General features: G+C 60.5%; 5 protein-coding genes across 13 annotated transcripts; 3 read left to right on the top strand and 2 right to left on the bottom strand.

Annotated features, from left to right (window-relative positions):
• Window positions 1–6,622: 6,622 nt before the first annotated feature.
• Window positions 6,623–15,834, top strand: CYGB (cytoglobin). The gene is made up of 4 exons (XM_081108908.1): window positions 6,623–6,978; window positions 11,797–12,028; window positions 12,287–12,450; window positions 14,589–15,834. The coding sequence occupies exons 1-4, from the start codon at window positions 6,836–6,838 to the stop codon at window positions 14,626–14,628; spliced, it is 579 nt and encodes a 192-aa protein (XP_080965034.1). The 5' UTR covers window positions 6,623–6,835; the 3' UTR covers window positions 14,629–15,834.
• A 26,213-nt stretch (window positions 15,835–42,047) lies between these two features.
• RHBDF2 (rhomboid 5 homolog 2) lies at window positions 42,048–51,938 on the top strand (the record flags this gene model as incomplete). 3 transcript variants are annotated; one of them, XM_081110261.1, is made up of 17 exons in its annotated part: window positions 42,048–42,206; window positions 42,959–43,083; window positions 43,763–44,015; window positions 44,097–44,294; window positions 45,229–45,357; window positions 45,715–45,833; window positions 45,989–46,183; window positions 46,921–47,032; window positions 47,246–47,320; window positions 47,484–47,645; window positions 48,005–48,114; window positions 48,269–48,332; window positions 48,415–48,509; window positions 48,714–48,789; window positions 49,290–49,390; window positions 49,548–49,701; window positions 50,506–51,938. In XM_081110261.1, the coding sequence occupies 17 exons, from the start codon at window positions 42,063–42,065 to the stop codon at window positions 50,923–50,925; spliced, it is 2,532 nt and encodes an 843-aa protein (XP_080966387.1). In that variant the 3' UTR covers window positions 50,926–51,938. The 3 variants fall into 3 exon arrangements, with proteins under 3 accessions (XP_080966387.1, XP_080966388.1, XP_080966389.1); XM_081110262.1 differs by lacking the exon at window positions 49,548–49,701 and having other exon boundaries at window positions 43,820–44,015; window positions 50,506–51,932; XM_081110263.1 differs by lacking the exons at window positions 42,048–42,206; window positions 42,959–43,083; window positions 43,763–44,015; window positions 44,097–44,294 and having other exon boundaries at window positions 45,245–45,352.
• Window positions 51,939–53,211: 1,273 nt separating this feature from the next.
• Window positions 53,212–54,857, bottom strand: AANAT (aralkylamine N-acetyltransferase; the record flags this gene model as incomplete). Its single annotated transcript, XM_081110238.1, has 3 exons — window positions 53,212–53,514; window positions 54,313–54,467; window positions 54,716–54,857. The coding sequence occupies 3 exons, from the start codon at window positions 54,855–54,857 to the stop codon at window positions 53,212–53,214; spliced, it is 600 nt and encodes a 199-aa protein (XP_080966364.1).
• Window positions 54,858–64,501: 9,644 nt separating this feature from the next.
• UBE2O (ubiquitin conjugating enzyme E2 O) lies at window positions 64,502–101,360 on the top strand. 3 transcript variants are annotated; one of them, XM_081108808.1, is made up of 18 exons: window positions 64,502–64,942; window positions 88,368–88,427; window positions 88,533–88,643; window positions 90,480–90,577; window positions 91,084–91,147; window positions 91,686–91,829; window positions 92,200–92,309; window positions 92,444–92,594; window positions 92,837–93,309; window positions 93,930–94,084; window positions 94,333–94,445; window positions 94,536–94,664; window positions 95,266–95,355; window positions 96,110–96,806; window positions 97,090–97,226; window positions 98,795–98,998; window positions 99,085–99,142; window positions 99,251–101,360. In XM_081108808.1, the coding sequence occupies exons 1-18, from the start codon at window positions 64,526–64,528 to the stop codon at window positions 99,919–99,921; spliced, it is 3,882 nt and encodes a 1,293-aa protein (XP_080964934.1). In that variant the 5' UTR covers window positions 64,502–64,525; the 3' UTR covers window positions 99,922–101,360. The 3 variants fall into 3 exon arrangements, with proteins under 3 accessions (XP_080964934.1, XP_080964933.1, XP_080964935.1); XM_081108807.1 differs by having other exon boundaries at window positions 95,263–95,355; XM_081108809.1 differs by lacking the exon at window positions 64,502–64,942 and adding an exon at window positions 81,496–81,590.
• A 58-nt stretch (window positions 101,361–101,418) lies between these two features.
• Window positions 101,419–106,647, bottom strand: SPHK1 (sphingosine kinase 1). 5 transcript variants are annotated; one of them, XM_081108811.1, is made up of 6 exons: window positions 106,488–106,647; window positions 104,393–104,596; window positions 103,891–104,043; window positions 103,707–103,801; window positions 103,503–103,618; window positions 101,419–103,287 (listed from the first exon to the last, which is right to left on the bottom strand). In XM_081108811.1, exons 1-6 carry the CDS (start codon window positions 106,495–106,497, stop codon window positions 102,483–102,485), a joined length of 1,383 nt encoding a protein of 460 aa, XP_080964937.1. In that variant the 5' UTR covers window positions 106,498–106,647; the 3' UTR covers window positions 101,419–102,482. The 5 variants fall into 5 exon arrangements, with proteins under 5 accessions (XP_080964937.1, XP_080964940.1, XP_080964938.1 ...); XM_081108814.1 differs by lacking the exon at window positions 106,488–106,647 and adding an exon at window positions 105,898–106,209; XM_081108812.1 differs by lacking the exon at window positions 106,488–106,647 and adding an exon at window positions 105,253–105,502.
• Window positions 106,648–111,746: the final 5,099 nt, after the last annotated feature.

Below are 111,746 nucleotides of genomic sequence, written 5' to 3'. Positions count from 1 at the left end.
GATCAGGCAGGCTTGTGAGGAGAGAAATGGCAGAGCAGCTGGGGGCCCAGGCGGCTCCCGTCACTGAGCAGTCAGCCGGCTGACAAAAACAAGTGTCATGCTTTCCCCTCCCCACACGCTACTGCCCACTTGGAACACACACACGCATGTCCACACACTCAGAAAACACAGGGCCGGGCTGGGGCTGCTTGTGGCTAGCTGCGGGCTCGCATGTCACAAGCCAACTGGCTGTCTTACCATTTCAGCAGCGCAGCCAGTGGCAGGGTGAGCTCTGGGGACCAGGAGAGGCGAACGCCACAGGGAGTGAGAGCCACCGCACAGCCCTGGGCCACGGCTGAGGGTTACCATGGAGCTCCTGAGCCAGAGAGGAGGCCAGGCTGGGACACCCGCCTCCCCCCAGCAGCTGTGAACTCTCAGCGCTTCCAGGGAGGCCCGTGCAGCCTCCATGGGAGCCCAGGGTCCCCCACTTACCAGCTGGGTGGTGCTGGGCAAGTCCGTGAGCCTCTCTGTGTCCTCATTCCTAAGATGTGGGTGATACAGGGCCAGTCTCTGGGTTCCTGCAAGGACTGGAGCAGAGAAGGAATGGGCGGCCCTTGTCTCCCACTCCCCCACCCCCCCACCGCTCCGTTCCTGCCCCAGCCAGGCCCGGCCTCTGGACCTGCACAGCCAGGGCCTGGGGAGCAGTGAGGATGGGGGTCCAGGGCTGAGAGGGAGGGGGCTACCTTCTCAGTTGCTGCCTTTCCTCATGCTCCCCCTCCCCCACTGCGGCTGCTTCCCCCACAGCATCCTCCTGGGGGAGGGTCACTCCAGGGCCTGAGCTGGCAGACACCCAACCAGATCGCCACCTCTCCCATGCCAAGGCGGGACAGCCCTCTCCCCTAGAGGCCCGCAGCATGGCACTGCTGCACCCCCAAGCCTGGAAAAGGCTGTCCAGATCCACGTGATGGCCTGGCCAGTGTGGCTCAGTGGTTGAGCCAGGAGGTCACGGTTCGATTTCCAGTTAGGGCACATGCCCGGATTGCGGGCTCCATCCCCAATGGGGGGCGTGCAGGAGACCGCTGATCCATGATTCTCTCTCATCATTAATGTTTCTATCACTCTCCCTTCCTCTCTGAAATCAATAAAAAAATATTTAAAAAAAAAGAAATGATGCATGTGGTGTCTTCAAACTAACACTGCCACCGGCAGCGAACACACAGGTTCATGGCAGAAGCTGACGGAAGGAGGGCACCCTCCCCCTCGCACCCCCTGTCCACGACCACTCAGGCCCACATGGCCAGGCCCTGCACATCCTTCCTCCCTGTGCCCAGCCCCGCCCCCTGCCCTCCGCCTTCCAGGGGTCCCCGCCCCACCTACCTGCTCGGCCAGCTGATCCCACTCCTGGGGCTGAGCTGCCCCTGCCCAGGTGAGGGCTTACTCCACAGGCTTCTCCCTAAACAGAGAACAGCATGGGAGTCGGGGTGCAGGGGTGACCTTCCCCCGTTTCCGGCCTTCCTCTTCCTCACGCCCCAGGCCTGGTGAATCACCCCACCATTTTTTTAACTCTCTTTCATCTGTGTTGGGGAGAGAATACAGTGACGCCACCGGCAGCAGCTGGCGCCCCCATCCCTACCCAGGCCCGGACTCCGGAGCTCGCTGCACTTGCGGGCCGCCAGGAGCCAGGAGCCTGTCCTCACCCGGGAGTGGCGGGCTGAGCAGGGCCTTCTCAGCAGAGCAGAGTGGCCAATGGGCCGTCACGCTCATTTCTCCAGTCATTTCTATGGCGCGGTCCTGCTCTCTCCCGGGAGAGGAGACTGTCCCCCTGGGAAAGATCTTTTCTCCAATGTTGCTTTGGAGGCTGAGTAGCTGTAAGGGAAAGACAGCGCCACACACTGGAGAACACAGCTGCCCGAACGCTGCCTGGAGCCAGGTGGGACTGGAGGGAGGGTCCAGGCCAGTGATGGCGAACCTTTTGAGCTCGGCGTGTCAGCATTTGGAAAAACCCTAACTTAACTCTGGTGCCGTTTCACATAGAGAAATTTTTTGATATTTGCAGCCATAGTAAAACAAAGATTTATATTTTTGATATTTATTTAAATGCCATTTAACAAAGAAAAGTCAACCAAAAAAATGTCATAGGTTCGCCATCACTGGTCTAGGGTTTGGGGGCAGCACAGCCGCCATTTACCCAGCACCGACCGCGCCTGGAGCCAGGCATATTTTACAGGAACTTCCCCTTTGACCCTCCTACAACTCTGGGCTGTACTGCCACGAGGCCACATTCACAGAGAACGTGGTTGGGACACCAGGAGGTTACTGGTGGGTTACAACGCGGCTGGCAGGCGAGAGGACATCAAATCAAGACTAAACCTCGTGAGGCCCGGTGATGGCACTGCGTATGTGGCAGCCCCTCGCACCATCGCAGGAGCCAGGCCCTGCTGTGATCACCCCAGCTGGCCCGGATGCCCAGGAGGGGGCACACATGCCCAGGACGTGGCAGTGAGCCTCCTGACACGTGGAACCTGGGGAATTGGACTTGAAGACAGGGCCTCCAGGCTCCCAGTCTGCACCACCTCTAAGGGGCCCTCGGCAGGCAGGTTCCTCAGCCAGAAAGGGGCCTGGGCACGCGGACAGGCATGCTGCTGTCACAGCCACCTGAGCCCAAGGAGACACCTTCCAGGGGCCCTGAGCCCACGGGCCCCAGGCCTCTGCCCCACGAGGAGGGAGAGAAGCCGTGCTGGCGCTGGCACCACTTCTGCAGCGAGAACGCACTCTGCAGACGGTCTCCACACTAGAATGTTCTTAATAAATATTTGTGGGTTTTTCTGTGTTTTGTTGGGCATAGGAGCTCCTCTCATCAAAGGACACTGGTTACCCAGGGAAGGCAAAGTCCGAAGTTCCCCAAACTTCACCCCCTGTAACGGCCACAGGACTTCTGCCTGGGGCGGAGCTAACTTTCTGGCCACTGGAGACAGCGTCCTGCCGGCAGGGGCTGCGCAGCCAATGACACTCGGCGCTGATGATGTCATGCGCCTCCTATTGGGGACCGGGCCGCGAATCCTGCCGCAGGAGCCGCTGAAGCTGGGCGGGGAGCCGGAGAGGGAGGGAAGGGAAGGCAGGGAAGCCAGCGGAACGGCCTCATCCCTCTCTCCAATCCCCCTGAGCGTCCTACCAAAGGGACGAAGGGACGGGGCCACCTCCCCTCCCGGACAAGCAAAGCAGAGCAGCTCTGGCCCAGGGGGCAGGCTGGAGAAAGAACACAGGCATTGAGCCTGCCCACCAGGCACCAGGGGGCCGGGGGCCAGCACACAGCCAGCGCACCCTGTACCTCCCCAAGCGGGGACAGGGACAGGGAACAGGACATCACCCTCCCTGGCAACACCCTCCCCCACCCCAGACGCTCTCTGCCTTACCTGCCAGGGGACTGGGTGTCTGTCTGCAGGCTGCCGCCCAGGACGGCCCTGTCTACTTCGCTGGGCTCTCTGTGGGAGGGAAGGGCAGGCGGGAAGAGCTGTGGGCCGGAGCCCAGGCCCCTCTCCTGCTCCTCGGAGGGCCTGGCCACCTGGGGCTGTGGGACTGACCGGAGGTGGTGGCAGCCAATGTCTTTGAAGAGCTCCAAGTCCCCTACTCTGATGGGGGAGCCTCTCGGGGAGTCCCTGCAAACCCCTGGAGCCCCCCCCCCCGCCCTGGAGGTCCACGCAGCCCCTGCCCCCCTCCCACTTGGCCACGGAGTTTCTCCCCCCACCCCAGCCCATGGCCAGTCACTCTCACGGTTGGACCCGGTTGGCAAATCGGCGGCGCCAGAGCACAGCCAAGGTGCTGAGCAGGAGGAGGGTGGTGCACATGGCTCGGCTGCCCCATCCCAGCCCAGGCGGAGTCTGCCAAGGAGGCCAAGATGGCCCCTGCCGGCTCCCAGGCCACTGCTGTGCATCCTACGCTCCTGCTGTGATGGATTAGGAGGCTCAAGCTGATTACTGGGGTCAGCAGACCTGACCTTGTGAAGACGATTACCCTCCCTGGGCCCCGCGGCCCCCTCCCCTGCCCCCCTGCCCCCCTCACCCCCCCCTTCCCCGTGCCAGGGAAATAGACCTCAGTCTATTCTGGCTGTACACGAACTAGATGGTGGGCCTGGCCCTCCAGGGGTGTGTAGTCCAGACCAATGCACTAAGTTCAACAGTCACCATCAAAGAGTGACTTAGGCAGGTAACGGCACCGACCAGGCACGCCGGGAGCTGTCAGCACCAGGAAGCTTCAAAGAGGAGCTGGGCTGAAGGAAGGGTGGGCCTCAGACCGAAGGCCCTGCCAGGGGCCTGAAATCGAACATTCCAGCAACTGAAAGGTAAGTGGCAGCAGGGCAGTGATGTCACAGGGGACGCGGGGGATGCACCAGGGGAGGAGGAGAGGGGAGGAATAGTAGATGAAGCCGGAAAGACAGGAGGCCAGCGAGTGAAGGCTGGCTAAGTGGTTCCGTTCCACCCTCCCTCCGGGCAATGCTCCCCCAACATTTCTTCAGTACAGGCAGGATGTCAGTGTGTGCTCACGAAATAGATCTATGCATCCGCTTATGGATTATATGCTGTGCTACTGTGCAAACACGTCCTGCACCACAGACACACGTAAAACTTGTAAAGATTGGGGTAAAAATAGCCCAGTGGCTCAGTGGTTGAGCGTTGACCTATGAACCAGGAGGTCACAGTTCGATTCCTGGTCAGGGCACAGGCCCGTGTCGTGGGCTTGACCCCAATGTGGGGCATGCAGGAGGCAGCCGATCAATGATGCCCTCTCGTCATTGATGTTTCTATTTCTTTCTCCCTTTCCCTTCCTCTCTGAAATCAATCGAAATATATATTTTTTAAAAGACTGAGATAAAAATAAGTAATTCTTCTACTAGCTTTCCACGTCCCAGTGAAACTTCTGGGACAGCCCCTGGGAAGGCCGCTGCACCGGTTCTGGGAAACTGTCAGGAGTTTAGGGGGGCGGCCCGGGACAGTATGCTCAGTCAGCCTAGCCGGGGTACAGGGTGCGGGGTCCCCACAGCAGGGGGACCTGGATCTGAGAGTGATAATAAGAAACGGAACCCACACCCTCTCCTCCTCCAAGGCCCCTAGATAAGTGGTTCTCAACCTGTGGGTCGCGACCCCTTTGGCGGTCGAACGACCCTTTCACAGGGGTCGCCTAAGACCATCAGAAAACACATAATTTGTGATTAATCACTATGCTTTAATTATGTTCAATTTGTAACAATGAAAATACATCCTGCATATCAGATATTTACATGACGATTCATAACAGTAGCAACATTACAGTGATGAAGTAGCAACGAAAATAATGTTATGGTTGGGGGTCACCACAACATGAGGAACTGTATTAAAGGGCCGCGGCATTAGGGAGGTTGAGAACCGCTGTCCTAGATGAAGGTAGATTTTCCTTCCATCCACTGAGATGGAGCAGCACCCAGAGGCCCCCGCCCATAACTGCCCTGAGGCCGCAGCAGGGCTGTCTACTTGGTGGGGTGGGAGAGGAGAGCCAGCCTGCGGTGCTTGAGCAGTGGGACCCGAGGGCGTGAGGAGGCAGGGTCACGGGGAGCCTTGGGGAACACTGGGCACCCCGGATGGATGCCCTCACATGGTGCAGAGGAGATGCTACAGTCCGGCCTCCCGCTTCCGCGGGGAGGGAGTCAGAGGGGGGACCTGGCCGCCCCAGCTGCTGACGGTGGGACCCCTGGGGCGCTCAGAGGCGCAGTCCCATCTCCCTGGGCAGAACGTGTCTCCTCCACCCCAGGACCCTCCCTACCAGGGGCCTTGGTGGCTGAAATGTCTCCAGCAGCTGGGCCTCCCCACGACACCCTGACCTCCCAGGTCCGCTGTGCCCAGCCCTGCTGCCTCTCTTGGCACTTGGCTCACCAGGGCCGGGACGCGGGGCGGTGCCTGGCTGTCGCCTGCCTGTGTCATATAGGCCACCCAGGACTTCTCTCCGACGACATGGTGTTTACGTGGGGGCGGGTGCCGGACCGAGGGCCTCTGGCGCTCAAGTTTGACAGTGGTCCCCCATCCCCAAAGTGGGGGATTCCGGTCAGGCACTGGGGCAGGGAGACCCCAGTCCTCAGCTTCCCGGGCCCGGGTCAGGGGCGCTGGGAGCGGCCAGCAGCAGCGGGAGCTCAGGCCGGACCAGGGCGCCGCTGGAGGAGCCGCGTCCACCCTTGGGCGGGCGGCCACGCCGCCAATGCCTGGCGGTGTGTGACTTTGAGTCCGTTCCGCGCAGCGAGAAGCGTGCACACACTCACGCGTCCCGACTCCGACCGCAGCGTGAGCGCAGACGCCGAGCCCTCAGACCCGCACCCGCCCCGCGCCCTCCGGGGCTGCCCACCGGCCTGCGCCTCCTAACCCCTCCCCCCCCCCCCCCCCCCGCCCGGGACCACCCAGCGCCGCCGCCACACCCACGTCCGCCCCGCCTGGCGGCCAAACTCCGCGCAGCCCTCCCCGCCCCTGCCCAGCCCTCACCTTGCGGGGATCGGCTCAGGGACACGGGGTGGGGGTTTGGAGCGGATTTGTTTTTGCAACATTTTCCCATCAGACCACATCCCCGCCCCCGCTCGCGGTCCCCCGCCCCCCGCCCCCCGCCCCCCGCACATATACCCAGGGCGCAGACACACACACACACACACACACGCGCGCGCGCGCACACACACACGCACGCACACACGCGCGCGGCGCGCACCGGCAGACACGCTCCCTCCCTCCCGCCGGCGCGCTCTCCCCCGCCGCCCGCCGCGCACGCAGCCGCCCCGGCTCCCCGCGCCCGCGCCCGCGCCCCCCGCCGCCGGCCGAGCGAAGCGGGGCTGGGCTCGGTGCTGCTCATGGAGAAAGTGCCGGGCGAGATGGAGCTCGAGCGCCGGGAGCGCAGCGAGGAGCTCTCCGAGGCGGAGAGGGAGGCGGTGCAGGCGACGTGGGCCCGGCTCTATGCCAACTGCGAGGACGTGGGGGTGGCCATCCTGGTGAGGTAGGTGTCGCCCCGGCCCAGCCGGCCCGGGGGAGGGCGGGCGGCAGAGGCTTCGGGCAGGGCGGGCTCGGCCGGGTCCCGAGCTCCCCAGATGCGATTGGGGCCAGGCCGGCGGCGAGCGAGCAGCGCGGGGCGCCTCGGGTGGGCAGAGCTCTCATTGAGCCTCCCTGGCTCTGGGCGCGGGGCTCCCCAGGAACTAGGACCCCTTGAAGGGGGGCACCTCTGACCCCCGGCTCCTGGCCTCCTCACCAGCCATCCAGCGGAGCTGCTACGGACACATTTCACTCACCCTTCAAAGGGGTGCTTCAGTGGGGCTCCCCATTTTAGAGAAGGCAAAACTGAGGCACAGCCAGTGAAGGGACGAGGAGGAGCAGAGCCCTCTCTCCAGCTCATCCCCTCGAAGGGATGTGAAGCCTCTTGGAAGGACAGAGCAAAGGGCAAGAGAATAGAGGCCGGAAGGAACGGAGGCCCCTGCCCGCAGGCCTCCCTGCCTCCCTGCCTCCCTGCCTCCCTGCCTCCCTGCCTCCCTGCCTCCCTGCCTCCCTGCCTCCCTGCCTCCCTGCCTCCCTGCCTCCCTGCCCTGGGAGCGCTGCAGGGAGGCCGCAGGGAGTCCCAGGTGAGGCGCAGGGGAGCCAGAAGTCCCCCTCCACACTGTCCCTGGAGTTCCTGTGGAGGGAAGGGGAGCAGCCACAGGAGACAGGCCGCACCCTGAACCCACCACCTGGGTGGGAGAGGCCATGTGTCTTGAGCTCAGGGGTCATTAGGGCACCAGGTTGGCAGAGGGACCCTCGCCCCCCCCTCCCCACCTTCCACCGCACACACAGTGATACTGTTCTTCACCCACATACATGCCGGTGCTTACAGCGTTCCTATAGAGAAAGTGTCCCCAAGCCCCACACGCTGCTGACTGACTAGCTGCAGATCGGTGCTCACTTCCCACAAGTGCGGGGCCCTGGGGGTGCCGGCAGAGAGGAGCTGCCCCTGTCCCCCCAGCCCCTGTCCCTGGCAGAGGGGAGCTCTGCAATCTGGGACAGAGCAGGGCTGTCTTACCCCTGAAGATGGGGACCTCGCTGGGGAAAGGATGCTGAAGTGCACGCTGGTCTGTCCGTCCGTCCGTCCGTCTCCCAGTCCTGGCCAGGACCTGGCTCCTCTCTCCCCACCTTGCTCGCTCCCTCTGCCTCCCCCAAGCCTGGGACCTCCCCAGCGCTGTGCTGATGCGCCCTGACTCCAGTGAGGACACATTTGGGAGGAAGAGGAACAAGAAGCGCTCTCGAGGAGGTGGAGGAGGGTTCCTGAAGAGGGGCAGCTGTTTCGGCAGCTCCCGGGGGTGGTGGGAACTGGGGTGGTGGGGAAGCTAAGAGGGGGTTTCAGATCCCAAAGCCTCAGGCATTCGGAGGTGCAGATCCACACGTGGGAGCACCCACACAGGCACACGGTGGGCAGAGGAGGGCAGAGGAGTCCCAGCCGCGCCAGAGCCAGCTGCCTCCCTGGAGGGCTGCTCTCAGCCCTGTGCAAGCACACCCCCCCCCCCCCGCCTCAGGATGCTAGGGTGCACCCAGGGGTCACCAGGAGGAAATGAGACAGTCCCCAGGGCCTGTCCAAGATCTGGCTCCTGGGTCTCACCCAGCCCCTCCAGGAATGGGGGCGCACAGAGGAAGGAGCTGAATCCTGAGGGCTGAGCTGCCTGAAGCCTCTGAGCTCTGGGAAAGGTTCCTTCCCCTCTCCGCACCCCTGGTCCTGACCCTTCCAGGGGCCTGGGGCTGGGCTGGGGCCGGTGTTGACCAGGGCGCTCAGCACTGAGACAGGCCACACTTGGTCTGAGAAGGCCGGGATAGCGGCGAGCTCTGACCTGCCCGCAACCCCAGGGCACACTCACGTGACCCCACCTCTAGGCTGAGCAGGGTCCAGCCGGCCCAGCCTGGAGAATGGGCCCAGCCCTTCCCTGCCAGCCCCAGCCCCAGCCCCAGCCTCACCAGCCTTCCTTCCCTTTCCTCCTCCTGCTCTCTCCCCAGGACCTGGCCCTGTGGGGGTGCTATAGGGGGATAGGGCAAGGCTGGGATAAGCTTCTCAAGTGTCCCAAAGCAGCCCCTCTGACCCTGTGCCCCTCAGGTTTGTCACAACTCCTCCTACCCCACCCCCAAGGACAGGTCCCAGTGAGCCTGAGACACTGGCCCTGGGACCATCACTCTCCCCCTCTCCCTCCCCACTGAGCTGAGGCAGAGGCACCCTTGACCCCCACCACAGTGCTTGTGGCAGTGGAGGAGCTGCTGGGGGTCTGAGCTGCCCCCAAACACCCCTCCCTGCAGGGGCGATGCAGAGGGAACACCCAGGCTCTGGGTTGTAACTGGGCTCCCCCCGCCCTGCCACTCAGACAGCCTGAGGCAGGCTCTTCGGGGAGCCCAGATGCCTCTGGAGCAGAGAAGCTCCCCAAGGCTGGCTGCTGGGGCTTGTCTGGGCAGCTCAGGCTGGATGGGTGGGTGGGGGCAGGCTCAGGAGTAAACACTAGGGGCCAGGAGCAAAGCCAGGACGGAGGAGCAGAGCGCGTGGCCCTAGACTCCCCTTGCACAGAAAAGGGGCTCCTGGGCGGTCATCCCTCAGGGCCGTCATCTGGTGCAGGAGACTGACCTGGGTCCCGGGCCCCCGCCCCCCTCCCCCCACTGCAAAGTGGGAAACTGTCAGAGCAGGGACGGCCAGGCCCCCTCCTGGCCGACCGCCAGCCTCACGGGGCCACCTTGGGCATCAGCGCTCAGGAGGGTGTTGCAGGTGAATGAGAGCGCATAGTAGGTGCTCAGTGAATGCTCCGGATAGATCCTCACCATAAGACGGTGTAATAGCTGCTCAGTCGTGGGAATTAACTGAGAGAACGGGCGGAGAGGCTGTGCACATGTACGCCCCAGGCAACCAGAAACCACTCTTTTGGCTGCAGTGTAGACCCCCAGGGTCTGCAGCCCCCGCTGAGGGCCGGGGTTTTACATTTGTGCTTCCTTTCGAGGCTCTGTTTTCAGACTCATCACCTCCATTGTCCTCCCCAGCACATCTGTGAAGTGGCGAGTGATGGGCGATGGGCGGGAGGGACTCCTCTCACCTTTGCAGACAGGAGGTGGTGAATCCTTTGCCCAAGGTCACGCTTGGCCTCGGAGAGGGGCTCCCCCAGTCTCCACAGAGGCCGTGCGCTGTCACCCCCACCATCGGCAGCCTCCCCGGCTAGGATGGCTAGGACCAGCGGCCCCTTCTGCATCTTTCTAGCTTTCGGGTCTGAGACCTCCTCTGGCCTAAGGGCTGTTCTGGCAAATGATCAGCTCCCGGCTCACAAAGGGGGACGCTCCCAAATAGGAAACAACCTGAGAGAGCGTCGGTTAAGTTTACGTTCCGACTGGGTCTGTGCAGGCACCTCCCATGGCGTCCAGCCCCACTGCCAGCGGCAGGCAGCAGGGCCCGGGCCGGGTGATGTGCCCGAGGGTGCATGAGCCCCAGCTCTGCCCTCGGGCTGTGGGACCCAGGAAAAGGCGGCAGGGAACCCACTCATGGCCGTGAGGGGAAGCAGCAGGCGCTGGGCCAGCCTGGGCGCTCGGGGAGGAAAGGGCCCGGGGAAGGCATGCCACTGGGTGGAGAGGAAGGCAGGCGCCCAAGGACTTCTGCCAACGGCCAGTGAGGCTGCGGGGCCAGAGGGAGATGCCTCGCATGCAGGGCGTGCGGCATGAGGCTGGAGAAGGGTGTGGGCAGGTCTGTGGGCGGACATCTGGGAGAAGGCTGGAATGCAGGTTAGGGAGGTAAACAGTGGGGAGCCGCTGAAGGTGTCTGAGCCTGAGAGTGATGCGATGAAAGTGAGCGTTCCACACGCGCACACACACACGCATACGCACGCGCACACGCACACACACATACACACACACACACACACACACACACATGGCGTGCTCCAGCGCAGGCTCCTGGAGCGGGGAGATGAACAGCGCGCAGTCATTCCAGGGCCGAGCCAGGCAGGTGGAATCCGTGGCCCTGTAACTAAGTCCACGGACTGCCGGTCGCTGCAGGTGAGAGGCGGGGTGAGGAAGGAAAGCCAGCCGCTCTCCTTTGCTCACATCGGGTGCTCCAGCTTGAGCAGACCGACGGCCGGTTCCTGAGCGCCGTGTCCACTCGGTGAGGACTCCACACAGAGGGTCTAGACAGGGGTGGGCAAACTTTTTGACTCGAGGGCCACAATGGGCCACAATGGGTTCTTAAACTGGACCAGAGGGCCGGAACAAAAGCATGGATGGAGTGTTTGTGTGAACTGATATAAATTCAAAGGAAACATCATTACATAGAAGGGTACGGTCTTTTTTTTTTAGTTTTAGTTTTATTCATTTCAAACGGGCCGGATCCCGCCCGCGGGCCGTAGTTTGCCCATGACTAGACTCTAGTGTCTCATTTCATCTCGCAGCAGCTCACAAGATAGGGACCGCGATGCCATTTCACGGATGAGGAAACTAAGACTCAAAAAGGTCAAATAACTGGCCCGAGGTCACACTGGCCGGTGATTCCAGAAGGAAAGCTCTTATCTCTCAGCCGTGCTGGGGGCCTGGAGGGAGTGCAGGGCTTGGGAAGGAGGCAGAGGCCTGGGGGTGAGGCCGAGTCTGGGGAAAGGGCCGGGATGGGGGGAGGGGGCCGCATGTAGCCAGCTCGGCCACAGGACGTCTGTGTTTGAGGGACAGCTCACAGGGAGCTGAAAACAATGATTGGCGTGGGCCCTGCCTCTCCCAGCCCGCACCCCCATGTCCTGGCCACCCCAGGGTGGGGCCCGGGGCAGCCCCTGCCTCATCGCCACCCCCCCGCCAGGTTCTTCGTGAACTTCCCGTCGGCCAAGCAGTACTTCAGCCAGTTCCAGCACATGGAGGAGCCGCTGGAGATGGAGCGCAGCCCGCAGCTGCGGAAGCACGCCTGCCGGGTCATGGGGGCCCTCAACTCCGTGGTGGAGAACCTGCACGACCCCGAGAAGGTGTCCTCTGTGCTCGCGCTGGTGGGCAAGGCCCACGCCCTCAAGCACAAGGTGGAGCCCGTGTACTTCAAGGTGTGTCACCACCCACCCCGCCGGCTCCTGGGCCGCCAGGGCCCACTGGCCACCTGCAGGCTCCGGGGCTCACCGGACAGTGGAGTGACCACTGGGCCACCCAGTCCTCCCCTGGCTGGGTTGTGACAGGGAGGGGCAGCAGGATGGAGGGGCTGGTGTGTGATGAGCAACCTCCTCGCTGGAGAGTGGGTGCTGGGGGCCTGAGGGGGGCCTCAGGGCGCCCAGGTGTTGACGCCCCCTTCCTCCCTCTGCCCTCAGATCCTCTCTGGGGTCATTCTGGAGGTGATCGCCGAGGAATTTGCCAATGACTTTCCGCCCGAGACGCAGAGAGCCTGGGCCAAGCTGCGTGGCCTCATCTACAGCCATGTGACCGCGGCCTACAAGGACGTGGGCTGGGTACAGCAGGTCCCCAACGCCACCACGTGAGGAGGGGTGAGGGTGGGCCGGGAGCTCCCTGGTCTCCGTCTCCCCCGGGGCCCAGGGCTGACCTGGGCAGGAGCCCTGCCAGGAGGCGGGTCTGGGAACAGACGCAGTGGGAAAGGCCGGCAAACCTAGGCCCCTGCGCCGCCTGCGCGAGCTGTGAGCCCCGTCAGATCCCCCGCCCAGACCCAGACCCAGAGCGGGGCCTCCTCAGAGCTAGGGCCCTGGGCCCCTGGGCGGGGAGGGCGGAGGCTGGCGGGAAGGCTGGCTCCGGGGCCAGAGGCCGCAGGCGCTTCCGGCGTCCCTCCTGGGCGGGCACCGGTCACATGGGCTGTTTTCACCTGAGGCCGGGCTCCGCTCTCCCTCGGCCGGGAGGGGGGGGAGCAGGGGGGGCGGGGGGAGGACAGTCACGAGGACGGCGCACACGCCAGTGGCGGCCCAGCCGGAGGCCGCGGGCGTCCCTCACGCGCACCACGGCGTGTTTACTTCTGGGCTGACCCCGAGCCCCGTTCCCAGTGCCGGGGTGAGGGCCGGAGGTGGCTCCGGGAGGGTGGCCGCTGACTCGGCGCACGAGGGGAGGGCTGGCCCCCCGACGTGGCGGCTGGGAACACTCCGGCCTCCCGGGCCCCCAGGGGCGGCCGGCTCCCAGCGCCATGAGAGGCGGGGCAGGAGCAGAGGCGGGAATGGGGAGCGGGGTCAGCCAGCAGCTCAGGACACGCGTGTGGAGAAACAGTCCCAGCAGTTTCCCATGGAACAGGCGGCTGCCCCTCCCGGGCTCCAAGCTGGCCGGGGCCTCGGGCCGCCTGGTGGGCTGTGGGCGCAGCTCCGAGGGAAGGTCCCCAGGGCAGCCTTGGGAGGCCAGGCCTCCTGACTGTCCATCCATCGTCCCCCCAGCACACTGGCCCAGCCTCTCCTCTCCCTCCCCCGCCCCCATCACCACCCCCAGGGGAGCACGTCCTCCGCTCTCAGGAACTGCTGGCTACAGCCCTGCGGCCGCTCCAGATGTGCACAGCTGGCCCTGGCCTGCCCAGACCCCGGTGGATGGGAGGCAGAGGTTTACCTGCCGGGAGGCGCTGGCAGGGCCAGGGGACCTGCTGGGAGCCAGAGGGGCAGGAGGGCCAGTGGTGAAGGGGGCTTGCCCGCCCACCCTCTCCCCAGGCAGCCTCTGCTGCCAACGAAGAGCTTGTTTACAGCCAGGGGACACGACTTCCTGCTTCTAGAGAAAAGGCCTTTTTACAGGGGCCGGAGGGACCGAGCTGGCCAGCGCCAGCCCAGCCGGGTGAATCAGAAACATGTGGACACGCTTCCCGACACCAAGCCCCGCCCCGCCCCCTTCTTGCCCCAGCTGGACCCCGGGGACTTACATCTCACCCAACCCCAAGAATTAGGAAACCGAGGGAATCTCCTCATCTGCCCCCTTCGTCTCCGTGGAGACGGCTTCTGGGGAGGGTGGCCAGGCCCTGCTCCCACCTGGGCCGGGCACCTCACAGTTGGGTTACCGCTCTCCCCAGCCGGGCAGTCATGGGGATGGTCCCCTCCACCCCCTGCCTCTGCCGAGGTCCCCCCAGCGGTGTTCCGAGCTGGGAGCTGGGGGCTGGGAGCTGGGAGGGAGTGGCAGGCAGTCATGGAAGGAAGCCTCCATCCAGTTCCTCTTATCAGGGACGGGGTGGGCCAGACGCCACTGTTTACTGAGCTGTCTCTGCTTAAGGGTGTGGGTGCGTGTTTGTGGGTGCGGAGGCGGGGGGCGTGGTGCCGAGTGCACAGGGCCATGTGTACAGAGGCTGCCTTTGGGTGGTCCGCGGGGGACCCGGCTGGCCAGGCGCACACACGTCTCCATCCACAGCAGAGAGTCACGTGTGCGTGGCTCTTGGCAGCTGGTGAGACACGTGCCCACAGTTGATGCCCCTCGATCCCCCCGGAGCGAGGCGAGGCAGACATTCCCCCTGTAGAGCAAAAGACCTGGGGTGCAGGCGGTTCCACGGACTTGCCTGGGCCCAGGCCCCCTCGGTAGAAGGAGAACTGGGCCTTGGGCCCCCGGGCTGCTTTCCCCTGTGCCACGCGGGGTCTCAGCGTCCTGCCTCACGCCCCCGATTCCCACTCTGTGCCCCTTGTGACCTGTTGCTCCATCTCTCGTCCACAGCCCGCCGGCCACGCTGCCTTCTCCCTCCTCGGGGCCGTAGGGCCCCTGCTGCCCTCCCCCCTCCCTGGCAGCGCCTTGAGCAGAAGGCCGAGTTCTGAAGACCCTCCTTGACCCTCCGTTGCTGGGTGCCAAGGAAGCCGGAGGAACCCCTGACTCATCTTCCTGGAGAGAGGCCTCTGCCTGGGCCGCGGCGCCCTGGAGCCGCCGGGAGGTGGCACTGGATGCTGACCCAGTGGCGGCCGGTGGCCTGTGGGGTGGGGGGCCCTTCCTCCTTGAAGAGCCAGGCCCCCTCTTCTTAGCTTTTCTACTCACCGTCCGAGACCTAGCTGAGCAGCTGGCAGGAATCGGGGTCTGCGAGTCGCCGCAGGCTGCGCCAGCTCCGTTTCTATCTGCCCGGCCAGCATGCAGGTCTCGCGTCACCTCTAGAATATCACGCACACATATCTACCATATATACGATATATTCTATATGCAGCCTATATAAAGATATATATACATTCCCATCTAGACTGTGTCCCTGCGGGGCCCAGCCGCCCACGGGAGGCCTCGGCTCCGCTCCCCTGTGCGTGGGGCAGGGAGGGGCCCCGCACATGCTTCTGGGCCGAGGACGGAGTGTCCTGGCGGAGATGGGGATCCCGCATCAGCACAGAGAGGATCGGGGCCTGTGGGCGGAGTTGGGGTGACCCAAGGGCTTGCGTGGGCAGGGCTGGGGTGACGCAGCCCATTCTCGGACCAGCTCCCACATTCCTGCAAGGAGGGTTTGGCTCTCCCCACCTTGACCCCACACAAAAGGATGTGTGTGGCTCCCTGCCCTGCTCCCTAACAGTCAAGGGCGGGGGGGGGGGGGGGGAGGCCCGCAGTTCAAGGACAGGACGCCTGTGCTGGGGGAGGGGCGGAGGTAGAGCCCCATCTGCCTTTGTCACGAAGACAGCCCAGCCCCGGCGGGAGGAGGGGCGATGGGACAGGACCAGCTGCCTCCATCTCCTCCCGGAGCTCCAGAGCTCCGAGGCCGGGGCCTTCCGCCCACCCCTCCCTCCATCTGGGTCAGAGCCGCGGGGACGCCCCCGAGTGTGCCCCTTGGTCACGTGTGTCGTCCTCAGGATGTTCTGCTGCTGTGACTGTTGTGCCGTGTCCCCTCCTGTCCCATCTCGCCCAGCCATCCGTGTGACTGCCTGTCCTCCTTTTGTAGTTTCTGATGTTTGTAACCAGACCCAGCCGTGTCATTAAACAGACTCCTCTTCCTGTGTCTGCTCCTCGCTCTTCCTGCCATCTGCCTCGCCCGGCTTCTTCAGTGCAGGGCTCGGCCTCCCCCCTCCCACCCCCCTTTCTCCTCGCAACCCAGCCCAGGTGTCTGCCTTGGCTGGTCGTGGACCCTCTGAGTTGGGGTCCACCGGGCTGGAGACTGGAAGCTGGGCTTTGGGGGGGCGGGAGGGGGGGTGGCCAGGAAGGGTGTCTGTGCTTGTTTAATTAAGGTGGGAGGGGTGGGGCTTTCATCTTTTGTTCTGGCAACCTCCCTGGCGAGAATGGGATAAGGGAGGGAGGGAGTCAAGGCAGGGACGTTCAGACGGAAGACCCAGCCGTCTCAGGGTCCTGGGGAGGCCTGTGTCTTCCAGAGGGGGGCTCAGCCAATGCCTGGCCTGCCGCTCAGGGTACCTGCGGGGGGTCCGCCATGGGTGCTGGGGAAAGGACACGTGCTCTTAGTCTCAAATCCCAGGCCCCCTTCCCAAGCCGTCTGTCCTGCATCCCACAGCCTGGGCCAGGCCCGTCCAGCCCCCACACAGGATGGAGGCAACAGCAGGATCAACTCCCGGGGGAGGGACCCGAGGTCACCGCCCTGGGGGGCTGCAGGCGAGGCAGGAAGCAGCCGCTGCCCCCGGGGAGGGCCGCTGGCTGCCTGGGAAGATGCAGCCGACACACAGGAGAGCGCTGTCTCCCGGAGCAGCTCGGACTCCCGGCACGCAGGCCCCGCCCTCGGCTCCTGGCCTGGCACGGCGAGGCCTGCGATGGAAATCCAGAGAATAAACAAATACCACTCTTAGAAAGCAAAAGCAGTGCTCGGGCCAAGCGTGAGCCGTGCGATCGGGGACGCGAGTGCAGAGGGGACAGGACCGCGTGGGCAAAGCCTGGCCAGGGAGGACCGTGCGCCGGGCTCGGAGGCAGACTGCCTCCCGGTGCTGTGTGACTTCGGGCTCATCACTCCTGCTTGCTGAGCCAGCCACAGTCACCTCCGATCCAGTGGCCCCAGCCTCAGGGGATAGAGCATCAGCCCATGGACTGAGGGTCCCGGGTTTGACTCCGGTCAAGGGCACGTAGCACCTCAGTTGTAGGCAGGCTCCATCCCCGGCCCTGGTGGGGACTCGTGCAGGAGACAACCAATCGATGTGTCTGTCTCTCTCACATCAATGTTTCTCTCTCCGTCTCTCCCCCTCCCTTCCGCTCCCTCTAAAAATCAGTGGAAAATTTTAAAAAAGTAAGTGGGAGTGAACGTGAGGCCTGCCTTGCAGGGCAGGTGCCAGGAGGAGGAGGAGGAGGAGGAGGAGGAGGAGGAGGGTGGATGCCCCAGTGCGGGGACCGGGGTGCTCGGGAGAGTGAAGGTCTGGCCGTCGGAAGTGGCGAATGGAAAGAGGAGAAGGTTGGACTGGGCCAGATGAGTCTTAAGAGAGAGGCGGGCAGAGGAGGAAAGAGGCAGGGAGGTGCGTGAACAGGGTGATCTCAGGAGGCAGAGGGCGAGGGGAAGGGAAGCGGAGGCAACCCAGGCGGCCTGCCTGGCCCCGGAGGCCATGGGGACTGTGACCGGAGGGGCGTCGGCCGTCAGGGCGGGGGCTGCTCTCTGGGAAGAAAGATCCCCTCCCCAATTTCGCTTCAGTGGGCTTCAGAGCGGTGAAGGGGCCGCTGAACCAGCCCAAACCGGAGTCACGCAGGAATGTCGCCCTTGAGAACGGCTCTCCCCACTCCCCACTCTGGGGAGAGGACATTGGCAATTAATGATTCACCAGGCGTGATGTCTGAAGGGTGGGGGCAGCCTCGGTCCCCTGGTGAAGCAGGGCAGGGCCCAGGGGCTGCGGGGAGGCGAGCCGGGGCTGGAGTTCTGCGCTGTGCTCTGCACACAGGCACGGCCTTGTCGTGGAAGAGCTGAGCAACCGCGTCAGCTCCCGCTGCGGGCTCAAGCTGTGAGCCATGGGGTGTCAGCCCCCAGTCTGTGGCAGCTTCCCCCCCCCCCCAGCGGGCCTGGCCTTGCGGTCCCACCGCGACCCCTGCTGGCCGCGGTGGGACCGTCACCTGGGAGCCTCAGCCGGTGCTTGGGCGACAGGACTCCGACTTTCCTGACTCGGGGAGGAGGCAGCACCGTAGCTGAGCCGGAGGCCAAAGGACACACGTGCGCCCCGTACATCCTACGGAAATGTCCTCCGTATCTGCAGCCAAGTGGGAAAGTGTAATAAATGCTCTAATAAAAGGGAAGCCTCTCTGTACATAAAACCCCCACCAACCCCGGGCTGCGGGCCTGCCCCGTCGACCCGTAGAAGCCAGCTCAGCGGGGAGCACGCCAGCCAGGAGGCTCCTGGAGACAAACAACAGCCCACGTTCAAAATGCCGACGGGCGAGCACCGCGGCCTCCCCGCTGGGAGAGGTGAGAGGCGACCTGCCCGCTCTCCAGGCCTGGCCGGGTGGCCGCGTGGGTGGCGGCCGCAGGGGCAGGGGGAGCGCGGAGGCCAGGACTCCCGTTAGCCGCGGAGGTTGTGGGAGGCAGTAGAGTCAGGCTTTATTTTTAAAGTTGGCCCAACAGGAAGGACTGGTGGGCTGGAAGCTGGGGGTGAAAGAGAGGACAGCTGCGCGTCCTGCCAGGTTTCGGCTCTGTCTGCTTTTGCTGGCCCTGTCCTCCGGGACGCAGCCAGGGCAGAGCAGGTGTGGGCGGGAGGCCATCACGAGTTCCCCTTTGTCCCGGGAAGCCCATGGGGATGCCGTCAGAGCTGGGCCTTAAATTGGGGGTGGGATGGGGTCCCTGGGCAGAGACTGTGGGAAGAGAAGAGGGGCAGGTGGGGCCCTGGAGCACTGGACCCCGAGGTCAGGGGTAAAGGGAGGAGCCCACCACGGGAAGGGGGGCAGGGGCTGGGATAGAACCCCAGAAGCTTCCAGGAGAGCATCTCCGCGAGGCCGCCGAGAACCCGCCGGGAGCCACCTGCTGACCGCCTCTCTGAGGTCAAGGTCATTACCTGAGAAGCCAGTGGGTGCGGCCGGAGGGGGGCAGGGGAGGGGACAGTGCGTGGGTTTACTCAGGAAAGGGGGTGGCAGGTGCTTCCTGAGAGGCGTGCCGTGAACAGTGCCTGCCAGGGAGACTTTTGTCAAAGAGAAACTGGAGCTGGGCAGTGGTTAAAGCATAAAAACCAGTTTTACCCAGGACCATTGCCACGGGGAAGAGACCTCAGCGTAGAACCGGCTCCGCGTAGAACGCAGCGTGGGCAGCGTGGGCAGCGTGGGCAGGCGGGATTGGCGCAGCTGAGGTGCTGGGATGGGTGGGGGTTGGGGGTGGGTGGTGGTGGAGATTATTAAGAGGAAACACTGGGTGTGAGGAAGTTTTTCCTCAACCGACCCAACAGGGTTCTGGCTGAAGGCAGGCCGGGGTGGGTCCGACATCAGCTGGGGATGGGGGGAGGTGAAAAACCCAGGGGGAGCCCAGCCGGTGTGGCCCAGTGGTTGAGCACTGACCTATGAATCAGGAGGTCAGGGTACATGCTTGAGTTGTGGGCTCGATCCCCAGTGGCGGGCATGCAGGAAGCAGCTGATCCATGATTTTCTCTCATCCTTGCTGTTTCTATCTCTCTTCCTCTTCTTTCCTCTCTGAAATCAATAAAAATGTATATTTTTTTTAAAAAAAAGAACCCAGTGGGGGATTCCAGCTAGACGACTGAGCGGGAGTCCTGCTAAAACTGGACAATGCGCTGTAGCCGGTGTGGCTCAGTGGATAGAGCGTCGGCCTGCGGACTGAAGGGTCCCGGGTTCGATTCCGACCAAGGGATTGTACCTTGGTTGCAGGCACATCCTCAGTAGGGGGGTGGGGGGGGGTGTGCAGGAGGCAGCTGATCGATGTTTCTCTCTCATCGATGTTTCTAACTCTCTATCCCTCTCCCTTCCTCTCTGTAAAAAATCAATAAAATATATTAAAAATAAAACCAAAACTGGACAATGCTCATGAACAGAGTCCACATCAGGCCTCGTGGAGACCAGGGAGCCTGAGGAGCATTAGAGAACCTTGTCCCGCCCTCCCTCGGGCACAGGGGAGCAGCAAGTTCCTGGCGGGGTGGGTGGGGGGCGCGGGGCGGGTGAGGGTGTCCTGAATAACTGCGGGCCTAGCCCCGGGCCTTTCAGTGGGTGTACCACATGGGGGGGCGGGGGAGGCAGCTGACTGCCCAGGACCCATCCGGGCACACAGGGGCCCAAGGAACCCGCCCTCCAGGCCTTTTCTGCAGCTGGGAAGAGACATGAGGGTGGGGGGGGGAGGGCAGGCGTGGGGGGAGGGGAGGGGCCTCCCAGGGCAGGTGGGCAAGGGAGCCCTTGACCTTGTCTAAGTCCACAGGCAGACCATGCAACGCGGTTCATTGTGAAAAACAACCATCTTGTGATGTGAAAGCAAAAAGTGTTCCCTGCATTTCAGAAAACGTGGGCGAGAAGTCACCGGTGACCCCGCACCCTCGGCCTGTCTTCCAGGTGCCTCTTGTCCGCGCTAAACATGCCATAACGCTTTGCATCTTTACACACGGCCTTAAAAATCGCACAGGGGCACGGCACCAGTGCAAAAGCAATATGTGCTCGTCGCAGCGAAGCTGAGGGCAAAAGAAAAACACAGAGAGAGAATAAAATTCTCTGCAGCCCCCACCCCCCTCCCACCCCCGCCCAACAGCCGTAACCACTGGTGGGGTTTTGGTGGAAACACTAGCGGCCCTGCCCTGGGCACCCACACGTGACACCCGGCGTTGATGTCACCTTTGACATTAAGTCGGGGTCACGGGCACAGAGTGGTTTCAGCAGACTCCTTGGCCTGCAGGCAGGAGCCTGGAGATCGCAGGAGCCCGCGGCTGATGTCGAGGTCACTCAAGGACAATAGCAGTGGACGCCGGGAGGCTCCATGTGGGCCTGACGCATTCCCAGGGCCTCCTGGCTGGCCCCCAATTTGCCACGACCCAGAAGGAGGCCACCATCTCTCCCAGGCAACGGCCGCGCCTCCTCCGGGCCCGCAGCTTCCAGGCCCCTGCATTCTAGTCCCCACTCAGCCCAGAGGAGGCTTTTACGAGGGAGTCAGGTCACGTGGCCTCCTCCCACCGTTTCCCACGGTCACAGGCAGAATGCAGAGTCCTGGGCTGGACCAGGGCCAATCGCGCCAGCCTCATTTCCCACTGCCCGCCCCCCTCACTCTGTGCTCCAGCCCCTTCTGCCTCCCGGCTGTTCCTCAGCTTCTCCTTCCTGCCCCAGGGCCTTTGCATTTGCTGTTCCTGTCACCCAGGTGCTCTTCCCATGCATCCTCTCGTGGCTCCCTCCCTTCACTCGGGTCTCTGCTCACACATCACCTCCTCAGAAGCCTTCCCTGACCACCTGTCCCGCAGGGCAGCCCCGTCCCTCTTTCTTTATCTTGGTTTGTTTCCTATGGCTCTGACCGTGACCTGACATTGCACTTTGGGGTTCTCTGCCATCTTCTCCATGAGGGCGAGGGCAGTGAGGCACTCGCCTCAGGGGCAAAATTGAAGGGAGCACCAAAAACTTCAAGAAGCAAGAGAAATCATATTGTAATGCAATATTTTTAAAAAGTCAAAATGGCCCTGGCTGGTTTGGCTCAGTGGATAGAGTGTCAGCCTGCGGACTAAAGGGTCCCGGGTTTGATTCCAGCCAAGGGCACATGCCTGGGTTGTGGGCTCAATCCCCAGTAGGGGTGTGCAAGAGGCAGCCAATCGATGATTCTCTCTCATCATTGATGTTTCTATCTCTCTCTCCCTCTCCCTTCCTCGCTGAAATCAATAAAAATAGATTTAAAAAAATAAAAAAGTCAAATGCCCACAAAATTCATGATTAAAAAATATATATACGTAGCAATATTTCTAAAATATATTTTTATTGATTTCAGCGAGGAAGGGAGAGGGAGAGAGAGATAGAAACATCAATGATGAGAGAGAATCATCGATTGGCTGCCTCCTGCACACCCCACATTGGGGATTGAGCCCTCAACTCAAGCATGTGCCCTGACCGGGAATCGAACCCTGACCTCCTGGTTTATAGGTCAATGTTCAAACACTGAGCCACGCCGGCCAGGCTGAAATCAATTTTTTAAAAAGTACTAAACAGACCTAGCTGGTTTGGCTCAGTGGATAGAGCATCGGCCTGCAGACTGAGGGTCCCGGGTTCAGTTCCTGTCAAGGGCACATGCCTGGTTGCTGGCTCGATCCCCAGTAGGGGGCCTGCAGGAGGCAGCCAATCAATGGTTCTCTCTCATCATTGATGTTTCTCTCTCTCTCTCTCCCCCTCTCCCTTCCTCTCTGAAATCAATACTATATATTAAAGTATCAAACAAACAGCAGGGCCCCATGCTACTCTCCAGGCCCCAGCCCCTGAGGTCCCAGCCCCTGATGCGGGCCCTGCCTCTGGACAGGGGTCAGCAGGGAATTGAACCTGCCAATGAACTTGGGAGTGGATCCTCCCCGACTGGGCCTTGAGATAAGCGTTCACAGGCCCAGCCAACACCTCGATGATGGATGCAGCTAAGCCCTGAGCCCCGCGGGGTCCCTGACCCACAGAGACTGTGAGATAATAAACAAATGGTCTGTTTCAAGCAGCCAAGTGTGGGGGCGACTTGCTAGGCAGCCTCACTAACACAGCGTGTTCTTCTGTAGAGCGCAAAAGCAAATGTAATCCAAGGTCAGTCGCTAGACACTAAAAAAGAGGTCCCACAAACCAACTTTAGAATCACAAAGCAGCCTGGCCAGTGTGCTCAGTGGTTGAGCATCGACCTATGAACCAGGAGGTAAAGGCTCAGGCCTGGGTTGCAGGCTCGATCCCGAGTAGGGGGCCTGCAGGAGGCAGCCGGTCCATGATTCTCTCTCATCACTGATGTTTCTCTCTCTCTCTCTCCCTTCCTCTGTGAAATCAATAAATATATATATTTTTAAAAATTACAAACTGTGGGGAGCCAGCGCGGCCATGGCATACGCATGCCAGCTCAGCCTGGTTCAGTGACCCTGCGTGGGGCCGATGAGAGGCTTAGAAAAGACAGGCAAGAGAATGAAAGCTGGGTCTCGGTGGGACGCTGCCCCTCAGATGGACAGCGCCCTCGCCCACCAGCTGTGTCTTTATTTTACAGCAGATGCCACGAGGCAAAGTAAGGGCGTGATCAAGATGTTTACAACATTCTCGTGGGTGGGTTTCAACCCTACTCAACCACATGCACCTGAACTCTATCAAGCCCACATCACTCAGACACATGGGGCCACGTGTTGGGACCACAGGTTCAAGCTCACAGCCACAGCTGTTGGCTGTCACTGTGCTGGGAGGGCTCTGCCCCCCAAGCTGGGACTTGCACGTGGCCATGAGAGGACTGTGCCCTCTCCTCCGTCCAGGGCTAGAACCTGTCCCAACGCTGTAGCCACGCCCCATAACAGACTAGCCCTGGCCGGTGTGGCTCAGTTGGTTGGAGCATCGTCCTGTCCACCAAAAGGTTAAGGATTCGGTTCCTTGAGCGCGAGGCCTTAGGCCCGGGTAGGGCCCCTGGGTTCCCTTGAAAGGCATGTCCCACTGGGAAGGCAGGATCCATGCTCCAGTCTTTCCCTTTAGCCACCACTTTCCAAAGGAAGGTCTTGGTTTAATAAATGGCTCGGGGGTGCCCGGGGTTTCTCTGGATGTTCTTGAGAAACACAGGACTTTTCCTGATTGCAAGGTTTTTCCATGACCTACACTCATTTTTCTTTCTGATGCTCAGATTGTTCAATTTGGCCAGCGGGAGCGCTTTCCAGCTGGTCCCTGTGTCTTTTTGACATGACCCCATTCATCTGTCACAGCCTCCCTGCTCTGCACCAACCAGGAGTCCCCGGCTCCCCACACACTTCCCCGCCCAGGCCCGGAGCCAGCCGCTTCTCCGGGGAGCCCTGGTCCTTCAGCCCCCCCGGCACCAGGGGCTCACAGTTCTGTTGCCTTCTCCGAACTACTGTACTTTTTTATACTCATCTCCTATATCCATGGACTGTTTTCACTTATTTTTCTGTGAACTATTTGTTCTTAGTCTTTATCCAATTTTCTCTTAGATTATTTTGTAATTTTTTCCTTTATCCTCACCCAAGGACATACTTTAAAAGGAGAGAGAGAGGGGAAGGGAGAGGGAGAGAGAAACATCAACGTGAGAGTGAAGCTTCGATTGGTTGGTTCCCGAGTGCACCCACCGGGGGTCGAACCCACAACCTGAGTATGCGCCCTGACCGGGAACCGAATCCTCAACCTTTTGGTGCACAGGTTGAGGACACTCCAACCAGCCGAGCCACGCTGGCCGGGCCTGGCTTGTCATTTTTAAAGTTGATGTAAGCAGGACCTTTTTTCAGTTTCTAGATATTGACCCTTTGATGCCATTCATTGGAAGTTTGCTTAGCTTTTAACTCTCATTCGCTTAGCTCTGTCCTGGGCGTCTTTTTGGCACCGACTTCGCCGCTTTCATGTCTTCATGTTGTTGATCTTTTGTTTATGGCTTCTGCGTGGGGTTTCGGGGGGGGGTGTCTTTCTGGGGAGGCCTTGACACTCAAGGCGAGGTAAACTGCCTAATGTCACAGGTCAAACAGTGGTGAGTTGGGCATACCTGAGTGTTTGCCACCAAAGCCAGTGCCCTTTCCCCCAGGCCTCAGGTCCTGGGAGGGGGTTGGGGAACCCTGGGGAAGGGGGGCAGGGGGAAGGGGAGATGCAGCAGCAGCAGCACTCTGGGGTCTGCAGGATGAGCCCCCCTTGGGAAGTGGGAGGTGACGTGGGCTCTGGAATAACATTCCAAGTCTGTTCCCAATGGCCAGTCGGAATGGCCAAGCCTTGGCTCAGACTAGCATGACCCAGAGGAAGGCTGATAAAGGGTTGAGAACAGCACGCGTGTGAGGAGCAGGCTGCTGGGAGGGAGGCCGAGACTTCAAGGCCACTGTGGGGGGAGGGAAGGGCACAGGAGAAGACAGAGCTGAGAAGTCTGTACCCTGAGCCCCAGGGGTCTGAACCCATCAGCCTGGACCGGGGTTTCCCTGGGGTCGCAGGCAGTTCCCGGGTGCCGGGGGCCTCGGAGCAATGAGCACCCAGACAGCTGTGTCACGGGCGCCCCTTCCTGGGCACGCTGTTCTGAAAGCAGGCGGGACGCCAGGGACAAGAGCTGCCTAGCCTTTAACATCTCACCTCACACTCAGAGCCCCCTCATGCCAGGGCCCGAGGCCTCATGCCAGTCACCCATGGGCAGGGCTGCCAGGTTTTCTGGCGAGAAAGAGGGCGGAGAGGGAGCAAGAGGAATTGTGGCTTCTCCTCCTGGGGCGGGGTGTTCCTTGGTGCAGTACCCCTGATAGCCACTAGGTGGCGACTATGCATCATCAATAGCCGCGCTGAGGCCCTCCCCCCGCCCCCCCCCCCCCCAGATATTTGTTCCCTTCTCCCCAAACCCCTCCGGCAGAATCTTCCCTGACTTTGCCCCCTGAGCCCTGAGGGAGGACGGATGGAGAGGACATCTGGGGGCTTGTGTTGGCCAAATTCTAGAGACAAGGATGCCTTCCTCCACTCTGCTCCCCTGGCCCCTCCCGTGTCCCATTCCCCTGCACCTATAAAGCAGCCTCTTCATTGGTCTCCGCCCTCCCTTCGCCCAAACCGGGGTGTCCCAAGCACAGCCAGATCGACCCTTCTGAAGCTGCCGCGTCCCTGGTGGCGGGGAAGAGCGTGGCTTTGGGCACAGCCCTAAACCTCTCTGAGCCCCGACAAAACAGCAGCATCCCCCCACTCCGTGGAATGCCATTACATCTCTAAAACTTTTAAATCTCAGCTAACAACGCGACCCCTAATATTTTACTTCAAAGTTATGTTATCCAAGTCCTCTCTCTCTCTCTTTTTTGCTAACTTACGGCTTCAAGTTCCCCTTTCCCTTTTCTCCCGAGGGTCACAAGGGGCCTCGGGATCGCCGTGTGGTGTTGGGGAACTGCCCCCCCCCCCCCCCCCCCCCCCCGCCCGCCTGCCTTCTTACAGAGCAGTGCGGACAAAGGACGAAGGCTTCTCGTGTTAAAACTCCAAGGGTCTGGTCTTTGGTCCACAACCTCCCATCCCCTCTCTGCGAGGCCCGCCCTGCCTACCTGGCAATTGCGATCAAGATTAAAACGTGTAATCAGGTCTGAGGAGGCCCTTTTCAAAGCGGGCGGCACAAGCGGAAAATATTGGTGCGATTTCCCGGCCGGAAAACTCCCCATTGTTTACTGGATAAAACAGAAATACATTAAAGCAGTGGTTCTCAACCTTGGCTGCGCATTAGAATCACCTGGGAATCCTTTTAAAATCCTGATTTCTGGGCCTCATCCTCCGGAAATTCTGTTTCTTTGTGATGGGGTGGAGCCACAACATAAGTAACAAAGAAACAGAATTTCCGGAGGATGAGGCCCAGAAATCAGGATTTTAAAAAGATCCCCAGGTGATTCTCATGGGCAGCCAAGGTTGAGAACCGCTGCCTTAAAGGATAGCTCAGCTGGAGCCTCCAGCACAGGCCACCTGCCTCCCAGGCTTGTCGCCGCCACCCTCCCCAAACACATCCTGTGATGCTGCCAAACCCGGGCCCAGAACTTGCCCTCCCATCACCAGCGCTTCCTTGTTGCTGTGTCTGTTCTTTTCATCACGCCTGCAACCCCCTTCCTCAGCCCCACCTGTCAAGATCCTCCCTACACCTTCAGGCCCGTTCAAGACGATAGTTCAGCCCTTGATTCCAGTCAAGGGCACGTGCTGGGGTTGCAGGCTCAATCCCCAGTAGGGGGCGTGCAGGAGGCAGCCGGATCAATGATTGTCTCTCAGCATTGATGTTTCTCTCTCTCCCTCTCTGAAATCAATAAAGATACATTTAAAATAAAACACGAAAGTTTAGACTATGTTTTCCTCTAAGTTATAAAAGTAACACACACATTTTTAAAAATATATTTTATTGATTTTTTACAGAGAGGAAGGGAGAGGGATAGAGAGTTAGAAACATTGATGAGAGAGAAACATCGGTCAGCTGCCTCCTGCACACTCCCACCAGGGTTGTGTCTGCAACCAAGGTACATGCCCTTGACCGGAATCGAACCTGGGACCCTTGAGTCTGCAGGCCGACGCTCTATCCACTGAGCCACAACGGTTAGGGCCACACACATATTTTGTGGAATAAAAGGCAAGGCTCTGTCTCCCTCCTCTCAACCCCACACCCGGCTCCACGCAGGTTACTCCACAAATACACTTCCAGAGAGTCTTGGTGGCTCTGCCCGCACACATTCGCATGTTCCTTTAAACGTAGGTCAGTGGAACTACACGGAACACACACCTTGCTCTTTTCCCTTCATGCCTCTTGGACGTGTTCCACGCAGCACAGAGCGGGGCCGACCTGCTTGTAACCGCTGGGAGTCATCACCGCAAATTACACCCCTGGTGCATTTAACACCCTTCCCTGCGCGGCAGGTGCTCCTCGTTGCAGCCAAGGGTGCCCCTCCGTGGCTGAGCCGGTGCCACGTGTCTGTGGGACAAAGCCCTGACATGGACCGCCAGCGCGAATCCCTCCCCTCCCGGGGCGCCCGGGGGACCGCAGCTCAGGTGTCTGGCGCATGTGCTGGAGGCTAAAGTCAGCCAGGGACTGGGTCCCTCAGCTCCCTTCCCTGAAGCGGGGACGCTGACACTGCAGCCGACCGAGGATGAAACGAGATGGCACATCACAGCGCTCAGATCCGGGAAGGGGCCAGGGCTGTGTGCTTCCATCTCCCCATAGAGAGCCAGCGCTTTGCACGCAGGCCCTGGTCTTGGTCTTCCCTGCGCCCCACCGCACCCCAGGGCCCTGCATTTTCTCTGGCCCACCCCCCAGGGTATGCCCTCCCCAAGGCCTGGGGGGTGGGCAGCAGGAGAAGCGCCTTTCTCTGGACTGTCCCCACAGTCAGGAGCCCCCCCTTTCCAATTATTAACCTCCCACCCGAGAAGGATTTGGCAGCCCCCGAGACCAATAGTATCCGCAGCTCCAGACCCCTCCCCCCTCCTCCCCTTCCTCCACCTTCCTCCCCCCCCTCCTCGCAGGCCCAATTTTTCTTTTTTTAAAAATATTCTTTTTTTCTTATTTTTAAAATGTATATTTTATATTGATTTCAGAGAGGAAGGGAGAGAGATAGAAACACCAATGATGAGAGAGAATCCTTGACCGGCTGCCTCCTGCACGCCCCCTACTGGGGGGATTGAGCCGGTGCATGTGCCCTTGGCCGGAACCTAACCTGGGATCCTTTAGTGACCCAACCCCGAATCTCTATCCACTGAGCCAAACCGGCTAGGGCCCAGTCTTTCTTTAAACTCTGCTTTTTCAGGGAAGGGCGAGGTGATGCAGCCCGGCCAGGGCTGGGAGAGGGGCATCCGGGCCTTGGAGTTGTTCCAGCCCCACCCGCTGTGCCCCCCTCCACACGCACCTTCATGGTTGTTTGTCTAGCCAGGAGGGGGAGGCTAGACTAGGTGTTCCCCGACCCAGGCCAAGGGTGACCTGGGGCGAGTGGGGGTCAGCCCGCACCATGCACCCCTACCTCCTTCTGCTCGCACCCAGCCAGCTGCAGGGAGTTGGTCAGGTCCGGTTCCTGCCTTTGGGCCCTGGCTGGCTGCTGGGCAGATGCGGTGGGGGGTGAGGGCGGGGGAGAGGGGAGCAGTGCCCCCGCCTGGAGCAGCAGGGCCGGGGGGGGGGGGGCACACTTGCGGCAGAGGAAGGTCAGGAGCCGGTTTCCCAGGCGGAGAGCCGGCAGGCCGCAGGTGATGACAGTAACAACAGCAACAGTAACTGCAGCAGCCGCTCCAATGCTGGAGCCGGTGCATTTCGGGGCCGCCTCCAAGAGGCCAGGCCTGTTGTTACCCTCAGTTCCCGGAGCAGGAAGGGAGGCCACCCAGGTGGCAAGTGGCAGGGGCGGGATCTGAACTCGGGGCCTCTGGGAAGAACCCCATTAACAACACTGTTTCACAGGTGCTTTTCACGGCACCCCATCACCCACACGTGAGAAGGCCGGGCAGGCTTCGCTCCTTTGCAAATTAAGAAGCGGCTCTGAGGGACCCCCACCTCCCACCCCCCAGGCCGCCGACAAAATCTCTGCGTCCACTGCAGGCGCCGTGTGAGCCAAGATTCTGCCCCTTGGGGAGGCTCAGTGTCGTCGGCCCAGAGGCAACGTAGGTTTTACGTAGGTCTGTCTGCCTTAATGCTTATTTCTATTGCCTCTCCAGAGACATCCCGGGTCCCCCGTCCCACCACCCCAGTCCCCGAAGCACCCAGCGCGGTCGTCCCCGCGGCCATCGCTCAGCGCGCGACTGTCAGCGCCGCTCCGGGCTGGGGGCCGGGCGGGTGGGGGCGGGAGAAGTTGGGCGAGACCCGGCCTTCGTCCGGAGGATGCGGAGGAGGGCGCGCTCGCTGTCTGCAGCTGCGCGGGAGCAGCGGCCGAGATCGGATCAGAGAAGCGTCCGGGGGCGGGAGCAGGATTCGGGGTTTCAAAGAAAGGGCGAGGGCTAAGAGGTTCCGGGGAGCAGGCCCATTTGGCCTGGGAATGGGGCGCTGGACGGAGGGGAGACGGGAGGCGGCTGTTATGGGAGGGGGTTTTCCTGGGCGCGACGTGAAGGTGGCAGTTCAGACCGAGATGATGCGCTTTATACGATTATGAGGGGAGGACGACGCCCGGGAGACGCCGGGCCGGGACCCCGCTGGGCCGAGCTCGGTGGGGCTGGCGCCGGGGCACCGAGCCGCAGGGGACACCGCGGGGGACACCGCGGGGTGGCGAGGGCAGACGGGGCCCCGCCCCCACAGCTACGTCCCGTCCCATGGCCCCGCCCCACGGCTAGTTCCCGCCCAAGGCCCCGCCCCACGGGGTAGGCCCCGCCCCAGGGCTCCCCCACGACTCAGGTCCCGCCCCCATGACCAGGCCCCGCCCAAGTCCCCGCCCACCGCCCCGCGCAGGTAGGGAAGAGGCGGGGCGCCGGGGCCCCGCCCCCAGAAGCCGCGGCCCAGCTGCTCGGCTGTGCCGCGCAGAGCAGCGTCCGTACCAGTGGGGCCGCAGGGAGGTGAGCACGCGCGACAGGTGGGACCGAGCTCGGCCGCAGGACCTCAGGCGCCGGCAGGGTCCGCGGTGTCGCGCCCGAGCCCGCCCTGGGGCGGCGGTGCGCGGCTGGCGAGGGTGCCCGCCCTGCGGAGCTCTCGGGCCCCACGTGGGCCAAGCCGGGCGCCAGAGGTCGGGGCTGGACTTGGACGGGGCTGCGGGACCAGGTCTGCGAGCCGCTGGGGCTCAGCTCGGACTCGACGCCTTAGGGGTCCCTGGGGCAAGGGTCCCCTGATGCGTGGGCAGAAGTTTAAAGCCCCTGGTGGGAGGGAAGGGACCGCCCCGGGGCAGCACCGCGCACTCGCGCCTTCGACCCAGATCCTCCCCGCCCCTCCCTCTGGGGCGAGCAGGCGGCGCCGAGGTGGAAGCAGGTGTGGGAGGGTGGGCGCGCTCTGCCAGGCTGGACCCGAGCTCAGAAAATAGGCACCGGGGTCTTGACTTCTGGACTGAGGGCCTTGCAAAGGTTGGTGCCCTCTTTTAGGGTTAGATTAGAGAGGGATAAGTCCCCTCGGGGGCAAATGTGCCCCACCCCAGGGCGGAGGGGCGCCCCGGCCTCAGCCCCTGCCTAACCTGCGTGAAAGACTACGGAGCAGGTGTGGGTTGGAGTGTCGGAAGGGTGAGGCTTGCGGGACTGACCCCGCCCTGCACTGCCTGCTGTTTCCCAGGTGGCCCCGTGTGTGACATTTGCTGGTAAAAGTGAGCCCAGCGTCTGTGTTAAGTTTCTGTCACTCTCTGGGTAGGACAGGGGGAGAAGTGGAAAGTGAAGCTGTGGCTCTCAGCCATTTTACCAGCCGGGGGATATTGGGCAATTTCTCAAAAACGCCGTGGTCGTCGCAGCTCAGGGGAAGGGGGTGAGTGTTGTTGCTCTTGGACATCTAGTGGGTAGAGGCCAGGGATGCAGCTGGACATCCCACAGGCCCCGCGACAAGGAATCATGTGACTCAAAACGGCCTAGTGCTGTGCGGGGTTGAGAAATCCTCCCGCAGCACCTGGTCCATCCAGTAACTGGCATGCCTCGTTTTATTTCGCCCCAAAGAGGTGTGTTTTTTTTACAAATTGAAGCCAAGACCCTCCACCAGCGAAAAGATCACAGCTGGCTTCAGTGCAGTGTTCTGGGACCCAACCTGCAGTACTTCGAGGTATGCCTGTACTTCTCATTGTCTTCCCCTCCCTGCCTCAGTTTCCCGGGAGGTTTGGGGAAGAACTTGGAATAAACCTAAATGAGATTCGAGGTAAGGAGGGCAGTTATTCCCCTCGCAGGAGGCTGCCTTTGGTGCCAGAAGCCTGCCTCTTCCTGCTCAAACCATGGGCCCTGCAGGAAGTAGGTCTGGGTGCTGTTGGGAGGAGCTGAGACCAGGGGCAGGGAGCGGGCCTGAAGGACGTCACCCCTAGGGCAGCCTCCCCCACACAGGAGCTCCCGTGCCCGGGGTATGAGCTCTGTTTGCAGATTTTCCCCGAAGCTGAGTTGCTGAGTTGCTGACGCGGGCATGGACGCCTGATGCCATTGACCTGCTGGCATTTTCCCTTCTGAACTCACACCTAACTCTCCCAGTATTTACGCCGCCGGGAAAGTAACACCCAAGGGGTGTATCAAGGCTCCTGATTGCTTGAGGCTCCCCAGTCTGCTTCCCTCCCGCAGAAAAGGTTCCACTGTGGTTAGACCAGAGGCCCTCCCCACTCGTGGTGTCAGCGTAGCCACAGTGAGAGATGGCGGCCATCAGCCACAGGCAGGGGGCTGCCCGGCAGGGATGACTGAGTTGTTTGAGTTGGGCTCCAGGAATGTGCTCCAGGGGTCGGGGCAGGGGGCATTCCCAGGGCAGGATGGGACGAAGCAGCCGCCCATGCCCAGGTGCCAGGCCACGCCACCCACTGCCCTCGCTGCCCTCCTCCCAGTTCCTGGCCGTATCCATGGCCTCGTGTCTCGTTCACTCCTGGACCCTGGAACCCTGTAGGGTGAGAGGGCAGGTGGCAGTTTCTGGTTTGACTTCTGCGTTTTTGGTGGAGTTTTTTTTTTTTTTTTATTGTGGTGGTGGTGGTTGTTTTTGGTCTGTTAACTTTATTTATTTATTTATGGTCTTTTAACTTTAAAAGGCTGGAGTGAGCCTCCAATCTTTTTAGTAAAACGAAGACACGGCAGTAGTGGCCCCATCTGTCCTGTGCCTCTCGAGGCTCAGGCAGCACTCAGACCTGCACCAAGCTGTTCGGGAAGCAAGCGGTGGAGCGCAGCCTTGAACCTGGCCGCCCTTTCCCAGGCCCGGTCCTAACTCCTGTGCCGCAGGCCTGTAAACGGACCACCCGGTGACTCATTTCTGAGCTGCAGCTCTGCCTGGCGTTTTACACACTCTGCCCAGGATGGGACTGGACTCTCTTCCTCTAAGACAGCGGTTCTCAACCTGTGGGTCGCAACCCTTTTGGCGGTCGAACGACCCTTTCACAGGGGTCGCCTAAGACCATCCTGCATATCAGATATTTACATTATGATTCATAACAGTAGCAACATTACAGTTATGAAGTAGCAACGAAAATAATTTTATGGTTGGGTCACAACATGAGGAACTGTATTGAAAGGGCCAGAAGGTTGAGAACCACTGCTTTAAGAGGAGGGACAGATCACCCCCAGATCCCTTGCAGAGGCCCCGGGTCCGAGTCTGGCTCTGGGCCAGTAGCGGTGCTTTAACTGTGGTCAGAGCCCGGGCACCACCGTGGCCGCTCCGCAGGGCTCCTGTCCACCTGCTGTGTAAACTCAGCCTCAGACTAGACTCCAGACGGAGCAGGAAGAAGTGGGGTGTGTCTGAGCGTGCATGGACCTGCTCACTTCCAAGTGACCCGGCGCTTCCCTCTGGGTCGGGGTGAGCAGTGGGGACATGAGGCCACCTCACCCCAAAATATCAGGGGAGATGTCCTCTCCCGGCTGCCTCTCCTCCCTGCACAGGCCCGTGGCTCCCTGGGCCACCCACTTTGGAGCAGGCCTCCGTGTTGTCCTGGCCACCCTTGGGGATTTCCAGCGTGAGCTCACGCGTCTGCTCCCAGTTTCCCGTCCTGCTGAGCCAGGCTGGGGGAGGGCTGGCGGGACGTCAGCGCCCTCCCAGAGTGCAGGCTGACCTGGCCTGGTGACCGGCGGCGAGGCTGCCAGGGAGGCAGCTCGCAGGACACGGGCCAGGAGGAGGAGCCCTGCCTGCCCCTCTTCAGGGAAACCGAGGGCTTCCCAGACAGCCATGAAGTGACTGTCGCCTCCCAGTGTGAGTTAGACGGGCGGAAAGAAAAACTCACCTTTTCTTGTCCTCTCCAGGGATGTACACACAGAGAGCTGTCATCCCCAACCCCTCTGGGGTCCCCCAGGGTCCGGTCATTTGCAATTCCAAAGCTGCTGGCAGGAAGGATGTTCTAGCCCCCCCCCCCCCCAAGTGGTTAGAGCGGGGTGGGCAGATCGGAGATGCTGGCCTGGAGGGTGGTAGGAAGCGATGGGCAGGGGTCTAGGAGAGTGTGGTCAGCAGGGTGGGGTCACTTCAATAACTGCCTCAGTTTCCCCAGCTGTACAGTGGGTAGCAGTAGTCCATGGGAGGGTGGCAGTGAGGATTCCAGCGGTGGTTCACAGAAAGCCTTGGGCAGGTGCCCAGCCACGCTGGGACCTGGCGAGGGAGCCGTCGAGATAACGGGACCAGGGCTGCTCCTCGGAGCCGGGCTGTGCGCCCTTGGCACAGACGGGTGGTGACGAGCCCGTGCCTCGCGGGCTGTGGGGGGACTGGCTGGGAACATGGGCCAGGATGGCAGTGCTGGTGCTGTTCTGTAGAAGTGGCCGGTCTGGGTGGGAGGGCGGGGGTGCCATGTAGACCAAGGGCACTGAGGATGGGTTTCGATCTAGGCCAGGCATGAACTGCCACCCCGCCCGGGGCTTCCCCGCCTGCCAGCCTGTGTGTCATGATGGTGTTGGCGGCATGGGGGGGGGGGGTTGGGGGGGGAGAATGTCATGGAGGCGGAGACACTCAGCTCAGCTCCCGGACCCAGCGCAGGGCAAGCTGCCCACAACCTTGGTTTTCTCTGCTTCCCACCCGTGGCCCTGGAGCCCATGCGTGGAGCATCCTTAGGTGGTCCTGCCCCGACCCCTGACAAGAAGCCTCTTTTCCCTGGCGGGGTGCCCCCCCCACATCATGCCTCTCCCCTGGCCCTCAAAGGCCTGGAAGCGCAGGTGGGGGATCTGCTGAGCAGGACTGGGAACTAGGGTCAGACCTTATCAGCCAAGGAAGATAATGAGATAGGACAGGTGAGAGGCTGTGAGAGCCCTTTCACAGAGGAGAAGGCTGGGTGATGTCATTTCTGCTCGAGGGGGTGGGAGCGGCTCGGCACTCAGAGGCCCCGAGCTCCCGGAACTCCCAGACCTGGGCTGCTCTCACCTCACCACCTCACCACCGCGCCTGTTGTTTTGCCACATTGTCTCACCGGTTCTTGGGTGACAGGAGGCTGCAGAATGTGGGGGCATCACAGCCCCACCACCTCCTAACTGTGGGACCTTGGACAGGTGACTTAACCTCTCTGAGCCTCAGTTTCCCCACCTGTCAAGTAGAGATCTGTTACCTCGGCGCTCTTGGCTCAGCTATAGAGACCAAATGAGCGGTGGTGGCAGAGGTCAGCCAGAATTCCAGTTCCTGGCCGTCCACAGGGTACCGGGCGCGGTACATTCATGATCTCATGTCATCTCTACTGCATTTCTGGGGCGGGCGCATCATCCCATTTCACAGCACAGAAAACTGACGCTCAGATGGGGTAACTTGCCCAAAGTTTCCCAGCCCAGTAGGCGGTCAAGGCCAAGGCGGGGTTTGAGACCTGTCTCCGGCCCCTCCCCCGCCCCCCCCTCCCGCCTCCCCAGCTCCCCAGCTCCCCAGCCCTCATTCCTCAACCCATGCTGCCCCAAGGAAGGGGTGGGGGGAGTGATGAGTAGGTAGGTTTTGAAGTCCCTCTGGGGTGAGTGGCCTGGATGGGCCTGTGTCAAGTGCCCAGATGCCCCAGCAGCCCAGGGGACCAGCAAGCCCCAGGGCAGAGTTCTGGGAAATCCGGCTTATTAGCTCTGGGTTTATTAGCTCTTTAATGACTGTTTACGAGCTGAAAAGTGTTTGCCCTGCTGAGGGGCATGGCTACCCTGTCCTGAGTGTGTCCCAGTGCAGGGCCCAGGCAGCTCAAAGCCCGACCTCTGGCTCAGTGATCTGGACCAGGGGCTCACCTCTGTGAAGTATGGCCTCGCTGCCCTGGCCCGTGTGGCTCAGTTGGTTGAGCATTGTCCTGTGCACTGGAAGGTTGCTGGTTTGATTCCCAGTCAGGGCACGTGCCCCAGTTGGCTTGATCCCCAGTCGGGGGCGTATAGGAGGCAGCCTATCGATGTTTCTCTCCCTTCCCCCCGCTCTCTAACATCAATTAAAAAAACATATATATATATATATATATATATATATATATAGCCTAGCTCATGGTGACCAGGGCGCCTGCGGGATGCTCAGCATGTTAAACATATACACACTGAGCTCAGAGATGGTAAGTGGCTTGTCCAAGGTCACACAGCATTTAGGGCTGAGCCTAAGACTGTCTGCCCATTTGGACAGTGTTTTCACGGTCTGGAGCCAGGCCACAGTGGGGAGGTTGGAAGATGGGTGGACTCCTCCATTGCAAACACAGACAGCCCCGTGCTGGGTACTGAGAGGGGTTGTGTCTGGGAAGAGCCTAGTCACACCTGGGTGTCAGGGAGTCCAGAGAGTCCCAGAGGGGCATCTGGGTGGGCACCATGGTGGGCCCAGCACTGTGTCCACTGAGGGACACCTGGCGCACTCTCACTTCCTATGGTGCCCGCCCCATGTTACCGGCAGCTGCATTATCTTGGGACGCGGGCACACGTGGCACGGGTGCTCCAGCTCAGCCAGCTTCCTGGACCCAAGGAACCCCGAGAGGATGGGCATTCACGCCTCTGCCAGCCCCACGGCAGGGGGTGGGTGCGTGATCCTGAGATAGCAATGGGTGTGCAGAGCACTCTTGGGGTCTCCTCTGCTCGAGAACGGGGTAGCCCCCTCCCCACCCCCACACACGCACACTCTGCCCTTGGCAGCACCCTGGAACCCAACACCGCTTCCCGTGTCTGTGGTCGGCCACGCCACCCAAGCCACTCTCACTGGGTCTCGGGGTGCCCAGAACCTGGGTCTGATGGGAAAAGGCTGGGGGGTCACCAAGCACCTGAGGCTGCCTCTCCAGGTCGTGTCTTCCGAGCTGAGTTTGAGCAAAGCCCTTCGGGTGGTGGGGTGACCTAGGGTGCTCTCTGGGCAGGTGTCGGTGAGCGGGACCGGTCCCCGGCGGACGTGGGTCTGGCACAAATGGCAGGTGTTTCCATTTTTCCTCTCCATGCCCATGCAGGGTGGTGTGCGTGTGTGTGTGTGTGTGTGTATGTATGTGCACATGTGTGTGTGTGTGTGAGTGTGTGCGCGCGCGCGCGCGCTGCTGGCACCTCTGGGGAAGTGGGTGCCTGCCAGGAGGAGGGAGTCCCTTTCCTCCCCGCCTGTCTCTGACTTTGATGATCAGGTTTCAGACACCAACTGGGACAGTTTCTTTCCTCCCCTTTCTCTTCCCAAATCCTGTCCCCGCTCCTCTTGCTGGGCAGGGAGGTGTGCAGGGGTGTCTGGCTGTGCAGGCAGCGTGGGGACGCGTGGAGGGACACCAGGGTAGGACAGCCTTGCCATGAGCTGCTCCTCCTGGGCGTGATGGGTCAGAGAGGCAGGGGTTCGCTGGGGGTTGCACAGTGGCGCGTGGGGGCTGCTTCCTCTTTCTCTTCGCAGCTTTCTAAAAACGACGGGTTCCCAGAAGGGCTGTGGGAGGGAAAATCGCGTTTTGGTTTCTGTGGCTGGGAAGCAGGGAGACCGGCCACTTCCTCGCAGGGGGCCCCCCCATCCTGTGAGTCAGCGGGGGGGGGGGGGGGGACAGGGGGGGGGCGGGCAGGGCAGCCCAGCCTCTGGGGCAGCTGGAAGTCACTCCTCCCTGCAGGAGGCCCCTCAGCTTCCTGCTCGCCTAGACGTTGATGGCCTGGCTCTTTCCTCTCTGGAGGGGCCTGCTCACCCCTTGTCGGAGGGCCCCTCCCTCCCCATTTGTGGCCACAGGCAGGGTGAGGGTTGGAGCCCTCCTGTCCATCACCTGCCTGGGGTCCGAGCTGCTGCTGGCTCCCTGCCCTGGCTCCCAAAGCCCTCAGAGCCTCGGGGTGATGGAGACCCCGCCCACCTTTAGCAAGACCGAGGTGTCTTCTGGAACCTGCTAGTGTGGGTTGGTGGCTGGCAGGTAGAGCCATGGGGAGCGGGCTGGAGCCAGACTCCTTGGTGCAGGTGGCACGGGGGGGCTTGGAGGGGCAGACAGGGAGGCGGGTGGGGAGGCCCCCAGCACCATGCCTGGATGCACAGGGGTGCTGGCGGGGACCTCCCTGGGAGACTGTGTGCCCTGGCGATGTGTCTGGACAGAGCGTCCCTGGCAGTGCCCAGCCCCGCCCTTCGTGGGGAAACCGGCTTCTGAGGCTGCAGCTCAGCGCTGGGTCCTGGCTGCTGCTCAGCGGCCTAGGCTGCTGGGCGTGAGGTGGGGGGGGGAGTGCCTCAACCCATGATGATTGGAGTGTTGTACCCCCCAGCCCCATGCTGGACCCCACCCTAAGCCCCCTCCCTCTCCCCAGGCTCCTTAGGAGTCTCCTCACGACTCTGGGCTGAGGACCTTTCTGGGGAGGCCCCACCGAGTCCGGGCTCAGCTTAGGCAGGTGGCAGTGGCTGAGCCAGGCGGACAGGCCCTCAGACCTCCCTCCTCCCCATCGTGGCTGGGAGCGGCGGTGGCAGGGGTCTGAGAGCAGCGGATGTGACTGGGCCAGGAGGAAGCCTGGTCCCAGGATGTCACAATTTCCTGCAGTGAGCAAGCACTTCTGGGGCGCAGGAGATAAGTGGTGGGCGGGGTGCTCCCAGAGCTCCAGCCCTTGTTCTGCCCGGGCTCTGCAGCCCTGGCTCCTCCACGCCCTAGACTCGGGCTCTGCAGGGTCCAGAGTGGATGTGACCACCCCTGCACTGCCGCCCCCTGACCCTCACTCCTGAGCCCTAAGGAAGGGGCTGGGAGGGGCTCACAGGCCAGGACTTGGCACTGCTCTGTGAAGATGGGTGCGTGGCTCCCCTAGGTACCACACTCCTCCCCAGAAAATGTGCCGCACCCCTGCCTCTGCTCCCTAGGGCGGGCCACTTCTCAGAACCCCCAGGATTGCCGGGGCAGCCCCATCCTCCAGTCCTTCAGCCTTGGATTGTGCCTGCCTTCCCCCTTCCCTGCCCCCCCCCCCTTAGGTTGACGCTGATGCCAGCAGCACAGCGGGTCCTGGGCCAAGGGTCCCAGCGGGGGGTGGTATGGCCTTGGGATGGGAGGGCTGGCTGGGAGTCTGGGCTGTGCTGGGGTTGGGGACGAGCCGTCCACCGGGAACTCAATCTGGGACAGCGTCCTCCATCCTCGGCCTGGTCACAGCAGGCGGGGCCTAGGCACTCCTAAGCTTCCTGAGGAGGCCGCGTCCTGGGCTGGTGCAGGGCTGGGAGTGACCGTTCCTGCCCAGGGTGGCTGTGGACTGACCACCTGCCACCTTACATGTGCCCCTCGCACCTGCTCTCAGGCTGGCTGGCTGTCAGGCCGTGCCGCCCAGGGCTGCGGGGACAGACACATAGGCAGACCTGCAGGTGCTGTGGGAGCCGGCGAGAAGCGGGTCGATTCTGTCTGGTGGTGGCAGGGAAGGCCTCCTGGAGGAAGTGACATTTTACTTTCCTTAAAGCAGCTGGTAGGTAGGCGTGAGCCTGGCATGCCAGGTGCCAGGCCTCAGATAAGAGGAGGTGGGAGCTGGGGGGCCCGGATGTGTCTGGTGGGGTGTGGTCGCTCTGAGTTCCAGAAGGATCCTGCCTGTTTGGTGGCCTGACCAGAGCTCGGCCTGGCAGCCCCACTCACCCCCGCCTTCCTCTGCTGCCCTCCTGCCTCCCTTCTTGGCGCCCGTTTCCCAGGACGGCTCACCCCGTGCCCTCTCTCTGCCCCCTGGTCCCAAAGGAGGCCAGGCCGGGGGACTTGCCATGTGGGGCCCAGGTGAGCCTGTCGTCTTGGAGCTGTCCCCGGGGTGGGCTCCATCACATGGCTCCTGGGACTGAGGAGCCACCTGCCTGTGACTTCCACGCCCTGGGCTGGTTGATTTTTCTTTGTTAAATGGCATTTAAATATATAAAATAAATATCAAAAATATACATCTTTGATTTACTATGGTTGCAAATATAAAAAAATTTCTACATGTGACACGGCACCAGAGTTAAGTTAGGGTTTTTCAAAATGCTGACACGCCGAGCTCAGAAGGTTCGCCATCACTGCTCTAGAGACTGCAGTTTGCAAAGTACTCAGATGCTGACCAGGATTTTCTGTGGCCTGGACTCTCCACTGTCTCCCCGACAGGGTGCCTTCCCGCCCTGAGTGCACCCCAGCTCTAGTGAGGGTGGGGGCACCCGTTTCCCAAGGAGACCTCAAGCCCTGCAGCCAGAGCGACTTGCGTCCCAGCTGCTCCCCTTCCTGGCGCTGTGAGTGTGGGCAAGTTACTGAGCGTCTCTGAGCCTCCGTTCCCCACCCACCAGACGGAAGCGATGATGATGTCCCCCGACAGGGGTGTTGAGGGCAGAGCAGGGTGATGCTGGGCAGGCCAGCAAGGCTGGTGCACCTGAGGACGGGACCCTGCCCGCCCCGCAGGCCTCAGGGCTCTCCTCTAAGTGCGCTGCTGCCTGGCTGTGCGGGAGTGTGTGTAGCCGCACGTCTCAGAGACAATGGGCACCACCCGCTTACTTCCTTTTCTTTAATATATATATATATATATATATATATATTTTTTACTTCACAGAGGAAGGGACGGGGAGAGAGATAGAAACGTCCATGATGAGAGAGAATCACTGATCCGCTGCCTCCTGCATGCCCCACACTGGGGATGGAGCCCATAACCCAGTCCTGTGCCCCGACCCAGGAATCGAACCGTGACCTCCTGGTTCCTAGGTCGACGCTCAACCCTGAGCTACACCAGCCGAGCTCATTCCCCTTTCCATGCTTCATTTTACGTTGGGTGGATGTCACCCCCATACGTGAACGAACCCCAACAATAGCAAGGAGAACACTTCCAATGGTTTGAACACTGCCCTTCCTTTCCTCCAGGCTTTAGGCCGAGAGCTCAGGGAGCTGCCCTGCTGGCCTGGAGCGGCTGTCTGTCTCTCCACCTCCACACGCATGCGCCCACCTGTCCATGCAGCTGAGGCCTGACCCCGAGCATCCCTGCAGAGTGAGGAGGTAGAACATGCTCTGGAGGCCTCGGCGACAGACCCAGCGCGCCGTGAGCTGAGCCCACACTCGGAAGGTAGGAAGCTGGGTAGCTGGGAGGGTGACCCACGTTCTGGCTACTTCCCGCTGTTTACGTGATGGTCAGCAATACGTGGTGCTGCCACCTGTGGGCCGCGCTCGTGCGATGCTCAGGAGGGAGGAAGGGAGTCCCCCACCGTCGGCAAGGACGCGGTGACCCGCGGTCAAGTGCAGGCCTGTGTGCCCCTCAGGCCCAGGCCGCCCGGCTCCAGCCTGTGTTTGTGGCCACGACCCCCCAGCACCTCCCTGAAGGGCTTGGCAGGTGGGAGACAGTGAGGGGCCCCCGACCGTTGCATGGGTGGGAGCGGGCTGGGTGGGGACAGCCACGCAGGGCCCAGAGGTCCCGGGGAGGAGCTGCGCTGTGTTTTAAGTGAGAGCAGGAAACCCTGGGACAGCAGTGAGCACGGAGTGACATGGCATCGTAACCAATCTGGAGCTAAGGGAACCTCGGGTATTCCGCCGGCGAAACCTCGCAGTCCCCAGGAAGGAGCTGCCTGTGTGGCTGACGGGCAGTGCTGCCCCAGGGCCGGAGTGCGTGCGTGCGTGGGTCCTGTCCTCCGTGCAGAGGGATCTGGAAGGACAGGCACGCAGTTTCCTCCTGCAGGACGGGCGACAGGCAGGCCACGGGCTCACTCTGCTCTATGTGGTCCTCCGGGTTTTCTTTCTTTTTTTGTTTGCAGTGAACATATATTACTTGTATCAATAAGATAGAACATTTTTGCCCTAACCGGTTTGGCTCGGTGGATAGAGCGTCGGTCTGCGGACTGAAGGGTCCCAGGTTCAGTTCCGGTCAAGGGCATGTACCTTGGTTGCGGGCACATCCCCAGTAGTGGGTGTGCAGGAGGCAGCTGATCGATGTTTCTCTCTCATCGATGTTTCTAACTCTCTATCCCTCTCCCTTGCTCTCTGTAAAAAATAAATAAAAATTTAAAAAAGATAGAACATTTTTTCTCCGTGAAAAGAAAAAGGTACCAGACAGGTGGCAGTTTCAGTTAACCTTTGAAAAAGGAACCAGGCCGCCATGGGGGACAGGGACAGATGTCTTTCGAGTCTGAGAATTAGGCTGAGCCGCCACTTCCTCCCTCCCGGCAGTGCGGGGCCATTGGCTGTGGACTGGTCACCAGATGGCTCCCAGCCTTCCGTCCTCCCCCGGGCCCTGCCCCAGGGACAAAGGCAGGGCCTGGCCCCCTGGCGGCACAACCTCTGCAGCTCTGCACCCTGTGTCCTGCTCCTCTCGGCCTGTGGTCCTTGCCTGAGCAGAGACCAGAAGTGGACGGAGACGGGAGCTGGGGACTTCCCAGACCCTACTGGCTTGGAATGCAAATGAAGGGGGACAGAAATAGACCTTTAAAAAAACATTTGTATTGATTTCAGAGAGGAAGGGAGAGGGAGAGAGAAACATCAATGATGAGAATCACTGATCACCTGCCTCCTGCACGCCCCCCACTTGGGATCGAGCCCACAACCCGGGCATGTTCCCTGACCGGGAATCGAACCGTGACCTCCGGGTCCCTAAGTTGACACTCAACCACTGAGCCACGCCCGGCCAGGCAGAAATAGACCTTCTTGCCGAACCCCACTCAGCCGGATTCAGTCTCTGCCCTGTGACTTGGTGTCTGGGGTTAGGGTAGAACCAGCTTTTGGCAGGTTGTTCTCAGTCCGGGCTGCCCGCCCTGGCACCTGGGTCTCCACGTCCCTTCTGGTTCTCGACACACCCGTGTCCCCCTCCCCATCTCCTTTCCAGCACCCCGCCCGCCTGCCCACCATGGCCTCCGCAGACAAGAATGGCGAGAGCGTCTCCTCTGTGTCCGGCAGCCGCCTGCAGAGCCGGAAGCCGCCCAACCTGTCCATCACCATCCCGCCGCCCGAGACCGCGGCCCCTGATGAGCACGCCAGCATGCTGCCCCAGGTGAGGGCGGCCGGCTCCCGTCCGCCACGGGTGCCAGGTGTGCCCCGGGGACACCTTCCGGGCAGTTCCGCTTCCTGGAGGAGGCTCCGTCCCCAGCACTGCTGCCCATGTGGCCCCTGACTTAGGCCTGTGCCCCTCGTCTGGCCCCAAACAGCGCAGGGAGTGGGCCCTGCACTCAGGAGCGCCGCCTCACGGTAAATGGGAGCTGCTGTCCCAGGGACAGGCTGGGCCTTCCCACCTGGGACTTGGCCGTTTCCATCTCCTCGCCCGGCCGTTCGGGGGGGGGGGGGGGGGCGGGACACGTGGGCTGCCTGGTGGGACTTGGGTGAAGGGGCACGTGTGCCCTCAGCCCCAGCCCCTCGGAGAGAACACACATGAATCAGTGTTTCCAACCGGCTGGACTCCGGTCCATAAAGAGCTCATTGAAGACGGCTGGGCGCAGCGTGGGCCCCGCGCAGCCTGGGCATAAAGGGGCTGTGTTGGTGCCGCCCGCTCCCCCACGGGTGCTCTCAAACACACAGCGGCAGGCCGGGCGCCGTGGCGTGACGGGGCAGCGCTGAGTGAGGAGGCAGGGAATGCACGCTGGGTTTTCTGAAAAACATTAGAAAACAGTGATTTGACCCTCGGGATGAAAGCCGCTCAGGGCTGTACGTTGGGGCTGAGGTTTGTTCTCAGAGGTTTCATGTTGGGAGCTGGGAGCCGGGCTCCGCGCGTGCGCACGCCCACCCTCTGCTGCCTCCCGCCCCCCACAGAGGCCCAGGAACCCCGCCTTCCTGAAGAGCGTCAGCCTGCAGGAGCCCCGGGGACGATGGCACGAGGGCTCCGAGAAGCGCCCCGGCTTCCGCCGCCAGGCCTCCCTGTCTCAGAGCATCCGCAAGTGAGCACGCCGCCCGCCCGCCCGGCCTGTCCCCGTGTCCCTGTGTCCCCGTGTCCCGTTCTAGAAGGCACAGGCTGGCCTTAGTGAGCGGCCTCTCCCTCAGGGTGGACGGGGAGTCTAACACCGTGTTGCAGGTGGGAAGCTGGGGCGCAGGGACATGTGCCTCTCATAGTCACAGGTGGATTCCGAGGGGTTCGAGGGGCTGGGGTGGCCACTGCCGCTCAGAGTGGCTCCCAGGGGCCGGCCCAGCCCCGCTCCTCATGCTCTGGACTCTTCTCCACCTCTGCTCCTCTGGCCACGGGGACCGAACCAGGGGCTCGAGGGGGAGCTGACCTGCCCCTGACACTGCATACGTGTGCCCTTCACCTTGTCACCCCCTGCACACATGCACAGTCACCTGTCATCACTCCTTACACACATGCCTTGTCACTCTCTGCATACACACGTGTGCCATCAACTCTCATCACTTCCCCTGTGCACACATGTGCATGGTCAGCTCTGGTCATGCCCTGCACATGCACATGACCTGTCACCTCCCTTCACACATTCAAGGTCACCTCTCGTCAGCCTTACACACACGGTCACCTCTTGTCACAGCTGCATGCACATCGCTTCCCCTGTGCACACGTGGGCACGGTCGGCCCCCGTTACCCCTCCACGCGCGCGTGCCCTGTCCTAGTCCTCGTGGCCTCACGGCCGTGCAGGTGCACGCGCACACCGCGCCCTCCGTCCGCAGGGGCACCGCGCAGTGGTTCGGGGTCAGCGGCGACTGGGAGCTGGAGCGGCAGCACTGGCAGCGCCGGAGCCTGCACCACTGCAGCGTGCGCTACGGCCGCCTCAAGGCCTCGTGCCAGCGCGACCTGGAGCTCCCCAGCCAGGACGTGCCTTCCTTCCCGGACACTGAGTCTCCGAAGCCCTGCAAGATGCCCAAGGTGGGCTCCATCGGGCCGAGCGGGCGGCGGGCGCTTCGCCAGGGGCCCGGCCGCTCTGCTCACCGCCCCCCTCCCGTCCAGATTGTGGACCCGCTGGCCCGAGGCCGGGCCTTCCGCCACCCGGACGAGGTGGACCGGCCCCACGCCCCACACCCGCCGCTGACCCCCGGGGTCCTGTCGCTCACCTCCTTCACCAGCGTCCGCTCTGGCCACCTGCCCCGCCGGAAGAGGATGTCTGTGGCCCACATGAGTTTTCAAGCTGCCTCTGCCCTCCTCAAGGTGAGGCCGCCTGCCTCTGCCCACTCTCCCTCCCGCTCCCCACAGCACCCCCCAAGAGCCCACCTCAACGCCTCCCTCTGTGCCCAGGGCAGTGGATGCCTGGGACCCCTGGGCAGAGGGAGGGCCTGCAGCCCAGCGGCTGGGCCCACGTCCCAGCCCCGGATCCCCTCCTGCGCCCCTGCAGCTCTCTGGCTTGGGAAACTGGTTTTGCACCGATGGGCTGGGAAAGTAGGAAGTGAAATGTGTCGTCAGCCCTCGTCACCCGTTCACTGAGCCCATTGATGGTGCTGGGCAAGGGGGCTGCAGAGGGAAATGAGCCAGTTCTCTGCCCGGGAGAGCCCAGCCCAGGTGAGGGCACCGTTCAGTGTGATAAGCGGAGGCCTGTCCAGAGCAGGAGCTGCCCCATCTCGCCCAGGAGAAGGGATGTGTCAGGGAAGGCACTTGAGCCGAGCCCAGAAAAATAAGGAAAAGTTTGCCAGGAAAGCAGGGAAAGGAACAGCATTCCCAACAGAGGGAAAGGCCGATGCAAAGGCCCAGAGGTAGAAGGGGGCGTGGCCTTTGGGGGAGCAGCAGGTGGGTCCATGTGGTTTTAGTTACAATGGCAGGAGATGGGATCAGAAAGATGGGCAGGGCCTCGTCTGCCGTGCCGAGGAGCCAGGCCTCGGAGAGATGGCACAAGTCTCAGGAATAAAGGTGAGTGGTGGGTGTCAGCTGCCCAGCCAGAGGACAGGAGGTGTCCAGAGAGAAGACAGCAGCCAACCGTGGGGGAGGGATGATGCATCCAGGGCTATGAAGCCAGTGCCGTGTTCCTGGCCCTCGGTGCTCTGGGCTGATCGCACCTTCGAGGCGCTATCCCCAGAGGGAGGGCTTGACGTCCCTTTGGTGTTGGGGGCGCCCGACCCGCCTGATGCCCATGCCTCGGCCCTGTGCACAGGGGCGCTCGGTGCTGGATGCCGCTGCGCCGCGGTGCCGGGTGGTCAAGCGCAGCTTCGCCTACCCCAGCTTCCTGGAGGAGGATGCAGTCGACGGGGCAGACACATTTGACTCCTCGTTTTTTAGTAAGGCAAGCATGGGGCGCGGGCCCTCGGGGCAGGGGGCAGGGTGGCCTGGGAGCTGGGCGGAGTGACCTGGCCCTGACCATCCCCTGCCAGGAGCCCCTGAGGGATCCAAAGGCCCATTGGTGGGATGGTTGTGCCACCTTGGAGCGCTCCTAGGTCCCTGTTTTTCTGTCAGAGCGAGGGCCTGGGGGTGGGGCAGGATGTCCCCCAGAAAAGTCGGTCAGGGCCAACACATGCACCTTCCACTTCCCTCCCGACGCGCCTGCCTGGCCTGCCTTTGACTTGAGCGGTGGGGGCAGAACTGGGGACCAGGACTCCTCACACTGCCTCCTTGTGTGTCCGCCACTCCACCCCCACCCCAGGAAGAAATGAGCTCCATGCCCGACGACGTGTTTGAGTCTCCCCCACTCTCCGCCAGCTGCTTCCGGGCGATCCCGCGCTCGGCCTCCCCCGTCTCCCCTGACGGGGTGCAGGTCTCTCTGTGAGTTCTGGGCAGCCCCTCCTGCAGGAGGAGGGAGGTGGCAGAGCTGGGAAAGGACTCCCCAGAGCCCGGGAATCTTGTGGGGGGTCCCCAGACCCCAAGTTCCTCGTGGGCCGCGTGAGGTGGCACCGGGCTGAGCGCCGCCGTCCCAGCAGGAGGGAGTACGGCCGCACCCCGGTGCCGGTGGCCAAGCGCGGCAAGCGCATCGCCTCCAAGGTGAAGCACTTTGCCTTCGACCGGCAGAAGCGGCACTACGGCCTGGGCGTGGTGGGCAGCTGGCTGAACCGCCGCTACCGCCGCAGCATCAGCAGCACGGTGCAGCGGCAGCTGGAGAGCTTCGACAGCCACCGGTGAGTCCGCTCCGGGAGCGCTGGGAGGGGCCTCTTCTCCACCGGGACTCCCCACTTCCCGGCCTCCCAGGCAGCGGTCCGTCAACAGCATCCATTTTGAGCGCCAGCCCGCAGGCCCTGCGACGGAGCCCTGACAGAATGCAGCAGGGAGGGTTGGGTGGGTCAGAGGGACAGTTAGCCTCCCCAGCCCCAGCCATGAGTGAGGGGACTGGGGGGGGGGGGAACACATGCAAAGACCTTGGGGGAAGCCAGAGAATGGGGAGGGGCAGTTCTCGCCGAGTGGACGATTGGCAGTGATCCAATAGAGATTCGATCCCAAATTACAAAACGCTAAGTAATAACAAGTGTGGCCGTGTCCTGAGGAGGGGGGCGGAGAGCGGGAGGGAGCAGCCGGGGGTGCGGTCAGGATGAGCAGCAGTTAACTGGCTGAGGAGAAATGGGACGAACCTCCCTGACAAAGGCAGCAGCATGTGCAAAGGCCCTGTGGCTGCCAGGAACTGCAAGAGGAGAGGAAGTCTGGGAGGTGGGTGGGCGCAGCAGGGCGTTGCCACCAGTGGGAGGGGCCGATGTTAGACTCTATCCAGGGGCAGCGAGCGGGAAGCCACCCAAGGGTTGGGAGCTGGGAGACAGGCACATAAAGGTGCCTTTTGGAAGCCGCTGGTGAAGGATGAGTGGAAGTGCAGGGTGGGCAGCAGGGGGCGCTGAGCGTCGGGGTGCTGACCCAGCCTCTGCCCCAGGCCCTACTTCACGTACTGGCTGACATTCGTCCACATCATCATCACGCTGCTGGTGATCTGCACGTACGGCATCGCGCCCGTGGGCTTCGCCCAGCACGTCACCACCCAGCTGGTGAGTTGGGCTGCGGAAGTGGGGTTCCATCCTGGGGTCCCAGCCCCCTGAGAGGCTTCAGCATCGCGGGCCATTGAGTGCCTCCCACAGCAACAACCTGGCCCAGGTGGGAGGGTGCATTGGCCACTGCTTTGCCCCTTGGCCCTTTCCTGGGGGCCGGCCCTGGCACGGAATCCCTGACGCCTCCTTCCACCTCCTTGCACCCCTGCCCAGGTGCTCAGGAACAAAGGTGTGTACGAGAGCGTGAAGTACCTGCAGCAGGAGAACTTCTGGATCGGCCCCAGCTCGGTGAGGGCCCAGGGACAGCCAGCATCTCAGCAGGAGCCCCGGGCCCTGTCTCCCCAGCGGGGCAGGGAGGGGTCGGCTTGCCTGTAACCCCTCATCAGGGGACACTTAACAGAGCAGGGAGCTCACTCCCCGACCCCTCTGCCCCCCGCCCCCACACACACAGATTGACTTGATCCACCTGGGAGCCAAGTTCTCGCCCTGCATCCGGAAGGACCAGCAGATCGAGCAGCTGGTGTTGCGGGAGCGAGACCTGGAGCGGGACTCGGGCTGCTGCGTCCAGAATGACCACTCAGGCTGCATCCAGACCCAGCGGAAGGACTGCTCGGTGGGGGCGGGGCCGCCATCCACCCTGGGCCCCACACCACGTCCACTGCCCTGGCCTGGGGGAGGGACCCTTCAAGGGCAGTGACCACGTCCCCCCTTCCTTCCTCTGCCCTCCCCAACCTCATGCACCCCTGTCCACAGCCCTGCACACCCCTGTACACACCGCTGTCCACCCCTGCACATGGCCCAGCACTGGAAGGCTGCCGCCCTCCCCAACCCAAGCCAGTGAAAGCCGGGTCTTGAGAATGTCACCCAGGGGTGGGGTCCTGAGAAACAGGAAGAGCCCGATCCTGGTGTGTCCCCTGACCTCTCTGGTGGGTATGGCCGTCGTGGCCTGACCAGCTCCCCTCCCTCCCCCAGGAGACTTTGGCTACTTTTGTGAAGTGGCAGGATGACATGGGGCCCCCGATGGACAAGTCCGATCAGGGCCAGAAGCGGATGTCAGGCGCCGTGTGCCACCAGGACCCCAGGTAGAGTCCCAGGTGGCCCTCGGCAAGGCTGTCTGAGAAGATGGGGTTGAGGGTCACACTGTCTGTGTCCCCCACAGGGGACGTTGGCGGTGGGTGTGGCTGGCTGCGGGTGCCCCAGCCCCTCATATTGCCCCCCTCTGGCCTCTCCCTCCAGGACCTGCGAGGAGCCGGCCTCCAGTGGTGCCCACATCTGGCCTGATGACATTACCAAGTGGCCAGTGAGTACCCGGGGCAGAGAGTGGGCTGGGAAGAGCGGGAAGGGGCTCCCGCCACACCACCCACCCGGCCGGTGCCCCGCAGATCTGCACGGAGCAGGCCAGGAGCAACCGCACGGGCTTCCTGCACATCGACTGCCAGATCCGCGGCCGGCCCTGCTGCATCGGCACCAAGGGCAGGTGAGCCGCCCGCCCTGCGCGCTGCGCTCATGTCCTCCTCGTCCACTCTGGGCCCTGTGGTGGGAGCAGGACGAAGGGGCGCTTCCCCGGAGCCGGGTCTCAGAGGGGCACCGCCTTCCCACTAGCAATGCTGGCTGTGGCCAGGCACTGGCGCCAGGCAAGGTGGGCAGGTACTCCGGGCCCTGACACCCCCCCTCCCCCCAGCTGTGAGATCACCACTCGGGAGTACTGTGAGTTCATGCACGGCTATTTCCATGAGGAGGCGACGCTCTGCTCGCAGGTGAGGTGGGGCCTGGCGGGACCCAGTGGGGCTCTGGACACAAGACGTTGGGCATTGCCCGGCCGGCGTGGCTCAGTGGTTGAGCGTCGACCTGTGAACCAGAAGGTCATGGTTCAATTCCTGGTCAGGGCACAGGCCCGGGCTGTGGGCTTCATTCCCAGTGTGGGGCGTGCAGGACGCAGCCGATCCATGGTTCTCTCTCGTCATTGATGTTTCTCTCTCTCCTTCTCCCTTCCTCTCTGACATCAATAAAAATATATTTATTGGGGAAAAAAGGCTGATGCCATTTTGGGGCTCAGCCCCATCTGGTTTTCCAGATGACCTAATAAATTCATAGTTCTTTACCCTCCCCCCGCTCCCCCACAAAGAGGAGCCGTTCATGGCAGCTACTGCAGCTGGCCTCACGTGTGCCCTCCTGCAGCGGGTATCGGCTCTGCCCACCCCACACCCGGGCCTCCGACCCAGCCAGGCGCAGGCACTGACCCCCTGCTCGCCCCCAGGTGCACTGCTTGGACAAGGTGTGCGGGCTGCTGCCCTTTCTCAACCCCGAGGTCCCGGACCAGTTCTACAGGCTCTGGCTGTCTCTGTTCCTCCACGCCGGGTAAGGCACCGAGATGCCCACCCGGGGTGGCCGCCCACCTGGACCCCCGCAGAGGGGCTCCTGGGCCAGGGCGCAGCCCTCCCGCTCCACCTCCCTGGGAGTGCCTGGCGGGCAGCCGTGGCAGACGGGGAGGCTGATGCCTGTCCCCCCGCCCCAGCCTGGTGCACTGCTTCGTGTCCGTGGTCTTCCAAATGACCATCCTGCGGGACCTGGAGAAGCTGGCCGGCTGGCACCGCATCTCCATCATCTTCATCCTCAGCGGCATCACCGGCAATCTCGCCAGCGCCATCTTCCTCCCGTACCGAGCAGAGGTAGGGACTCGGTGGGGGCAGGGGGGTGGGGAGGGCACACGGCCCCTCCCTTGCTGGGCTCAACAGCGGATGAACTGCTAAGCTGGAGGCTTATTGGCTGATCCCTTAATCCTGGGCGAGAGGGGGCTTGCCCCTGAGTCATGCTCAGATGGCACCTCCAGAAAGACCTTTCTGCGCTGCCCCTCATTCCGTTCCTCCTCTCTGCTTCGGTTCTTCATGACCCCTGCCTGCCGCCTGGTCACAGACCTGTAGGTAGAGCCATAGGAAGTTGCCAGTGTGTGACCGTTCTTGACCCATAGGAACCACAGTTCTTGTTTGTTTTTAATGTCTTTATTGATTTTTAGAGAGAGAGGAAGGGAGAGGGATAGAGAGATAGAAACATCGACAAGAGAAAAACATCATCGATTGGCTGCCTCCTGCACGCCCCACACTGGGGATCGAGCCCGCAGCCCTGGGCATGTGCTCTGACCGGGAATTGAACCAGCGACCTCTCGGTTCATGGGTCAGTGCTCAACCACTGAGCCACACCAGCCCGGCAGGAATGGCAGTTTTTGACCCGTTCGCCCGAAGGCGGCTGCCCTGTCCAGTGTCCGGCCCCTCCCCCGGAGCACGGGGCACGTGGAAGGTGCCCTTTGGCTGAAAGGGTGGTGGGAGCAGCCCAGCCTCGTACTCCCAGGTACCAGGCCCAGCAGCCCCAGAGCTTCGGGGCCCCACCCTGGGTCGGGCTCCCCAACAGGCTGACTCGGGTGCCAGGGCTCCCTGCGCACCTGGTACCTGGGAGTGAGCCGCCCCCTCCCTGCCCAGGTGGGCCCGGCGGGGTCGCAGTTCGGCCTCCTGGCCTGCCTCTTCGTGGAGCTGTTCCAGAGCTGGCAGCTGCTGGAGCGGCCCTGGAAGGCCTTCCTCAACCTGGCGGCCGTGGTGCTCTTCCTGTTCGTGTGCGGCCTGCTGCCCTGGATCGACAACATCGCCCACATCTTCGGCTTCCTCAGCGGCCTGCTGCTGGCCTTCGCCTTCCTGCCCTACATCACCTTCGGCACCAGCGACAAGTACCGCAAGCGCGCCCTCATCCTGGTGTCGCTGCTGGTCTTCGCCGGCCTCTTCGCCTCGCTGGTCATCTGGCTCTACGTCTACCCCATCCACTGGCCCTGGATCGAGCACCTCACCTGCTTCCCCTTCACCAGCCGCTTCTGTGAGAAGTACGAGCTGGACCAGGTGCTGCACTGACCCCCGCCCGGCCGGCCGGGTGAGGCTGCCGCCTGCAGCACCACCGACGACACAGGGCCCGAGCCTGGGGCACGAGGGCCGAGCCTGGGACATGGGGACCGAGCCTGGGACACGGGGGCCGAGCCTGGGGCACGAGGGCCGAGCCTGGGACACGGGGGCCGAGCCTGGGACACGGGGCCTGAGCCTGGGACATGGGGCCCGAGCCTGGGGCATGAGGGCCAAGCCTGGGACATGGGGCCCGAGCCTGGGACACGGGGGCCGAGCCTGGGGCGGGCTGCCTGCCTGCAGAGCGCCCCACCCACACTCCAGAGACCCACCGACAGGGCGCCCAGGCCCTGGTGCCGGTTCAGAGATGGTCACACAGGCGGGTTCCCCGGGGGATGAGGTGCCCCTTGGGCGTTCCTGGTCTGGCTGGGGCGCACCCTTGAGCACCTCCTTCTCCGCAGCTCAGGGCCCAGGCCCCGACTTACCCTGCTGTCAGGACCCCCATCTCCCACCGCAGCCTCTGCTGAGTGCTGGGGCCTCTCCCACCATGACTGTGCGCGTGCCCTTACCTGGGACGTGGCCAGGCGGCCCACCGGGTTCCCACCCCTGCCTCACCACGACCCCCTCCCTGTTCCTCCTCCCCTCTCTGCCCTACCAGCCCCTTCCTCAGTGGCTGCTGGGTCTGCCGTCAGGTGACCGGGTGTGGGTGAGGCTTTGGCCGTGGCCTAGGGCAGAGCAGCCGCATGGAGACAGGGAGCGGGAGCCTTGGCGTGTTTGCAGCGAGCAGAGCCTGTGCCGCCCGCCCCTCACCCCGCCCGTCAGTGTCTGCCTCAGGGGCTGCCTCTGACAACAGCGGCCCCCCACCATCGGCCGGGGCGGGGGCTGGGCCACCCCGAGGACCCGCTCCCAGGGTTGCCTGGGGCTCAGTCAGGGCGTCTGTTACCCGTTTATAGTTTGGTCCTAATTTTTAAAGTAACGCTAACTTTGTATGGATGATGTCTGGGTGTATTAAATGATACTCTTCAGGGAACGTCTTCTTTTGACCCGAGCCCTCGGGAAGAGTGAAAGCGGGAACCTTAATTTGAGGGTGGGAGAGGGTGGGGGTCGGCTGGAAAGAACTCGGGGGGCAGGGGCTGGCAGAAAGGGGCCGTGGGGATCTTGTGGGACTTCCTGGGGGATTTGGTTGGAATAGAAACCGGGTTGGGCTCCCATCGCGGGCCTCAGGGGGGTCCCTTGAGGGGTTGGAGTTAAATTCTTAGACTGGTGGTGCTTGTAGGGGCAGTGAGGCTGGGCCAAGGGGCAGGCCTCCCTGGACAGCTCTGTTCACTGTACCTGTGCCTCGCCCAACCCCCTTCCCCACGCAGGGAGCCACCCACTAGGTGACTGTGGGCAGAGGACCCAGGGTCCTGGAGCTGGGAGCGGCAGTCCCTTCACCCTCCTCCCCTACCCCCATTCCAGGGCTGAGAGTGAGAAGGGACCTCCCTGGGACCCGGGAGAACAGGGCCCTGCACAGCTCCTGTGAAGGACAGCTCTGATCCTGAGCCCAGCGTGCCTGCCTCCTGCAGGGCCCCATTGGTTCTGAGATGGGAGGAGGCTGAGGCAGGGCTGCTTGTCCCCACTTGCTGCCCTCTTCTCGGGCACAGCCTAGAGTACGGGAGGTCCAGAGGGTCTCGTAGGGACAGCCTGCAGGACACACCTCGTGTTCAGCTGGGAGAACTGGCCATGTTCTCTATTTTAAAAATCTATTAAAAAAAAAAAAAAAATATATATATATATATATATATATATATATATATATATTTTTTTTTTTTTTTTACTAGAGGCCCAATGCACAAAAATTCGTGCAAGAGAAGGCCTTCCTTCCCCCGGCTGCCGGCACAGGCTTCCCTCTGGCACCCGGGACCCGGGCTGCTTCCCTCGGGCCCTGGCTTTGTCAGGAAAGATGTTCGGAATGATGTCTGGAAGATGTCCGGTCTAATTAGCATATTACACTTTTATTACTATAGATTGCTTTCAGAGAGGGAGAGAGAGAGAGAAACATCAGTGATGAGAGAGAATCATTGATCGGCCGCCTCCTACACCCACACAGGATCTGAGCCCACAACCTGGGCCTGTGGCCTGAATAGGAATCAAACAGTGACTTCCTGGTTCATAGGTTCAACCACTGAGTCACACCAGCTGGGCGTGGCCTTTCTCTATTTCACCCCTCCCCCCTGCCTGGGAATCCTGGTGGAGCTGGGGAGGCCAGGGCAGGGCACTGGAGGATGGAGAGCCCCCCCACGCCCCCCCCCCCCAGCCCGCTCAGCAGCTGTACCTCCGCAGGGAGGCGTGGCCCTGCAGCGAGCACTGGAGCTCCGTGAAGGCCAGCGGGCCCACGGACACAGCGCAGGGGCCCACGGGGTGGAAGCCGAACCGCCCGTAGAAGGGCACCAGCGCGTCCTTGCACATGAGCACGGCCCGGCGCACGGCTGGCTGGCCGCCCAGGTGGCACAGGTAGCGCCACAGCAGGAGCGAGCCCCGGCCCTGCTGCCGGAAGGCGCGGTGCACGGCCAGCACGTGCAGGTGGGCCGTGTGGCCCCCGGGCCGGTGCAGCAGCAGGGCCTCCTGCGGGCGAGAGGCGTGCGGCCACGTCACCTGTGCCCACACCTCAGCAGGTGCCCCCAGTCGGGCCTCTCCCATCCAAGGAGGACCCCAAAGTGAATAAATGCCCCCACCCCCGGCCTCATGGCAGGCCCTTCGCGAGGGCTCTGGGGACCCCGTGATCAGGACCTCTTGCCCCAGAAGGGGACCCACAGCCTGTGCTTCTGTCTGGTTTGGAGGAAGAAGCAGTTCTGGGCTCCCCGCCCCCTCGTCTGGCTGGGTGAGCGGGGCCAGGGCCGGGGTGGGGGCCGCTCCCAGGGGTTTCCTGGAGCTGGGCATCGCCGCCCTACCCTCACCTGAGCATCCCTACCCCCCCCCCGCCCTCACGTGAGCACCCCTACCCCCCCCCGCCCTCACCTGAGCACCCCTACCCCCCGCCCTCACCTGAGCACCCCTACCCCCCCGCCCTCACCTGAGCACCCCTACCCCCCCGCCCTCACCTGAGCACCCCTACCCCCACCACCACCCTCACCTGAGCACCCCTACCCCCCTCCACCCTCACCTGAGCATCCCTACCCCCCTCCACCCTCACCTGAGCATCCCTACCCCCCTCCACCCTCACCTGAGCACCCCTACGCCCCCGCCCTCACCTGAGCACCCCTACCCCCCCGCCCTCACCTGAGCACCCCTACCCCCCTGCCCTCACCTGAGCACCCCTACCCCCACCACCACCCTCACCTGAGCACCCCTACCCCCCCACCCTCACCTGAGCACTCCTACCCCCCCGCCCTCACCTGAGCACCCCTACCCCCCTGCCCTCACCGGTGTGAGCCTCTCCTCGTCCCACAGCGAGCCGATGATGAAGGCCACGAGGCGGCCCTCGTGGAACCAGCCCAGGGAGAGCTCTGGGCACAGGGTCAGGAAGCGCCGGAGCTCGTCGAGATACAGGGGACACACGCCCGAGACGGAGATGAAGGCTGCGGGCGGAGGCCCCGGTGGGCGGCTCAGAGGGCACCGTGCCACACGTCCACCCCCAGCCCTCCCCCAGGAAAGCAGGGGGTTCGGGGCTGCACACACACACAGGAACACACACAGGAGCACGCACACACATGGGAATACACACATGGGAACACGCACACAGTCTGATACTCTCACTCCATAGGCCCTGAGCTCCCGCCGGGAGCTGCAGCTCCGGGCACCAGCCCCAGATGGGGGGGCTGCTCACCTTCCCGCTCGATCTCGAACACACCGGCCGCATCCTGGGGCGTGAGGCAGCGGAACTCGCTGGCGGGGAGCGTGTGGCGCCGCTGGCAGCCGAGGGGCTCGGGCATCGCAGGCGGCAGGCAGTGAATGCTCTGCGTGGACATCCTCGCTGCGGGGCCCCTCTGGGTGCCCGGGCTCAGGGACGCCTCTGCGGGAGATGAAGGTGCTGGCACCTGTTCTGTTGGTCAGGAGTCTGGTCGTCCTCTCCAGGCGGGAGGGGCCAGAGTGAGGGTGCGTCTCGCCTCTTTTGTAGCTGCACCTGGGGTGGGGCCAGCCCCCGCCTCCCCTCCCCCGCCGGCTGCTTTGGGGATTAAACAAGGGTGCTCTCCCCACCCTTTCCTCCAAGCCAGAAGTACCCACAGAGCAGCTCTCGCTGCGATTCTAGCCTCATTGCCTTCCGGACATCGGAGTCCAGGAGAGCAGGAGGGGTGGGCAGGGCTCAGGGGAGCCCAGGGCACCCCGACAGTGTTGCCCAAGGGAGGAGGGACAGGAGCCTCCACGGGCCGCTCTCATGCAGCTGGGGGGGGCTTGTCTTACTTGCTCAGAGCCCTTGGGGTACAGGATGGTGTAGCCTCAGTCCTCAGCCCTAAAGGGAAAGCCCCTTCATCAGAGTAGGTCCTTGGGGAGCCCACCTTTACCCGGTGGCCTTGGGGTGGTTAGGAGGGGGAGTCGGGTATGGGGAGGGGCCAGATAACCCCCTGCTCCGCCCTGGCTCGCTTTTCTTTCTCCCATGACCCCTGCAGATGTACAGCTCTTAGAGGGGGCCACCCCCGCTTACCTTTGGTGCCCTGGACGGTGTGGTTCAGTGGACAGAGCCTCAGCCTGCAGACCAAAGGGTCCCGGGTTCGATTCCAGTCAAGGGCACGTACCTTGGTTGCAGGCTCCTCCCGGGCCCGAGTGCTGGTTGAGGCGCACACAGGAGGCAGCCAATCGATGTGTTTCTTTCACATGGATGTTTCTCTCTGTCTTTCCCTCTCCCTAAAAATCAATGCAAAATGTCCTCCGGTGGATTAACAACAAACAAACAAAACCCCTGGCTTCCAAACTTGCCTCCGCCTCCACCTCCCCTCACCGCGTCTCAAAGCCCCACGCAGGATACGCCTGTCCCCGCAGGCTGGGCGCCGGGGCGGGGGTCCCACCCACCAGGCAAAGCCCGACACTCCCCCTGCAGAGCCAGTCACCCCGGTGCGTGCACAGGCGCAGGACCCGGGGAAATCCGGGCGCTGAGGGGCATGCCTGTGGGGGCAGGTGGCCGCCCCACATGATGCGCTCAGAGGTCTCTAATCCCCCGCCCGCCTCCCAGGTTCACCAGCAGGAGGGAGCAGTCTCTTTAATCCACACCACGCCCGGTCCAGCGAGGATTAACCCGTTTCACAGGGAGCCAGACACCAGCGAGGCGAACGGGCCGGCGAAGACCACCACCCGCTTCACAGGGCGCTCGGGGTGAAGAACAGCAAAGCGGCCGGCAGCCCGGGTCTGCCTCCTGCTCCCCGGGTCTGCCTCCTGCTCCCCGGGTCTGCCTCCTGCTCCCCGGGTCTGCCTCCCGTTCCCCGCTGGGTCCAGTGCTTTCCCTATGGCCGGTCCCCGTCTTCATGGCTCGCCTGCTGCTCCACAGACAGTGTCCCCACGTCAGAGTCCACCCAAGCAAAGGGAGGAGACCCTAAATCTGGCCCCGGGGGTGCAGGTAGAGCCGATGAGCCCGGGGAGCCGGCGGGCCTTGCAGCGGGGGCTGCGGCAAGCCACTGTGAGGGCTTGATCCCTGGCACCCTCCATGTCCTGCCCGTGAAAATTACCCCCCGCCCCCCGTCACGTGTGTAACCAAAGTCTGGGTCCCTAGTGGGACACTTTCGGGAGCACCAAACCCACAGGTGCCGCTCAGTCCTCACGCTCCCCGCTCCTCGTGCCCTGTCCAGCTGTCACAAAAACAAACAAGAGAAAGGCTCTGAGGGTTCTCGCCCCTGGCCATCCCGATACCCCGCCTGGCCTCCCACGCCCGCCACCCCCCTGGTACTTCACCCCGCGGTGGTGCGGCCTCCACTGGGAGCCTCGGGCAGTGCCCACTAAAGCTGGACATGCCCCCGGGAGCACAATCTCACCCCACGTACCCGCCAAACACTAAAGGAGCAAGAATATTCTCTGAAAGCAACCCAAAGGCCACTGGCTATAGAAGGGACTGTGGGATATACACAAGATGGAAGGTTATCCAGAAAGGAGAGCGAGCAAACCCACCCAGCATCCAGCACCACGGGCGACTCACCCAGGCCACAGAGGGCAGGGGCGGTCCCACGGGGGAGTGGCTGCCCGCGGCGGGCTTCAGGCTTCGGGGGCTGGAAATGTAAGGAGTGGAAGGCTGCTCAGCTGGGGGAGGCGGAGGCCCAGCAGGCTGCCTCCCTGTGCACTCCTGTACCTGAGTGTCCCCTGGAAGTCTATTACATATTCGCAAGACCCCTCCAGTCCGACACCCGCCCAGGTTCCTTGACTGCCAGGGACCTCGGCGCCACCGTCCCAGCACCTGGGGTGAGTTCCTGCTCCGGGAAACTGCCTCCTGCTCTTGCGTCCCCCGCCCCACCCAGGCCCGTCTCTCAGTCCCGGAGACTGCCCCTGCCCCCCTTCCTCCCCTTCAGCTCACGCCTCTCCTGTGACCTGAGCTCGTCCCTTGTCAGTACCCACCCCTGTCCTTCCAACACATGCCTCTCCTGCCCAGGGCCTGGCTCCCACACCCGCCTAGCAATGCTGATCCCCGGCCCACCCATACCGGGAGAGCCTGTTCTCACCCAAGATCCGTGCTCTGTGATCTGGGAGGGACGGTGGTGTCAGCCCTGCCCATGCTGCTGGCCCACGTGGTCCTGACATGGAGGTGACCCCAGACCAGCCCGGCGCCTCCACACACCCACCCTCATCCCCTTCTCCCAGGTCCCTCCGCTGTCTGAGGCCCAGCAGCACCCCCTCCATCGGCCACAACAGACCCCGCAGAGTTGACCAGAAGACCTCCTCAGGCCGGGCCTTCAGGCCCGGTGCCCAGAACACGTCCAGGACCTGGGCTGGGCACCTCCCGCCTCAAGATCCCAGCAAAGGCCTCTGTCCACCTTATACATACTCTGTGGCCCCCCCCGACCCTGCGCCCCCTGGTGGCCGATCACGAGCTCCTGGAGCCGCCAGAGAAGGGCGGGCAGGCCGTTCAGTCGGCCTCTCTTTTGATCGACGGCCACATGGTCCTATTCTTGCCCCCAAGAACAAGACGAGACAGTATATTAAACATGGCTAGACCGCGGGGCAGCAGAGGCGGGGCGGGTGATCACGGGCCTCGGTCAACTGGAAGACAGCGCTCGGACAGCGGGAGTAACAGAACTTGTCCCTAGTCCCAGGCGTGGCAAGTGATAATCAGCTGAGGCATTCCAGAGCACCCAAGCACCCCGACACCACCAGCGTGCCGCCCCCCCCTCCCGGCCCGTAATCAAGTCCACCCGACCAACAGTGGCCGCAGGAGATGTAGGTTGTGGGTATGGCTGCTAGACTTAGCAAATAAAGGTCTGAATTTCAGGTAAGCAACAAATAACTTTTTAAAGTATGTATGTCCGGTGCGCTATTTGGGACGTACTTACACTAACACACTGTTTACCCAAAATTCTGATCTCATGAGTGTCCTGCATTTTATCTGGAAACCAGATTTGTGAGGTCTGAGGGAGGACGGTCGGCACAGGCCGGGGAAAGGGCACTGAGAGTCAGGAAGAGCCGGGCACCCTGGCGGGGGGTGGGGGAGGCGGGGAGGGGATGCGTGTCTGAGCTCGGGTGGGGCGAGCCCCTATAATGTACAAACCCCTCCAAACCCCTATAATGTACAGCCTGGTTTGAGGCCACTGGCCATTGCTGCCACCGACTCAGCCCTCCTTGCTTCAAACCAGCTGTTTGTTCTCACACCGGCTGCACGTTGGAATCACCTGGGAGCTTCAGAAGATCCTAACACCTGCGTCACCGCAGAGCCTCTGATCTCTAAGTTCTGGGGAGGACACCTGGCACCAGCTGTTGTTAAGGGCGAGATTCCCCAGGAACAGACTTTCCGACTGTGAGTTCTGCGTGGGGACCGTTGGTGGGAGTGCGCTCAGGCCAACACCTGCGGGGGCAAGGTCCGCAGACCCGGCGGAGGGAGAGGTGAAGGTGAGGACGCGTGTAGCGGAGCCTTCAGCCGCCGCAGGAGGGGCTCGGAGCCGGGGTGGCCCTTCCCCCAGGTCCTGAATGGAGGCGCGAGGGCGGCTTTGTTTCTCATGCAGACCATCATTAAACGGGGGAGACATCTTTTTTCAGCCAAGGGCAGTCCTCGGACAGGGATGCAGCTCTGAGCCTTGGCAGCCAGCGCCCGGCAACTGGGGGACAGAGCTGTCAGACCTGGAGGAGAAGGGGGGCTGTGCCCCACAGCACCCACTGCACGCCCATCTCCCCAAAGGCGACCGACCCCTGATAAACAGAGACCGCACTGCAAGTGTGGCATCGTGCCACTCGCAGGGGTCTCCCAGCCACATGCTGGCCCTCCCGTGGAGGAGGGCACTCAGCTGGGGGACTTTCTGGGGGGTCTTTGAAGCCTCCTTTGCATAGATTGGCTGGTTCACTGCTGGGCTGAGTGGGGCCCAAACTAATTCAGGGTTCAATGTCTGTCATAGTGCAGAAACGTTTCCTCAGGAACCTTCTAGACCAGTGGTTCGCAACCTTCCTAATGCCGTGACCCTTTAATACTGTTCCTCACGTTGTGGTGACCCCCAATTTCATTGTTACAAATTGAACATAAAACATAGTGATTAATCACAAAAACAATATGTAATTATATATATGTTTTCCGATGTTCTTAGGCGACCCCTGTGAAAGGGTCGTTCGACCCCCCCAAGGGGTCGCGACCCACAGGTTGAGAACCGCTGTTCTAGACCTTCCGGCACGATGTCACAGGCAAGAAGCGATCGCCACCTTCTGGAGGGAGAAGGCACCTCCGGCCCCCGGAGCCTCTGGACTCACTCTGTCCGTCCAACAGGAAGATGATGCGAGCCCCACGTGCGATCTTCAGTTTTCTAGTCGCTACAAAGAAACAGGTGAACTTGATTTTAATCACAGATTTTATTTAACCTAATATGTAAAAAGTATTGTTATTTCAACAATAACTAATGTATGTACATATATATACATATATTGCACCAAGTCTTCAACACTCAGTGTGCAGTTTACACGAACAGCACATGTCAATTCCGACCAGACACACGTCAAGTGCTCAAGAGTTGCGTGTGGTTCGAGGCCATTGTGACGGGCGGCAGAGATCTTGACGTTAAAGGCTAAGGAGAGAGCACTGCGTGGGCAGGAGGAGTGTGGGTGCAGGTGCCACGTGAGCGGGCATGTGGGGGTGTGTTTTCCTATCTGAAGGAGACGGGGAGCTGGGGACTCGAGGAGAGGCCGAGGTGAGCCAGAGACCTGACCCGCTGAGGGCACCGGGAGAGGCTGGCTTGTTGCGGTCAGTCACTCAACAAATATCTTTTGGGCACCTTCTGTGAGTCAGAGCTGTCCTAGCTGCTGGGATTACAAAGGTGAGGAAGACACAGTCCCTATCCTCAAGGTTCACAGCCCCATGGGAGAGACAGGAGTGAAAAAAAAAAAAAAAGGTGCCCTGGCTGGTTTGGCTCAGTGAATAGAGCGTTGGCCTATGGACTGAAGGGTTCCGGGTTCGATTCCAGGCAAGGGCACATGCCCAGGTTGTGGGCTCAATCCGCAGTTGGGTGCAGGAGGCAGTCGATCAATGATTCTATCTCATCATTGATATCTTTATCTCTCTCTCCCTCTCCCTTCCTCTCTGAAATCAATAAAAAAAATTTTTTTAAATGGTCTTAATAGAGCAGGGGTGGGCAAACTTTTTGACTCGAGGGCCACAATGGGCTCTTAAACTGGACCGGAGGGCCGGAACAAAAGCATGGATGGAGTGTTTGTGTGAACTAATATAAATTCAAAGTAAACATCATTACATAAAAGGGTACGGTCTTTTTTTTTTAGTTTTATTCATTTCAAACGGGCCAGATCCGGCCTGCGGGCCGTAGTTTGCCCACGGCTGTAATAGAGGCTAAGAAATACAGTCATCCAGGTATGACCAGGTAAGTGGGAGGACGGGGGGGGGGGGGGGGGGATGGGGCACTTGGAAGGCGTCATAGGCCCATGATTCTTGAGCAACCCACAGCGGGAGACTCAGGCGAGGCATTTCTCCAGCCAGACACTGAGGGGGGAGGCTCTCGGGGAAGCTCCCCTCCCTCCCCTCCTTTTCAGCCGAAGCCCCCCGGTGCTAAAGGCACCCTGGAGCCCCCGAAGCATCGGCTTCAAGGTGGGAGATCTCTGGGCCCATCTGGATTGGCTGGCACAGGGAGGCTGGGATAGGCCACGCAGGCTGGGGCTCCCGCAGCGGGCAGTGTGGGCTGGAGAGGTGGCCCCGTGGCGGGTATAGATAGGGACAAGACAGGGCCTGCTTCCCCTAGATGAGTTCACTTGGCTGCCAGCTCTGCTGCCTCCTGAGCCACGCCAGTTCCTTCGCCAGTTCCTTCGCCAGGGGAGTGGCCAGGCTGGCTCAGCTTCTGGCAGGCACCTTCGTAAATAAGCGAAATTCTCCTGAGAAGCATCTACAGTCCCCAAGAAGGGCGGGGTGTTGGGGCCATGAGAGGAAGGGGTGTCTCTAGCGGGGAATGAAGATATTTTTTGTTTTTTTTATCCAACAATTATGAAAATCAAAACTAAGCAGACGCTCCCATCCAGGCTCACCCCACTTTCCAGCCTGGGTGCGCGGAGACTATGGCTGGGGGCTCAGAGTCTAAGAAGCCATCGAGCCTCCAACCATGTCCAGAGCAACTCAGGTGTGAATGAGGTGGCAGAAGGACACCATGAGGTGGGGAGAAAGGTGCTGAGCCCCTCTCTCTAACAGAGCTCAGATGTAGCTCAAAACGGGGCGAGAGAAAGGGCTTAGAGACAGCACGGCAGCTCCGTGGGTGTATGGTCGGGGCGGGGGGAAAACCAAATGGAGGAACAGGAATCTCAGGCCTTTGACACCCGTCAATATGGTACATAATTGAGCACAAACACTGTGCCAGGCACTGTACTGGGTATCAGGGTTACACACATTAAATGCAACATGATCGCCCGGCTTGTGTGGCTCAGTGGTTGAGTGTCGACTTATGAACCAGGAGGTCACGGTTCAATTCCTGGTCAGGGCACATGCCTGGCTTGAGGGCTCCATCCCCAGTGTGGGGTGTGCAGGAGGCAGCCGATCAATGATTCTCTCTCATCACCGATGTTTCTCTCTCTCCCTCCCTATCCCTTCTTCTCTCTGAAATCAACACAAATATATATTTATAAGTGAAATAAATCACTAAAGGTATTTCTTTTTTTTTTTTAAACATATTTTATTGATTTTTTACAGAGAGGAAGGGAGAGAGATAGAGAGTTAGAAACATCGATGAGAGAGAAACATCGATCAGCTGCCTCCTGCACATCTCCCACTGGGGATGTGCCCGCAACCCAGGTACATACATGCCCTTGACCGGAATCAAACCTGGGACCTTCCAGTTCCCAGGCCGACGCTCTATCCACTGAGCCAAACCGGTTTTGGCACAAATAAATATATTTTAAAAATAGAACATGATCCACATTCTCGAAAGGGGTTTAGGAAGGGAGAAATCAGCATTTGAAGTCAAGGACTCTTACCTACAATCTAGCAGGTTCCTGGGGGTGGGGTGGGGGTGGGGTGGGGGTGGGGACAGCACAGTGTGGCATGCTGCTTCACAAAAGGAGGGCTCAGACTTCCTCCCTCACAGGCGGACAATCTGTGTAAGGCATTTAGAGTGGTACCTGGCATTAAGCTGCCGTTCAATACACGGCCGCTATTATTAGCCATTATTACAAGAAGCTGCGGAATAAACATGGCACATCTTCCTGGAGTGCCAATTTTACTCAACGATTAGGGAGGAAAGGACGTTCTTTTTCTATTATAACAAGCACAGGCATAAGCTGGTGTAGAAGCAAAACTCACTTGGATTTTTTAATTGTTTTTTTCCCCCCACTAAATACATTTTATTTATCTTTTTGGATTTTCAGAGGGAGTGGAAGGGAGGGGGAGAGACAGAGGGAGAAGCATCAGTGTGAGAGAGACACATCGACTGGTTGCCTCCTGCATATACCCCAACTGGGTGGAGATTGAGCTTGCAACCGAGTTATGTGCCCTTGACCAGAATCGAACCCGGGGCCCTTCTGTCTGCAGGCCGACGCTCTATCCACTGAGCCAAACCAGATAGGGCCTCACTTGGATTTTTGATATCAAAGGTTTCTGGCCAGCCCTAGCTGGTTTGGCTCAGTGGATAGAGCGTCAGCCTGCCAACTGAAGGGTCCCAGGTTCGATTCCAGCCAGGGGCTCATGCGTGGGTTGTGGGCTCAATCCCCAGTAGGGGGCATGCAGGAGGCAGCCAATCAATGATTCTCTCTCATCACTGATGTTTTTATCTCTCTCTCCCTCTCCCTTCCTCTCTAAAATCAATAAAATATATATTTTTTAAAAAGATTTCTGGCCTGCATTGCCCTGCTCCCTTCAGCCTACTTGCACACCCCCATTCTTCAATAAACACGGGAACTAGAAAAGTTTGGAGTCAGGCAACCCAGGGTCCAATCTGCATTTGCCAGTTACTACCTTGTGACCTAAATTAGTATAATTACTTTTTATATTTTAAAATGGCAAGATGAAGCAGACCATAAGTATAACAGTTCTGCTGATGTAGAATTTTAGTGTAGGTGGGAGGGTTGAAATATTAAAACAATAGTTAAACTCTATTTAGGGAACTATATGCCAGGCATTGTTCTATTTCATTTAATTCTCCCAATCATCTGATGAGACAGATACTGCTATTATCACCTCTATTTTACAGATGAGAAAATTAAGGTGAAAAGAAGTTTATCAGCTTGTCTACCTTTGTAAGATTAGTAAGTGTCAATGCCAAAAATTAGAATCTGTGACTCTGGCTGTCTTACCTCTCGCCATGCATAGAAAGCCTCATGGAGCTTTGGACTCATCTAGGTGGATTGGAAGGCAAACCGCAGGAATCACTAATACCTGCTGATCTTTTCCGATCTTTCTCTGGGGCCTCCTTTACCAACGTCTGGATCAGTCCCTATGGAGTCATCATCCCTTTCCAAGCTTTGCATGGAATTTCCTAATACAACATATTCTAGATACACTCTCTACACACCTATTAAAGCTTTGCTTACACGCTGACATGGAGTCGCTTTGTAGCTATTTAATGTGTATGTTTTGTCTCCCCAACTAGATTGTAAACACCTAGAGGGCCAGGACTGGCTTGCTCTTTCCGTGTCCCCGGCAGGAGGCTGGAGACGCCCAGGGAGCTCATTAGCTGTTGTTGACAGCACCCGCCCCACCTCCGCCCCACCCCCGCCCCGCCCCTTTCCCCCGGCGACCACTCTACTTCCTCCATCCGGGCCCCACCCCTTCCCTCTCCCTCCGCTTTTATGTCTTCTGGCCCCGCCCGTCCCGCGTGGAGTCCTTCCTTTACCCCAGGCTCCCGCAACATCTCCAGCGTCCCCTAGCGACCGGGCGGTAGCTCCTAGCAACCGCATCTCGGCTCCCTGACGACGGCAGCACGTAGGGCCACGTCAGCGCGCCGTGGCCCCGCCCCCGCGCCGGCTGGCCACGCCTCCCCGCGTCTGGGCCGCCGCCGCCGCCACCTCCGCCGCCGCCGGAGACTCGCGCAGAGCAGTTATGGCGGATCCCGCAGCGCCCGCGCCTGCAGCCCCGGCTCCCGGCCAGGCCCCGGCCGCGGCTCCTGAGGCGGCCCCGGCCCCGGACGCGGCCCCGGCGCCCGCCCCGGCGCCCGCCCCGGACTCGGCCTCCGGGCCGTCCTCAGACTCCGGCCCCGAAGCCGGCTCGCAGCGCCTGCTGTTCTCTCACGACCTGGTGTCGGGCCGTTACCGCGGCTCCGTGCACTTCGGGCTCGTGCGCCTCATCCACGGCGAGGACTCGGACTCGGAGGGCGAGGAGGAGGGCCGCGGGAGCTCGGGCTGCTCCGAGGCGGGGGGCGCGGGCCACGAGGAGGGCCGGGCCAGCCCGCTGCGCCGCGGCTATGTGCGCGTCCAGTGGTACCCGGAGGGCGTCAAGCAGCACGTGAAGGAGACGAAGGTGCGGCGGGCCCGCGGGCGGGGGCCGGGGCTGGCGGAGGGGCCTTTACCTGCAGAGCCGGGGGGCCGGGGCCGGGGCCGGGAGGTGCTGCCGCCGTGGGCCGAGGCGGGAGGACCGGCCTCAGCGGAGGGGACGCTCCCCTGCAAAGTCATTGCACCAGCCCTGGGCCGCCGGGCGCCGGGCTTTCCCACGCGAAGGGCTCCCCATAGGCCACGCTCTGGTGCGGTGTGGGCCTCAAGGTTATGGACGTGGGGCCTCTGCCCTGTCGCCCTGCGGGTGCTGGGGCTCCGAGGCGCGCCGGGCATGACACCAGTGCGGCGTCTCGCTGACCCCGAGGAGCCACCTACCGCATTGTGCGCCCAGACACGGAGGCCCTGCCGGGCCGGTGCGGGGAGGGGGGTGGGCATTCCAAGGCAGAGATGCAGGTGAAAAGCCCGGGCGACAGAAAACCCCCAGAAGTTCGCCAGCTTGCAGAATGCGTTAGCGTGGGGAGGGAGCCTAACCCCCTTCTGTCTTGCCTGGTGCCTCGCTCCATTGCTGCGGGAACTTTGAGAGTGAAATCACTGCCGATCAGCGCCTTGGCGTTAATAGTGCGGGGGGGAGGGGGCTGGGACAGCTGCCCCGGATCGATGACTCCTGAGTGCAGTTGGACTTCTTGGGGGAAAATACTACAGAACCTTGGAGGGAGGAGCTCCACCCTTTGCAAACCTGGAGGGTTTTTGTTTGTTTTTGTGTTTTTTGTTGTTGTTTTTTTTTGACCTGAGGCTGTAAGCAGACATGAGATTCCCATTCGGTATTTCGGTGAGGCTGGTGAATATTGCAGTTTTACCAAACCCCAAAGGGTTTATCATCAGAAACCTGAAACCTTGACCCAAGGTTGGTTGGGTGGCTTTTCACGTCTTGTTTTCCTGAGTGTGAATTCCTATCAGTGATTCACACACGCAGCCCTGTATCTTTCACCCCTTCTTCATGCCCTCTTCCTCCTCCCCTTCAAGAAAACATTTCGAAGCAAGAATCAGGACCAGGTTGTTTGAGCGGCCTGGGACTGAGAGGTCTGAGCTGGGGGAGGGCAGGTCAGAAGTTAATTTTACACACACCAGGAGACAAAGGGGGCAGGACTGGGGCTTCTGCCACATGACCCAGGGGGTCTGGGACGAGGGTTTGGGCAGAAAGAGCCTGGGATCCATCCAGTTCCTAGTGGCAGACGTGACTGCTGATACCAGCAGGGTCTTTTTCCACCCTCGCCGGTGCGCGTGCACCAGAGACCCAAATCCACACACAGGACCCCGGCTGCCCCTCAGAGAAATGCAAGTCAGGGAAGATGGTAAGTCCCCGTGTAAAAGTCTCTGGAAATAGTACTTTTTGCAGCAGCCTGCTTGTTAAACACGACCACCAGCATTGTTCTGTCGGGAAGAGATTTTTGCTCAAGGTACTGTTTGTGCACTGTCTTACCAGCAGATGGTTGCCAGTGTCTTTGCAGGGGCTTTTAAATAAAATGTTTCTGCCTAACCATCTTCCCTAGAGGTTGGCGACTGGCGTGCACCTCGTGTGACGGGGCTCAGGGAAGCGGGCCGCTCACCACCCGGGGCTGCCGTGCTCACCGGTGGCTCCTGTGCGTCTTGATTTTGGTGGTGAACTCTGGTGACAGTTTTGTTCCCTCTGCCTCTCCCCCACCACGTGTACTTGTACAAAATTTGACTTAAAGTTTCAATTTTGGAACTAAACAGAAAATGACTTGAAGGCACCAGCTTGGATTCGTGTTGAAGCTGCCCTCTTGTGACTTGTGTTGAGCGGTTGACATTTTTTGCGACGCCAGGGGCGGCGTGTCTGTCGCTTCTGGGCTTAAGCAAAAGCCAAGGAGGAATTCTGGGAAGTGGAGGCACGGATGGCAGGCCCAGCCCTTGGGGATGGGTTTGTGTGGGGAGGACATTTCTCCTGGTGGGTCAGCTCTCTGTTACCAGGAGCCGCAGATGGCCCTGGTGAGCTGACCGTGTCTCCGGTTTTGCTTCTGGCTGCGGACTAAGGTGGTAGGGTGGGTCCTTGCCTGGGGCACTGTGGTTTAGGAAGATTTTCCTTCTCGCCTCCCACTCCTTATACTAAATCCATCGAGGTGGCAGCGTGCTGTGAAGGAGAGACCATGAGACCGAGACAGCATTTAGGTTCTGATGTCTGCCACAGCACTAATGTGGTTATGAGGTTTGAGAACCCAGTTATTGGTAGAATAATGTAGTGACAGTCTTAGGAAACGTTTCTTTTTTAAAGTGTCACCTATTGGAATTTTTGTTGTGTGTGTAATATGTTTTTATTGATTTGACAGAGAAAGAGAGCGAGAGAGAGAAACATAGATGTGAGAGAGAAACATCTATCGGCTGCCTCCTGCATGCATCCCGACCAGGGATTGAGCCCACAACCTGGGCATGTGCCCTGACCAGGAACCGAACTGGTGATCTTTTGGTGCACAGGGTGACACTCAACCAACTGAGCCACAGCAGCAGGGCGCCTGCTGGCATTTTTAAAATAGTGTTCTTTTAATGTGGAGTAGGAGGCTGAGGAGCATTTTTGTACTCGGTTTTGTTGTTAAGCCTCGCTCGAGGATATTTTTCCATTGATTTTTTAGGGAGAGTAGGAGAGAGAGGGAAAGACAGAGAGAAACATCGATGAGAGAGAAACACATTGATTGGTTGCCTCCTATACGAGCCCTGACCAGGGCCCGGCCCGGGGAGGAGCCTGCAACCAAGGTATGTGCGGTGCCCTTGACCAGAATGGAACCCGGACCCTTTGGTCCGCAGGCCAACACTCCATTCACTGAGCCAAACTGGCTAGGGCCATTTTTGTAATTTTCATGTTAATTTGGTGGGCAATGAATAAAGGCTTAATATTAGTCTCTTAATGTCTCTTAACTCTTTTTGATGAACAAATTCCAAAAAGAGTGGTGAAGAGGCTGGCCCATGAGTCCTCCCCTTCCTGGCCATTTCCATAAATTGAACACGGGAACTGACACTATACTTTCCGTCCAGAAGACAACACAGGCTGGGCGCTTAACGTGCTAATCAACAGAAATAAAATATATAGTTTTGCCTTAAAACTGCGGAATTTAAGATTAGTTCCTGAGGTTCCAGCAGCCAAGGGTAAGCCTGTGTAGGACTTGCTCACTCCCCTGACCCCTCAGCGTGGTAGCTGATTTATCCGCTGGAAGCTTTTCCCATTTGGCCGCAGATCTCCTTGCCGGGACTTGCTCCTCCCCACTACCCGCAGGGTCTTTTTTCCATGCCCGCCCTGCCGGTGCGCATGCACCAGAGACACAGTGGGGATCCCTTCAGTAAAGTTTCTGACTGAAGCCAATGCCTACAGCCTCTTGGCCTTCTTGAGGCCTGGCCAGCCTGGGTGGGTCTTTCTGGCCTTCACCCGCCGGGTTGGGCACAGCGGCCCCGCCCCTGTGAGGAAGACTATGGAACAGGGGCGTCCTGTTCATGCTTTAGCTCTCCCCACTCTTGTGTGCTCTCTTGCTTTAAGTTGCCATAACGTTTAGGGTCTCAGCTGGTTAGAGGTTTAATGTCTGTAAATTAAAGCTGTGTCCGCAATCACCCTGCTGTGTGTGTGTAAAACATCTCGATGACAGGCCCCTCAGGAATTGGCTTTTCGCTTTATTTTTGGCTCCTACTCAGGCCAACATTCCCAGGGGAAGGCTTTTTAGGTGTAGCATCACAGCCTGTGAAGCTTGCCCCGTCTGCCCAGGTGCCGGGCCCATTAGACGCAATTGCTCTTAATGAAATAATAGGAAGAAGGTATGTCAGGCTGCCCAAGCTGCAGCAGTAAGTGCACCTGATTGTGTTTATTCCGATAGGATCGCAGCGCTACCGGCTCTTAGAGCGGCTCTGTGATGTTATTCTCTGTCCTTTGGTCTCCCCCTCCTAGCTCCTGGGACTCGATGCCTTCATGGTGCCTCTGTCTCGCCTGTCGCCTGACTCAAGGGCACTTTCATCAGATGAGGGACGGGTGTTTGTGTCCTGTGATTGGAAGTCAAAACCCTTGGGTGCTCTTCCTGGCTGTCACCTACTCTGAATGACCTTGGCGTACTCACTGCTTCATTTTCTCTGCTATAAAACACGAGATTTTTCTAGCCCCATAAACGAGCCTGCGCAGGTGGAATAACCAGAAGTGTGGGTGGGTGGGGCCTGGGGCAGCCACTTGGCTATTAGCAGCCATCATCCTGATGTCCATCAACCAGAACCAGCCCCGCCCTCCAGAGGATCACTTCCGGGTGTCACAGGGCGGTGCTGCACCAGAGGCATCAGTTCCTCTCTGTGGTGTTGCTTGTGACCTGATGGATTACAGATTTGAGTTCTTTATTACGCCTCTTCTATAGATGCTCACGAACTTCACTCCTCTGTTACCTTATAAGAAACTCATCATGCACATTTACAGTAACACCTGCTAAGTCCCCTGCCTCGGGGAGGGGAGGGGATGGATACAGGAGTATGCATGTTTCCCAGCAGCCGGAAGGCATCTCCTGAGATTCCCGAATGACAGGCGACGAGGTTGTGAATTATAAGGATGGTAGAGTATTGCTTTTGTATTTTAAGATAATAACCAACATATAGTGTGCCAGGTGCTCAAGTGCTTGTGTGTATTACTCAATATCCACAACAACCTGTGAATAAGGTCCGATTATTCTCATGTTTCTGAGGAGGAAACGAAGGACCAGAGAGGTTAAGTAACTTCTCCAGTGTCATACGGCTAGTAAGCGGAGTAACCTGAATACAAATTGAAGTGAAGATAGTTTGCCCTCACCTGACAGTGTATAAGTTGAGGATTTATAGATCATTACAGTGTCTGAATACCCTGATCAAGCCTGAGTCACAAACCGTGTGGTTGGCGTGAATCCTCCAGGCTTTGCACACTTAAAATCTCCGCGGGGGAGGAGGCGCCTCAGGTGAGGAGGGAGGAGGGGATGGGGGACCAGTGCCGGCAGGGAGGGCTAAGGCTGCTCAGTATGGGAAAAGCACCGCATTTGCACTTGCGCTGTGCTGCTTTCTGTTCTTGTTTTCATTCTTGGCCCCTCAGCCATTTTCAAGATACCTGTCAAAAAATACATTTATTTCTGCAAATGCCCCAGATGCTGAGTGAGTGCACCCTCTGTGAGTCTGATTCATTCCAACACTGGTTTGTCCCACCTCCACCTGCTGGAGCACCTGAGTCCAAGGAAGTGGCATTGATTCTGTGCTGTCTTGGAGATGGCCAGGATTAGGAAATTCGCCTTACTTCCTGCCTCCACAGACCTCCTGTCCCCTCCCTGGCGGCTGTTGTCACCCTCCCGCTGGGAATGCTGAGTCATGAGGCAGGTTCAGAAGGACGCCTTGGAGAGAGGCTGCGTCCTGCCCAGGTCCAGTTCCTGTCCCTGCCGTTGCCCTGAACTTGACTGTGTGTGCGCTCTCCACCTCATTTTGCGTTAGGACATGAAAGGTCTTTTTCTGCTCTCCCCATCCCCGCTTCACTATGATCCCTGCTTTTCTTTCCTTCATTTTCTTGTTCTCTCATGAGGAACTGTCCTCCCTTTCTTACTGTTTATTTTCCCCACAGGCGGGAGAAATAAATGGGATCTAGTGGGACTCTGGGGCTGTGGTTGGAGTGTGCAGCCTGAATGGCCATCACAGCTGCCCCCACGGTCCCCTCAGAGTTGGATTTAGGGCCATTTCTGTGATGAGGGGGTTCTCTTAAAGGGCCATCCTGTAGTTTTAGCCGGAGAGGACAGGATGTGTGCTCCTGTTCTGATTGGTAGAAGCTTTCAGAGATTAGCCTGTTTTGGGGGGGGGGGGTGCTAATTGACATGGACACTCAGAGGCGGACCCTGCGCATACAGTGCTCTTTCTGCTGACAAGATGCTGTTGCTAATATTTACTAGGATTCTGCTCTTTTGACTGTATCCTCCTCGAGGCTCCACTGGCCAAGTCCTGATGGTGGTGGTTGTAATGCCGCCGCATCCACGTTCGCAGCTTACTGAGCGGGACGCATGGCGAATGGCCTGTTTCTGACATTTCCACCAGCCTCAGGGGCTCTGTTAGGGGCCACCTGACATGTGTGACGGACAGGGAGGAGCAGGCGCTTACCGAAATGGTGTGCAGTTCAGAGTGGAACGGAACGTGGTCATGGACAACCCTCTGGATTTGCATGTCCTCACGCCCCTCCACCAGGGACTGTGCGGAGTGGATCCGCCGGTTAGCTTTACCCACAGGTACATGGCGTTCTTTTGAAGCAGGATTGTGAAATGCATGTTTTTGTGACTTAAACATGGAAGCAAGTGCTATTCTACTCTTCAGAAGTATTCAGTGAGGCAGAAGGTACTAGAATGAATGTCCTTTTTTGGGTTAAATCTTGTTGACTATTTGGTTGTGGGATTTTTTGTTTGTTTGCATATTTTGAGAGACCGAAACATGTACTTTTCTGTAGCTCAAAGGACGAAGACACTTACCAGGTCACCCCGGGTCTAAACGAACAGCGTAGCTATAAATGGAGAAGATGCATTTAACTATGACAATTAAAAAGTTTAAATCTGAGATACTGAGCAGTGCTAAAGAAACGGGGGAGGGCCGCCACTCCTCCCCAGCAATGAAGTTGAAATCGCAGCTCCTGGAAGCGGCAGGAGCAGCCGCAGGCTTAGGAAGGAGCCTCTGCATTTGCATCCTGCAGGGAGAGCTCCTCAGGCCTGCGCCCAGCTTCTCCTTGCTTCAGCTCCCACCCTTTCCGGGGGAGCCAGGGATGGGCGCGTCCACAGGACTGCGCCGGCTCCCCCCCAGGGTGTGATGGGAAGGACCACGGACACATCTGTGTCCTTCGTGTGGCTCGGGAACATCAGGACCTGATTGCTCCTGCTGAAAGCCCCCTGCTTGCCTGCTCCGGCTGTTAATTACTTGAGGGAGTCCGAGGGCCCTCAAGTTGGTGATATCATCTGCAAGCCAACGAGCATCTCTCCCCGCCCTCGCTGTGCATGGTGGGAAGGAGGGTCCCAGCAACCTGCTGGTGGGGACGGGGTCTGCCTCTGTATCCTCGTGACCTGCGCACCCCGTCTGGCCTCTCACCCTCTGGCATGAGCCGGCTCTCCTGAAGGTCACGAAAGACTCGTGCATTCCTGGTCCTGCATTCCCGACTTCTCCGTTTTTGTCCCTTTGGCCCATCAGCCTGATTGATATGGTTGATCCTCTCTTGAAAGGGAAACCTTATTCCATTGGGTTCCATTTACTGTCCTGGGTTTTTCTCTTTTGCCTTTTGTCTTTTTCCTCTTACCCCTCTCTCAGACATTTCCAGAGGTCCGAGGCCCCCCCGCCCCCCCCCCCCCCCCCCCCCCCGTGCTGCTCCGCTCCTGTGGCCCAGCTGGTACCTGCATTAGACGGGCCGCCCCTCCATCCACTCCCAGCTTTTATTGGAGAGCTCCACCGTGGCCTCTGGAACCGCAGGCTTTGGGGTGTACCAGCTGAGGAGTGTGATGGCTCTCCCATCCTCAAGTCTGCGGAACTCTTAAAAAATTTCTCCCTCTAACTTTATTGGGAGAAATTTTCAAATGGAGAGAAAAGTTAAAAGACTTGGCCAGTGATTGCTGATTACCAGCCATCACGAGTCAGCCGCTGACATGCTGCTGCATCTGCTTTGTCTGTGCGTGGTGCATGTGGGTGTGTGCTCTCCTGAGCCGGCGGGAGTGCAGCAGGCGTGCTGATGCTCACTCACCTCTGCACAGTCAAGCGTCGTCTTCTAAACTCAGAACATTTAAAATCGGCTCCCTGGCCCCCAGTCTTACGTTTTTCTCTTTTTAAAAATTATCTTTTCCCCTAACTGGGGACCAGGCTAAGTTGGTTGGAGCATTGCCCCATACACCAAAGGTTGCAGGTTAGGTATCTGTCAGGGCACATATGGGAGGCAACCGATCCGTGTTTCTCGCTCACATCGATGTTTCTCTCTCTCCCTTCCTCTCTCTTTAGAATCAATAAAAAAAGTATCCTTGAGTGAGGATTTAAAAAAAATTAAAATAATAGAATAAAATATATTTTTATTGTGGTAAAATACACATAAAATTTACCACCTCATTAAATGCATTCATAATGTTGTGCAGCCATCACCGCCACCCACCTCCATAACTTTGTCTTGTAAAACAAACTCATGCCCATGAAACAGTAACCACCTCCTCCCCATTCTCCTCCACGCCAGCCCCTGGCAACCGCCGTTCTACTTAGTGTGTGGTTTTTATTATTCCGGGTACTTCATATGAGTGGGATTGTGCAGTATCGGGATTTGTATTACTGGCCCATTCACGCGATCCCCTCGAGCTTTGTCCGTGTTGCAGCTTGTTTCGGAATTCCTTCCTTTTTAAGGCTCAGTAGTGTTCTGTGGCGTGTACACTACTTCTTGCGTCTCCATTCGTCTGTCGTGGCATACTCGGATTGCTTCCATGTTCTGGTTATTGTGCATAGTGCTATTATGAACATGGATACGCAGATACCTCCTCAAGATCTTGTCATGGCCTTAGCTGGTTTGGCTCAGTGGATAGAGCCTTGGCCTGCGGACTGAAGGGTCCCAGGTTCGATTCCAGTCAAGGGCACGTGCTGGGGTTGCAGACTCAATCCCCAGCAGGGAGTGTGCAGGAGGCAGCCGATCAATGATTCTCTCTCATCATTGATGTTTCTATCTCTCCCTCTCCCTTCCTCTCTGAAATCAATAAGAATATTTAAAAAAAAGATCTTGTTATGAATGCTTTTGCGTATATACCCAGAAGTGCAGTTGCTGGATCATGTGATCAATCTATTTCTGTTTTTTTGTAGAACTGCCACAGTTTTCCACAGCGGCTGTACCATTTTACTTTCCCACCAACAGTGCACAAGGGTTCTGTTTTGTCCGCATCCTCGTCAACATTTGTTATTTTCTGTTTTTTTGATAGTAGCGATCCTGATGGGTGTGAGGTGTGTCTCGCTATAGTTCTGATTTACATTTCCCCAATAATTAGTGATGTTGGACTCTTTCCACATGCTTGTTGGTCACTTGTATATCTTCGGAGAAATGTCTCTTTAAGTGCTTCGCCCATTTTTTAACTGAGTTGTTTGGTCTTTTGATTGTTGAATTTTAGGAAATCTCTCCATATTCTGGATATTAATCGTTTACTAGGTAATTGATTCACAAACTTTCTCTCCCATTCTGTGGGTGTCCTTTATAGTCTGTTAATAGTGTCTTAAAAAATATGTCTTTATTGATTTCCGAGAGGAAGGGAGAGAGAGAGAGAGAGAGAGAGAGAGAGAGAGAGAGAGAGAAAGAAACATCAATTATGAGACCCATCGACTGGTTGCCTCCTGCGCACCCCTACTGGGAGTTGAACCCTAAACCCCAGCATGTGCCCTGACTAGGAATCGAACCAGTGACCTTGGTTCATGGGTCGACGCTCAACCACTGAGCCATACCAGTTGGGCTGATAGTGTCTTTTGATACATAATATTTAAAAGTTTTCATGAAGTCTAAATGACTATTTTTTTTTCTTTTGTTGTGTGCCTTTGGTGCCAGGCTTTTAATCTAATTTGACATAAAATCTTTGTTCAGAATGCCTTTAACATCCTCCATATTTTCTTCCTACAACATGGGTCTGCTCTCTGACGGCCTGTGCCTGGGCGGGTCTCTGGTCTCCCTGCCCCAGGCCCTCCTTCAGCCCAGCGGTAGCACCACGGCTGGCCTCCCCAACCATTGCCTCTTGTCATGCCTTAGCGTGGCCTTCAAGGCTCCTCACCTACGTTTCATGCTTTACGTCCTGCCTCTTCAGGTGACTCCAGCGAATCTGTGTGCCCAGTTCAGGGGGCTGTTCCCTGCCTCTAGCCCTCCCCGCACTTCGATGGCACTCTCGCGTGCTCTCTCCCTGGATTGGAAGCTTCTTGGGAAACAAAGCTCTGTAGAAGCTTTTGTTGCTTGTAGCTCACATGTAGCGTCGTGGGAAGCATTTCAGTGAAGGCCAGACCTTCCTGCTCACCCACACAATAGCCTAAGCCTTTCCCAGACCCCCGTGGTCTGTGCTGGAGTGGAGTGGGCCCCTTGCCAGCTGCCGTGCCCCCTCAGGTAGTGGACTTCCTGCCCCAGCCGGGCTTTTTTGAGAGCACTATGCTAATCACCCCAAGACCAGGACATGCGGGAATCCTAATGCTAAGAAGAGCAGATTAATCAAAATACACCATCTTGTAGCTTACTGTTCTAGCAACTTCCCCCCCGAAGCCCCCAGGCAGAGTGCGAGCTCACTGGGCGAGGCGAGAGCGGGGCAAGGGCTGTGTCCCTCGTGGTCGAAATGCAGTTGTCCCTGGTGTTGACGCCCAGCAGAAACACACACTCCTGGCCCAGGCTCCAGGCCCGTGGCTGGAATGCAGCTAGAAAAGCCTCCCCAGTTCACCACCCAGCTCTCCTTCGGGGCCTGAGGAAAGCCCCAGTTTCATTTGCAGGAGCCACCAGAGTTCGGGTAGTAACTTCAAAACCTCGGCGGGAGCACCCCTCTCTGAGAACTTAGTTATCAGACGGGCTGATGCTGTCGCGGAGCAGCTGTCAGGCCTCCGCTGAAAGCACTTGGCAAGCGGACCGGCACATCCTCGCCTAGGGGCGGTTGAGCTCGTCTTCTGGGCTGTAACGTGGGACTGGGAGGGACCGCAGCTGCCGAGCGCTCGGAGCAGCCGCGGATGAGTGGTGCTGGCTGTGTCCTGGGCTGTGGTGTGTCTAATCCAGCCGTGGGCAAACTACGGCCCGCGGGCCGAATCCGGCCCGTTTGAAATGAATAAAACTATTGAAAAAAAAGACCGTACCCTTTTATGTAATGATGTTTACTTTGAATTTATATTAGTTCACACAAACACTCCATCCATGCTTTTGTTCCGGCCTCCGGTCCAGTTTAAGAACCCATTGTGGCCCTCGAGTCCAAAAGTTTGCCCACCCCTGGTCTAGGCCCAGGGAGGTGGGGCTGGGGTGATTGGGTTTGACCCCCTTATGTTATAGTCAAGGAACTAAGGCCCGAGCGGCTCAGTGATTGAGCTTAAGATTGACGGAAGCCACAAAGGGTCAAAGAATCTAAGACTTTAGGGAAGAAAAGTCACCGTCTGATTTCTGAGTCGTAGAGGCTCTTAGTAGTGTTGATTGCAGTTTTCTGGTGACTCAGTTACACGGGAGACAGGTTCTGGTGTTCAACCTGAAAAATAAAATCTGATTTACACTATGATTCAGGACATACAGCTGAGAAAACTTCCTACTCAGTACCTGGGGACCAGGCAGTCATTAATTGCAGCTTAACCCGAGTCGCCTTAAAAAAAGAAGCCAGACAGCTTTATTGAGGTGTAACTCACACACCATAACATCCCCCCCTTTAAAGTAGACAGTGAAAGTGGTTTTTAGTATATTCAAAGATCTGTGCACCCACCATCACTGCCTGGGGTTAGAACATATCATCACCCCCACAGAGACCCTAGCCTAGCCCATTAGCAGTCACACCGCCTTTCCCCTCCTCCCTGTTCCCGGTAACCACTTCCTGTCGCCAGGGGTTTGCCTGTCCTGGACTTTCTGTATAAATGGAAACGTGTGCTGTGTGGCTTCTTCCCCCGAGCGTGCCTTCAGGGTCCCTTCACGTTGGAGCAGTGTCCGTCCTCTAGTCCTTTTCGTGGCCGGGCAATACAGACTCCATGGCCGGGCAATACTGACTCCGTGGCCGGGCAATACAGACTCCGTGGCCGGGCAGTACAGACTCCGTGGCCGGGCAATACAGACTCCGTGGCGTGGAGATGCCACGTTTTGTTTCTCCTCTCATGAGGTCATGGGCACGGTTGGTCCCACTCGGGCGCTATGTTGAATAAGGCTGCTTCGAGCAGTTTGTGTGCGGACATGTGTTTGCCGTTCTCTTGGGTACGGCTCCCAGGAGTGGACTTGCGGGTAATAGGGTCGCTCTGTGTGAACCTTGTGAGCAGCTGCCAGCCTTCTCCGGAGCGGCCGCACCCCTTCCCGTGCCCGCCAGCCGGGCACGAGGGCACGAGGCTTCGTTCTCCCCGCCCTCCCCGCTCCGCTTGTTGTCGGTCTTTTGCTCGTAGCCGTCCCAGTGGGTGCGAGGGCCTCGCTGTGATGTGAGGTGCGCTTTCTGGTGACCAGCGATGCCGAGAGCTTGTTCATGGGCTCATTAGCCATTTGTGTATCTTCTTTCGAGAAATGTCTATTCAGGTAACTCCTGTTTTTTAACTGGGTTCTTTGTTGGCTTGCCTCGTAGGCCCTGCCCTTGGGTCTTCTCCCTGTCCTTCAGAGCCTGGCAGGTGGGCGCCACCTCCTGTGGTGGGTGCCCTGTGCTGTCATTGGGTGTGCCGGGCGTCTCGCTTTATGTTGGGATGTAGCCTCCTTCCTATTGAAGTATGCGTTAGGGCTTGAAATTAAATCTCTGCAGGAGCCAGGCTCTAATTGTTGTGCAGTTGGGGCTCCACACTCACCCTGGAATCGAAAGGAGGTGCCATAGGTCCTCTTGGACAGCCGTGGGGCAGCTTTCAAATATTTGCCAGTCACGTGCACCAGAGTATGCGGCCACCATGTCAGCTTTCCAGGGCAGAGCCCAGCCCCTCTGCTTGCTCTGGCTCTCCCGTGGTCTGGACGGTAGCATTTCTTCTGCAGTAGGACGATGAGATGCTTGGTGATGGACACGAGTGGACTTGGGTAACTGAGTCGCTTCTGTATCCGTTTGGCGGGTTGAGACGTGGCTGTGGGAGGGGAGGGAGAGGCTCCTGTGTGCTGGGCAGCGGAGGCCTGCGCGTTGGGAGTGCCTCCTGGCTACCGTGGCTGCACAGACCCTCCCTCCTAAGCAGGCTGTCTGCTGAGGGGCACATGCGCTGCTATTTATGTTGTGTGACTTTCTCGGTGATTGCTTTTAGTTTAGCATTTAAGAATCTAATTTAACTTTGTAAGTGTGTAAAGTGTTGCTCACCCACGCCTGCCGCATGACACTGGCAGGCTTCCTCCCAGAGCCCAGCCTTGGCCTGGATCAGTTCCTGCCGTCATGGCTCCATCACAGCAGCCGATGGAATTTTATGTTCCTTTGACACTGCAAGCCAAAGCCATTTGCAGGAGCAGATAGGGGGCCCTTTCCGATGCTCGCGGGCGTTTCTGCTGGAGCTGTGCTTCCCTCCCCACCACTTCAGCTCTTAGAATAGCAGCTCTGGGAGAGCCGTGGAACACAAGCTGGTCTCCAAACGAAGTAGCCGAATATCGAAACTAAGCACTTCTGAGCCTTGAATTTGTGATTTCTTTCTTTTTTTTTTAATTTATATTTTATTGATTTTTTTTACAGAGAAGAAGGGAGCGGGATAGAGAGTTAGAAACATCGATCAGCTGCCTCCTGCACACCCCCCACTGGGGAAGTGCCCGCAACCCAGGTACATGCCCTTGACTGGAATTGAACCTGGGACCCTTCAGTCTGCAGGCCGACGCTCTATCCACTGAGCCACACCGGTTAGGGCGAATTCGTGATTTCTTGTTTTTTTGTTGACTTATTGTCATCTCTCCATCTTCAAATGTGTCCCGTGGTTGTATGGGCAACGTTAGGCTGAGACCTCTGGCTAGTGTCCTTTAGAGAAACACATTCACTTACCTCCACCTCCTCCAGATACGCTGCTGAAATCACAGTGAAACATTGATTTTAAAATATGAAGCCAGAGGACAAAGAATGGGAGGGAAGACAATAATAGACAAAGGATTGCAAGTTTGGGAAGATGGAAAGTGGGCGGAGACCACGCAGAGCGGAGCACGCTGGACCGCTGGTGCTGCAGAGACCCTTGGGGATGGACGGGAGGCACCTACTGTCTGTTGCCCCCACCGCAGGGAGGTTTGGGCCTAAAGACAGGGATTAGGTGAGAGTCTGCACAGGGAGAAAGTGAACTCCCCAAGTTGCCTCTTCATTTCTGCAAACCGGAGACTACCCATCCCCTCTGCCCAGAGAGAACAGAGTTGTCTGCTCTGGAGAAGCAGGCCATGGAGACTCCAGATTGAAGTGCCTCAGGCAAAGGGCACCACACGGACCTGAAAGAGGGATTTGTGAAAGTCTGTGCACTGAAAGGGGGCGGTCCCAGCCCTACCCCGCCTGCACCCAGCGAGCTGCGACCCGGCGCGAGGCAGGGCTGGAGGAGGCCCCTCTGGGAAAAGTGAAGGGTCAGAGACAGACCTGTAGCCGCTGCCATCGGGCAGCCCCTCAGAGCAGAAGCCAGTGCGACCCTCCACAGCCCAAAGCCTCTGTTCACAAAGCTTCTATCAGCTTTTATTGCCATTTTAACTTTTTATTTTGAAATAATTATAGATTCGCAAGAAGTTGCAAAAATGGTACGGAGTTGTCCCCAGTGCCCTTCCTCCAGTTTCCCCAGTGGGTACGTCTTACATAAGCACAGAGGGTGTCAGAACTGGGGGCATGGCATTGGTGCACGTGTGTGCGCAGTTCTGTGCCATTTTATCACATGTAGTTTCATGTGAGCGCCGCAGCAGTCAGGATACAGAGCTGTCCCAGCACCACAGAGATGCCTTATCCACCTCTTTGAAGTAGGAATGGACAGCCAGGGGTCACGGGACGTACGCAGGAGACTCACAACATGAAGGAAGGGTAGAGGCCAGAACCAGCATCACAGGAAACAAAGTATTAATGCTGCAGACAGAACAAGCCCTCAAACAGGAAGTGAATGTCCTCAGAGGAATAAGCCAATATTATGTCAATGAAATAAAACAGGATGCTCTAAAACTCAGAACAAGAAAGAATTGTTGGAAAGGAACAATATTGGGGGGTCGGGGGTGGATAGTTGACAAAGACCCTGAGGAAATAGAACAAAAATTTCTGACATCTAGGCAATCTATAACGAGAGAGAGGGGAAATAAAGGACCGAAATCTGTCAAAGAAATCAGAAATCTTTCCAGAATTGGTGGTCACAGGGTTCCAGGATGGTGAATGGAAAAAGTCCTAACTGGCGCATGGTATAATTCCAGAACACTGGGAATAAAGCTTCCAGAGAGAGAAAACAGGTCGCATACAAAAAGTTTGGGAATGAGGATGCGTGGAATTTTTCAGCCTCATGGGCAGCCAGCAGGCAGTGGAGTGGATTTCCAGTCTCACAGGGTAGACTGAGCAAATGTAGACCCACTCCTGCAGCACTTGGAAATGCTACGTAAACTCAGCACAGATTTTAACGAACCTGCAAAGTATAGAATTGAAATACAAATCCCCTCAAAGGGCTATTTCCTGATAGAAGGGATTCGACCAACTAAGCCACGCCGGCCAGGGCAAAAGGGGCTATTTATAAACAACCAAATAAAACCTCTTGAATGAAGGATCTAATCATTGACTTAAAAACCCAGTGGAAATGTTAAACAGCAAAGTAGACACACCTCACGAGAGAATTATGTGAACCAGGAAATAGATCCGAAGAAGTTAAGTAGATGCACAGATGAAGGAAGAGAGTGAGTGCGGAGGCTAGGGTGGGAGCGCCCAGGCCTAATGGCGTTCCCAAAGGGAGAACAGCATCTTAGAGGCAGCTGAAGAGAAAGACATACTCCTAAGGTTCAACAGCAGATGTCTAAGTAGTAACAGTAGAAGCCAGACCAGGATGGAGTAAGCCGTCAGCGTGCCGAGGAAAAGCAGTTGTTTCAGGAACCAGCGTAAGTCGTCATTCAATAGTGAGAGCAAAGTAAAGGCATTTGTACAGAAAGAAGAAACAGTTTATTCGTTCACGGGCCTCAGCTGCACTTGAGGAAGAAGGAAACTGAACCCAGGAGAAAGGAGAGCCGCCGGAAACAGCGCCTGCCAGCGCAGTCGGTGTTTGGTTTGTCCAATGAGTGGATGGAGGGATGGCCAGCAGTTGATCAGGGAGCAGCATATAATGAATAAATGGTAAATGTCAAAGCCCAGGCTTCTCTACAGGACAGCCCTGCCTGCCCGCCCCGATAGAGCAGAGACCACGAGCTCAGGCCCGAGAAAAGCCGGGTTACTGTCAGGCGCTCCTGTCTCACCCGCCCCGTGTTCCGTTAACAGCTCCTGTGCCTGAGCCCTTTCAGGACAGTGCGCACTGCTCTGAGGGGCGTGAGCTAACACGTAATCGCGGAAGCGTTCAGGAGGCCTGGGTGGGAGGCACGAGAACTGCCGCACGGACCCTGGCGCTTAGACCCCAGAACCATCGTGCAGGCCTGCCTTCACCCTCCCGTGGCTTGGTTGGCCCTTAAAGGAAGGACCAGACCATAGCAGAGCCCTTGGGACGTTGCCATCTGTCGATGCCGTCCTCCCCACCTGCCTCCTCTCGGGGGAGGCCCTGGCCTGCCTGCCTGCCTGCCTGCCGGGGATCTGTAGTCTCCTCTGCCCTCAGCTCACAAGTATGACAAAACCCGTAGGAGGCCCGGCCCCCGGTCCCCACTCCACCCCTACTTCAGTGAGAACCTGGCCCTGCGGAAGGAGTCGGCCTTGGATCAGGGCGCTGGTGTGTTATTTTTACAGTCTCTTCCTCCGTATTTGCATTTTTAAAAATAGAGTGCTGAGTGAGCCCTCTCCGTCTGAGTCTGCTTCGGGAGGTAGGATGCATTTGCAGGGAGTGGCTCCTGATCGATCCTCAGGGCTGGGCGCGTGGACGGAGGAGCCGAGATGCGCTGGGAGGAGGTGAGGCTGGGCATCACGGGCCCCTGGGGGACGGGTGAGCCCTCAGCTCTTTGCCGACCAAAGATGACGTCATTTGGAAGATTGTGTCATTTTTCTGAGGGTTCGCAGCGGGAAGGTGAAGGAGGGGGTGGGAGCATCTGTAAGCCTAGGTTCTGGGGCCATCCTGCAGGAGGGGGAGCAGGCAGGGACAGGCCCTTCCTGCCAGGGCACGTCTTTCTCAGACCTGGAGCTCGTAGGTGCTGGGGGAGCCAGATTTTAAGCACCAGCTTGTGCCCACCCAGGAAGCAGCTCTACACACCAGGTTCTCGTGGTCACAGCGTGGCCCGGAGCTGCCTTCTGCCTGGAAGGTGTCCCCAGGTGTCCGCGGTGCGTGCTGGCGGACTCTGGCCTTTGCCAGCTTGGCAGCAGCCGGCCTGGGTCAGGTCCCTTGCCTCTCGGTCAGCGAGGTGCTAAAAGCTGTCCCAGAGTCTGCGGCTTTGTCCTTGGCATCTGTCTGGGACCTGGCCTAGCCCAAGGGCTGGACCACCTGAGCAGAGCCAGCCAAAGTCGGGGCCACATCACTTTGCGGACCTGGTGCGTGTGCATCTGTTCCAGGCGTGTGTCAGGGATGCTGAAGGCGGTGCCAGTCAGCTCTCACTTGTTAAACCACCTCGCTCCTGTATCTTGAGCCCCAGATTTATGTCTTTAAATTCTTCTAAAATTAAAAACAAATGCCCTAAGTAGTTGGGGTTCTGTTTCACTCTAGAAGAAAGGGAAACTTCCTGGTTCAAGTGGAACAGTTGTGACCCGGGCGGTTATTAGATTCATCCAGGAATGTTAAGAAACAGATTCTGGTTTATCTAGAGAGTCATTCAGCGGGTTGGTTAAAAAATCAGGAATCTGTTTCTTAAGAGAGACCTGAGGGTTCCAATAAAAGCGGCCCTCACACCTGGTCCTGCGTGACTGTCCTGGGGGTGGCTGCAGTTGTTGGTTGTCCGGTTCCTGCCAACGGGGTCTGTCCGTCATCAGGTCTGCGTGCGATGGCTCCGTGCGTGTCTAAGAAACCCGGTCCTTCTCCCCCCAACGAACCTGTCAGGGCTGCCTCGTTTTTCTTCATAACCCCGCTGTTCCAGCACAGCCCAGGTAGATCCCCACCGTCCCCTCAGTTCCGTGGGGCCAGTTCCCCCTTGCCGTTGCTGACCCAGAAGCGGGTGCTGTCACTCGGTCAGTTTCCCTCCCTCGCCTCAGGCCTGCGGCCTCCTCCGGGTCTGTGAGGACGAGTTCTGGCTGAGAAGTCCTTCCTAGGGCCCTAGAGGAGCCTGGAAGGGAGGAAGCTCCGAGCCGAACTGCAGATCCGACCGCCGGGAGGCCGGGGCCCTGTCACCAGCTACCCTGCTGCCCGACACCGCAGGGGCCTGGAGGTGTGGCAGGGAGTGAGCTCGGGAGCGGGCAGTTTGGTCCTTCGTAGCCAGGTTGCCAAGACAAGGGGGCTCCATGCCCGCTCTTCCCACCAGACGCACCAGGACGCTGCATCCCAAACACTGCGGCATCCGCAGAGCTGGGCCCCGGCTCCAGCTGGCCTTCCGCCAGCGCGGCTCCCAGGCCTCCCTCACTCCGCAGGCAGCTGGGCTCAGTCCCCTTCTCTGTCCTCCCGGCCATGGCAGCGGCGGCAGCGGCGGCGTCCGGCAGTGATGCAGTCCTGCTGCACCGCAGGCTTCTGGTCTGCAGTGTGCGGGCAGGGAGTGGGCTCCGGGGACAGGACCCGGCCGGTCCCTGGGCGGCCCTGGAGGTGGAGACTACAGAGGCCTGGCCAGTTCTCACCTGCAGCAGAGGGGGGGGTCCTATTGCTGCCGCTTTCCTGCGTCTGTGCCGTGGGCCCTTCCTGCCTCCCCCCACCCGCCTCCCCCCACCCGCCTCCCCCCACCCGCCTTTTCCCACTGCCTTCCCCCACCCGCCTTTTCCCACTGCCTTCCCCCACCTGCCTTTTCCCACTGCCTTCCCCCACCTGCCTTTTCCCACTGCCTTCCCCCACCTGCCTTTTCCCACTGCCTTCCCCCACCCGCCTTTTCCCACTGCCTTACCCCACCCGCCTCCCCCCACCTGCCTTTTCCCACTGCCTTCCCCCACCCGCCTCCCCCCACCTGCCTTTTCCCACTGCCTTCCCCCACCCGCCTTTTCCCACTGCCTTCCCCCACCTGCCTTTTCCCACTGTCTTCCCCCACCTGCCTTCCCCCACCTGCCTTTTCCCACTGCCTTCCCCCACCTGCCTTTTCCCACTGCCTTCCCCCACCTGCCTTTTCCCACTGCCTTCCCCCACCTGCCTTTTCCCACTGCCTTCCCCCACCTGCCTTTTCCCACTGCCTTCCCCCACCTGCCTTTTCCCACTGCCTTCCCCCACCTGCCTTTTCCCACTGCCTTCCCCCACCTGCCTTTTCCCACTGCCTTCCCCCACCCGCCTTTTCCCACTGCCTTACCCCACCCGCCTCCCCCCACCTGCCTTTTCCCACTGCCTTCCCCCACCCGCCTCCCCCCACCCGCCTTTTCCCACTGCCTTCCCCCACCTGCCTTTTCCCACTGCCTTCCCCCACCCGCCTTTTCCCACTGCCTTCCCCCACCTGCCTTTTCCCACTGCCTTCCCCCACCTGCCTTTTCCCACTGCCTTCCCCCACCTGCCTTTTCCCACTGCCTTCCCCCACCTGCCTTTTCCCACTGCCTTCCCCCACCTGCCTTTTCCCACTGCCTTCCCCCACCCGCCTTTTCCCACTGCCTTCCCCCACCTGCCTTTTCCCACTGCCTTCCCCGACCTGCCTTCCCCCACCTGCCTTTTCCCACCTGCCTTCCCCCACCTGCCTTTTCCCACTGCCTTCCCCGACCTGCCTTCCCCCACCTGCCTTTTCCCACTGTCTTCCCCCACCTGCCTTCCCCCACCTGCCTTTTCCCACTGCCTTCCCCCACCTGCCTTTTCCCACTGCCTTCCCCCACCTGCCTTTTCCCACTGTCTTCCCCCACCTGCCTTCCCCCACCTGCCTTTTCCCACTGCCTTCCCCCACCTGCCTTTTCCCACTGTCTTCCCCGACCTGCCTTCCCCCACCTGCCTTTTCCCACTGTCTTCCCCCACCTGCCTTTTCCCACTGTCTTCCCCCACCTGCCTTCCCCCACCTGCCTTTTCCGACTGTCTTCCCCCACCTGCCTTTTCCACCTGCCTTCCCCCACCTGCCTTTTCCACCTGCCTTCCCCCACCCGCCCCCCCCCACCCGCCTTTTCCCACTGCCTCCCCCCACCTGCCTTTTCCCACTGCCTTCCCCCACCTGCCTTCCCCCACTGCCATGCAGAAGCAGGAATTTGTGCCCTGCGACCCAGCTCAGCAGTGTATTCGCTTGTGTATCAGTGTTCTCGGGTATTTTATTTTGGGCCCTCGGGTAAAGCCAAGGCACATTCCTATATATTATCTTCCTTTCTCATTCTGAATTTACGGAAAGCACTCAACAACTATTGAGTTGATTGGCCTCCGTCTTTAGTTTTCGAGGAGCTTCTATTGAATGGTCTCTGAGGCACATGATTGACAGAAGGTTCTAGTTAGGGGCACCAATGCCTGTCTTTTCTTCTGCTCAGCCATTTCCTGCGACCCTCCCTCCCCCCAAGCACAAGGCTGTTTGTGATTTGCTGGCAAATCCTCTGTCCTCAGGTGGCAGGTGCCGATCGCTGGCTGTCAGGGCACAGCCACATGATGCCAGCCGCTCTGAGAACGTCCTGACACCGGCCTACTCGCGGGGCCTCACAGTCATGTCCCCAGTCCAGTCGGAACTGGAAACGGCTGAGGGGGAGGCGGGGAGAGGAGCCCAGCTCCAGCCACAGCCAGCGCCCTTCCTGCCACTCCCGCCTCACTGCCCTGAATCCAGTGAGCTGGCGCTTTAGGTCCGAAAGCGTTCAAGGTTCTCCACCCCACAGTGTCTGTGGGTAAGCGTATAGATCTTGGGTCTTTGTTGTTGTTGTTTTTTAATATGTTTTCATTGATTTGTTAGAGCGAGGGGAAGGGAGGGTATGTGCCCTGACCGGGAATCGAACCGGGGACCTTTCAGTACCTTTCAGTGCCTTCCAGTGTCTGGGACGACACGCAACCAACTAAACACAGCGGCCGGGGCAGCGGGCTTGTGTTTTGGCCCCAGACCAGCTGCTGATGAGACGCGATGCCCTTCTCCTTGATGTAACTGGGCGAACCCCCAGCCAGGGACGGCACCGCAGTCAGAGGCCACAGCAGCAGCCTCCACAGGCCCGGCGTGGAGAGAGCTTTTACTGCTTTCATAGCCAGGAGAGTGGCTCTCAGAAAGTGTGGGCCTGCAGAAATCCGGTCCCTCTGCTCTCACCCGCAGCCCGCGGGCAGGCTGGACTGTGGAGCAGCGGCCTGAGCTCACTCCACCTCTCAGGAGCTGCGGGGCTGTGAACAAGTCCCTCCTTGTCTCTCCGTCTCCGTTACGTCTGTGAGATGGGAAGCGCACTGACAGGGCACCGCTCCATGGCTCTGCGCTTACACCAGGACACTGGGCGGAGGGTCTCACAGGCTAACGCCGCGCCCAGCAAATGCCTGGAGAGGAGCAAGCGCCGGTGCTGTCGCCTAGAGGCAGAGGACTCCCGACCGGCCCCAGGAGCACAGCCGTCCCTTCCAGATCAGGGTGCAGGGAGCACGAGACGGGAGGAGGGAGAGGAAAGGAGGACACGTGGAAGGGCCTCTCAGTGAGAGGCACATGATGGGAGGGCGGCTCTGTGGAGAAGGGCAGTGCCGGGACGGGGACACAGGGATGGAGGGGACGTTGGCGACCCAGACACCATTTGCTCGTTTTCTGGAATTGCCAAGGGCAGGGAATGTCGCCAGGGCAGAGGCCACCGCACCCCTTTCCTCTCCCTGCCCTGGGAGAGGAGCTTCCCGGGGAGTGGAGTCACATGGCAGAGGGCTAGGCTCCGGTCAGGAGAGCCCCCGGGGCTGGTGCCGGCCACCAGCCTGGCCCCGGGAGCACTGCAGCCGAGGCGCAGGTCAGCAGAGGGGGCAGGAGAAAGCCCCCTGGCCTCGCAGTGCGCCAGCTCCCGCTGGCTGTGCTGTTCCCGCCCGGGCCCGTGAGTGTGCAGTGAGTAGGGCCTGTGCCTGTGCCCCTGTCCCCCCCTGTCCTGGAAGCTCTCTCGGGGACTAACACACCGCCCAGGTGGGGACACGACCTACAGACTCACCTGCCTCCTGCTCAGGGGTCCCGTGCCGGCTGCAACAGCTCACACCAAGAATGGCGTTCCCTCCCACCCAACGCCGCCTGCGTGGTTTCTCCCATCGAATTTCCTGGGGCTGCGACTTCTGGTTTCTATGGCAACTTGGAAAGCCCTGCAATTGTGGTTTTTTGAAGTCTAAAATGAGAGCCGAGGTTTGAGATAGGGTGGGGCCCATGGAAAATGCCATGTCCCGGACAGAGGTCACGGGAGGGCGTTCCCTGACTTAGAGTAGCACCGGCACTCCACCACCCTTAGCAGCTCCACGCGCCCTCCCAGCCTCCTGGGATCTTCGTGCAGAAGGAGAAGAGGCTGTGCCCGGGGCACGGAGTCAGGCAGCGCTCACAGCCCGTGTCTGCTGAGCACCTCCTGTGCCAGCACCGTGACCTTCGGTGCTTTCCCGCCCTGCTTAGTCCCCCCGCCACTCCAGGAGGGCTGCTGTCGCCTCACTTTATACACGTGTACGCGCGTGATTTGCCTGAGGTTTCAGAGCTGGCATGCCTGCGTGTCTGCCCCCGGATCTCATCTGGGCCAGGGGCTTGTGTTCCCTGGAGGAAAGTCCTTGGGCTTTTATTGATGGCGGGGCCTCTCCCTTTCTGTCAGTCACTGTCTAGTTCTAGCGGAATTGGCTTTAGTCATCATTGCCAGCACTGCAGGGACCCTGGTCCGGTGTCTGTTCTCCGTCCATGGGCCTCGCCTTTCCGTGCCCAGGCTTGAGAGCGGAGAGGGTTGTTTGAGGAAGCGGCTCACCACCCTGTGGTGTGAGGTCTTGCGGGTGCCTGTCCAAAGGAGATGGGCACAGAGACCCCCCATTACCAGACCCGATGAGGAACTACAGAGCGTGGCCCCAGGATGGGGACCAGCAAAGAAGACTGGCTGGCCTGGTGGGGAACCGGCTCCCACCTGGCTGTGGAGGGGCCCGGGGCCCGGCAGAGGACAGGCAGCTCTCCGGAGCCCTGGCTGTCCCCTGGGGGGCGGCTGCTGCCGGTGTTCGCTGCGCAGTTGGCCAGGCTCCCGCAGCCGGCTGTCCCGTTACTCAGCAGCCGGCAGGACCGCAGCAGAGAGATAAGGGCAGGCTGCAGCTGGCCAGCAAGGATAGCCCGGATTAGAAGGTGGTGTCGGCTGATAGCGGCTTCAGGGTGACCCGCACAGCTGGCATCACGCTTGCCCACCCCTCTCGGCCTTCATCGCAGGGCGAGGGCAGCCACTGGCAGAAAGTACAGAAAGGATTCCCTCCTAGGAAATGTTTCTCTGTGTAGAGCAGGCTCTTAAACCTCTACTTTAAATGGTGCCTTCCGTGATCTGTCCCTTCGCCACACTGATCCTCATGACCTCCGTCAGCCTCGTGCTGGCCTGTGGTGGGGGAGTTAGTGCCTGGAGTTCGGTCCCCGGCCCTGGGTGCAGTGAGGGGGTGCTCCTGGGGTTCATGAAATCCGCGGGCTTGGGATTTGTGCTCTGGGCTGTCGTGTGTCACCTTCCCCGGGACGCTGGGCGGAGGTGTGTCCTGGGGTGACTCCGGAGGCCACTCACGCGTGTTTTCTCGCCCAGCTCAAACTGGAGGACCGCTCCGTGGTGCCCCGGGACGTGGTCCGGCACATGCGCTCCACCGTGAGTCCTGCGTCGCACCCCGGCGGGGTTGCTTGCGGGCGGTCTGGGCCGGGTGTCGTGGTGGCTGGCGCCGTTGCCGGCTCAGCCTGTGCCTTCTCCTCCCAGGACAGCCAGTGCGGCACCGTGATCGACGTCAGCATCGACTGTGCCGTCAAGCTCATCGGCACCAACTGCATCATTTACCCCGTCAACAGCAAGGACCTGCAGCACATCTGGGTGAGCTGCCACCTCTCCCTCCCCTCTCGCTCTCTGGTTCCCCTTCCAGGTGAGCCGGCCAGGCCCAGGGCCTCCCGTTCCCTCAGAGCCCTCCTGCGCTCCTGTCTCAAAGCCATTCAGACGCGAGGTCAGGGCTCGCCCTGTGTCTCCAGCCCCAGCGGGGTTGCAGGTGTGGCTCTCTTGGCCTAGTTTCCTTTCTCCTCTAACTCTTCTCTTTCCTTTAAACAAGCTGCTTTTCAATAATTTATTTTTAACATTTATTTCAAACTTCCCAGAAAGTTGTAAGTTCTTGTAGCCTCTGCATCACCAGGCCCCTCCGCTCTTAATGTTCTACTCCATTTGCCCCTCCCCTGCCCCTCCCCCACATCTCCTCCCCTCCCCTGAGCCTTTCTTCCTCAGTCAGGATGCCCGTGGCCCCCGAATACTGCAGTGTGTCCCCAGGTCAGGAGCATCTCCTATGTAACTGCGTCCCCAGGTCAGGGAATCGGCACGTCGCTGCCGGTCCACAGCCCATTCAGTTGTCCTGCAGCAGCCTTTCCCCGTCCCGATCCAGAATCCCATTCAGGAACACACCCTGCATTTCGTGGTCACCTCTTGGACCTCCTCCAGCCTGGACCAGACCCAGCCTTGCTTTGTCTTGCGCATCCCGTCCGCCCATCGCTTGACCCTCAGCGTGGAGCTTCTGAGGTTGCCTCGGGACCAGCCTCAGCGCTGCATCCTTGGCAGGGCCACCCCAGAAACGCCACCGAGCTCTTCCCTGGCCCACAGTGTCCAGTGGCGGCACCACGGCGAGGGTCACCGTGACCCCTGGTCACCTAGGTGTCTGCCACACCTCCCCACCATCAAGTCACCATTTACCTCTTTACAAGTAATTCTGTGTTGTGGGGAGATGCGCTGGGATTGTGTCAATAACTTGTCACACGTCAGACCCCAGCCTGCCAGCCTCAGCCTCCGTTAGCAGTCCCGCCTGTCCCGTCCCGGCAGCACTCTGCTGGCCGCTGGGTGATTCTGTGGCTCTCCCCCTTTTGGACAGTGGCCTCTGCCGTATGGAAGAGCGTTTTAAGGCAACAAACCTGCTCATTTATTTATCCGTCCGCTGTTTACCTCAGCGTGGGCCCGAGGCTCCTGCTTATTCCGCTGGTCAGGAGCCATTCCCACCGTTATTTGTTTTGTTGCTTAAATGATCCCAGGTTTGGCCAATAGATGCCCCTTCAAGCTGGTGTCTGTGACCTTTTGACTGTCATTTTTCTGGTTCCTTTTACTTTCCATCTTGTATTTTTCTGGTCCAGCCTCAGAGTCAGTCACTTCTCCAAGGAGCCCTGGTTCCTCCAGGGCAGAAAACCAGGTTTCAGAACCAAGATGCGCATGTGTGCCGGGCGTGCATGCGTTCGGGACAGAACTCGGGCGTACGTGCGTGCGTGCACGTCTAGATGTGTCAACACCTGTTCTGTGTGCAACTGAACATGAGTTGGTTGAAACTTGGCTCTTGGCAGCCTCAGGACATTTATTTGCTTAAACCACTTCACACCCTTGTGCATGTAACTGCCCTCCTCAGCCCACTCCATTCCAGAGTCCTGTATCCTTGGGTGCCACGTCTCTGTACAGCTTTCCCGTCAGCACTGGCAGCCCTCACACTAGGAAGGGGAGCTGGGTGCAGCCTAGAACCTGGGGAAGCCTGCGGGCTGCTGCAGTTACTAGGCCAGGACTGACCAGTCCACCTCCGGGCAGTAAGCTGTGCAGACCCTTCCTCCTGTCTCCATGGAGCACAGAGAGGATGGTGCCCTGGACACCAGCGTCGTATCGCCTGCTGCCTCTCACCCCGTGTCCTTTCCGCAGCCCTTCATGTATGGGGACTACATCGCCTATGACTGCTGGCTGGGGAAGGTCTACGACCTGAAGAACCAGATCATCCTGAAGCTGTCCAACGGGGCCAGGTACGCTCCCCCAGTGCCAGGGCGGGCTCCCTCTCGGCCCCTGTCCAACGGGGCCAGGTACGCTCCCCCAGGGCCAGGGCGGGCTCCCTCACGGCTGGTGCGGCAGGTGCCGAGGCCATTCAGGGCCTGACCTGGCCGGGCCTCCTCAGCGCCGGAGCCTAGAGCCCCCTCAGTTTCTGGTCTTGGCCCGTCTTGGTTTGGGGAGAGAAGCATCATCACTTAGGGTATCTGCTGGGAGCTGGGGCTTCAGTTAGACATTTGAATGGTGCTGGGCACTCGGAGAGCAGGTTAGGGTTTTGTTTGTTTTAGGAGAATTATTTGTACCAGGTCAGAGGCTGAGCTGTGGATGGAGGAGGAATTGTGACGTCTTAGGGCGTGTGACACACAGACGCATGGGGATAGCTCTTTCCGATACTGATCAGCATCCCCTGGTCCCGGCCGCCAGGCCTCCCCTGAGGCTCGGTCACTGTGCCGCGTGGTCACCACGCCCATGTTCACTGTTCCAGGTGCTCCATGAACACAGAAGACGGTGCCAAGCTCTACGACGTCTGCCCACACGTCAGCGACTCAGTACGTGTTGCGGGGGGAGGGGGGGTGCCTCATGTTCCTCTGGGCTGTGCGGGAAAAGGACTTCATGGCACAGAGCAGTAGCTGGCCCAGGCTAAATGCTTCTGGGCACGGTGGTTTCCTGGAAAAGGGCAGAAAGGATGAGGACTTCTCTTTATGTTCTGTTGACGTCTGTGTCATCCTTTTAAAACCTCGGAGGTTTTGTCTAGCGCATATGAGTTAGTGCAGCACGGCGTTTTAGAGCAGGAGTTTACGACTGGCCATAAAGGTGTGTGCTGGGCGCAGTGCCGATCGCACAGGGTGGGGGCGCCTCCCCGCTAGAGCCGTAGTCGCCGAATGTCCTCCCGACCAACGGCATTGGTGTGGCTGAGCTTGTGCTGCTCTGGAGCCTTGGGGTTTGTTTTAGGGACCCTGGGGCCTCGCTGGAGCCGGTGTTGGGCGAGGGGGCAGGCGAGGAGGGGGACTGAAGGTGGCGCGGGAAGCACCCTCCCCCGAGGAGGCGCTGCTCACGGGCACTTTCCTCTGGCTCCAAACCCTGCAGGGTCTCTTCTTCGATGATTCCTACGGCTTCTACCCGGGCCAGGTGCTCATTGGCCCCGCCAAGATCTTCTCCAGTGTCCAGTGGCTGTCGGGGGTCAAGCCCGTGCTCAGCACCAAGAGCAAGTTCCGGGTGGTGGTGGAAGAGGTAGGGCTGGGGGCCGGCGGAAAGGTGGGGGGGACCTGGAGCTGAGCAGCCCGCCCCGTCCTTGCCTGCTCTGAGCGCTGAGCCTGTTGGCCTCGGGACCCTGCTCTCTGAAAGGGCTTGGAGGATAAGGGGAACCCAGGCTGAGCAAGGGGGGGAGTGGGGAGTGGCAGGTCCCCTGGGCCCTGAAGAGGTGAGGAGGTGACAGGGATCCCAGGGTGGGGCCTCAGTTATAGGTGGGGCCTGCTCTGGGTGTCGTACTGGTGAACACTGAAGCCCGACTCCTGCCCTGGAGGTCAGGTGGGCTCTGGCAGCTGCTTAAAGGGAGCGTGTCAGAGCCTGCTGCCTATGGCCCTGCTCGCTCACCGCCCAGGTGCAGGTTGTGGAACTGAAAGTCACATGGATTACCAAGAGCTTCTGTCCAGGGGGCACGGACAGCGTCAGCCCCCCACCCTCTGTCATCACCCAGGAGAACCTGGGCAGGTGAGCGGCTCCAGCGTGCCACCCCCTCACAACCCCTGGGGCGGGCCCCGAGCAAGTCTCTGGGCCACAGTGCAGGTGGGGGCCGAGAGCTGCTGGCCCAGCCCCGCTTCTCCCCCCCCCGCCCCCCCCCCCAGGGTGAAGCGTCTCGGGTGCTTTGACCATGCTCAGCGGCAGCTGGGGGAGCGCTGCCTGTTTGTCTTCCCGGCCAAGGTCGAGCTGGCCAAGATTGCCTGTGAATGCCCAGAGCAGCACTGCGCCCAGGGGGAGGGCTCGATGGCCAAGAAGGTATGTCCGCGGGCTGGGCTGGTGGGCATCCAGGAACTGGCCTGGAGCTGTTTCCACAGCCCGGCAGGACGGTCTGTGCTTCAGGTCCTGGGGGGCAGTCCTGGTGACCTTTGCAGGCCACGTAGGAGTACGTTGCTGTCCCTCCCCGGACCACGCTGCCTGGGGTCAGCCTGCCGGGGCGTCCCACTCTGCAGGGCAGGGCGCGCCAGGCTGGCTACAGCTCCTCCTGCTCTGCCTCGCAGGTGAAGCGCCTGTTGAAGAAGCAGGTCGTGAGGATCATGTCCTGCTCCCCCGACGCCCAGTGCTCCAGGGACCATTCTGCGGAGGAGCCAGGCAAGAGGGGGGCGACCAAAGCCAAGAGTGAAACGGGGTCCGCCAGCCCCGAGGAGACGCCTGACGGGTCCGCCAGCCCCGGGGAGATGCAGGACGAGGGCCCCGAAGAGGCCCTGGAGGCGGGTGAGCCGCTGCCCCCCTTCCTGCTGAAGGAGGGCGGAGACGACAGGCTGCACTCCGCCGAGCAGGATGCCGACGACGAGGCTGCTGACGACACGGACGACACCAGCTCGGTCACCTCCTCCGCCAGCTCCACCACCTCCTCCCAGAGCGGCAGTGGCACGAATCGCAAAAAGAGCATCCCCTTGTCTATCAAGAACTTAAAGCGAAAACACAAGAGGAAGAAGAATAAAATCACCCGTGACTTCAAGCCAGGCGACAGGTACATCCAGAGGGCAGGGCCCCCTCCCTCCTGGCTGAGTGTCCAGCCTGGGACCATCCCCTTAACCCCCCATGTGCACACTCGGGCTCACACACAGGGTCTGCAACCCTATAAAGCAGGGGTGCGGACCCTTTTCCCTGCCAAGGGCAATTTGGATACTTAATGACATCATCCGAGGGCCTTAATTACCAACTTAAAGATCAGCTGCTGCATTTGGTCACACATTTAATTAACTCGCCCTGACGCCGCGGCGGGCCAGACCGAATGACTTCCTGGGCCTTATATGACCCTCGGGCTGAATGTCCCCCACCCCTGCTGTAAAGGCTCGTGGTCCCCAGCTGAGATGATGTCGGTGCCTGGGGTTGGCCCGGGTGGGAAGGAGAGATCTGAGAGTAAGAGGGTGGGGCGGTGGCCTTGACCATTCACTTGAGCTCTCCAAATGGGATGTTCACAGGGAGGTCATAGGCCATGGAGGCTCTAGGTGAGCACCGCTGGCCTGGCCTGCCCTGCTTGTCTGAGTGAAGTTCCAGGCCACCAAGCCCACAAGAGAGAGGGAGGGCGGAAGGGTGCCTGCCCTTGCTCCGGCCTGTGCGTGGCCTGGCTCACTGGCCCCACTGCAGGGTGGCGGTGGAGGTGGTGACCACGATGACCTCAGCAGACGTGATGTGGCAGGACGGCTCCGTGGAGTGCAACATCCGCTCCAACGACCTCTTCCCGGTGCACCACCTGGACAACAACGAGTTCTGCCCCGGGGACTTCGTGGTGGACAAGCGAGGTAGTGCTGGCTCCGGGTGGCCATTCCTTCTCAGGGCCTGGGAAACGGGCAAGCGGGCGCCGGTCAGGAGACTCCCCTGTGAGTGGCTGCTCTTTGGAGGACCGGGGGAGCCTTCTCCGGCTTCTCGTGACCGAGCCAGGGAACACGTGGGCTCTGTGCCCTGCTGTGCTTGACACGTAGTGGGTGGGTAAGAGGGGAGGAGGTGACACCACCAAGGCTCCTTAGTCGTGTGCTCTCTGGCTCCCTAGTCCAGAGCTGCCCAGACCCCGCTGTCTACGGTGTGGTGCAGTCTGGGGACCACGTGGGCCGCACCTGCGTGGTGAAGTGGTTCAAGCTGCGGCCGAGTGGGGACGACGTGGAGGTGAGTGTGCAGCCCTGCTTCCTCCTCAGGGGGGGCTCTGGTGGGCTGGGTGCAGGGCCCTGGGCTCATGAAAACCCACCCTGTGCCCAGCTGATTGGTGAAGAGGAAGACGTGAGCGTTTACGACATCGCTGACCACCCTGACTTCCGGTTCCGCACAACCGACATCGTCATCCGCATCGGCAACACTGAGGACGGAGTTCTTCCCAAGGAGGATGAGGTATGCACCCCAAGTTCAAGCTCCTGTAGCTGCACCTCCTGTGCAGCAGCTGCAGTGCCTGGTGGTGCCACCAGGTGGCTCCGGGAGACCAGACCTCCAGTCCTCTGGCTCATCCCAAGCTGCCCCTCCACCCCCGCACCGGCACCAGGAGCGCCTGCCCCCAGCCTGTCAGGTCGGTAGGGAAGCCCTCTCCTTGTCCTGAGCCCGGGAGCATGATGAGCGCTGCAGGAACCCCAGCCCGGCTGGGAGGTGGCATCCGAGCTGGGCTTTGGAGAACAGGTGGGATGGTGGGTATGGTCGGGCAGGAGGGGCAAAAGGCCTGAGGCTGGAACCCATCTGGGAAGGACAGGACGCCTGGGAGACCGGCATGCGGCGAGAGGGAGGGGGCAGCTGGGGTGTGCTTGGCAGGGCACGTTGGAGGTGTTTGGACAAGAGGGCCCCGTGCTTGAGCTGCTCACTGGCCTCTTCCAGATGGTGCCCACTTCCCTCCTATTTTTACGGCCTCACCCTTGCCACCCACTGCTGGCACTCCCTTTCAGAGGTGCTGGCCTCGCCCCTCCTGTAGGGCTGCACCCTTGACCCTGCCCCTTTTGCCCAGCAGCCATCGGTTGGCCAGGTGGCCCGTGTGGACGTCAGCAGCAAGGTGGAGGTGGTGTGGGCCGACAACTCGAAGACCATCATCCTGCCCCAGGTATGGCCCTGCCAGGCCCAGACCGCTCAGCTGCGGCGGCGGGGCTGGAAGCCTGGCCTGCCCTCTCTGCTCAGGGACCAGGGGCCAGGCCCTCATCCTCCTGGTGAGGCGTTTCCTTGTGGGTAACAGAGTTCCAGGGGAAGTTTGAGCGGGAGGGCGGCATTACTCGCCCAGCTCTGTGGTCTCACCCCACCTGGCAGCCCCCAGGTGCGTGTAGACGTCACAGACCTCCCTGATTGGCCTGGGTCCCCGTCTCCCTGTGCTGAGAAGATGCAGGTTCCTTCCTGAGGGTGGCAGGGAAGCCTTCCCAGAGCTAAGGAAGAAGAGCCGCCTGGCCCAGCACCTGCTGGGTTCTGAGCTCAGCGCTGTTCTCTGCCATTCCTTCACCTCCTGGTCAAGCCGTCCTCAGGCCCAGCTCTCCCCTCCTTCCGGGCTGGGAACACATGTGACCCAGGCCAGCTGTCCCGGACACCCCCTCCTCCGGCATGTTCCCAGCTCCCAGTGTAGCCACACAGCCTGGGGCCCGAGTCCTCTGGGGGTGGGGCTGACTGAGCCCACAGGGGGAGGAGCAGTCTATTGGCTGGGGCTCCAGGTGCTGTTGCTGGGATGGAGCAGGCAAAGGCACCTCCCAGAGACACAGGTGGCACCTAGCACAGAGCGACCTGCAGAGTCCAGCGCAGGAAGGGGAAGGGTGGAGCGGGCTGCCCCGGCCCCTGGTGCCGGCAGAGCTCTCAGAGGTGCCGTCTGTTCCCAGCACCTGTACAACATCGAGTCTGAGATCGAGGAGTCGGACTACGACTCAGTGGAAGGCAGCACCAGCGGGGCATCCTCCGATGAGTGGGAGGACGACAGTGACAGCTGGGAGACGGACAATGGGCTGGTGGAGGACGAGCACCCCAAGATAGAGGAGCCCCCCATCCCACCCACCGAACAGCCGGCAGCCCCCGAGGAGGACAAGGGCGTGGTGATCAGCGAAGAGGCTGCCACAGCCGCCATTCAGGGGGCTGTGGCCATGGCCGCCCCGGTGGCCGGGCTGATAGAGAAGGCCGGCAAGGACGGGCCCCCGAAGAGCTTCCGGGAGCTGAAAGAGGCCATCAAGATCCTGGAGAGCCTCAAGAACATGACGGTGGAGCAGCTGCTGACGGGCTCCCCCACCTCCCCGACGGTGGAGCCCGAGAAGCCGACGCGGGAGAAGAAGTTTCTGGATGACATCAAGAAGCTGCAGGAAAACCTCAAGAAGACCCTGGACAATGTGGCCATCGCGGAGGAGGAGAAGATGGAGGCCCTGCCGGACACAGAGCGCAAGGAGGACAAGCCCGAGGCGCAGTCTCCCATGAAGGCCGAGTGGCCCAGCGAGACGCCGGTGCTCTGCCAGCAGTGCGGCGGCAAGCCCGGCGTCACCTTCACCAGCGCCAAGGGCGAGGTCTTCTCGGTGCTGGAGTGCGCGCCCTGTGAGTTCCCCCTTTGGTGTTTGCGGGTCTGGGGGCAGAGCCTAGTCCCCACCCAGTCCCTCCGCTGCTCCAGGGCCCGGGGGACAGACACTTCCCTGTGTGGCCACTGGTCCTGGGGGCAGGAGAGACGGGAGGGGAGGGGGGGAGAGCGAGGGGGGGACGGAGAGAGTGGGGACAGACGGTGGGCTGCTCACCTGTCTGGGGAGCACACACGGCAGCTGCCCTTCTAGATGGGGTGCTCAGGCCTCGCATCAGGGATTGCATGGTCTCTTTCCCCCTCTAGCGAATCACTCTTTTAAGAAAATTGAGTTCCAGCCCCCAGAGGCCAAGAAGTTCTTCAGCGCAGTGCGCAAGGAGATGGCGCTGCTGGCCACCTCGCTGCCCGACGGCATTGCAGTCAAGACTTTCGAGGACAGGATGGCAAGTAGCCCGTGGGCGGTGTGGGCAGGCGCAGATGGGCACTGTGGGCCCCTGGCCTTCGGGCCTGATGGCACTGAGGCCGCCCACACCTGTGATAAGGCGGGAAGCAGGCTCGGTCAGGTCGGGGCAAAGTCCAACCAGGTGGCTCCTTCTCTCCTCCCTCTGTTTTAAAGTTCGTCTTAAATTATATCATTGTTACCCGAGTCCAGTCTTCTTTTTTGTTAAGCATATTTTCATTGACCTCGGAGAGGAAGGGAGAGGGAGAGAGAGTCAGAAACATAACTGATGAGAACTATTGATCGGCTGCCTCCCGCACCCCCCCATTAGGGACCGAGCCTGCAACCGGGCAAGTGCCCCTGACCAGAATCAAACCTGGGACCTTTCAGTCCTCAGGCCAATGCTCTATCCACTGAGCCACACAAGCCAGGGCCCAGACTTCCTTCTGAAAACATTAGCCCATTGCAGAAAGAGCTGAGGTTGCCTTTGGCCACTCCCCACCCGGCCCTCCGGGGTCCTGACGTGAGGAGTTCGGTGCATTTCCTTACGGACGATGTTTTTTGTTTTTACATTCTCATGCATCGTCATAAACACAAGCTGTTTTGTATGATCTGTTTTACATAAATAGCGTGGCGTTGTGCACAGCACCTGTAACTTGCTTTTCTCGCTTAGCAGGGTCATTTCGAGACGTACGCAGGTTGGTTCACATTAGTCCCTCCCTTTTTAGCCACAGAGTAGCCTTCATGTGACATCACACGCTCCCCTCTGTCCTGGTGGCGGGGCCTGGGGTCTGAGTCATGCCGCCCACGCCGTGTCATTGCTTCCTCCTTTATTCCAGGAAGCGCAGGACCCTCCCCGCTCCCCCCCCCCCCCCCCCCCCCCCGTCTTACTCAGCAGACCTCTGCTGGGCCCTCTGTGTGCCAGGCACCCTGACGCATGAGCTGGAGTCTGACCGAGGCCCCAGCTCGGCCCAAAAGAGAGACCACAGAGGGTGCTGCTCAGGGGGGGCTTGGTTCTTCTTGGCTTTCAGGAAACATCTTTTTGAAAATTCCAACCTCTGCTGAGGGAGAAGGGAATAGTATTTCTTTGTTGTTATTTTGTTCTGTTTTTTCCCAAACCTCCCTCAGAGGGGAAGGACGCAGTGCAGGAACCTGAGGCCCGCGGTGGCCCCGAGAGAGCACTCACGGTCCGTCCCTCACCAGCAGGGCCACGGACCCAGACCTCGGTGTCTGTGTGGCTCTCCCCACATGTCCTCCTGGAGTTCACATCCCCATCCCTCTGGTTCCCTGAGAGCAGGCGCTCCTTCACCCCTGATGGTTGTCAGTGTTCTTGCCTTGTTGGGCCTGGGTCAGGGCCGGTGTTGGCGGAAGCCTTCTGAAATCATGGTTAAAGAGAAGTAAAACCTGGAAAATTCCTTTTATGCCAGGAGTTAAAAGACACTGGGTGGGTCTGTACAGAGGGTTTGCATTGGCGTCTTGCCGCCGGCCTTGGGGAGTCGCAGGTGCTGCTCTGCCCGCGCGCTCTGGAGACCCGTGTGCAGAGCCCCTGCCAGCCACGCCTCCCTCCTCTAGGACCTCTTCTCAGCCCTGATCAAGGGCCCCACTCGCACCCCCTACGAGGACGGCCTCTACCTGTTTGACATCCAGCTCCCCAACATCTACCCGGCCGTGCCCCCCCACTTCTGCTACCTCTCCCAGTGCAGTGGCCGTCTGAACCCCAACCTGTATGACAATGGGAAGGTGTGTGTCAGCCTCCTGGGCACCTGGATCGGAAAGGTCAGTACCATGCCAGCACCCGTCGGGATGGGGGACAGGCCGTCGGAGTGGTGTCTGGGACAGAGGTGACCGTCCGTGTGTTTCAGGGGACAGAGAGGTGGACGAGCAAATCCAGCCTTCTCCAGGTGCTCATCTCCATCCAAGGTACCGTGGCTGGGGCTCCGGGTGGTGAGGGGCGGGCTGGAGGGCACGGCGCTGGCCGCCCGCTTGGGGGTTGAGGTCAGCCGGTCCTGACGGGCTTCCCCCTCGCAGGTCTGATCCTGGTGAACGAGCCGTACTACAACGAAGCCGGCTTCGACAGCGACCGGGGCCTGCAGGAGGGCTACGAGAACAGCCGCTGCTACAACGAGATGGCGCTGATCCGCGTGGTGCAGTCCATGACCCAGCTGGTGCGGCGGCCCGCCGAGGTCTTCGAGCAGGAGATCCGGCAGCACTTCCGCACCGGTGGCTGGCGGCTGGTAAACCGCATCGAGTCCTGGCTGGAGACGCACGCGCTGCTGGAGCAGGCCCAGGCACTGCCCAACGGCATCTCCAAGGACAGTGGCTCGACAGGGCCGCCTGGCGTGGCCGAGCTCTCGGACAGCGGCCGGGAGGAAGCGGAGGACGGCGGGCTAGCCCCTGGAGAGGCCTCCCCGGGCTCAGACTCAGAGGGCGGCGCCCAGGGCCCGGCTGCAACCAGCAGGGACCACACAGACCAGGCCTCAGAGGCAGCGCCAGATGCCTCAGTGCCCCCCAGTGTCAAACCAAAGAAGCGGAGAAAGAGCTACCGGAGCTTCTTGCCTGAGAAGAGTGGCTACCCTGACATCGGCTTTCCCCTCTTCCCGCTTTCCAAGGGGTTCATCAAGAGCATCCGGGGCGTCCTGGCCCAGTTCCGGGCCGCTCTGATCGAGGCAGGCATGCCTGAGAGCACAGACGACAAGTAGAGCCAGCCCCAGGAAGGAGGATCGTGGTGGGAGAGGCCATCACCTGCTCACTCCCTCCCCCAGGCCCTCCCCGCTTCCCGCCCTCTCCTGTCCCCTGCCACCCCCCCTCGGGTGAGTTTGATGCTGCCGTGCAAGGAATTTCTTGAGATGCTGCCATTTCTGCTCGGAAGCGATCTTCCAACAGGCGAGCCCTGAGCAAAGCATCTGGACCCTGTTGCTGACTTTCCACTCACACCCCAGGCGGGATGTCGGCACCCGTCTCCTTGCTGTCTCCCTCTCGGGTCGAGGTGGAGTTTTCCGAGGGCCAGGCTCCGGGGCCCAGAGCTTTGCAGAGCAGCAGGACGCGCGGCCGTGCCTTGCATGAAGTGTGGGTTGCTCCGGCAATCTCCCCGTCCCTTCCATCTTCAGTGCCATTGTAGCTTCCCCATGTCCCAGGCCACTGCCTCTAGGTCCCCCCTGGCCCCCAGCACCACACTCGCCCCTGGGCGTTGTAGCCGCTGTCACTGACGCCTGGCTCTGTTCTGGCTCTTGTACCACAGGACAGTCCTCAGGCCTGTTGAACTTGCTCCTAAGAGGCCAGGCGGGGGCTCAGGGTGACACCCAGGCGAGGTGGCGGCCTCACATGCTAACGCAGTGAGGACTGGGAGCTGCTGGGAAAGAAACAGCTGTAGGTGCCTTGCTCTTCCTGCCCACGTGGCTGGGGGCAGTTCTGGCTTCACAGCCTCGCCTGCTTGAACTGAAGCCGATGTCCGCTCCCCGGTCAGTCCTGTCCCAGGACCCCAGGGGCGGGAGCAGCAGCACATCCAGGGCCTGGGCCGCGCAGGGACCTCTCCCCCGGACTCTGCCTCTCCCACTACCAAATGCTCACGCGGGGAGGTGGCCTGTAGCTCGTACGCGGAGCCACCCTCTCTCCCGTGAGGAGGCGGCCCTTCAGCCCTTCGCTTACAGACTCCGCAGGCTGTCTGGGGAGAGGTGACGGGCGTGGGTCTCCCTCGCAGACGGGCCCAGAGGTTTACACGTTTTCTAAGCTTTTGATAATGTGAAGCTCCAGGTTAAGAGACGCTGTTGAGCGCATTGCAGGTATGTAATTTTTGGTGTATGTATGTAATATTTAAGGTTGAAAGAAAATAAATTTCAAAAGTAAAGATATTAACTCTTATTAGAAACACAAAACAAGCAAAAAAGAAGCCAAAGCATGATGCGTCTTGTCCGCCGCCAGCTGCTCCTCACCGAGCTGTGCCATTCCCACCCGGCGGGCAGCGGCCGCGGGGAAGCGGGGAGCCGGCCGGGCCGCGGCACTGGAGCCGGCCGGCGTCCTGTGAGGAACATCCAGCGGCCGGGGGCCGTGCCTCAGTGCACCGTTCGTGTGGCGATGTGAATGCCTGCTGCTTAAGATCTGTATAAAGTGCTGTGTGATTAAACCTTTTTTTTTACTTGCATTTTTTTGGTTTGGCTCATTACAATGTACAAGAAGGTGGCACCATTAAACCTGCCTTTGCCATTCGTGTGGGCTCTGTCGCCTTTCTTCCCTCCGGGCACCTTACCCCCTCCCCGGGGAAGGAGACCCGTTGGCGGGAGGCCCTGGCCCTGCCCTGGTGCTGCAGTGCCTTCCGCGTTCCCAGGAGTCACCCAAGGGGCTCAGGTTTTGGAGGGTCAGTGTGCCTGCCCTGGGCAGGGCTGTGTTTGCTCTTCAAGAGCCCGTTTCAGGACGTGGGCCACCTTCCAGGTGCTGGGAGCTGGCATGGGAGCACCTGCCTGGGCCGTGAGCCAGAACGGCTGCCAGTTGGGAGACTGGCATCTGCCCCTCCCTGCTGCTTCCTTTTAACTGCTGCCCAACAGTGCCCACAAGGATGGGGCAGGGTAGGGCAGAGGAGGCCGGAGGAGGCTGCACAGCCTACAGCCCTCCGTGGAGGGATGACAGGCTCCTTTACGAAGGTAACAGGTGCCTGCCCCTTTAGGCTCTGGTCCTTGTTTCCCCAGTGCCCCTTCCTTGAGGCGTTTCTGCTTTTGGCAGAGACTGGCTGGCTGTGTGGTCCTCGGTAAGAATGGCACACCAGCTCCGAGCCTGGCTTCCCACGTCGGGTGTCTGGTGGCTGAGCTCCCTGGCTGCAAAGCGGGTATAATCGGCTTTGGGGCTGGGCCTTACTCCCTGCAAAGATACCTGGACCCGCTCTCGACCTGTGCCCACCAGCACAGACTGCCCAATCCAGGAGGCACCACTGGGCATCATTCACATTAAACACTAGAGTCTGACCGGAGCAAGACCCCACTCCCTCCCCCGCCCCTCGGATCAGACCAGCAGGCTGGCGATGCCACTTTATTTGGATTTGATTCATGGGATGGGGCTCCCAGAACAATAGGGTGGCCTCCACAGACAATGGGTAAACCAGCTGGGCGCCTGGCCTTTGGCGGGCAGAGAAGGTCCTTCTGAAGCACAGCCTCTACCCACAGGAGTCCTCCTCCCCCGTGGGAGCTGGGACAGGCCCTCCAGGCCTGGGGGAGGGAGGGCCCTGAGCTCAGATGACACTAAGTAGACAGAGTAAGGCACAGCCAGGCGAGGGTCATACGGGATCTGGAGGCGGCACATGCGGAGGCTGCTGGCTGGGCGGCGGCGGCGGCGGCTCCAGACGGGACGAAGGCTCACTGACCATCCAGATGTAGTTTGGGTGCACCTGGCCCTGCACCGCCTCGCTGACCATCAACTCCCCGTCCACAGCAAACATCCCCTTCCCATCCTTGGGCTCCAGGCGGAAGGCCACCACGGGCACATACACCAAGTAGGGACAGTCGCACTCCATGTGCCTGCCCTTCTCCATGGCCAGGAAGAGGCGCAGCAGCATGGCCCGAGACACGCCTGCCCGCACATAGAACAGGTGCATGGCGCCGGCCGCTCGGTGGCCCATGGGGGCCGCAAACATCTCGCTGCCCAGGTGCGAGTGCAGCAGCGCCAGCACCAGCACGAAGTCCTGCTCGGGCACCACAGTCCAGTGAGCGGGCACCGGCTCTTCCAGGGGCACGAGGTGGGTGTCCACGGGGCCCTGCTGGTCCTGCCGATCCAGGGCAGAGGAGGCGGGCACCTTGGAGGCCACCCTTTCCGCGGGGAGGTAGGCCAGCTGGCCCCGGTAGACCCGCAGGGCTGCCAGGCGCAGGAGGGTGCCCACAGTGAAGCGCATCTCCCCCAGGCGCCGAAACTTCTCACTTTCGATGTCCACGTCGGCAATGAAGCCCCAGGCCAGGCTGAGCACGGAGAAGACCCGCAGCCCCGACGCCATCCGCAGGGACAGCAGGTTCATGGGTGCCAGCCGCCGGCGGCACAGCAGCAGCGTGCAGTTGTTCAGGAGCTCTTCGTTGGTCACCTGCTCGTAGCTGCGAGGGGGAAAGGGCTCATGCATCCTCTGCAGACCGCCTCCCAGGAAGTGGGGAGCGGGAAGAGGCAGCCACGAAAGGGCCCCAGAACTGAGGGTGGGCGCTCCGGCCAAGAGGGAATGGAAGTTACCCTCGCAGATGAGATTTTCTAGAAAACCAGGCAGTGGGCCCGCACTGAGGGGAAATTGAGGCCAACGCTGGCCCTGGGGTCTCACCCGGCATAATGGTTCACAGAAGCTGCCAGTGCATTGCCCGAACCGGCGGGGAGGCTACACAGGGGCTTCCGGATGGCGGTCTCCCAGTCGGGCCGCTCCATGAGCCCGTTCACCACCTGCGGGGGAGCACAGCCGCCTGAGCCTGGCTCAGCCTGGGAGCACCCCGCCCCGCCCCCCACGCCAGCCCCCAGGTGCGGGCCTCACCTCGTGCATCAGCCCGTCTCCCGACATGACCACCAGCGCGTCCCAGCGTCCCAGTTCCTCCTCCCCCACGAGCTCCCGGGCGTGGTTCCGCCGCTCTAGGAGGTAGGAGGGGGGGACCAGGTGGCTATGGAGGAGGGTCCTAGCAGTGGGTGCTCCGTCCTGGGGCGGGGGGGGGGGCACTCACCAGTGAGCATGAGCCTGTAGGAGACATCAGCCTGGGCCAGCCGGGGCTGCACGTGGCTCCGGAAGAGCTGCAGGCCCTTGCCCTTGCCGCCGCGCGGGTTCAGCAGCACCAGCACGCGGCAGGGCCGCGGGAGCAGGTTCCGGGGACCACCGGCTGCAAAAAACAAGCCTGAAAAGGCCGCGTCCCCAACCGGCCACTAGGGGGCGCGGGGTCACAGCTGGGGTACCGGGATGGAAACGGGCGCCTGAAATACCCGGGTACCGGATGCAGGAGAGGCGAGCCAGAGGCAGCGGCCTCCAGCAGGGAGCTCCAGGGGGAGCAGGGCACCCCTGACATCTCTGTCCTGGGTTCCGGCCCTGCCAGTCTCCGGCCTCACCAGGGACAGCTTTTCTCTCCAGCGTCCCCAGCCCCCCCCCCCTTTTGTCCAGCTGAATGGGCATCCTTCCCGGCTAGGGAGTGAAGGGATCCCCCTAAAGCTCTTCCCCACCCGGCCCCCACAAACCTGGATCCATGACCTCGACCCGCGGCTCCGGCTGCCTAGAGCTCCTCGGCGCTGTCGGGGCGCTGCCCGCGGCGGTCGCTCCTGCCTTCAGCTTCTTATCGGTGCTGCCCAGGCGGGCGTCGCGGTGCTGGCTGTGGGGCTCGCCCTCCCCGTCCGGAGTCCGGGCTGTGGGGACACCCGCATCATCCCCTTCGGCGGCCGGATCTGAGGAAGAGGAGGCAGCGCTGGCGGAGTCCGGAGCGGCTCCCCGAGGTGAGGGGCGCGCAGCCGGATCCTCGGACCCCGTGCGGGGAGCAGCGCGCCCCGGCATCGCTGAAGGCTCGGGGGTTGGGGACTTAGTGTTTGGACGGGTCCAGAGCGCCAAGACCCGGTGACACCCAGGACGCTCCCGTCCTGGGACTGAGCTGCCAGCCGCTGTGCCGAAGGGTCTCTTCCCGGGGCCTCGGGTTCCGGCCCGACGGATGAGTCAGAGCCCCGCGGCTCCCTCCGTCGGACCAGTCACCTCACACCCTCTCCCCCGGGGCTGCAGGGGGAGGGGAGTCCAGCGACGTAAAAATCCCAGAACTTGACACCGTGGGGCACGAAGTTTGGGGCGAGCCATCCTGGTCGCCGGGTCCCCAACCCCAGCTCCAGAATGGCCGGGGTAGCCGCGCGCACCTTCAATGGCCCGGCTCTGCCCGGACGCGCGCCGCGATCGTGGGAGCAGCGCGGGATCGCGCGGGGACGGAGCCCAAGCCCGGCCGCCAGCCGCCGCCTCTCTCAGCCGAGTGGGCGCGGAGGCCACGCGATTCGTGGCCCAGTTCTCCGGGCCGCCCAGGAGCCACGAGCCGCGAGAAGGCAGGGCGGGCGGCCGGCCCTACCCAGTTTGTCCGGTTTGCTGGGGAGGCGCCACCTCGGTTCCCTACAGTGGCCGAGAGCGGACGCAGCTCGTCCCGGGCTCAGCCCCGCGTCGGAGGCACAACTGCGGCGGGATAGACGCCGACTCCACCGCTTCGCTGCCTCCGGCCTCAAACTTTTCGCTCAACTTGGCCGCCCCTCGCCGGGATGCGGAGAAGGCTCGGCTTCCGCGCCGGCCTGGCCCCGCCCCGCGCCCCGCGCCCCGCGCGCTCCAGGGGGAGGACCCGGCGCGGCTGGGCCCGCCCACTCCCCGCCTCCCGGCGCTGCCGCCCGCACAGCCGCGCCCGCGCTCAGCCGCCGGCGGACCCTTCGCTGGTCCCGGGCGTGACTACGCGTCCCCGCCGCTCGGCGCAGGCGGCCGGCGAGAAGGGGGCGCCGCGGCCCGGCCGGGGGAGCGGCGAAGGTTATCCGCGAGGCCCAAGTCCCGCGCCGGCCACGAGCGGCGCGCCGCGAGCGCAGCGTTCGGGGCGCGGGAAGGTGAACGCGCAGGGCAGGCTCCCCGCGAACTCGCCGCGGCGCCCGAAGTCGTGGCGGCCGGGACGGGTCTTCCCCGTTCACGCGCCCAGCTCCAACCACTGGGAATCGGAGGCCCAGAGCCCCGCCCGTACCGGGGTGTCTCTCCGGCTGCCCCCGTCCTCCCGCAGAGCGTTCCTGCAGCTTCCTGACGCCGGAGCAGCCGAGCGCGCGGTCCCGGGGAGGGTGGGAGGCCGGCGGGGGCCGCGGTGGGGGGGAGGGGCCTTTGTCAGGAACCTCCAAGCACCTTCGAGGCTCCTCTGGGCCAAAGAAGCGGCTCCTGCGGCCGGCGGTCCGGCCCAGCGCCCCGCGCCGACCAGGAACCTCGGGGTGCAAATAGGCCCGGGGGTCCGCGTCGGGATTGGAGAGCCCAGCGTTGGGGGCGCGGCCCTCGTCCCGACCCCGGCTCGGCCGGAAGGTGCAGACGGGCAGGGAGTTTTCAGTGGAGGCAGGCGGGGCGCGTGTTGGTGGGTGTGATCTCCACAGTCACGGCGCACGTGTCCGCGACCGGCTCCAGTTCCCTCCGGAGCGTTGTTGGCGGAGATCGGGGGAAGAAGCTGCCCAGACCTGGGCAGGTTGGGCCAAAGTTGGGAAAAACCAAAGCCCTGTAGGGGGCTGAGTGGTCCAGGCCCAGGCTACACCGGGTTCACCCGCCCGCCCCCGCCCCCACGCGGCCCCCACACACCTCTCCTCATCGCCCCTTAAAATCGAGAAGGGGCAGGTCCGGCCACGCCTCGGCGGCCGCGCTTCCAGACACCTGCGCGGGCCCGAGGGTGCCCAGGAGGGGAAGGGCGGGCGGGGGCCCGCGAGTCCGCGGCCCGCGGCTCCGCGCGCGACACGGCGGTGCGCGCCTCCGCCCCGCGCCGCCCCCGGGCATTCCTGCTGCGTCCGGAGCGCCCCGAGCGCATTCCGGGAAGGTGACTCAGCGGCGGGTCAGGGACGGGGAAACCGCGGAGCTTGGAATGAGGGGCGGGGTCTGGGGCATCACCACCCGCTGGCAGCGCCGCGCCCAGGTCTGATCTAGAATATCCCAGCCCCCCCCCCCACCACCACCCCCCCGGACTCGGGGCGGGAGGGAGCGCAGCGCCGCAGCCGCAGTGCCGCGGTCACGCGACGCCGGGACCCGAGCGGCGTCCGGAGGAAAGGGCGCCGCGTGGGAGCCGGGGGCCAGATCCCGCTCTCATCTGCCCTCCTCCCCTGTGCCCTCTCCCCCCACCCCCCGCCCCGAGCAGGGGTCGGAGTCTGGGCTTTTGGCGCCTGGAGGTCTCGGGACGCGGGATGGGGCTCCGGGACATCTCGGCCTCGGAAGGAAGGCGGTTGCCGGTCGGCCGGGCACCTCCCCTCTCTTCTCCCTCCCTCTCTCGGGAGGGCACTGCCATCACCTGGGGAGCCGCCGCCTGTAAACCTTGGGGTCAGATGGGAAGCAGGCTCTGGAATGGGAAGACACGGTTGTGCCTGCGTCTGCGATGAGACAGGATCGCTCTCCTCCCGGCACCCCAGGCTGGAGCCCCTGGAGTCGGGGCGGGTTCTCTATGCGGCCTGGGGACCCAGTGGGAGGAGGTGAAGGGCAAAGCCGGCTGGCCCCAGATCTGATCCACACAACGGCTCCTCTGTCCTTGCCGCCTCTCCCCCTGCCCCCCTATCTCCCACTCCGCTCTGCCCCCTCATTCTTGTCATTCACCTCCCCCCTCCCAGGCTGCCTCTTCTCTGGGAACTCACCCATCAGCATCTCTGGCCCAAGAGACAGGGTTGGGCAAGAGCAAGATGCTCTTCCCCTTTTGACAGTGGGGAACCGAAACCCGAGAGGTGAGGGGCCGTGTCCAGGCTGCCAGACCAGTTGTCAGCAGCCCCAGCAGCTCAGCCAGGAGCTCTGGCCCGCGGCTCGGAGGCTGAGCTGCCCAGGTGCTCCCCGATGCTCGAGTGGCCCTTGGCCTGTGGGTTGCTTTCCACGGAGCTGCCCAGGACCCAGCTGCTCAGTCTCCCCGGGAAAGAGGGAGCACAGCCACTCCAGGCTTCATCCGTCTCCTGGTCCTGATGAAGCACCTGCCCGCTGTGCCCCATCACGGGCGGGCATCAGTGCGATCTGACCTGATGGCCAGCCTAGAGCTTGGCGCGCAGGTAATACCGGCCTCACTGGTGAAAGAAACTGCCTTTCCATTTCCCAGCCACCGCCCCCCCCCATTCCTGCTCCTGGGCAGCCTCCCCAGGGAGACACACCTGAGCACCCCCTTTTTTCTTCTCCTGTTAGAGAAAGCAGGCATTCACTGGGCCTCGCCCCAGCTCTCTGGAAGCTCGGAGCCAAGGCTGCCAGGCGGCAGATGACTGGCTTTTGTTAGGCGAGGATTCCCGCCATCTCTCCCTTCCTCCTTGACCTCCCTTGACCTGCAGTCCTTTCTTTCCTGGAGGCTGCAAGGGCAAGGGAAGGCGGGATGGTGGGGCGGCCAGGCCCTGGGGACTCCGAGCTGCTTGCGGAGTGCGTGGTGGGAGAGCGTAGCTCTACTCTTTGTTAACGTGGGTGTCCTTGCTGAGGATGGAACCCAGGTCTCTTACCTGCCTGTGGCCTCTGCCTCCCACAGGCCCGCATGCACCTCGCCCGCCCGCCCTCACCTGCAGGCCAGCTCACCCTGGCAGGGGTCCGGGCAGGTCCCATCCCGCGCCCTCAGTGCGAAAGCCTTGAAGGCCGCCCGTTCCGCTCATTCCAGCTGCCTGCCCCGCATCTGTCTCGGGCAGTTGTACCCAGATCATGACCAGGTACCACAAACGGTGCCTCCACAGGCGTTCACTGTCTCACAGTCCGCAGGCCAGAAGTCTGAGATCGAGGTGTGGGCAGGTCGGTGCCTTCCGAGGCTGCGAGGGGCGTCTGCCCTGGGCCCCTCCCCGGCGGCTTCTGGTGGTTGCCGGCAATCTTCGGGGTTCCGTGGCTGTCGATGCGTCCCCTGATCTCTGCCTTCATCGTGTGGCCTTCTCCCTGCACGAGCTGGCTGAGATGTGTTCTTTTAAGGCAGCGGTTCTCAACCTGTGGGTTGCGACCCCTTTGGCGGTCGAACGACCCTTTCACAGGGGTCGCCTAAGACCATCCTGCATATCAGATATTTACATGACGATTCATCACAGTAGCAACGTTGCAGTTATAAAGTAGCAACGAAAATAATTTTATGGTTGGGTCACAACATGAGGAACTATATTTAAAGGGCCAGAAGGTTGAGAACCACTGTTTTAGAGTCTTCTGGGGCATGTCCTTTTTCAAATGCCAGTTACTCTGGGAGGGAAAACCAATAAGTTACGAGGTCTCTAGTGTTAATTAATGTACCACATTTTAATAAAAAAATATATAACAGCCCCGTCAGCGTGGCTCGGTGATTGAGCATCAACCTATGAATCAGGAGGTCATGGTGTGATTCCAACCTGGTCAGGGCACGTGCCCAGGTTGCTGGCTCGGTCCCCAGTGTGGAGCGTGCAGGACATCTCTGTGCTACAGCCAGTCGATGATTCTCATCATTGATGTTTCTATTTCTCCCTCTCCCTCTCTGAGATCAATAAAAGTATGTTTTATTTTTTTTATTTTTAATATATTTTATTGATTTTTCACAGAGAGGAAGGGAGAGAGATAGAGTTAGAAACATCGATAAGAGAGAAACATCGATCAGCTGCCTCCCGCACATCTCCCACTGGGGATGTGCCCGCAACCCAGGTACATGCCCTTGACCGGAATCGAACCTGGGACCTTTCAGTCCACAAGCCGATGCTCTATCCACTGAGCCAAACCGGTTTTGGCTAAAAGTATGTTTTAAACATGTACATAGATAGCAGTACTGAGTGTCTTGAAAAGGGGAGGGGGAGATGGTGTGTGCTGACGTGGGTGTGGGGGCCTGGGAGCCGGACCACCTCCCAGCATTGCCCTGCGCGCTGCTGGGGGCGGCGTGGGTCTGCGCTGCCCAGGCTTGCCCGCTGCTCTGCTGCGTCCGCTTCCACATCTCGCCTCCTTCCGAGGCTCAGGGCACGTCTGGCTTCGGAGCTGGTAGGTGTGCTCCCTGGCGCTTGGAAGAACAATCGTGAGTCTTGTGTTGGAGGATCGGGTTCCTATTGTTGCAGAAAGTTACGGTCCTGCAGTTCTGAAGGCCAAGGTTAGAGCGGGCCTCGCCTCTTCTCCATCCCGAGGCCGTGGCATTCCTGGGCTCAGGACGTGCCCCCACCTCCCACGAGGCAGCATAGCGACTGCAGATCTGTGTCCGGCTTCTGCTTCTGCTCTCACATCTCGGACTCCCACCTCCCTGCCTCCCTCTCACAGGGCCCCCAAGATTACGGTGCCCCCCTCCCCCCAAGAACCCAGGGTAACCTCTCCGTCTCTAGAGCCTGACCTTCATCACAGCTGCAAGGCTCTTTTTGCCATATAAGGTCACATTCGTAGGTCTGGGATTTTCCCCTTTGCTTTATGGGTTCGGGATTTGACGTGGACATCTCTGTGGTTCGGTTGTTCTGCAACCACAGATCAGGGGGGGTGGAGCCCGGGACCGCGTCCTACTTGGCAGCAGAGCCTTCTTTCTAACACCCCCGCCTCCCAGGACCAAGTGAGCACACACCGGGACTCTGTCCCCCGATGCGCCATGTGGGGCTGGAGACACTCCTGCTTGGACCCTGCAGCCTTCGTCTTTGGCGTCTTTGGCTCATCCCACGGAGGTCCCGACACCGGAAACTGGTTTCCTTTTTTTTTTTTTTAATATATTTTATTGATTTTTTTACAGAGAGGAAGGGAGAGGGATAGAGAGCTAGAAACATCGATCAGTTAGGGCTGGTTTCCATTTTTAAAAAATTACCCAGGCCGAGGCCGGTTTGGCTCAGTGGATAGAGCGTCGGCTTGTGGACTGAAAGGTCCCAGGTTCGATTCCGGTCAAGGGCATGTGCCTGGGTTGCGGGCATATCCCCAGTAGGAGATGTGCAGGAGGCAGCTGATCGATGTTTCTCTCTCATCGATGTTTCTAACTCTCTATCTCTCTCCCTTCCTCTCTGTAAAAAATCAATAAAATATATTAAAAAAAAAAAATTACCCAGGAGAAACGGCCGTCCTGGCCGCCGTCATTCCAGGCTTGCGAGGACTTTCCACCTGCGGAAGGGGCGGGACCACCAGCCCGTCCATTTGGGGCAGAATTCCCCGCTGGAAGGACTCACTGGCCACAGGGCACGGCCCCCTGGGGACCGAACGGCAGCCCGTGGCCCTTTCAGATCCTGTCCGGTGACCTCCCCGTCCAGCTGCCTCTGATCCCCTGTGGTGAGGCTGGGCCAGGCCTGCCTGTGGAGCCCGGGGCAGGGACATGCCACCGGCTCCCTGACATCCTGACATCCGCTCCGGCCTGGCCTCCAACCAACCCGCACCCCAGACACGCTTGTGAGGGGCGGGTGGCCCCTCTGTGCTGGGTGCCTCCTGCTCACTTATACTCGTTCTGAGCCCCGGGCAGTGGCAGGTAAACGTCCTGCTTCCAGGGAAGAGAGGCCCCCAGCCCAGCCGCCTGCCTCCCCCGGCCGTTCCCCGGGACCTGGCACCGGGCAGGCGGCAGGAAGGCCAGCGCTGCTGTTGTCTTTCGGCAGCCGCTCCCCGGGGCTGGGCGTGGGCACAGGTTTCCAGGGGCTTTTTGTGTTTTGCTTTCACGTCTCCAAAGCTTTGTCCTTGGGTGGCTCCCAACACAAACACACAGTGGGCTGGACACGACCGCCAGCAGCCCTGCGTGTGTGCGAATGACCTGGGCTGTTTGCCCCCCCTCTGAGCCCGGGGAGGCGAGTCCTTCCTCACCCCCACCCCTCACCCCTCACCCCTCACCCCCACCCCCACCCCTCACCCCTCACCCCTCACCCTCACCCCTCACCCCTCACCCCCACCCCCACCCCTCACCCCCACCCCTCACCCCTCACCCCTCACCCCCACCCCTCACCCCCCACCCCTCACCCGGGG

Source organism: Myotis nattereri, assembly GCF_964212035.1.
Source record: "Myotis nattereri genome assembly, chromosome: 16".
Lineage (NCBI taxonomy): Eukaryota > Metazoa > Chordata > Mammalia > Chiroptera > Vespertilionidae > Myotis > Myotis nattereri.
Note: the sequence above shows the minus strand (reverse complement) of the source record. Positions and strands in the feature narration are given on the sequence as shown.

What these genes read in the sequence shown, in the direction of transcription:
- SPHK1 (XM_081108810.1), bottom strand. Translation starts at nt 104,702, where the DNA reads ATGCCGGGGCGCGCTGCTCCCCGCACGGGGTCCGAGGATCCGGCTGCG. An exon ending in GGTCGAGGTCATGGATCCAG is followed by an intron (nt 104,044 to 104,392) that starts GTTTGTGGGGGC and finishes TGTTTTTTGCAG; the next exon opens with CCGGTGGTCCCCGGAACCTG. An exon ending in TCTGTGAACCATTATGCCGG is followed by an intron (nt 103,288 to 103,502) that starts GTGAGACCCCAG and finishes TCCCCCTCGCAG; the next exon opens with CTACGAGCAGGTGACCAACG.
- UBE2O (XM_081108807.1), top strand. Translation starts at nt 64,526, where the DNA reads ATGGCGGATCCCGCAGCGCCCGCGCCTGCAGCCCCGGCTCCCGGCCAG. An exon ending in AGGACCTGCAGCACATCTGG is followed by an intron (nt 88,644 to 90,479) that starts GTGAGCTGCCAC and finishes TCCTTTCCGCAG; the next exon opens with CCCTTCATGTATGGGGACTA. An exon ending in TTCTTCCCAAGGAGGATGAG is followed by an intron (nt 94,665 to 95,262) that starts GTATGCACCCCA and finishes CCTTTTGCCCAG; the next exon opens with CAGCCATCGGTTGGCCAGGT.
- CYGB (XM_081108908.1), top strand. Translation starts at nt 6,836, where the DNA reads ATGGAGAAAGTGCCGGGCGAGATGGAGCTCGAGCGCCGGGAGCGCAGC. An exon ending in GGGGTGGCCATCCTGGTGAG is followed by an intron (nt 6,979 to 11,796) that starts GTAGGTGTCGCC and finishes CCCCCCCGCCAG; the next exon opens with GTTCTTCGTGAACTTCCCGT. An exon ending in TGGAGCCCGTGTACTTCAAG is followed by an intron (nt 12,029 to 12,286) that starts GTGTGTCACCAC and finishes CTCTGCCCTCAG; the next exon opens with ATCCTCTCTGGGGTCATTCT.